This window comes from Mobula hypostoma, chromosome 8, assembly GCF_963921235.1.
Source record: "Mobula hypostoma chromosome 8, sMobHyp1.1, whole genome shotgun sequence".
NCBI lineage: Eukaryota > Metazoa > Chordata > Chondrichthyes > Myliobatiformes > Myliobatidae > Mobula > Mobula hypostoma.
This window is the reverse complement of record NC_086104.1, coordinates 114991519-115135697: the sequence shown is the minus strand read 5'-3', so window position 1 is coordinate 115135697 and position 144179 is coordinate 114991519. Positions and strand designations below refer to the sequence as shown.

The window sequence follows — 144179 nt, the reverse complement described above, 5'->3', positions numbered from 1 at the left end:
AGTCAATTTTCATACCATCAGGTTGGAGGTTACCTAGATGGAATATAAGGTGTTGTTCCTCCAACCTGAGTGTGGCTTCATCTTTACAGTAGAGGAGGCCATGGATAGACATATCAGAATGGGAATGGGACGTGGAATTAAAATGTGTGGCCACTGGGAGATCCTGCTTTCTCTGGCGGACAGAGCGTAGGTGTTCAGTGGAATGATCTCCCAGTCTGCGTCAGGTCTCGCCAATATATAGAAGGCCGCACCGGGAGCACCAGACGCAGTATATCACCCCAGTCGACTCACAGGTGAAGTGTCGCTTCACCTGGAAGGACTGTCTGGGGCCCTGAATGGTAGTGAGGGAGGAAGTGTAAGGGCATGTGTAGCACTTGTTCCGCTTACAAGGATAAGTGCCAGGAAGGAGATCGGTGGGGTGGGATGGGGGGGATGAATGGACAAGGAAGTCGCGTAGGGAGTGATCCCTGCGGAAAGCCGGGTGGGGGTGGAGGGAAAGATGTGCTTAGTGGTGGGATCCTGTTGGAGGTGGCGGAAGTTACGGAGAATTACATGTTGGACCCGGAGGCTGGTGGGGTGGTAGGTGAGGACAAGGGGAACCCTATTCCTAGTGGGGTGGCGGGAGGATGGGGTAAGAGCAGAGTGCGTGAAATGGGGGAGATGCATTTGAGAGCAGAGTTGATGGTGGAGGAAGGGAAGCCCCTTTCTTTAAAAAAGGAGGACATCTCCTTCGTCCTGGAATGAAAAGCCTCATCCTGAGAGCAGATGCGGCAGAGACGGAGGAATTGCGAGAAGGGGATGGCATTTTTGCAAGAGACAGGGTGAGAAGAGGAATAGTCCAGATAGCTGTGAGAGTCAGTAGGCTTATAATAGACATCAGTAGATAAGCTGTCTCCAGAGATAGACCCGACGCAGACTGGGAGATTATTTCGCTGAACACCTACGAAAGAGAAAGCAGGATCTCCCAGTGGCCACACATTTTAATTCCACGTCCCATTCCCATTCTGATATGTCTATCCATGGCCTTCTCTACTGTAAAGGTGAAGCCACACTCAGGTTGGAGGAACAACACCTTATATTCCGTCTGGATAGCATCCAACCTGATGGCATGAACATTGACTTCTCTAACTTCCACTAATGCCCCACCTCCTCTCGTACCCCATCCATTATTTATTTATATACACACATTCTTTTTCTCTCTGTCTCCTCTTTCTCCCTCTGTCCCTCTGAATATACCCCTTGCCCATCCTCTGGGCTTCCTCCCCTCCCCCTTTTCTTTCTCCCTAGGCCTCCTGTTCCATGATCCTCTCATATCCCTTTTGCCAATCACCTGTCCAGCTCTTGGCTCCATCCCTCCCCCTCCTGTCTTCTCCTATCATTTCGGATCTCCCCCTCCCCCTCCCACTTCCAAATCTCTTACTAGCTTTTCTTTCAGTTAGTCCTGACGAAGGGTCTCGGCCCGAAACGTCGACTGTACCTCTTCCTGGAGCTGCTGCCTGGCCTGCTGCGTTCACCATCAACTTTTATGTGTGTTGTTTGAAATTCCAGCATCTGCAGATTTCCTCGTGTTTGCGCTTTCAATACAATGTTATCCTTGGACATTAAGCTGCCAGCTATAATCTTCTTTCAGCCATGATTCAGTGATGCTTATAATATCGTACTTGCTTCAAGTTCATTGACCTTATTCCTTATACTCCACACATTGAAATATAACACCTTTAGTCCTGTATTCACCTTTTTCGATTTTGTTCGCCTTTTACGTAGTAACTCACCCTGTTGCCTGCAATTTTGATCTATCATCCACCTCTCCTCACTACACATTGCGTCTATTTGTAACTCAACTACCTCATCTTCAGCACTATCACTCCAGCTCCCATCCCCCTGCCAAATTGGTTTAAACCTCCCTGAATCTGCCCACAAGGATTTTGGACCCCCTTGGATTCAGGTGTGACCTGTCCTTTTTGTGTAGGTCATATCTTCTCCAGAAGAAATCCCAATGAGCCATAAATCTGAACCCCTGTCTCCTCCACCAGTTCCTCAGCCATGCATTCATCTGCCAAATCACCCTATTCTTACCCTTAATGGCATGTTGCACAGGCAGCAATCCAGAGATTACCACGCTGGAGGTCCTGTTTCTCAGCTTTCTACCTAGCTCTCTACACTCTCTCTTCAAGACCTCCTCACCTTGTCTACCTATGTCATTGGTGCCAATATGTACCAAGACTTCTGGCTGCTCATCCTCGCCTTTGAGAATGCCACGGACATGACCCGAGACATCCTTGATCCTGGCACCAGGGAAGCAATGTACCATCTGGGTGTCTCTATCGCGCCCACAGAACCTCGACTCTGTTCCTCTGACTAAAGAATCTTCTATTGACACTGTCATCCTCTTCACCTTTCTGCCCCTCAGTGCCAGAGACCTGGTCACTGTGGCTCCCCTTGGTGGATTGTCCCTCTCACCAGTACTTAAAATTATATACTTATTATTGAGGGGAATGGCCAGGTGTACTGTGCACTGACTGTGCATTTTTCCTCCTTCTCCTGATAGTCGCCCAGCTATCAGTCTCCTGTAACCTACAAGTGACTACCTCCATGTAGCTCCTGTCTATCACCTCCTCATTCTCCTGTATGTTGAAGGTCATTGAGCTACAGCCCCTGTTCCTTCATATGTTCTCTCAGGAGCTGCAGCTCGGTGCACCTGGTGCTGATGTGTTTATCTGGAAGACTGGAAGTCTCCCAGGCTTCCCACATCCCACATACAGTACAGAACACTGCCCCTGGAGACATTCTCACAATAGATGAGGAATGAACAAGTAAGCCCACAGAGTGAGTAACTCACCCAAGCCTGGTCTTGCCTATGAGCCAAAGCCACTCCAAAGACTGGCACACTCAAAAGTATGGCTGTTCCACTTGCACCTGTGCTATTTTTATTGGTCCTTTCTAGTGAATCCCTTTTGCTGATTGGTCATTCCTCAACACACAGAAACTGCCATGAAATGCTGCCTTTAAAATCTCAATTGCCACTTGATTAAAAAGTAACACTCACAACACGCTCGAGGAACTCAGCAGGTCAGGCAGCATCCGTGGAAAAGATTGGTCGACGTTTTGGGCCGGAACTCTTCGTCAGGACTGTAGAGGGAAGGGGCAGAGGCCCTATAAAGAAGGTGGGGGGAGGGTGGGAAGGAGGAGGCTGGTAGGTTCCAGGTGAAAAACCAGTAAGGGGAAAGTTAAAGGGGTGGGGGAGGGGAGGCAGGGAGGTGATAGGCAGGAAAGGTGAAGAAGGAATAGGGGAAAACACAATGGGTAGTAGAAGGAGGCGGAACCATGAGGGAGGTGATAGGCAGCTGGGGGAGAGGGCAGAGTGACATAGGGATAGAGGAAGAGAGGGGAGGGAATTACCGAAAGTTGGAGAATTCTATGTTCATATCAAGGGGCTGGAGACTACCGAGACGGTATATGAGGTGTTGCTCCTCCAACCTGAGTTTAGCCTCATCATGGCAGTAAAGGAGGCCATGTATGGACATATCTGAATGGGAGTGGGAAGCAGAGTTCTTTTCTTTTTAAATCTTTTTATTAATTATCATTGAAAATCAACAACAGAAAAAAATACATCAAAATAATCAAGACAACATATCCATATGTAGAATAAGAGTTAAACTATCAACCAGGCTGAACAGTATATCAATAATAATCAAAAAACAAAATGTTAAAGCTTTTTTTTATGGAAAAAGGAAAGAAAGAAAAAAAAGAACCCCTACTAACTAACACAGAGAAAACTCATAATAACTAAAAAAAGGGAAAAAAAAAACATTAGGAGCACAAACACGGAGCTATGCGCCATACAAGCTTCCATATAAAAAAGACATCAAACCGCCAACCAAATCCATATACCCAAGCATCAGAAAAGGACCATCTTTATTAACTCAAGTCAAATGATAATAACGGGCAAAAGAACCCCACCTTTTCTCGAAGTCAAATCTAGGAATAAAAGTTCGACTTCTAATTTTTTCCAAACTAAGACATAACATCACCTGAGAGAACCATTGTATCAAAGTGGGAGCAGAGGCATCTTTCCATTTTAATAAAATAGCCCCTCTAGCGAATAATGTGACAAATGCAATTACGTATTGGTCAGATATAGAAATACCGTGAATATGTTGAGGAATTATACTAAACAAAACTGTCAAATTATTAGGTTATAAATTGATTTTTAAAGCTTTAGAAATTATAGAAAAAATAGATTTCCAAAATTGTTTCCATACAGAACATGACCAAAACATATGTGTCAATGTAGCTATCCGTCTTGGTCCGGATCGGGGTCCCTTTAAATTTAGCTTGTTTATGTTACGATCCGGACCATTGATTCCCTATTTTCCTGTGTCCCCCAACTTTGGTGATTAGAGGCAATTAACACTCGGCTGAACTGGTAGTTTATAGTCTCCGGCTTTCAGCCGTTCGGCGCGGAAGCGTCTGCAAAGTCTGCAAAGTCATGTCATGCCAATGTCATCTGGCCGGAGCAAACCTAGTCTCTGCCTGAATCCGGTAATTCGCCTTTCCTCACCAGAGCAACCCTGTCTAGTTACCTCACCAAAGCGAGCCTGCAAAGTTTCCTCACCGAGGTGGGTCCGTCAGTTAACCCGCCGGAGGGAATCAAGAACCACTGATTAATGTTCCCGGGCCGAGTCGAGAGCTCGCCACTACCCAGAGGTTCCAAGCACCAAGTCCTGGCTCCGGCGGCATCCAAGTACCATGTCCATGTCCTGGCCCTGGCGGCGTTCAAGTACCATGGATTCGAAGAAGGAGTCTGAGAGTCTGAGTGGGAGTGCCGAGAAAGAGATTTTTGAAGTTCTCGTTATTTTTTTTCTCCAACGGCTTTCTGAGAGGCGGGACTGCGCAGGCGTGTGACGTCGGGCAGTGCAGCGCGGCAGATTTAAAAGGAACAGAGCCTCATAGAGCGGGCAGCGTAGTTTGCGGGCTGCGGAGTGAGCCGGGAGCAGAGTGAAGACTTAAGGGCTTCGGCTCAACGGGCTTAGGCGGAAGCGGGCGAGGCGAGGAAGGTTTGACATTCATTTTCTGTTGTTATTTGAGGAGAGGGGCATTATGACTGTGAGGGCAGTTTGCTGTTCTTGGTGTCGGATGTGGGAGGCCCTGGAGTCTCCAAGCCTCCCGGACGTCTACATCTGCTCCAAGTGCATCGAGATGCAGCTCCTAAGGGACCGCGTTACGGAACTGGAGCTGCAGCTCGATGACCTTCGTCTGGTCAGGGAGAGTGAGGAGTTGATAGAGAGGAGTTGCAGGCAGGTGGTCACGCCGGGGCCACGGGAGGCAGACAAGTGGGTCACAGTTAGGAGGGGGAAGGGGAAAAGGCAGGTGATGGGGAGTACCCCGGTGGCTGTGCCCCTTAACAACAGGTACTCCTGTTTGAGTACTGTTGGGGGGGACAGCTTACCGGGGGGAAGCGACAGTGGCCCTGCCTCCAGCACAGAGTCTGGCCCTGTAGCTCAGAAGGGTAGGGCAAGGAAGAGGAGGGCAGTTGTGATAGGGGACTCGATAGTAAGGGGGTCAGATAGGTGATTCTGTGGACGCAGTCCAGAGACCCGGATGGTAGTTTGCCTCCCTGGTGCCAGGGTCCGGGATATTTCTGATCGTGTCCAAGATATCCTGAAGTGGGAGGGTGAGGAGCCAGAGGTCGTGGTATATATAGGTACCAATGACATAGGTAGGAAAAGGGATGACGTCCTGAAAGAAGAATATAGGGAGCTAGGAAGGGAGTTGAGAAAAAGGACCGCAAAGGTAGTAATCTCGGGATTACTGCCTGTGCCACGCGACAGTGAGAGTAGGAATGCGATGAGGTGGAGGATAAATGCGTGGCTGAGGGATTGGAGCAGGGGGCAGGGATTCAAGTTTTTGGATCATTGGGACCTCTTTTGGTGCAGGCGTGACCTGTACAAAAAGGACGGGTTACACTTGAATCCTAGGGGGACCAATATCCTGGCAGGGAGATTAGCGGGGGCTACTGAGGTGACTTTAAACTAGAATGGTTGGGGGGTGGGAATCAAATTAAAGAGGCTAGGCGTGAGGAGGTTAGTTCACAACAGAGGGATGGGAACCAGTGCAGAGAGACAGAGGGGTGTAAAGTGAGGGTAGAAGCAAAAAGTACAAAGGAGAAAAGTAAAAGTGGCAGGCCGACAAATCCAGGGCAAGCATTAAAAAGGGCTAAGAGAGTTGTAAAAGAGCACCTGAAGGCTTTATGTGTCAATGCAAGGAGCATTTGTAATAAGGTGGATGAATTGAAAGTGCAGGTTGTTATTAATGATTATGATATAGTTGGGATCACAGACATGGCTCCAGGGTGACCAAGGATGGGAGCTCAACGTTCAGGGATATTCAATATTCAGGAGGGATAGACATGAAGGAAGGGGAGGTGGGGTGGCGTTGCTAGTTAAAAAAGAGATTAACGCAATAGAAAGGAAGGACATAAGCCGGGAAGATGTGGAATCGATATGGGTAGAGCTGCGTAACACTAAGGGGCAGAAGACGCTGGTGGGAGTTGTGTACAGGCCACCTAACAGTAGTAGTGAGGTCGGAGATGGTATTAAACAGGAAATTAGAAACGTGTGCAATAAAGGAACAGCAGTTATAATGGGTGACTTCAATCTACATGTAGACTGGGTGAACCAAATTGGTAAAGGTGCTGAGGAAGAGGATTTCTTGGAATGTATGCGGGATGGTTTTTTGAACCAACATGTCGAGGAACCAACTAGAGAGCAGGCTATTCTGGACTGGGTTTTGAGCAATGAGGAAGGGTTAATTAGCGATCTTGTCGTGAGAGGCCCCTTGGGTAAGAGTGACCATAATATGGTGGAATTCTTCATTAACATGGAGAGTGACATAGTTAATTCAGAAACAAAGGTTCTGAACTTAAAGAGGGGTAACTTTGAAGGTATGAGATGTGAATTAGCTAAGATAGACTGGCAAATGACACTTAAAGGATTGACGGTGGATATGCAATGGCAAGCATTTAAAGGTTGCATGGATGAACTACAACAATTGTTCATCCCAGTTTGGCAAAAGAATAAATCAAGGAAGGTAGTGCACCCGTGGCTGACAAGAGAAATTAGGGATAGTATCAATTCCAAAGAAGTAGCATACAAATTAGCCAGAGAAAGTGGCTCACCTGAGGACTGGGAGAAATTCAGATTTCAGCAGAGGAGGACAAAGGGCTTAATTTGGAAGGGGAAAAAAGATTATGAGAGAAAACTGGCAGAGAACATAAAAACGGACTGTAAAAGCTTTTATAGATATGTAAAAAGGAAAAGACTGATAAAGACAAATGTAGGTCCCCTGCAGACAGAAACACGTGAATTGATTATGGGGAGCAAGGACATGGCGGACCAATTGAATAATTACTTTGGTTCTGTCTTCACTAAGGAGGACATAAATAATCTTCCAGAAATAGTAAGGGACAGAGGGTCCAGTGAGATGGAGGAACTGAGTGAAATACATGTTAGTAGGGAAGTGGTGTTAGGTAAATTGAAGGGATTGAAGGCAGATAAATCCCCAGGGCCAGATGGTCTGCATCCCAGAGTGCTTAAGGAAGTAGCCCAAGAAATAGTGGATGCATTAGTGATAATTTTTCAAAACTCGTTAGATTCTGGACTAGTTCCTGAGGATTGGAGGGTGGCTAATGTAACCCCACTTTTTAAAAAAGGAGGGAGAGAGAAACCGGGGAATTATAGGCCGGTTAGCCTAACGTCGGTGGTGAGGAAACTGCTGGAGTCAGTTATCAAGGATGTGATAACAGCACATTTGGAAAGCGGTGAAATGATCGGACAAAGTCAGCATGGATTTGTGAAAGGAAAATCATGTCTGACGAATCTCATAGAATTTTTTGAGGATGTAACTAGTAGAGTGGATAGGGGAGAACCAGTGGATGTGGTATATTTGGATTTTCAAAAGGCTTTTGACAAGGTCCCACACAGGAGATTAGTGTGCAAACTTAAAGCACACGGTATTGGGGGTAAGGTATTGGTGTGGGTGGAGAATTGGTTAGCAGACAGGAAGCAAAGAGTGGGAATAAACGGGACCTTTTCAGAATGGCAGGCGGTGACTAGTGGGGTACCGCAAGGCTCAGTGCTGGGACCCCAGTTGTTTACAATATATATTAATGACTTGGATGAGGGAATTAAATGCAGCATCTCCAAGTTTGCGGATGACACGAAGCTGGGTGGCAGTGTTAGCAGTGAGGAGGATGCTAAGAGGATGCAGGGTGACTTGGATAGGTTGGGTGAGTGGGCAAACTCATGGCAGATGCAATTTAATGTGGATAAATGTGAAGTTATCCACTTTGGTGGCAAAAATAGGAAAACAGATTATTATCTGAATGGTGGCCGATTAGGAAAAGGGAAGGTGCAACGAGACCTGGGTGTCATTATACACCAGTCATTGAAAGTGGGCATGCAGGTACAGCAGGCGGTGAAAAAGGCGAACGGTATGCTGGCATTTATAGCGAGAGGATTGGAGTACAGGAGCAGGGAGGTACTACTGCAGTTGTACAAGGCCTTGGTGAGACCACACCTGGAGTATTGTGTGCAGTTTTGGTCTCCTAATCTGAGGAAAGACATCTTTGCCATAGAGGGAGTACAAAGAAGGTTCACCAGATTGATTCCTGGGATGGTAGGTCTTTCATATGAAGAAAGACTGGATGAACTGGGCTTGTACTCGTTGGAATTTAGAAGATTGAGGGGGGATCTGATTGAAACGTATAAGATCCTAAAGGGATTGGACAGGCTAGATGCGGGAAGATTGTTCCCGATGTTGGGGAGGTCCAGAACGAGGGGTCACAGTTTGAGGATAGAGGGGAAGCCTTTTAGGACCGAGATTAGGAAAAACTTCTTCACACAGAGAGTGGTGAATCTGTGGAATTCTCTGCCACAGCAAACTGTTGAGGCCGGTTTGTTGGCTATGTTTAAGAGGGAGTTAGATATGGCCTTTGTGGCTACAGGGGTCAGGGGGTATGGAGGGAAGGCTGGGTTCTGAGTTGAATGATCAGCCATGATCATAATAAATGGCGGTGCAGGCTCGAAGGGCCGAATGGCCTACTCCTGCACCTATTTTCTATGTTTCTATGTTTCTATGTTTCTATGTCAAGTCCTGGCTCTGGCGGCGTTCAAGTACCATGTCAAGTCCTGGCCCTGGCAGTGTTCAAGTACCATGTCAAGTCCTGGCCCTGGTGGCTTCCCAGTTCTGAGTCTAGTCCTGGCCCTGGCGGACTGTGATTCCTGTCCTACCCCCTTGTCTGAATCCCTTCTCTGCCCCTCTCGCCTCTAGCCCTCGTCTGCATCCCCCGCCTGCACTTAGGTCTAGTTCTATCACCGGAGTTAGATAGGTACTGTCTGGTGTTCATTTCGTGTTGGTCTTGTCTTTTCTTGTCCTCGCCTCCGTGGGGTAAGTCAGGCCGTCTTGCCGTTGCCCCGCGGAGGGTCATGAGTCCCGGCCCTATGTCCTGTACCCAAGGAGGGGTCCCGACTCTGTGTTCTGTGTATGTGTCCATGGTTCCATGTACCTGCTCTCCCGAGACCGAGGCTCTGTGTTCCCATGTTCCTCCTCTCCCTAGCCCATGTCATGTCCATGCCTGGTTCTGGGGTCCGAGCCTGAGGCAAGACCCAGGTACTGGGTCCGAGCCCAGTCTCGGGCTTGGAGTCCATACTCTATCCTCTTCATGTCTCCTCTAGTTCTGGAAGCCGATTCTGAGTCCAAGCCCAGACCCTTGGTCCCAGCCTAGTCGTAGCCCTGAGTCCTTACCCTGTTCGCTATTCCTGCTTCTGTCTTGCTGTCCTGGTATTGTACAATAAACTAAACCTAAGTAACCTCACAAGATGTGTCTTGCATTTGGGTCCACCCCTTGCTCCCAATGTCCCGTCATTGTGACACTATCTCAGTTTTGCATCTATCACACTATTTACATTAGGAAATACTTTAGACAATCTCTCCTTTATCAAATAATAATGATGTACAATTTTAAATTGAATTAGAGAATGACTGGCACAAATCGAAGAAGAGTTAACCAGCTTCAAAATTCGCAACCAATCCTCTGTTATCAAGGTCATATTAAGCTCTCTTTCCCGATCTTGCTTAATCTTAATTAAAGGATAATTATCCTGTTATAATAGTAAATTATAAGTTTCCCAGTAAAACCTTTCACTAAAGGGCTCATTTTTAAAATAATATCTAACAGGTCAGAGTCTTGTATATATGGAAAATTACTTAAATATTCTTGTAAGAAATGTCTGACCTGAAGATATTGCAAAAAATGTGAATATGAGAGAGAGTATTTAGTTACTAATTTCTCAAAGGACATCAATTGACCTTCTTGAAGCAAGTCCATAAAGGAAAAAAATTCCTTTATTCCTCCAAAGAGAAAAGGTAGGATCACTAAGTGAAGGTTTAAATAAATAGTTTCGATAAATTAAACGATAAAGGTTAAATTTTTTAAGATTAAAAAACTTATGAAACTGGTACCAGATTCATAAGATTTATATTTAGAATAGAAATTTTGGCTAATTGTACAGGTAAAGGAGCTCCTAATAATGAAGTTAAATGAAATTGTTTCACAATTTTCAATTCCAGATCAACCCAAGATGGTCATTCCTTTTCATCGGTCCAATATAACCAAGAACACGCATAACGTATACTAACCGCCCAATAATACATTCTTAAATTAGACAATGTAAGACCTCCATCCTTTTTTAATTTTTGTAAATGACATTTTCCAATTCTTGGTCTTTTATTATTCCAAACAAAAGATGAAATAATAGAGTCAACCTGATCAAAAAACTTCTTAGTTAGAAAAATAGGAATGTTTTGAAATACATATAAAAATTTTGGTAAAATCATCATTTTAACTGCATGAATTCGACCTACTAATGATAGTGTAAGTGGATTCCACCTAGAAAAAAATTGCTTCATAAAATCCACTAAGGGAACTAAATTAGCTTTGTAAAGGTCTCCATAATTTTTAGTGATGATAATACCTAAATATTTAAAAGAATCCGTAACTTTTAGAGGAATGTCATCATATATAGAACTGGAATCATTTAAAGGAAATAATTCACTTTTATGCAGGTTTAATTTATATCCTGAAAACAATCCAGGTTCATTTAATAATTTCAATAAGCTAGGAATAGATTCTCCGGGATTCGAAACATAAACCAAAAGATCACCGCATAAGGGGAGATCTTATGAATAGTCCCATTTTCAGAAATTCCTTGAATATTTTTAGCTTCATGAAGTGCAACAGCCAAGGGTTCCAACGTCAAGTTAAATAACAGAGGACTTAACGGACATCCTTGTCTCGTACCCCGGGAAAGTTGGAAAAAGGGGGATCTACAGTTATTAGTGACAACAGTGGCAATAGGGCATTTATATATCAATCTAATCCATTTATTAAAATTAGTACCAAAGCTAAATTTCTCTAAAACTTTAAATAGATATTTCCATTCAACTCTATCAAATGCCTTTTCAGCATCTGGAGAAACAACACATTGGGGAGTCTTAGAGAGGGAAGAGTATATAATATTTAACAATCTCCGAGTGTTAAATAAAGAATAACGGCCTTTTATAAAACCAATTTGATCCTGAGAAATAGTTTTAGCTAGTATATTCTCCATCTGATTAGTCATTATTTTTGAAAGAATTTTGGCATCCACATTTAATAATGAAATAGGTCTATATGAAGCACAATCAGTAGGGTCTTTATCTTTCTTAAGAATGAAAGAAATAGAAGCTTCATAAAATGTGAAAGGTAAATCTCCTAACAGAAAAGAATCTTTAAGCATTTCCAACGTATAAGGAGTAAACAAATGTTAAAATTTTTTAATAAAATCTTACAGGAAAACCATCCAATCCAGGAGCTTTACCAGATTGCATTGAAAGAATAGCTTTCTGAATTTCTCTTTCAGTAAAAGGAGCATCAAGAATTTGCTGATCTTCAACAGATATTCTTGGAAAATCAATCTTTTATAAAAAGGCATACATATTAGAAGGGTCAGCTGGAAACTGAGATTTATAGAGTTCACTGTAATAGTCTTGAAAAATTTTATTAATATCTTCATAATTACAAGCTAAACTACCATCTCCCTTACGAATTTTTAAAATCTGTCTTTTAGCTCTAACTGCTTTAAGTTGAGATGCTAATAGCTTGTTACTTTTATCTCCAAAGATATAAAATTGACTTTTTAATTTAAGCAAATTTCTTTCAACAGGATAAGTTAATAGTAAATTATATTGTCATTGAAGTTCAACCCTTTGTTTAAATAAATCAACATTAGGAGAAACTGCACAAGTATTATCCAGATCTTTAATTAGTTTGGAAATTCTGTCTAACTCTATCTTTGTCTGTTTCTTGAGTTTAGCCAAATAAGATATTATCTGACCTCGCAAATATGCTTTGAATGTATCCCATATAATCAATTTCAAGATATCTCCCGTATTATTAAAAAGAAAGAAATCTTTTATCTGAACTTTGTAATAAATTTTCTGGAAAGCACCAAGGCAAGTTTACATTACTAACATCATTTAACTCAAAAGTTAAGCTTAAAGGCTCATGGTCCGAGACTGCAATAGCATCATATTCACATTTCTGGACTTTGGACAAAAATCGGAAATCAGCCATAAAATAATCAATTCTCGAATATTTATTATGAACGTGTGAATAAAAAGAATAATCTCTGTCATTAGGATGTTAATTTCTCCAGATTTCTATCAAACCAAAATCAATTAAAAAGGAATTAATAATCCGCTGATAGAAAGGTTGTGGGTGGTGGTAAAAATCTTCTGAGGTGTATATATTTCAATGCTAGGAGTATTGCGGGGAAGGCGGATGAGTTGAGGGCGTGGATTGACACGTGGAATTATGACGTTATAGCAACTTGGCTACAGGAGGGGCAGGACTGGCAGCTTAATATTCCAGGGTTCCGATGTTTCAGATGTGATCGAGGCAGAGGAATGAAAGGTGGGGGAGTAGCATTGCTTGTTAGGGAAAATATTACAGCAGTGCTCAGGCAGGGCAGATTAGAGGGCTTGTCTACTGAGTCCTTATAGGTGGAGCTGAGAAACAGGAAAGGTATGGCCACATTAGTGGCATTGTATTACAGACCACCAAATAGTCAACGAGAATTGGAAGAGCAAATCTGCAGAGAGATAACAGGCAACTGCAGGAAACATAAAGTTGTGGTGGTAGGGGATTTTAATTTTCCATATATTGATTGGGACTCCCATACTGTTAGGGGTTTAGATGGTTTAGAGTTTGTAAAATGTGTTCAGGAAAGTTTTCTAAATCAATATATAGAGGGACCAACTAGAGGGGATGCAATATTGGAGGTCCTGTTTGGAAACGAGTAAGGACAAGTGATGGAAGTCTGTGTAGGGGAGCACTTTGGTTCCAGTGATCATAACACCATTAGTTTCAACTTGGTCATGGACAAGGATAGATCTGGTCCTAGGGATGAGGTTCTTAACTGGAAGAAGGCCAAATTTGAAGAAATGAGAAAGGATCTAAAAAGCGTGGATTGGGACAGGTTGTTCTCTGGCAAGGATGTGATCGGTAGGTGGGAAGCTTCCAAAGGAGAAATTTTGAGAGTGCAGAATTTGTATGTTTTTGTCAGGATTAAAGGCAAAGTGAATAGGAATAAGGAACCTTGGTTCTCAAGGGATATTGCAACTCTGATAAAGAAGAAGAGGGAGTTGTATGACATGTATAGGAAGCAGGGAGTAAATAAGGTGCTTGAGGAGTATAAGAAGTGCAAGAAAATACGTAAGAAAGAAATCAGGAGGGCTAAAAGAGGACATGAGGTTGCCTTGGCAGTCAAAGTGAAGGATAATCCAAAGAGCTTTTACAGGTATATTAAGAGCAAAAGGGTTGTAAGGGATAAAATTGATCCTCTTGAAGATCAGAGTGGTTGGCTATGTGCGGAACTAAAGGAAATGGGGGAGATCTTAAATAGGTTTTTTGCATCTGTATTTACTAAGGAAACTGGCATGAAGTCTATGGAATTAAGGGAAACAAGTAGTGAGATCATGGAAACTGTACAGATTGAAAAGGAGGAGGTCCTTGCTGTCTTGAGGAAAATTAAAGTGGATAAATCCTTTGGACCTGACAGGGTGTTCCCTCGGACCTTGAAGGAGACTAGTGTAGAAATTGCAGGGGCCCTGGCAGAAATATTTAAAATATCGTTGTCTACAGGTGAGGTGCCGGAGGATTGGAGAGTGGCTCATGTTGTTCCGTTGTTTAAAAAAGGATTGAAAAGTAATCCGGGAAATTATAGGCCAGTAAGTTTAACGTCGGTGGTAGGTAAGTTATTGGAGGGAGTACTAAGAGACAGAATCTACAAGCATTTGGATAGACAGGGATTTATTAGGGAGAGTCAGCATGGCTTTGTGCATGGTAGATCATGTTTGATCAATCTGTTGGAGTTTTTCGAGGAGATTACCAGGAAAGTGGATGAAGGGAAGGCAGTGGATATTGTCTACATGGACTTCAGTAAGGCCTTTGACAAGGTCCCGCATGAGAGGTTAGTTAGGAAAATTCAGTCGCTAGGTATACATGGAGAGGTGGTAAATTGGATTAGACATTGGCTCAATGGAAGAAGCCAAAGAGTGGTAGTAGCGAATTGCTTCTCCGAGTGGAGGCCTGTGACTAGTGGTGTGCCACAGGGATCAGTGCTGGGTCCATTGTTATTTGTCATCTATATCAATGATCTGGATGATAATGTGGTAAATTGGATCAGCAAATTTGCTGATGATACATAGATGGGAGGTGTAGTAGACAGTGAGGAAGGTTTTCAGAGCCTGCAGAGGGACTTGGACCAGCTGGAAAAATGGGCTGAAAAATGGCAGGTGGAGTTTAATACAGACAAGTATGAGGTATTGCACGTTGGAAGGACAAACCAAGGTAGAACATACGGGGTTAATGGTAAGGCACTGAGGAGTGCAGTGGAACAGAGGGACCTGGGAATACAGATACAAAATTCCCTAAAGGTAGCATCACAAGTAGATAGGGTTGTAAAGAGAGCTTTTGGTACATTGGCCTTTATTATTCAAAGTATTGAATAAGAGCTGGAATGTTATGATGAGGTTATATAAGGCATTGGTGAGGCCAAATCTGGAGTATTGTGTTCAGTTTTGGTCACCAAATTACAGGAAGGATATTAATAAGGTTGAAAGAGTGCAGAGAAGGTTTACAAGGATGTTGCCAGGACTTGAGAAACTCAGTTACAGAGAAAGGTTGAATAGGTTAGGACTTTATTCCCTGGAGCGCAGAAGAATGAGGGGAGATTTGATAGAGGTATATAAAATTATGATGGGTATAGATAGAAAAAAACCAGAAGACATGGGTTAAGGGTGAGGGGGGAAAAGTTTAAAGGGAACATTAGTGGGGCTTCTTCACACAGAAAGTGGTGGGAGTATGGAATGAGCTGACAGAGGAGGTGGTAAATGCAGGTTCTTTTTTAACATTTAAGAATAAATTGGACAGATACATGGATGGGAGGTGTATGGAGGGATATGGTCCATGTGCAGGTCAGTGGGACTAGGCTGAAAATGGTTCGGCACAGCCAAGAAGGCCCAAAAGGCCTGTTTCTGTGCTGTAGTTTCTATGGTTTCTAATAAGTGTTGCCGAACGACTTGGAAGCTGCTGATTGGTTGAACTTTTGTCAGTCAAAGGGTTTAAACAACAGTTGAAATCACCTCCCATCAGCAGCATATAATCATTTAAGTCTGGTAATAAACCAAATACATTTTTTAAAAAAGGATCATCTACATTAGGTCTGTATAGATTAACCAGGACAATTTTTCTATTACAAATTGTTCCTTTAATAATTAAAAATCTACCATTATTATCTGAGACAATGTCTTCTTGAATAAATGAAATATTAGATTTAATAAAAATAGATACTCCTTTTGTTTTATTTTGACAAGTAGCATGGCATTGAAGGCCCTTTCATGTTTTAAAATATCTATTTTGATCGCCGGTTCTGTTATGCGTTTCTTGAGCAAAAATTATATCGGGCTGGAATCGATTAATAACTTTAAAAGTCTTCCTTCGCTTAATAGGGTGATTCCAGCCATGTACATTCCAATTAATAATGTTTATCTGTTTAAGTACCATTGGATATTATTCTTAAACACGACAATACACGCATACCATCGCGGGCTAATCAAAGATGGCGGTGAATAGAAAACGCGCATGCTCCGGAACTCCATAATGGGAAAAACATAGAAAGTGTGTGTGAAAAAAACCCACAATAAACCCCAAAGTACAAAAATACCCCCAAACCTCCCACCACCCCCAAAGAAGGAAATCCGGCAAAAGAGAGAAAAAGCCGGAACGCATCCCCAAGAAAAGAAAAATAAGAATGGAATTCCGCATGCCGCTCAATTTAAATAGTGGTTAAAAATTTTTTTCTCCCAATTCCCCCCTCCCCCTTACAAAGAAAATATGTAACCTTAGGATAAGAAAGCCCAGCAAAGAAAAAAATGTTTATACTTAATCATTGAAAATAAGCTAAGGGAATGCGAAGACAGTCTCCAAAGACACCAAAACAATACTATTAACCCAAGCAGTTTAATCTCTAAAGAGAGAAAAACAGCGCCATTATTCTTTAACTTACTACCTTATTTAACAAAAGAATTAAAGCTAATTATCTATTACTAAACACTCCATAATATAAGAAAACAGTCTATATAAACTTTAAGCAAACTATCACTTAATTAATAAAGAAAAAGAAAAATAGAAACATAATCAAACCAGTTCACAATCTATCTGCTGTATTAATTCACTCCGTATACTAAACAGTCTTCAAAAAAAAGTCATTCTTAAGTCAAACCAAGAAGATCACCTCTTCTTTAAGTAATCCATCGATCAAAAAATATCTTCAGCATACCGAAATCTTCAAAACCTGTTTTATTTCAGAAAATTATTCGAAGAGTCTAATATCCTTCAGGCATCAGCCGATTCCACAACAGAATTGCTAAAATCCGATGGCGTTTGGGGATCCAAGAAGACACGAGGGGTAGAATCTTTAGAAAATAACTTTAGTCTCACTGGATATCTCAAGGATGGAAAAAGTCTTTTTTCGTGAGTGATCTTCATGACCGATATGAATTTGATCCGCTGTTCCATAACTTCCCGTGGATAATCTTCATAAAAACAGATCTCGGAACCGTTAAATTTAAAAACTTTCTGTTTTCTTGAACATTTTATGATTTGGTCTTTAACTTTAAAGTGAGGAAAGTTGACTAAAATTGGTCGAGCTTTATCTGACGAAGTGAAAATTCTGTGAGCTCTTTCAATATCGGGAGGCTGAGATAGAATATCCGGGAACAGAGATTGAAACAGACTGGCAAAATAATCCAAAAAATTCCAATTTTCGGAGCCTTCCTGAAGACCCAGAATACAAATGTTATTCCGACAAGACTTTGCCTCTAAATCGACAATTTTGCGTTGAGCCTGTTCCAATCGGGTTGAAATATCCACAATCTGACGTTTCGATTCTTTAAACTCAGTATTCAAGGAAAGAATATTTTCCTCAATAGTCTGTAAACTCTGTCGGAACGACTTCAACTCAGAAGTGTTATTGTTCATTTTGTTATCGAGACCCATCAACGCACCTTCCAAATGCTCAGCCCAGACAGGCATATCTTCTGATTTTTCTTTTGAAGTTTTTCCCTTTCCATTGCTGGGTTCAAAAGGTGTTTTCCACTTCTTAAAGGATATGACATAATGACCACTATTTCCCTCCAAGACCCAGAAAGTAAAAGTTGAATAATTCAAGGTTTAAACTGGGGAAAAGGAGGAATTAAAGGCAGCCACAAAATTTATGTGTTACTCCATTGAGCTACAGGTGGAAGTCCGGAAGCAGAGTTGAAGTTGGTGGCTACTGGGAGATCCTGTCTGTTGTGGCGGACGGAGCGGAATGTGCTTGACGAAGCGGTCCCCCAATCTGCGTCTGGTTTCACCGATGTAGAGGGGGCCGCATCGGGAGCACTGGATGCAATAGATAACCCCAACAGACTTATAAGTGAAATGTTGCCTCACTTGGAAGGACTGTTTGGGGCCCTGAATGGTGGCAATAGAGGAGGTATAGGGACAGGTGTAGTACTTGCGCTTACAGGGATAAGTGCCGGGTGGGAGATCCATGGGGAGGGACATGTGGACCAGGGAGTCGCGGAGGGACCGATCCCTGCGGAAAGTGGAGAGGGGTGGAGAGGGAAAGATGTGCTTAGTGATGGGGTCCTGTTGAAGGTGGCGGAAGTTGCGGAGGATAATGTGCTGGATCCGAAGGCTGGTGGGGTGGTAGGTAAGGACAAGGGGAGCTCTGTCCCTGTTGTGGTTGGGGGAGGATGGGGTGAGGGCGGAAGTGCGGGAAATGGAGAAGATGTGGGTGAGGGCATCATTGATGACGGTAGAAGGGAACCACGATCCTTAAAGAAAGATGACATTTGAGATGTCCTGGAACGGAAAGCCTCATCCTCGGAGCAGATGCGGTGGAGATGGAGGAACTGGGAATAGGGAATGGCATTTTTGCATGTGGCGGGGTGGGAAGAGGTATAGTTGAGGTAGTTATGAGAGTCAGTGAGCTTGTAGAAGATGTCAGTGGACAGTCTGTCTCCAGAGATGGAGACCGAGAGATCAAGAAAGGGGAGAGAAGTGTCCGAGATAGACCAAGTGAATTTGAGGGCTGGGTGTTAGTTAGAAGTAAAGTCGATGAAATTGACGAGCTCAGCATGGGTGCAGGAAACAGCACCAATATAGTCGTCAATGTACCGAAGGAAAAGTTGGGGAGCAGTATCAGAATAGGTTTAATTGATTAAAAAGTAGCTCCTTTGACACACACCTGACGCTGATTGTCCAACTCAGGGAAAAATGGCTTGAAGCTCTGCTTTTTAAATCTTGAACACAGACCTGACTAAAAGGCAGCTCTTTCTACGCAATGCATCCTGCTGATTGGTCACTCTTCAACTCAGAGAAACTGCCATGAAACTCTGCCTTTGAAAGCTCGATCACTGCCCTGATTAAAAGGCACCACCTTACCCAGGGCATCTCATCTTCTTTCTGCTACCAGTGAGCATGAGGTGCAGAAGCCTTAGGTCTGCACCTCATGCTCCAGGGTCAGGAACCATTAGACTCCCAAACCAGCATGGGTAACTTAACTCACCTCAACACTGAACTGATTCTGCGACCTACAGACCAAATTTCAAGGTTTCTATTCAGCTCATGTTCTCAGTATTTCAGTTTATCTCCTTTAGCACATTGGTTGTCTGTTGTATAGTTGTCTGCTTTTGTATAGTTTTTCATAAATTATATTGTATTTTTTATTTCCTGTGAATGATTGCAAGAAAATGAATCTCAAGGTAATACACCATGTGGTAACATACTTTAATAATAAAATTGAACTTTGAGTACAGTTCTGCCATCTAAATCACCATGAGAGGGCAGCAAAGCCTCAGATTTAATAGTGAAGTAAGACTGCGATGTACAGTGCATAGCAGACGCCAGACACAAGAGACTTGCTGGAATCTGAAACAATGAAGAAGAGCTCCTCTCTCCATCTGTACTGCCCATCCCACAGAATCCCAACTCTCAAAGCACTGCTCCCTACTACAGAGCAAAGCCAAGGGATCTTCCCAGTGAATTTGCAGAGACATGGCTGGTGGCATTTTTCCAGTGTCCTAAGAAGCTGTTTTGAATTGTACAGGCTGGCCAGAAACATTTCCTGTGATCTTGTGCCAGGTATGAGGTCTCAGATTTTCTAGTTTCATCTTCTTCCTCCATAGATTATAATAGAGCTTTGAAGGTAGTGGTGAATATTAATATTAACAAACACCCTGGTTGAGAGGTGGCTCCTGGGAACTACCTTGGAAATGTTGTTCTTAATAGAAGAGAACCCCCCCGCCCCCACTCTCCAACTTTCCCTCTCTCCCACCCACTCTCGCTCTATTCATCTCACACTCTTCCACTCTCCCTCTCTCCCACTAACCTTATCTCCGACTTTCCTTCTCTCCCACATTCTCTCCGTCTCTCCCTTTCTCCAACTCTCCCACTCTCTCTCTCTTCCCCCTCCCTCTCTCCCATTTCCCTCTCTTTCTCATCCTCCTTTCCTCTCCCTCTGCCCCCCTGTCCTTTTTCCTGCCAATCGAGATAACTGTCTGCACACACCCAGCCGGCAGAACAGCCAGGCGGCTTCGTGCCCGCGCAGTTACTCTACGGCAATTACGACAGCCGGCGCAGTGCTCAGGTGCGTTGGTCATTGTGGGTCGACAGCTTCGTGTGTAGGGAAATGGCATCGCGTGCAGACGTTGACAACGGACAGCCAAGGGAAGCAAGGGAATTGGAGGGGAAAGCGAGGCTGAGGCATTTGGAGGGAGGCGGGGTGGGGGTTTGAGGGAAGAGGACTGATCCCTCTAGACTACGGGGGTGCGGGGCCATTCAGTAACTAAAGTGCTCCTGTGCATATAGCCTTTGTTGCCACACAGCTGGAATTTTCTTTTATTATAATGTAAATATGAAATACTCTGTAATTACGTGTCAATGAATGTAATCCATAAATTTTCTGAATAATATACTTCTGCAACATTTACTTTAAAGCATTTTAGAGCTCCAGAGTGTTTACATTGTCAGTGTTTCAAGTTATAACACTATTACAAATTGTAACAGTAAACCAGAATGGAAGTCTGTAGCTCATTGTTAATGAACCACTGGCCAGCTGAACGCACCATCTAGTCCAAACATTTTGTCATTGTACTTGTCAGTTGTTTTGACTGTCTGACATAATTTGTTTTGTGAGTTGGGGTTTGTGTTTATTTGATGTGCATATTACAAAAAATGTTTAAAGTACCGCACAGTCCTCAGGCTGTGTAAAAATCTTCTGTTCATAATCAATGGTTGGTCTGCACAGTGTAGTGGTAGTTAATCATGTTACTGCTATGCTACTCAGTTAGCCACTCCCTCATGGAGAAGTTCACATATTCTGCAAGCAGTGTTGTTAATAAAGTTCGGCTGCAGCCAATGCGGTGTCAGAAGTGGTTGATTGTCGATGAATTGGTGCTACAGACCAAGTGAGATCCCTAAAAGGAAAGAATTTACAGTAAGACTATTCTTGTTCGCAAATATTTATGAAAAATATCAGAGACTTGACTGCCTATGATGGTTTCTAACACATAGTTTGTGAGCTGAGAAAGAGCAAGGGTTTCTAGGTAACACCTTCAAGCTGCACCCAAAAGTGGATACATTGTAATAATCTGTGAGCTCCTAGCCTGGGGAAGTGCACAGAGGCACAGACACAGCAGAGAAGTCATAGAAGTCAGTCAAACTCTCAGGGAGAGAAAAGAAGACTTTTGTAGTCCAAATAAATAAAATAATAAATAAACAAACACACAGGAAAATGGAGCAAGTACCTTCATCTTACCTAATAAAGAGCCCCTGGTACATCATTTGATTTCTCTAAACCAGGGGACTTTGAGTGATGGCTCAAATGCTTTGAGATATTTTGGGTTGTAAGCAATCTCACTCAGGCTTCAGAAGTGCATCAAGTAGGCCCACTGATATACTGCATGGATGACAAAGCAGATGACATCTTGGGTGGATTAGGCCTGAGAGATGCTCAGAAAAAGGAGTACAAAACAGTGCAGGTCAAATTCAAAGAATGTTTCACGGGAAAGCAAAATGTGATATATGAGAGGTCAAAGTTTAACTCCAGAAAGTAGGAGTCTGATGAAAGTGTAAATGACTTCATCACAGCATTGTGTGGCCTGTCAGACAACAGTGTATTGTATATGGAAATCTGAGAGATGAGCTCATTAGAGGCAGCACACATAAAAGTTGCTGGTGAATGCAGCAGGCCAGGTAGCACCTGTTCCTAGAGATGCTGCCTGGTCTGCTGCGTTCAGCAGCAACTTTTATGTGTGTTGCTTGAATTTCCAGCATCTGCAGCATTCCTGTTGTTGTCATTAGAGGCAGGATTGTTGTTGGGCTACTAGACACCAAATTGTCAGAGGGACTTCAGTTGCAGGCAAATCTCTGACTAGAGAAAGCTATTACTATGGTTGGGCAGAGTGAGAATGTTTGTCAGCAACAGGCAGAACTCAGGCACGAAAACGATGCCAAAGTAAAGCTAAAAGCTGTACTAGAAGAAGGGTACAAACAAGATGCAGTCAGAAAGACTACAGAAAGAGGTGACAGTAGAGCTCAGCTCAAAGAAAACAGACAAACATAACAAAGAGCAGGTAAAATGCCCGTCTGCAGGAGATGTTTCAAGTCTCTGTCCACCAAAAGAAGTAAAATGGCACCAGTGCAATGGCCATTTTAAAAGGCAGTGCAACTGGAAACCAGTTCTTCAGGAGGTCAAAGACCATTACTCAGACAAAGAGAGAGCTTTCCTTGGAGATCTAGACGCACCAGTGCAATGGCCATTTTAAAAGGCAGTGCAACTGGAAAACAGTTCTTCAGGAGGTCAAAGACCATTACTCAGACAAAGAGAGAGCTTTCCTTGGAGATCTAGACGCACCAGTGCAACGGCCATTTTAAAAGGCAGTGCAACTGGAAACCAGTTCTTCAGGAGGTCAAAGACCATTACTCAGACAAAGAGAGAGCTTTCCTTGGAGATCTAGACGCACCAGTGCAATGGCCATTTTAAAAGGCAGTGCAACTGGAAACCAGTTCTTCAGGAGGTCAAAGACCATTACTCAGACAAAGAGAGAGCTTTCCTTGGAGATCTAGATGCACCAGTGCAATGGCCATTTTAAAAGGCAGTGCAACTGGAAAACAGTTCTTCAGGAGGTCAAAGACCATTACTCAGACAAAGAGAGAGCTTTCCTTGGAGATCTAGACGCACCAGTGCAATGGCCATTTTAAAAGGCAGTGCAACTGGAAACCAGTTCTTCAGGAGGTCAAAGACCATTACTCAGACAAAGAGAGAGCTTTCCTTGGAGATCTAGACGCACCAGTGCAATGGCCATTTTAAAAGGCAGTGCAACTGGAAACCAGTTCTTCAGGAGGTCAAAGACCATTACTCAGACAAAGAGAGAGCTTTCCTTGGAGATCTAGACTGGTGTACTATGGTTCAGTTGCCAAATGAGGCAGTGATGATCAAAATAAACACTGGGGCAAATGTCACAGCCATCCCCAAATGTCTTTTCACAAAACTGGTGAAGAAAACGGGCACTATGCTAAACACAGCGAAGCAAGTTCTCGGGGGCCAGGGAAACATAAGCTTAGTGTGAAAGGAATGTTTACTACTTCTGTCTGTATAAATGAGGATATCTGTGTTGTTCAGAATCTCTTCTCACCACTGCTAGGATGTCATGCCATCGAGAAGCTGAACCTGATTGCAAGGTTGGATTTGCTAAACAACATTCAGTGGCAGGAGAAGTACCCGGGGTTGTTCATGGGCCTGGGGGCACTGAAAGAAAAGTACTTTATCCAACTGAGGCCAGGAGTGATGCCCTACTCTCTGACCACAGCAAGGTGTACCAGTCCCATTGATGAACAAAGCTAAAGCTGAACTTGAGAGAATGGACCTTGAAACCATAACCAGAGTGAATGGACCGACTGACTGGTGTGCGGGTATGGTTCCTGTGCCCAAGTTGGATGGCACAATGAGGATCTGTGTTGATCTAACAAAATTGGATAATGCAGTGAGGTGGGAGCAGTTTATTCTGCTCTTGGTTGAGCACACAATAGATATGCCAGGTGGAGCAAAGTTCTTCACCAACTAGATGCAAACTCACTGTTCTGACAGATCTATTTAACTCCTGAGTCATTGAAGCACACAACCTTTATCAGACCTTATGGATGGTTATGCTTTCAGGAGACTCCCTTTCAGCATCTCATCAGCCCCTGAACTCCTTAAGATGAGGATGAGTGGAACTTCGGAGGGACTGGAAGGAGTTGTCTGCCACATGGATGAGAATCAGTGGGTTTATAGTAGACATCTGGAGACAGGGACACGGAGATTGAGAAAGGGGAGGGAGGTATTGGAAATGGACCACATAGATTCAAGGTCAGGGTGGAAGTTGGAGGCAAAGTTGTTAAATCAGCTGAAATGAGCTTTGCTGATGTCATAAATATAATGCAGGAACACTTAGAGCCGAAACCATCATTGATTGGAGAACACTTTAGCTTTCATAAGCGGAATCAAAACAAAGGGAAGTCCATTTCAGTGCATGTTGCTGAATTGAAGAAGTTGCCTGAGCATTGTCTGTTCAGTGATGGGTTTATTGATGGACTGAGAAATCATTTAGTTTCTGGAATCTCACAAAAAAATCATTCAAAAAGGCTCCTACCTGAAACCTTCTCATATTTAAAGGAGCCGTTGAAATTGCTGTATCAATGGAAACAATAGAGTTGCTGGCAGGAATGAAAATGAGCATGAACAAAATTGTAAGGTCTAAACAGAAACCCTCCTGGCCTAACTAATTGTGTTGCCATTGTGGCTGGGGGTGACATACACCAGATGTGAATTCTTTAAACCAAGCATCACTTACTAGATCTAGATCTATATGATGGGGTGGTAAATTGGATTAGTAAGTATGCAGATGATACTAAGATATGTGGAGTTGTGGATAATGAAGTAGGTTTTCAAAGCATGCAGAGAGATTTAGGCCAGTTAGAAGAGTGGGCTGAAAGATGGCAGATGGAGTTTAATGCTGATAAATGTGAGGTGCTACATTTTGGTAGGACTAATCAAAATAGGACATACATGGTAAATGGTAGGGCATTGAAGAATGCAGTAGAACAGAGGGTCCTAGGAATAATGATGCATAGTTCCCTGAAGATGGAATCTCATGTGGATAGGGTGGTGAAGAAAGCTTTTGGTATGCTGGCCTTTATAAATCAGAGCATTGAGTATAGGAGTTGGGATGAGGTGTTGAAATTGTACAAGGTATTGGCGAGACCAAATTTGGAGTATTCTGTACAGTTTTGGTCACCAAATTATAGGAAAGATGTCAACAAAATAGAGAGAGTACAGAGAAGATTTACTAGAATGTTACCTGGGTTTCATCACCTAAGTTACAGAGAAAGGTTGAACAAGTTGGGTCTTTATTCTTTGGAACGTAGAAGGTTGAGGGGGGACTTGATAGAGGTATTTAAAATTATGAAGGGGATAGATAGAGTTGACGTGGATAGGCTTTTTTCCATTGAGAGTGGGGGAGATTCAAACAAGAGGACATGAGTTGAGAGTTAGGGGGCAAAAGTTTAGGGGTAACATGAGGGGAAACTTCTTCACTCAGAGAGTGGTGGCTGTGTGGAACTAGCTTCCAGCAGAAGTGGTTGAGGCAGGTTTGATGTTGTCATTTAAAGTTAAATTGGACAGCTATATGGACAGGAAAGGAATGGTGGGTTATGGGCTGAGTGCAGGTCAGTGGGAGTAGGTGAGAGTAAGCGTTTGGCACGGACTAGAAGGGCCGAGATGGCCTGTTTCGTGCTGTAATTGTTATATGGTTTTGGTTACTATGGACACACCATGGACACACAAGTATTACACCAGTATGCTGAGAAAATTCAAGCAGTGGTGGATGCCCCAAGACCACGGAACATGTCACCATGGTGGTCAAAGTAGTGTTAGGTTGTTTTCCAAAAGATAAAGGAAATGGTGATGTCAGACACTGTACTCACACTTTATGATCTACACCATCCAGTGAAGCTTACCTATGAGTAGGGGTGCAGTCATGTTACATGTTATGAGTGGTGGACGTGAACACTGCATAACCTTTGCATCACGTTCCCTTACAGCTGCACAGATTGACAGGGAGGCTTTGGGTCTGGTTTGAGGTGCAAAACATTTCAACCAGTACTTGTATGGGAGAGAGTTTACTCTCACTACTGATCATCAACCACTTGTGTCCGTTTTCAATCCACAGAAGGGTGTTCCACTAACAGCAGCAGCATAAATGCAGAGATGGACTCTGTTACTCAGAGAACACAATTACAAGATCAAATGCAAGAGGGCAACTAACCATGAAAATGCTGAGCGGTTGTCCTGTTTTCCCCTGGAAAAGGAAATAACTGAAAAATTTACAAAAGAAGACACTTCTCTTGACGTATTATTCCATAATGCAAATTGAAAGTCTCTCTGGTACGGCAGAGATGATCCAAAGAAACCAGAGAAGACCCCATACTGTCTCAGGTCTACATGGCAACCCAAATTGTCTGGAATGTGCAACAGAGACTCCAGTTTCCCCATTTTTACCAGTGCCAGCATGAACTTGCCCTTGATGGGTGTGCCTTATATGGGAGTTGCCAGCTGTTGTACCATCCAAACTGAGAGCTAAAGTATTGGAGGAGCTACATGCCAGTCATGTAGGCTTGGTCAAAATGAAAGCATTGGCTTAAAACTTTGTCTGGTGGTCTCGGATAGATCAAAAGATAGACTCACTTGCCATGCACTGTATGGAATGCCAACATGTCCAGAAGATGCCAGAGCTGTGTCTCTGGGAAAGGCCTGCATTGCAGTGGCTGTCAATTCATGTGGATTTTGCTGGGCCATTCATTAGCACACATTTCTTGGTAGTAGTGGATGTACCAGAGGTGTTCCCAGTAGACTCGACTACAGCCTCGCACACTGTTGATGTGTTGGACTGGTGTTCCAGAACAGTCAGTCAGTGAGAATGGACTGCAGTTTGTTCCAGAACACGCAGTCAGTGACAATGGACCACAGTTTGTTCCAGAGCACTCAGGTGGTGAGAATGGACCACAGTTTGTTCTGGAACACTCAGTCAGTGACAATAGTCCACAGTTTGTTCCAGAACACTCAGTCAGTGAGAATGGACCACAGTTTGTTCTGGAACACTCAGTCAGTGACAATAGACCACAGTTTGTTCCAGAACACTCAGTCAGTGACAATGGACCACAGTTTGTTCCAGAACACTCAGTCAGTTAGAATGGACCACAGTTTGTTCTGGAACACTCAGTCAGTAACAATAGACCACAGTTTATTCCAGAACACTCAGTCAGAGAGAACGGACCACAGTTTGTTCCAGAACACTCAATCAGTGAGGATGGACCACGGTTTGTTCCAGAACACTCAGTCAGTGAGAACAGAGCACAGCTTGTTCCAGAACACTCAGTCAGTGAGAATGGACCACAGTTCGTTGCGGAACACTTTCAGTCATTCTGAAAATGAATGGATTAAGACATATTACATCTGCCCCTACCACCCAGCTACAAATGGCTCAACAGAGAGGTCTGTCCAGAGTCTAAATAACACACTACCAGCAATGCCAGCAGAACACATTGCACTGACACCGAATCAGAAACTCTCCAATCTCCTCCTTGCATATCACAATGCCACAAACTCCACCACCAATAACCCACCAGCTGTGCTGTTCCTGGATCATCTTTTGTGCTTATGCTTGAAACTCCTCAAATCCAATCTCAGAAGGAGTATGCAGGACAAACACCTGAGACAAATTGAAGGTTCCTCAAACAAGGAAGTTCAAAGTTTCACTCCTGGACAAGAAGTCCTAGTGAAGGACCGCAGAGGTGATCAAAAGTGGGTACTTGTAAAGATTAAGACAGAAGTGGACCACTCTCCTACACAGTGGAGATTGTGCCTGATATCATTTGAGGTGATAATAAACCTGATTCTGATTCTGATTCCAATCAATTGCTAGAGAAGAAAGGTGCCCAGAGCTGTTAGAAGCACTTTCTGCAGCCCCAGAGTCAACTCCTACAATCACCATGGAGAAGGCCCCAGAACTTGAGATTGTTTCACAACCACAAATCTCAGCTGCCAAGCAGATGAGATTGTCCCACCTCCCTGGACAGGACAGATGTTATCCCACCTGCGTACAAAATCCTCCACAGTATTTGTATTATATCATAGACTGGATGTTAAAGATAACTAGCGAGCAATATATTACATTTCATATTTGATTTGAGATGTATTCTATATTGAGTTGGAGTTTACAGCTAAGCAGAGAGGAGTGTAGTGTATTTAATATTTGAGTAGTATTGTAAATATATTGTTTGATTAAGCATTCGTTGTTTACATAATTCATTCTGTAAGAAGTACATGAATGGCAGACAAAATTACATCACCACATCATATGTGAATGCCTCACTAAAGAAAAACTAAGTTAACAAAACATCCTTGTTCCTGTATTTTTCATTCGATTAGTTCATGGATTTACAAACCATAACACAACTCTGGTTCTGGACGTAGCAATGAACTCCTGCCCATTGGGACAGGTGAGCACCAGGGGAGGCAACGGGATGTTCCCTGGGAACTTTGTCCCCCAACATCTAAGACTTGGCTCTGAGTTGATCCCCATTGTGTGTGGTGAATTGAGCCTGCATTGCCATTGTAACAAAATATCTGTAAGATATAATGTGTAGTTGCCTCGACACCACTGATATTGACCTTAATGCGGTGTGAGGAAAGCAGTTGGCATGGTTTTGTGAGCGGGAAGTGTCAGATTTGACAAATCCAATGAAATTTTAGAAAGATGTAACTTGTAGTGTTCTATATCCTTCCTGCTGTATAAAGACAAACTCTGGTCTCCCTTGACGAATAGAGACTTCTCAAGTACTACTTGTGGAATTATTTGATAAGTTTAAAGTCCTCAATCATGTCTTTCTGCAGCCTTTACTGTGATAGAGCCTCAGATACTTTAATCATTCTTAATGTTGTGATCTCAGAGTTTGTTCACTCTGGTTTTGTTACTGGGTAGATAGGACAGACTGTTCACAGCACAGAGTGTGGGCAAGATTGTGTACTATATTTCACTTTTGTTCCTCCAGAAATACATGAATGAATGGACAAGAACAAACCTTTTCTACATATAGAAACATAGAAACCGTACAGCACAATTCAGGCCTTTCGGCACACAAAGCTGTGCCGAACATGTCCCTAATTTAGAACTACCCATAGCCCTCTATTTTTCTGATCTCCATGTAGCCATTCAGGAGTCTCTTAAAAGACCCTATCGTTTCCGCCTCCACCACCGCCGCCAGCAGCCCATTCCACGCACTCACCACTCTCTGCGTAAAAAAAAAACTTACCCCTGACATCTCCTCTGTACCTCCTTCCAAGCACTTTAAAACTATGCCCTCTCATGCTAGCTATTTCAGCCTTGGGAAAAAGCCTCTGACTATCCACATGATCAATGCCTCTCATTATCTTGTACACCTCTGTCAGGTCACTTCTCATCCTCCTTCGCTCCAAGGAGAAAAGGCTGAGTTCACTCAACCCATTCTCATAAGGCATGCTCCCCAAACCAGACAACATCCTTGTAAATCTCCTCTGCACCCTTACTATGGTTTCCACATCCTTCCTGTAGTGAGGCGACCAGAACTAAGCACAGTACTCCAAGTGGGGTCTGACCAGGGTCCTATATAGCTGCAATATTACCTCTCAGCTCTTAAACTCAATCCCACAATTGATGTATGCCTTCTTAACCACAGAGTCAACCTGCGTAGCAGCTCTGAGTGTCCTATGGACTTGGACCCCAAGATCCCTCTAATCCTCCACACTCCCAAGAAGCTTTCCATTAATACTATATTCTGCCATCATATTTGACCTACCAAAATGAACCACCTCATACTTATCTGGGTTGAACTCCATCTGCCACTTCTCAGCCCAGTTTTGCATCCTATCAATGTCCCGTTGTAACCTTTGAAAGCCCTCCACACTGTCCACAATACCTCCAACCTTTGTGTCATCAGCAAACTTACTAACCCATCCCTCCACTTCCTCATCCAGGTCATTTATAAAAATCACAAAGAGTAGGGGTCCCAGAACAGATCCCTGAGGCACACCACTGGTCCGGACCTCCATGCAGAATATGACCCATCTACAACCACTCTTTGCCTTCTGTGGGCAAGCCAGTTCTGGATCCACAAAACAATGTCCCCTTGGATCCCATGCCTCCTTACTTTCTCAATAAGCCTTGCATGGGGTACCTTATCAAATGCCTTGCTGAAATCCATATACACTACATCTACTGTTCTTCCTTCATCTATGTGTTTAGTCACATCCTCAAAAAATTCAATCAGGCTTGTAAGGTACGACCTATCCTTGACAAAGTCATGCTGACTATTCCTGATCATATTATACCTCTCCAAGTGTTCATAAATCCTGCCTTTCAGGATCTTCTCCATCAACTTACCAACCACTGAAGTCAGACTCACTGGCTTATAATTTCCTGGGCTATCCCTACTCCCTTTCTTGAATAAGGGAACAACATCCGTAACCCTCCAGTCCTGCTGTCCCCATTTATGATGCAAAGATCATCGTCAGAGGCTCAGAAATCTCCTCCCTCATTTCCCACAGTAGCCTGGGGTACATCCTGTCCAGTCCCAGTGACTTATCCAACCTGATGCTTTCCAAAAGCTCCAACACATCCTCTTCCTTAATATCTACATGTTCAAGCTTTTCAGTCCACTGCAAGTCATCCCTACAATCGCCATGATCCCTTTCCTCAGTGAATACTGAAGCAAAGTGTTCACTAAGTACCTACACTATTTCCTCTGGTTCTATACACACTTTTCCACTGTCACACTTGATTGGTCATATTCTCTCATGTCTTATCCTCTTGCTCTTCACATACTTGTGAAATGCCTTGGGGTTTTCCTTAATCCTGTCTGCCAATGCCTTCTCATGGCCCCTTCTGGCTCTCTTAATTTCATTCTTAAACTCCTTCCTGCTAGCCTTATAATCTTCTAGATTCCTATCATTACCTAGTTTTTTGAGCCTTTCGTAAGTTCTTTTCTTCTTGACTAGATTTACAACAGCCTTTGTACACCACGGATCTTGTACCCTATTATCTTTTCCCTGTCTCATTGGAATGTACCTACTCAGAACCCCACGCAAATGTCCCCTGAACATTTGCCACATTTCCCTCAGAACATCTGTTTCCAATTTATGCTTCCAAGTTCCTGCCTGATAGCCTCATATTTCCCCTTCTCCAATTAAACGTTTCCCTAGTTTGTCTGTTCCTATCCCTCTCCAATGCTACGGTAAAGGAGATAGAATTGTGATCACTATCTCCAAAATGCTGTCCACTGACAGACCTGACACCTGATCAGGTTCATTTCCCAATACCAGATCAAGTACAGCCCCTCTTCTTGTAGTCATGTAATACAATTTTCATTGAGGATGAGTAGCTACTTGTCAACGGTGATCAGCTGGGGTCTTTCACTGCCCTGGTGGGTTGTACATAGCACTGAACTGCTTTACCTGCTGCCCTGCTGAATGACCTCCTCCTGAGCAGGGGTAGGTGATGGTGAGGTACTGATTCCCCCGCGCTCCCCTCCCCCCACCCGCCAGCTTTTTGACCATGCCAGTTATTGCCCAGATTTGGATTGTATCAACTGACTGGAAGGTATTTTCTTGTGGGGATGTGGAAAGTGCTATTGGAACCTCTCTATCGAGCTCTGAGGAGCCAAGGAGAGAGGGCAGCAAATCCTCAGATTGTACTTGGAACAGGCACCATGCTCTCATATTCCTGTATAACCGTTGGCCCTGTAAAACCTGCTACATGATGACCAGAATGGGACCAGCTGTTTGGCCCACACCCTGAGGCATTTATACACCACACAGGCAATTTTATACCTGACTTCAGCTCAGCCTGTCAGCATATCCTTTAAATCTATGACTTGCCATTTGTTTAATCGGATTTCCTAGCACTATGGCTACACTTTCAGCTACTGCCCATGGGAGAGAGACTCAAGTCCTGGGATGGAGTAGTTATGTCTGAAATCTACACTAGACCCGATAATGACTACCTGCAATCAAAATGGCCATCTGATGAGTGAAATCCATGCCTCTAATTTCTGGTCTCCCCTATCAGTATGTTTCATCCTTTTGAAATGTTCCACAATTTAAATCAATTCTTCTCTGAGACATGTGCATGTTTAGCGTGTGATTGTTGCAAACTTTAACATACAATATGACAGTTACAAATACCTCTGCTTGTCATAAGCCCTCATGCTTTGTCCTGGACTCACCCCTTGAATCTATCCTTTCTCATCCACTCCATCCATATATTCCCAATGGACTGTGAGTATTCCTTGAATCCTGAGCTGAGGAACCAGATGTGTCTCATATCTGGACTCACAGCTCCACATCTGCCACAGGTGATTCATCTGCCCTGGCTCCTTTCGCTGATTGTCACCAGGATCGGACATGGCCCAAGTGCGGAGTGAGAGACACTGAAGCTGGTCGATATTTCACAGACCTTAATGCGAACAATGTCAAAGGAAAAAGAAAACAATAAATGCTAGACCAAACAAGGCCATTAACTAAAACTCTCAATTACAAAACGAACCCTGTACTGCAGCTGGAAAGAACAACTAAGAATAAAACGAATACTGCTAGTCTCCAGAGTCAGTCAGAGTCCACTTTCTCAGGCAATGCAGACAGCGAAGCTTAGCTATGTCCAAGTCTCAACAAATACTACAGCGGAATGAGTGGGGTTAAATACTATCACAATGAAATAATAATTAGCTGGCACGTGCATATTCATGAGCGCAGTTACCTAACTTGATGCACTGCTGAATCCGTGGTTGTGACACAGATGGTATCATTGGCTTACGGTGTAAATATCAGCAACAGCAGGTCGAGTATGATTTCAAATGGATTTATTGTTTATCTTTTTATATCAAAGATGATCAGTGATGGTAAAAAAGGCCTTTGATAGAACGAACTGTTAGGGTGGCCTGTTCGCCGAGTTTTCTCTCCACCTCATGGAACAGCAGCAGCAGCAAAGCTGGCAGGCCAATAGGAGCTGCACGGGCTCAGGTAGCTTTTGCAACAGTGCCCATTTTGTGAGAGGCGAAAACAAGGCATGTGACAGGCCCAGTGACATGCAGTCCAATTAAAATCAAAACAGCATACAGAGAAATAAACAGCGTTAGCAGGATTGTTACACAGGGAACAAATTACCCAGATCTGCCCTGGTCTAGCTGCCTTCCAACCAACCAACCTGACAGCTGGACCCAGAAACAACCAATCTGTAAACATTCAGAGAGTGGTATGTGAATTGCAATATAAAAATGGACAATTGAATGAACAGAGAGGGTCTGTCCCGTGGAACAATTTAATAATACGTGCAGACATTAATGATTGAGAGGAGAGGAGGCTACCTCCAACAAATGAGGGACAATCCTGAAGCAGGACACATGTCATGTCATTGCACACAGTGAGAATAATCTGCTAAATTACAATTCTATCAGCTCTGTGGAAGAGCTTCAGATACTATCAAAGAATTCGAAACTGGTTTTCGGAGGTGAATTCCTGTGGATTTCTGACATTATTTCAAATGCTCTTCTGTGCTCTTCCAGAATTTGAGCTTCCTGTTCCAGATTCAATTATATATTTGCATATATAGCGTTCTCATCAACCCGGCAGTTTTCATAGATGCAATAAACTTGATAGTCATGGTTTGGTGTGACTTTCGAATCATTTTTCACATTCTTCTGTGACAGCTATGGAGATGAACAGAGGGACAATTAGCAGGATCACGATATGGTTTGTTTGAGCCCCAGTGGAATTATTCTGCCCACAGATGATGTTGGCAGTCTGGGTTGGGTTTGATTATATGATTTCAGTGTCTGGTTACACTGGACTCAATGAGAAGCACCAGCCTGCCTCTTGGAGTGCAGAGCCTATGTTCAAGACCCACCAACCATGTCGCAAGCATGAAAAGGAATCCATGTAATCCAAGGACAATGCTGAGGGGCTGTTGTTGTGTGGAAGGGCACTGCTGAGAAAGCATCACACTGCTAGAGGGACTGTTAATCCCAGAATGTGCTGGATTGATTATGGTTGCTTAATGTGTGGCCACTGCAGCTGCATCTAGAGCAGTGGAGTGCTGCTGTACGTTGGCCTTGCTTTAGGCTTAATAAAGTCAAGTCAAGTCAAATTTATTTATATATATATATATATATATATATATATATATATAGCACATTTAAAAACAACCCATGTTGACCAAAGTGCTGTACAGATAATGCCTTGTGATGGTTCATTCAGTGTCACCACACGGGACAGATGTTATCTGGACTGTTTCGAACTACATGTGGTGCATTTATAACACTCACCTTCTTCTGTCTCTTTCTAATTGGAATCACTCTTGATTTCTTCTCTGATACAGGTCCTGATGCATCTGCTGGTGGTCTAAGAGCAGAGAATGAGGCAAAGTTACAAAAATATTCATGGTGGCAGGGAAATTCCTGTGTCCAATTTGAAGTATCAAGGACAGAGAGAGTGTTCCAAAGTCTCAATGTTCTTTTGTGGCCTTAGCTTATTTCAACAACAAATTGAACTTATACAACACCATTCATGCAGTAAAATGTTTTCACGAGCTTCACAGAAATGTAAATACATGAAGAGATATTTACAGAATGTGCCTTTGGCAGGCAGCACCAGTATTTATTGTCAATCTCTATTTGCCCTTGAACTGACAATGTAGTTCAGAGTCAAGCACAGAGTGGCTCTGTAACCAGAATGAACCCAGAAATATTGACAACAACCCCTTGTTTGATGTTAAAGAAATAAGATTTTGTAAGTGACTACTTTATTTATTTACATGTAACTAATTTCCTAACTGCTAATGGGGATTCACAGTTATGTCTATGGGCCCACAGCGCAGAAGCATGCAAGTCCAGTTCTGCAGCCATTGTGCTACAATGCAATAGAAGCTTAGTGCTTGTAGAACATTTTAAAAGTGAGAGAAAGAGAGCGAGAGAAAAATGAGAGAGAGAGATAGAGAGTAAGAGAGTGAGTGTGTGTGTGTGTGTATGTGAGAGAGAGAGAGAGAGAATGAGAGAGAGAAAGAAAAGAAAAAGAAAATAAGAAAATTAGAGAAGAAATTGCAGGGCTCAGGGAAGGCCAAGGCATCTGAAGGCCAACAGCTGAACGCTGCAAGCTTTGGGGATGACCGTGAGGCCACCAGGAGCAGGGGCAGGAGGAGGTCTTGGAGATGGTAACACCCACCTGCTAGTTCTGCATCGTGTCCTGAGAATGAAGCAAATCACAACCAATGAGATGATCAGGAATACAGCCCCTGCTGCAGCAGCCAATAGGATGACTAGTGTTGCCTGTGACCTTTGTCCTACCATTGTAGAAAGTGAGAGTGAAGAGACAATTATTGGTGACAATGTTCTCTGCTAAGGCTCCCCCCTTGGCTCAGTACAGAACACTCTCAAACTCCCAATACTCTCAAACGCACTCTGATGGTTGTAAAACTCACAAGGGATATTGAGGGGAGATGAATACAAGTGCACAGGAAACCAGTAATTATACTTAATCTCAATATTTATTTGAGCACATTGCAAATGCGGAACTATTGTCTTGGTGCAGACATTAGTGACATTCTGCGGTGTGCAGTTGCAACCTCCCTAGTACATGGGTAATTTCACTTCAGCCAATGTTCCTGGCTGGAAGTCAGTATGACTGCCTTCTGCAACCTCTTATTGCTACTACCATTGGGCAGGAAGTACAGAGACTTCGTCCCACACGACCAATTCAGGAATGGTTGGTTATTACCCTAGTCCTGACGAAGGGTCTCGGCCTGAAACGTCGACTGCGCCTCTTCCTATAGATGCTGCCTGGCCTGCTGCGTTCACCAGCAACTTTGATGTATGATGCTCCTGAATGAGTTTGGATAATCTCATTCACCACTACAACCTACAGACTCAATTTTAATGGCTCTTTACAATTCATGTTCTCATAATTATTTTTTTCCACAGTTTGTCTTCTTTGATATATTTGTTGTTTGTCAGACTTTGGCTGTTCAGGTACGGATTTTTGTAAATTTTTATTGTTAATGCCTGCAAGAAAATGAATCTTAAGGTAGTTTATGGTAAGATATACATAGATTAATGATAGATTTACTTTGAGCTTTCAACTATTCTGCCCAGAGACTGCCACAGCTGCAGTTAAGGTCAAGGGCAGTTTGTAAGTTCCAGTATCCGCACCTGCGTTGGGAGAGATGTGGAGGTGCGTTCAGTCTTGTTCCAGTCAGATATTTATGGCCTTCACTATTCCATCTTCATTGTCTCCTCTTTGTGAGACCAAGGTGGCATAAGTGTATCTACAGTTCATCAGGATCCGACCACAAAGCACATTATCCCTCCACCCTCACCCCCTGCCCCCCACTCTCTGCTATCAGTAGGGAATTGCTCTCTATGTGACTCCCTTGTCCACTCCTCACTCCCACTGATTTCCATTCCTCATTCTGCTTGCCCTTTCACCCTGTTCTCTTCCCCTGCAAGCAGGACTAGTCCTACAGCTGCCTCTATACCTCCTCCCCTGCAGTCATTCCAGCTGAGGTGACACGATATGCTAGTCTGCTGAGGTATCCGGTGCTCCTGGTGTGGCCTCCTCTATGTTGGTGAGAGTTGATATAGATTGGAGCACCTTCACTCTATCAGCCCCAAAAGCTGGGATTTCCCAGTGGCCACCCACTTCAATTCAATTCCCACATGCTGGTTCATGGCCTCCTCTACCATAGAGGCCTCTCTCAGGTTGAAGGAGCAACATTTCACATCCGGTCTGCGTAGCCTCCAATCAATTTCTCTAACTTCCATTACTTTCTTCTTCTCCCCTTTCTCCCTTTCCCCATTACTCATTCTGGTTCATCTCTCACCCCTTCTCTTCTCCTCACGTGCCCATCACCTCCCTCTGGTGCCCCTGCTCACTCCTTTTTTTCCATGGTCCTCCCTCCTCTTCTATCCTTCTTCTTCACTTCCATCACCTTTCACCTACCAGCTTGTATTCCTTCCCCGCCCCCCATGACTTGGCCTCCATTATCTATGGCAATGCATCCAACAGATTCACCACACCCTGGCTAAAGAAATTCCTCCTCATCTCTGTTCGAAAGGGACATCCTTCTATTCTGAGGCTGCGCCAGACTCTTCCACCACTGGAAACATCCTCACCATGTCCACTCTATCCAGGTCTTTCAGTATTTCATAGGTTTCAATGAGATCCACTCTCATTCTTCTAAACTCCAGCAAGTACAGGCCCAGATACTCCTCATACATTAAGCCTTTCATCACTGGAAATGTTTTGTGGACCATCTCCACATTCAGCACATTCTTCCTTAGGTTTGGGCTGCTCAAAATGCTCCACAAGTGGTCTGATCAACCAAGTCAGTCTGTGAGATCTTGCTGTGTAAACTGTGCTTTGTTGCTTTCAAAGATAATAAACTATCTCTGTACTTACTCTGTACGTTTAGTGTGATGGTCTGCTCCGATGAAGTGGCTGGATATCTGACTCTGCAGGTGAGATTCTGTCCGTGGTGTTTAAGTGTTGGGGTCAGGGTCAGAACAGAAGTGTATATCAGAGTGTCACCCTGCTGAGTTACACTGTCTGACTTTAATGCTGATACGTTGGTGGGAAGGGCCCATGTTAACGTGGGTATTGCCTTATCACATGTGGTGTTGAAGGCGCAGATTATGTCCTTGGGCTTTCCTTCAACCACTTCATCAGCAAATATCGAGGGTTTATCTGTGAAATCTAATAGATAGAGAAATGGATCCTTATGTTGGGGCTTGCACCCACCAGATTCATACCAGTCTCCTTTGCCTCCATTAGGTCTCGATCCTGTGCCTTGCATTGTTGAATGCCTGTCTGAGCGACTTTCTTATGTGTAGTTGAAGTGTGATTAGCAGATATACAGGGCTGATAATTGAAACATTGATGAATGTTGTCAAGAGCTATCAATGTTAATGAAAGGAATATCAGAGATTTAAATGAGACTGTAATGGAAGGCTTTGCCAGGATTTCAAAAGCTAAGCTTTGATAGCCAGACCCTGTATAATACCAAGCTATAATCTTTGCTGACATAACCCACACCGGTTTTCTTATTTCCCTCCAGTGCTTCAATTATTGAACAATTCACCTACCAGAAACGTAGAGCTGTGTTACAGGGTAGAAACTGTAATGATACTGGTTGGGAAATTCAATTCTGAAATGATAAGGACCTTCATCTCCAAACATGATATCGTTTATAACCAGTGAACAATCACCGTCTTTCAAGTTACCAGACAGCCAGGTCCGATAGTGAAACCTCCCTGCCTGACTTCTGTGATCCTCAGAGTGAAAGGCGATTGACTTAACATTGTATTTTTCATCATTCATCCAGACTGCTGTCCGTGGTTTATTGTTCAACTGTGATGGATAACTGTAGTGGCATGGAATCCGGGCACACAAACCCCTCTGCGCCGTCACATCTCGTGGAGTGTCAGCTCTCCACTCTTCCGACACTGCAGCTGGGGAGAGATGGAAGAATATTTGACATTGGAAAGACAAGACTTTGTAGGTTCTGGAATCTCTTGATTCAATCATGCAGGGATGGGAATCCGGGCATCGTTTGTGTTGCATACAGAGATTGGATATCACAGCAAAAGACAATTGTGGAAATACGCTGACCTTGCTCTTTATATGTATGTTCCATGACTTGTTCTCTGGCAATAACATCATGACCCATCCAACACATTTCCCTGATGGGCAAATCCAGAGCTCTAGAGGGTCTCTCCATGGCACCCTGTGGCAGTAGGGGTTGGAAAAGGCCATGATAATGGCATCAGGAGGACCTCACCAACCAATCAACTTTGGACTGGGATCAAAGGTGCCCAGTGGTTTCAAATTTGTCAATAAGAAGCAGAAGATTCAGTGGTCTCAGAGTGACACTCAGTTCAAACACTACTCAGCATTTACAAAGGGTAGCAATACTAATTTCAGAGGTGAATGTTTTATGGAAGGATTTATGGAATATAAAACAGACAACAAAATTCCTGATTACAACAATGTCTCAGTGAGGTTGTAAGCTTCGACCATAGTGAAGCGAAGAGTGGAGTTGTCAAGGGACTGCAACCAGAAGCATGGCTTTGCTTCTCATACATACTGCTGCTTAGGGTGCACAGAGAACAATATCCAACACTGCAATTAACGCAGATCTTGGAGGTGTAGAGAATTGTAGGAATGAGAGACCCTTAAAGGAGATATTGATGAGCGGAAAGAGCAGATACAGAGCAGATGCACACTGTCACACGTACTGTCCACATACACAGTGTCACACGTACTCTCCACTTGCACACTCTCACACATACTGTCCACATGCACACTGTCACACGTACTGTCCACATGCACACTGTCACACATACTGTCCACATGCACACAGTCACATGTACTGTCCACATGCAGAGTGTTACATGTACTTTCCATTTGTACACTCTCACACGTACTGTCCACATGCACACTCTCACACATACTGTCCACATGCACACTCTCAGACATACTGTCCACAGGCACACTGTCACACGTACTGTCCACATGCACACTGTCACACGTACTGTCCACAGGCACACTGTCACATGTACTGTCCACAGGCACACTGTCACACGTACTGTCCACAGGCACACTCTCAGACATACTGTCCACAGGCACACTCTCACACGTACTGTCCACAGGCACACTGTCACACGTACTGTCCACATGCACACTGTCACACGTACTGTCCACATGCACACTCTCACACGTACTGTCCACAGGCACACTGTCACACATACTGTCCACATACACAGTGTCACACGTACTGTCAACATGCACACTGTCACACGTACTGTCCACATGCACACTATTATATATACTGTCCACATGCACACTCTCAGACATACTGTCCACGTGCAGTGTCACACGTACCGTCCACATGTACGCTGTCATACGCAGTGTTCATTTGCACATTCTCACATGTAGTGTCCACAGGCACACTGTCACACATACTGTCCACAAGCAAACTATTACACGTACTGTCCACATGCACACTGTCACACGTACTGTTGGCATGCACACTGTCACACGTACTGTCCACATGCACACTCTCACACATACTGTCCACATGCACTCTGTCACACGTACTGTCCACATGCACACTCTCACACATACTGTCCACATGCACACTTTCAGACATACTGTCCGCATGCACACTGTCACACATACTGTCCACATGCACACTCTCACACGTACTGTCCACATGCACACAGTCACATGTACTGTCCACATGCAAAGTGTTACATGTACTTTCCATTTGTACACTCTCACACATACTGTCCACATGCACACTCTCACACATACTGTCCACATGTACACTCTCACACGTACTGTCCACATGCACACTGTCACACGTACTGTTCACATGCACACTCTCACACATACTGTCCACATGCACACTGTCACACGTACTGTTCACATGCACACTGTCACACATACTGTCCACATGCACACTCTCACACATACTGTCCACATGCACACTGTCACACGTACTGTTCACATGTACACTCTCACACATACTGTCCACATGCACACTCTCACACATACTGTCCACATGCACACTGTCACACGTACTGTCCACATGCACACTCTCACACGTACTGTCCACAGGCACACAGTCACATGTACTGTCCACAGGCACACTGTCACACGTACTGTCCACAGGCACACTGTCACACGTACTGTCCACATGCACACTGTCACACATATTGTCCACATGCACACTATTATATATACTGTCCACATGCACACTCTCACACATATTGTCCACATGCACACTATTATATATACTGTCCACATGCACACTCTCAGACATACTGTCCACGTGCAGTGTCACACGTACCGTCCACATGTACGCTGTCATACGCAGTGTTCATATGCACATTCTCACATGTAGTGTCCACAGGCACACTGTCACACATACTGTCCACATGCAAACTATTACACGTACTGTCCACATGCACACTGTCACACGTACTGTTGGCATGCACACTGTCACACGTACTGTCCACATGCACACTCTCACACATACTGTCCACATGCACTCTGTCACACGTACTGTCCACATGCACACTCTCACACATACTGTCCACATGCACACTTTCAGACATACTGTCCGCATGCACACTGTCACACATACTGTCCACATGCACACTCTCACACGTACTGTCCACATGCACACAGTCACATGTACTGTCCACATGCAAAGTGTTACATGTACTTTCCATTTGTACACTCTCACACATACTGTCCACATGCACACTGTCACACATACTGTCCACATGCAAACTATTACACGTACTGTCCACATGCACACTGTCACACGTACTGTTGGCATGCACACTGTCACACGTACTGTCCACATGCACACTCTCACACATACTGTCCACATGCACTCTGTCACACGTACTGTCCGCATGCACACTGTCACACATACTGTCCACATGCACACTCTCACACGTACTGTCCACATGCACACAGTCACATGTACTGTCCACATGCAAAGTGTTACATGTACTTTCCATTTGTACACTCTCACACATACTGTCCACATGCACACTGTCACACGTACTGTTCACATGCACACTGTCACACATACTGTCCACATGCACACTCTCACACATACTGTCCACATGCACACTGTCACACGTACTGTTCACATGCACACTGTCACACATACTGTCCACATGCACACTCTCACACGTACTGTCCACATGCACACTCTCACACGTACTGTCCACATGCACACTCTCACACGTACTGTCCACAGGCACACTGTCACACGTACTGTCCACATGCACACTGTCACACGTACTGTTCACATGTACACTCTCACACGTACTGTCCACATGCACACTGTCACACGTACTGTCCACATGCACACTGTCACACGTACTGTTCACATGTACACTCTCACACATACTGTCCACATGCACACTCTCACACATACTGTCCACATGCACACTGTCACACGTACTGTCCACATGCACACTCTCACACGTACTGTCCACAGGCACACAGTCACATGTACTGTCCACAGGCACACTGTCACACGTACTGTCCACAGGCACACTCTCACACGTACTGTCCACATGCACACTGTCACACGTACTGTCCACATGCACACTCTCAGACATACTGTCCACGTGCAGTGTCACACGTACCGTCCACATGTACGCTGTCATACGCAGTGTTCATTTGCACATTCTCACATGTAGTGTCCACAGGCACACTGTCACACATACTGTCCACATGCAAACTATTACACGTACTGTCCACATGCACACTGTCACACGTACTGTTGGCATGCACACTGTCACACGTACTGTTGGCATGTACGCTGTCATACGCAGTGTTCATTTGCACATTCTCACATGTAGTGTCCACAGGCACACTCTCACACGTACTGTCCACATGCACACTCTCAGACATACTGTCCACATGCACACTCTCAGACATACTGTCCGCATGCACACTGTCACACATACTGTCCACATGCACGCTGTCACACGTACTGTCCACATGCACACTCTCACACGTACTGTCCACATGCACACTCTCACATGTACTGTCCACATGCACACTCTCAGACATACTGTCCACATGCACACTGTCACACGTACTGTCCACATGCACACTGTCACACTTACTGTCCACATGCACTCTGTCACACGTACTGTCCACATGCACACTCTCACACGTACTGTCCACATGCACACTCTCACACGTACTGTCCACATGCACACAGTCACATGTACTGTCCACATGCACACTGTCACACGTACTGTCCACATGCACACTCTCACACGTACTGTCCACATGCACACAGTCACATGTACTGTCCACATGCACACTGTCACACGTACTGTCCACATGCACTCTGTCACACGTACTGTCCACATGCACACTCTCACACGTACTGTCCACATGCACACAGTCACATGTACTGTCCACATGCACACTGTCACACATACTGTCCACATGCACTCTGTCACACGTACTGTCCACATGCACACAGTCATACTCAGTGTCGATTTGCACACTCCCACACGTACTGTCCACAGGCACACTGCAAACGTACTGTGCACATGCACACTCTCACACGTACTGTCCACATGTACACTGTCAAACATACTGTTCACATGCACACTGTTATATGTACTGTCCACATGCACACTCTCACACGTCTTGTCCATTTGCACACTGTCACATGTACTGTCCACATGGACACTCTCACACGTACTGTCCACAGGCACACTGTTACACGTATTGTCCTCATGCACACTCTCAGACATACTGTCCACGTGCAGTGTCACACGTACTGTCCGCATGCACACAGTCAGACATACTGTCCACATGCACACTGCCACACATACTGTCCACATGCATTGTCACACGTATGGTCCACATGCACACTGTCACACATACTGTCCACATGCACACTGCCACACATACTGTCCACATGCATTGTCACACGTATGGTCCACATGCACACTGTCACACATACTGTCCACATGCACACTGCCACATGTACTGTCCACATGCACACTGTCACACGTACTGTTCACATGCACACTGTCAAACCTACTGTCCACATGCACACTGTCACACATACTGTTCACATGCACACTGTCACACATACTGTTCACATGCACACAGTCATACTCAGTGTCGATTTGCACACTCCTACACGTACTGTCCACAGGCACACTGCAAACGTACTGTGCACATGCACACTCTCACACGTACTGTCCACATGTACATTGTCAAACATACTGTTCACAGGCAAACTCTCACTCGTAATGTCCACTTGCGCACTCTCACACATACTGTCCACATGCACACTCTCACACATACTGTCCACATGCACTCTGTCACACGTACTGTCCACATGCACACTCTCACACATACTGTCCACATGCACTCTGTCACACGTACTGTCCACATGCACACTCTCACACATACTGTCCACATGCACTCTGTCACACGTACTGTCCACATGCACACTCTCACACATACTGTCCACATGCACACTTTCAGACATACTGTCCGCATGCACACTGTCACACATACTGTCCACATGCACACTCTCACACGTACTGTCCGCATGCACACTTTCAGACATACTGTCCGCATGCACACTGTCACACATACTGTCCACATGCACACTCTCACACGTACTGTCCACATGCACACAGTCACATGTACTGTCCACATGCAAAGTGTTACATGTACTTTCCATTTGTACACTCTCACACATACTGTCCACATGCACACTCTCACACATACTGTCCACATGCACACTGTCACACGTACTGTTCACATGCACACTGTCACACATACTGTCCACATGCACACTCTCACACATACTGTCCACATGCACACTGTCACACATACTGTCCACATGCACACTCTCACACATACTGTCCACATGCACACTGTCACACGTACTGTCCACATGCACACTCTCACACATACTGTCCACATGCACACTGTCACACGTACTGTTCACATGCACACTGTCACACGTACTGTTCACATGTACACTCTCACACATACTGTCCACATGCACACTCTCACACATACTGTCCACATGCACACTGTCACACATACTGTCCACATGCACACTCTCACACATACTGTCCACATGCACACTGTCACACGTACTGTCCACATGCACACTGTCACACGTACTGTCCACATGCACACTGTCAAACCTACTGTCCACATGCACACTCTCACACATACTGTCCACATGCACACTGTCACACGTACTGTCCACATGCACACTCTCACACGTACTGTCCACATGCACACTCTCACACGTACTGTCCACATGCACACTCTCACACGTACTGTCCACATGCACACTGTCACACGTACTGTCCACATGCACACAGTCACATGTACTGTCCACATGCACACTGTCACACGTACTGTCCACATGCACACTGTCAAACCTACTGTCCACTGCACACAGTCATACTCAGTGTCGATTTGCACACTCCCACACGTACTGTCCACAGGCACACTGCAAACGTACTGTGCACATGCACACTCTCACACGTACTGTCCACATGTACACTGTCAAACATACTGTTCACATGCACACTGTTATATGTACTGTCCACATGCACACTCTCACACGTCTTGTCCATTTGCACACTGTCACATGTACTGTCCACATGGACACTGTCATACGTACTGTCCACATGGACACTCTCACACGTACTGTCCACAGGCACACTGTTACACGTATTGTCCTCATGCACACTCTCAGACATACTGTCCACGTGCAGTGTCACACGTACTGTCCGCATGCACACAGTCAGACATACTGTCCACGTGCATTGTCACACGTATGGTCCACATGCACACTGTCACACATACTGTCCACATGCACACTGCCACACGTACTGTCCACATGCACACTGTCACACGTACTGTACACATGCACACTGCCACACGTACTGTCCACTGGCACACTGTCACACATACTGTCCACATGCACACTGTCAAACGTACTGTGCACATGCACACTGTCACACGTACTGTACACATGCACACTGTCACACATACTGTCCACATGCCCACAGTCATACTCAGTGTCGATTTGCACACTCCTACACGTACTGTCCACAGGCACACTGCAAACGTACTGTGCACATGCACACTCTCACACGTACTGTCCACATGTACACTGTCAAACATACTGTTCACATGCACACTCTCACACATACTGTCCACAGGCAAACTCTCACTCGTAATGTCCATTTGCACTCTGTCACACGTACTGTCCACATGCACACTCTCACACATACTGTCCACATGCACTCTGTCACACGTACTGTCCACATGCACACTCTCACACGTACTGTCCACATGCACACTCTCACACGTACTGTCCACATGCACACTGTCACACGTACTGTCCACATGCACACTCTCACACATACTGTCCACATGCACACTCTCACACGTACTGTCCACATGCACACAGTCACATGTACTGTCCACATGCAAAGTGTTACATGTACTTTCCATTTGTACACTCTCACACATACTGTCCACATGCACACTCTCACACATACTGTCCACATGTACACTCTCACACGTACTGTCCACATGCACACTGTCACACGTACTGTTCACATGCACACTCTCACACATACTGTCCACATGCACACTGTCACACGTACTGTTCACATGCACACTGTCACACATACTGTCCACATGCACACTCTCACACATACTGTCCACATGCACACTGTCACACGTACTGTTCACATGTACACTCTCACACATACTGTCCACATGCACACTCTCACACATACTGTCCACATGCACACTGTCACACGTACTGTCCACATGCACACTCTCACACGTACTGTCCACAGGCACACAGTCACATGTACTGTCCACAGGCACACTGTCACACGTACTGTCCACAGGCACACTGTCACACGTACTGTCCACATGCACACTGTCACACATATTGTCCACATGCACACTATTATATATACTGTCCACATGCACACTCTCACACATATTGTCCACATGCACACTATTATATATACTGTCCACATGCACACTCTCAGACATACTGTCCACGTGCAGTGTCACACGTACCGTCCACATGTACGCTGTCATACGCAGTGTTCATATGCACATTCTCACATGTAGTGTCCACAGGCACACTGTCACACATACTGTCCACATGCAAACTATTACACGTACTGTCCACATGCACACTGTCACACGTACTGTTGGCATGCACACTGTCACACGTACTGTCCACATGCACACTCTCACACATACTGTCCACATGCACTCTGTCACACGTACTGTCCACATGCACACTCTCACACATACTGTCCACATGCACACTTTCAGACATACTGTCCGCATGCACACTGTCACACATACTGTCCACATGCACACTCTCACACGTACTGTCCACATGCACACAGTCACATGTACTGTCCACATGCAAAGTGTTACATGTACTTTCCATTTGTACACTCTCACACATACTGTCCACATGCACACTGTCACACATACTGTCCACATGCAAACTATTACACGTACTGTCCACATGCACACTGTCACACGTACTGTTGGCATGCACACTGTCACACGTACTGTCCACATGCACACTCTCACACATACTGTCCACATGCACTCTGTCACACGTACTGTCCGCATGCACACTGTCACACATACTGTCCACATGCACACTCTCACACGTACTGTCCACATGCACACAGTCACATGTACTGTCCACATGCAAAGTGTTACATGTACTTTCCATTTGTACACTCTCACACATACTGTCCACATGCACACTGTCACACGTACTGTTCACATGCACACTGTCACACATACTGTCCACATGCACACTCTCACACATACTGTCCACATGCACACTGTCACACGTACTGTTCACATGCACACTGTCACACATACTGTCCACATGCACACTCTCACACGTACTGTCCACATGCACACTCTCACACGTACTGTCCACAGGCACACTGTCACACGTACTGTCCACATGCACACTGTCACACGTACTGTTCACATGTACACTCTCACACGTACTGTCCACATGCACACTGTCACACGTACTGTCCACATGCACACTGTCACACGTACTGTTCACATGTACACTCTCACACATACTGTCCACATGCACACTCTCACACATACTGTCCACAGGCACACTGTCACACGTACTGTCCACAGGCACACTCTCACACGTACTGTCCACATGCACACTGTCACACGTACTGTCCACATGCACACTCTCAGACATACTGTCCACGTGCAGTGTCACACGTACCGTCCACATGTACGCTGTCATACGCAGTGTTCATTTGCACATTCTCACATGTAGTGTCCACAGGCACACTGTCACACATACTGTCCACATGCAAACTATTACACGTACTGTCCACATGCACACTGTCACACGTACTGTTGGCATGCACACTGTCACACGTACTGTTGGCATGTACGCTGTCATACGCAGTGTTCATTTGCACATTCTCACATGTAGTGTCCACAGGCACACTCTCACACGTACTGTCCACATGCACACTCTCAGACATACTGTCCACATGCACACTCTCAGACATACTGTCCGCATGCACACTGTCACACATACTGTCCACATGCACGCTGTCACACGTACTGTCCACATGCACACTCTCACACGTACTGTCCACATGCACACTCTCACATGTACTGTCCACATGCACACTCTCAGACATACTGTCCACATGCACACTTTCAAACGTACTGTCCACATGCACACTGTCACACGTACTGTCCACATGCACACTGTCACACGTACTGTCCACATGCACACTGTCACACGTACTGTCCACATGCACACTCTCACACGTACTGTCCACATGCACACTCTCACACGTACTGTCCACATGCACACAGTCACATGTACTGTCCACATGCACACTGTCACACGTACTGTCCACATGCACACTCTCACACGTACTGTCCACATGCACACAGTCACATGTACTGTCCACATGCACACTGTCACACGTACTGTCCACATGCACTCTGTCACACGTACTGTCCACATGCACACTCTCACACGTACTGTCCACATGCACACAGTCACATGTACTGTCCACATGCACACTGTCACACATACTGTCCACATGCACTCTGTCACACGTACTGTCCACATGCACACAGTCATACTCAGTGTCGATTTGCACACTCCCACACGTACTGTCCACAGGCACACTGCAAACGTACTGTGCACATGCACACTCTCACACGTACTGTCCACATGTACACTGTCAAACATACTGTTCACATGCACACTGTTATATGTACTGTCCACATGCACACTCTCACACGTCTTGTCCATTTGCACACTGTCACATGTACTGTCCACATGGACACTCTCACACGTACTGTCCACAGGCACACTGTTACACGTATTGTCCTCATGCACACTCTCAGACATACTGTCCACGTGCAGTGTCACACGTACTGTCCGCATGCACACAGTCAGACATACTGTCCACATGCACACTGCCACACATACTGTCCACATGCATTGTCACACGTATGGTCCACATGCACACTGTCACACATACTGTCCACATGCACACTGCCACACATACTGTCCACATGCATTGTCACACGTATGGTCCACATGCACACTGTCACACATACTGTCCACATGCACACTGCCACATGTACTGTCCACATGCACACTGTCACACGTACTGTTCACATGCACACTGTCAAACCTACTGTCCACATGCACACTGTCACACATACTGTTCACATGCACACTGTCACACATACTGTTCACATGCACACAGTCATACTCAGTGTCGATTTGCACACTCCTACACGTACTGTCCACAGGCACACTGCAAACGTACTGTGCACATGCACACTCTCACACGTACTGTCCACATGTACATTGTCAAACATACTGTTCACAGGCAAACTCTCACTCGTAATGTCCACTTGCGCACTCTCACACATACTGTCCACATGCACACTCTCACACATACTGTCCACATGCACTCTGTCACACGTACTGTCCACATGCACACTCTCACACATACTGTCCACATGCACTCTGTCACACGTACTGTCCACATGCACACTCTCACACATACTGTCCACATGCACTCTGTCACACGTACTGTCCACATGCACACTCTCACACATACTGTCCACATGCACACTTTCAGACATACTGTCCGCATGCACACTGTCACACATACTGTCCACATGCACACTCTCACACGTACTGTCCACATGCACACAGTCACATGTACTGTCCACATGCAAAGTGTTACATGTACTTTCCATTTGTACACTCTCACACATACTGTCCACATGCACACTCTCACACATACTGTCCACATGCACACTGTCACACGTACTGTTCACATGCACACTGTCACACATACTGTCCACATGCACACTCTCACACATACTGTCCACATGCACACTGTCACACATACTGTCCACATGCACACTCTCACACATACTGTCCACATGCACACTGTCACACGTACTGTCCACATGCACACTCTCACACATACTGTCCACATGCACACTGTCACACGTACTGTTCACATGCACACTGTCACACGTACTGTTCACATGTACACTCTCACACATACTGTCCACATGCACACTCTCACACATACTGTCCACATGCACACTGTCACACATACTGTCCACATGCACACTCTCACACATACTGTCCACATGCACACTGTCACACGTACTGTCCACATGCACACTGTCACACGTACTGTCCACATGCACACTGTCAAACCTACTGTCCACATGCACACTCTCACACATACTGTCCACATGCACACTGTCACACGTACTGTCCACATGCACACTCTCACACGTACTGTCCACATGCACACTGTCACACGTACTGTCCACATGCACACTCTCACACGTACTGTCCACATGCACACTGTCACACGTACTGTCCACATGCACACAGTCACATGTACTGTCCACATGCACACTGTCACACGTACTGTCCACATGCACACTGTCAAACCTACTGTCCACTGCACACAGTCATACTCAGTGTCGATTTGCACACTCCCACACGTACTGTCCACAGGCACACTGCAAACGTACTGTGCACATGCACACTCTCACACGTACTGTCCACATGTACACTGTCAAACATACTGTTCACATGCACACTGTTATATGTACTGTCCACATGCACACTCTCACACGTCTTGTCCATTTGCACACTGTCACATGTACTGTCCACATGGACACTGTCATACGTACTGTCCACATGGACACTCTCACACGTACTGTCCACAGGCACACTGTTACACGTATTGTCCTCATGCACACTCTCAGACATACTGTCCACGTGCAGTGTCACACGTACTGTCCGCATGCACACAGTCAGACATACTGTCCACGTGCATTGTCACACGTATGGTCCACATGCACACTGTCACACATACTGTCCACATGCACACTGCCACACGTACTGTCCACATGCACACTGTCACACGTACTGTACACATGCACACTGCCACACGTACTGTCCACTGGCACACTGTCACACATACTGTCCACATGCACACTGTCAAACGTACTGTGCACATGCACACTGTCACACGTACTGTACACATGCACACTGTCACACATACTGTCCACATGCACACAGTCATACTCAGTGTCGATTTGCACACTCCTACACGTACTGTCCACAGGCACACTGCAAACGTACTGTGCACATGCACACTCTCACACGTACTGTCCACATGTACACTGTCAAACATACTGTTCACATGCACACTCTCACACATACTGTCCACAGGCAAACTCTCACTCGTAATGTCCATTTGCACTCTGTCACACGTACTGTCCACATGCACACTCTCACACATACTGTCCACATGCACTCTGTCACACGTACTGTCCACATGCACACTCTCACACGTACTGTCCACATGCACACAGTCACATGTACTGTCCACATGCAGAGTGTTACATGTACTTTCCATTTGTACACTCTCACACATACTGTCCACATGCACACTGTCATACACAGTGACCACTTGCACACTCTCACACATACTGTCCACATGCACTCTGTCACACGTACTGTCCACATGCACACTGTCACACGTACTGTCCACATGCACACTCTCACATGTACTGTCCACATGCACTCTGTCACACGTACTGTCCACATGCACACTGTCACACGTACTGTCCACATGCACATTCTCACACGTACTGTCCACATGCACACAGTCACATGTACTGTCCACATGCAGAGTGTTACATGTACTTTCCACTTGTACACTCTCACACGTACTGTCCACATGCACACTGTCACACGTACTGTCCACATGCACACAATCACATGTACTGTCCACATGCAGAGTGTTACATGTACTTTCCATTTGTACACTCTCACCCGTACTGTCCACAAACACACTGTCAAACCTACTGAGTATGCGTTGACGCATAAAATGAAGTTTGCCCCGAGTAAAGGCTACCAGAAGGGTAGTCAGGACGGCGGGGAGAGTCCGCCGGAAAAGTCAGAAAGTAAGCCGGGGACTAGTGAAAAGGATAAGGTAGACCGGGAGCAGTCTGGTAGGAAGTCTCCTGGGGTCGTCTGTTATCATTGTGGGAAAGCCGGACACTTTGCGTCCAGGTGCTTTGCCCCAAGGAAGGAGACGGGGAAAGGAAAAGCGGAAATTTTGAATGGCTGTATCGAGCTGTTAAGCGAACCGCTAGGGAAGGACAGGTCTGAAAAAGTCCAGGTTTATCTCGGCCGGACTGGTGTCAGTGAAGGAGGGGTTAAAACCAGTTCCAGTGCGGATCTGGAGAGACACGGGAGCGTGTCAGTCACTAATACTGAAGAGTGTATTAGAGTTTAGCTCAGAGACCCAGACTGGGGAGGTAGAGGTCAAAGGTGTTGGGGAAGGGACAGAGTCAGTCCCTTTGCACCAGATACACTTACAAAGCAACCTGGTCTCTGGACTAGTCACGATCGGGGTGAGGCCCGAATTACCGATGAAAGGCGTGGAAGTCTTGCTCGGTAATGACATCGCCGGGGGAATCGTGTTCCCAGTCGTGAGATTGACAGGTCAGCCTGCCAGCATTGAGGCCCCGCCCGCGATAGTGAATTTAGCTGAAACAGTTTTTGCCAACCTTGTACGAGAAGGGGGTAGAAAATGGAAAGAAAGAGGGTAGTGAGACAAGTGGTAGTGAGGGAGCTGGGACGGACGTAGCAGTAGCCGGGAAATAATTTGTGCAGACGCAGGAGCGAGACGAGGGGCTGATGGTTTTTGCAGAGACCGCTCTCTCTGACACAGCCTTGACAAGGGAACTAGTAGGCTATTGTGCGGATGAGGAAGTGCTAAGGAAGAAAGGGAAATCAAGTACAGTACCCGCAGATGAGGAATGGGGGGTGGTGCAAAAGAGTTATGGGGATGAGGTTTTTAACATGGCCCACGAGGTACCCCCCGGTGGACATCTTGCGGTGCTGGAGGAAACAGTTGGTGGAATCATGAAAGAGATTTACCGGCTGCCCAGGGGGAAAAATGTTATTGATCATGACCGACGCGAACTGAGACGGTCACCGGCTTTTGATATGCTAACAAACCTGGTCGGTGTTAGCGTGGAAATCAATGAAGCTAGGGGCCCCCTGATAAGAGGAAAAAACCATTTTGAAAAGATTAGGATGGGATCGGTCAGATGGGAGAAGGCTATTGTTTTGGTCAGGTCTACTGATAAGGTCTCTCCCTTAATCCCCGAACAAAGCGAATCTTTAGAAGGAGTAATTAAACGACTCGCACCCGTGTGTTTGATTGTCCCGAGGAAATGCAAAGAACTGGGACGTTGGGTGATGTCTGTTACAATAGGTCAGCCTAGTAAACAACACGATATATAATGAGTAATTCAGTGACTAAAGGGCTGATGAACACAGAGGTGTGTATTGGCAATTTAATACGGCTGTCTGAAGCCAGATTGATAGTGAACCTTGAAAAAAAATGAATTCGGCCACACGGGGGTCACTTACCTGGGAATTGTGGTGACACAGGGGCAGCTGGCAGCGATGCAAGCTACAGTGCAGGCTATCGCTGACCTCCCAACCCCGACAGACAAGAGGGCCCTCAGAGGGCTCTTGGAGATGGTGGGGTACTGCAGGAAGTTTTGCAATAACTCTGCGGTCAATACCCGTCCCCCTCCTACTAAGCCCTTGCGAGAGAAAACTGAGTCGGAATGGGACGACCCTTGTTATTGTGGTCCGGGACAAAACCAAATGAGAGGTTACATTGGTCGCAATTCATCAGTGTTTTTGGCCACTATGAAGTTTGCTGAGTTGGAGCCTGGTCTAAGGGATTATTAATAACACGTGTAAAAGGAACAGAAAAGGTGATGACTGTCTGTCAAGGTGATGACTGTCTGTCAAGGTGTTGACAGCTTCAAACTCGCTGTGTTAGCCAAATAGCTGATAAAGATGTATATTGTGTATGTATCAAATAATGTATTCATGTTTGTAATTTTTACCTCCCGGTAAAAATCCTTAAAGGGGGGAAGTTTTACGAGAATACACATAAAATTAAGATGTTTGCTGGCCTGGGTTAGCATCAGTGACATCAGCAGTTGGTCTGCCACCTGCCCTCAGGGGAAGGAGAGATAAGGAATAATGGAGCAGCGTCTGGAGATGTGTAATGAAGGGACGTGGGAGAGAGAGCTGTCTGGAGCGGCTCCCCCTTTGAACCCTGAACTGTTTGAAGTGATGGACAGGCGATACCCCAGCAGGGGGATAAAAAGGGACAGGTTCGCTAAGACAGGGACACACGCCACCCGAGGTAACGAGACCCTGGAAGCGGTGTGCCTCTCACGAGTGGGTGAGAAGTATCAGACAACGACCAGGGTGGAAAGGTACGATCAGCGGGAAACCGGTGTGTGTCCGCCCTTGCCTGGGTGCCGGGTTCGCTGCAGAGGATCGACCACATCTGGAGGAGGGGTCACAGTCGGTGACCTCAGGTGACATCACCAAGGACCCGCCCAAAAGTTGCTTGTGAGCCATCTCGCCGGTCTGTGAGTGAAGCTGTGTCTGAATGATCAGTTGTTCCTGTTCTATCTCTCTCTTCCCCCACGTTGTCCATCGCCATGGCAACGATTACTGCGAACTGAACTGGACTGATCTTTGAGTCATTTTGAAATTTGGTCATTTACCCCTAGACAACGATAGAGCTTGATTGATGCTGTTATCTTAATTCTGTGCACATGTGTGTTTATCATCGCTGAACTGTTGCATTTATTATCCTTTCGATTACTGTGTTGCTTGTTTCTTTAATAAAACTTTCTTAGTTCTAGTACTCCAGACTCCAACTGAGTGATCCATTTCTGCTGGTTTGGCAACCCAGTTACGGGGTACGTAACAGCGGGAACCCGGTGTGTGTCCGCCCTTGCCTGGGTGCCGGGTTCACTGCAGAGGATCGACCGCATCTGGAGGAGGGGTCACAGTCGGTGACCTCAGGTGACATCACCAAGGACCTGCCCAAAAACTGCTTGTGAGCAAATATCGCCGGTCTGTGAGTGAAGCTGTGTCTGAATGATCAGTCGTTCCCGTTCTCTCTCTCTCCCCCAACTTTGTCCATCACCATGGCAACGATTACTGCGAACTGAACTACTAAATTGGACTGAAATTTGTGTCACTTTGAAATTTGGTCATTTACCCCTAGACAACGATAAAGCTTGATTGATGCTGTTATCTTAATTCTGTGCACATGTGTGTTTATCATTGCTGAACTGTTGCATTTATTATCCTTTCGATTACTGTGTTGCTTGTTTCTTTAATAAAACTTTCTTAGTTCTAGTAATCCAGAATCCAACTGAGTGATCTATTTCTGCTGGTTTGGCAACCCAGTTACGTGGTACGTAACAACGTATTATCTACATGCACACAGTTATCATACTGTCCACATGCATACTCTCAGACATGCACAGTGTCACATCTAGTGTCCACTTGCCCACTCTCACACATACTGCCCACAGGCACACTGTCACACATACTGTCCACATGCACACTATTATATGTACTGTTCACATGCACACTCTCAGACATAATGTCCACGTGCAGTGTCACACGTACTGTCCACATGCACACTGTCACACGTACTGTCCACATGCACACTATTATATGTACTGTCCACATGCACACTCTCACACGTATTGTCCACTTGTACACTCTCACACATACTGTCCACAAGCACAGTGCAAACCGACTGTCCACATGCACACTGTCACACATACTGTCCACAGGCACACTCTCATATGTACTGTCCGCATGTACACTGTCACACGTACTGTCCGCATGCATACTGTCACATGTACTGTCCGCATGCACACTGTCACACGTACTGTCTACAAGCACACTTTCAGACATACTGTCCACATGCACACTGTTATACGTACTGTCCACATTCCCACTGTCACACGTACTGTTCATAAGCACACTGTCAAACCTACTGTCCACATGCACACTGTCACACATACTGTCCACATGCACGCTGTCACACGTACTGTTCACATGCACATTCTCAGACGTACTGTCCACGTGCAGTGTCACACGTACTGTCCACATGCACACTGTCACACGTACTGTCCACATGCACGCTGTCACACGTACTGTGCACATGCACACTCTCACACGTACTGTCCATAAGCACAGTGTTACATCTACTGTCCACTTGAACACTCTCACACGTACTGCCCATAAGCACAGTGTCACACGTACTGTCCACATGCACACTATTATATGTACTGTCCACATGCACACTCTCACACGTATTGTCCACTTGTACACTCTCACACATACTGTCCACATGCACACTGTCACACGTATTGTCCACTTGTACACTCTCACACATACTGTCCACATGCACACTGTCACACGTACTGTCCACATGTACACTGTCACACTTATTGCCCACATGCACACTATTATATGTACTGTCCACATGCACACTCTCAGGCATACTGTCCACGTGCATTGTCACATGTACTGTCCACATCACACTGTCATACGCAGTGTCCATTTGCACACTCTCACACCTAATATCTACAGGCACACTGTCACACATACTGTCCACATGCACGCTGTCACACGTAGTGTCCTCATGCACATTCTCACACGTACTGTCCGCATGTACACTGTCACACGTGGTGTCCACTTGCACATTCTCACACGTATTGTCCACAGGCACACTCTCACATGTGCTGTCCACATGCACAATTTCACATATACTGTCCACATGCAGTGTTACATGTGCTTTCCACTTGTACACTCTCACACGTACTGTCCACAAGCACAGTGCAAACCGACTGTCCACATGCACACTGTCACACATACTGTCCACAGGCACACTCTCATATGTACTGTCCGCATGTACACTGTCACACGTACTGTCCGCATGCATACTGTCACACGTACTGTCCGCATGCACACTGTCACACGTACTGTCTACAAGCACACTTTCAGACATACTGTCCACATGCACACTGTTATACATACTGTCCACATTCCCACTGTCACACGTACTGTTCATAAGCACACTGTCAAACCTACTGTCCACATGTACACTGTCACACGTACTGTCCGCATGCATACTGTCACACGTACTGTCCGCATGTACACTGTCACACGTACTGTCCGCATGCACACTGTCACACGTACTGTCTACAAGCACACTTTCAGACATACTGTCCACATGCACACTGTTATACATACTGTCCACATTCCCACTGTCACACGTACTGTTCATAAGCACACTGTCAAACCTACTGTCCACATGTACACTGTCACACGTACTGTCCGCATGCATACTGTCACACGTACTGTCCACATGCACACTATTATATGTACTGTCCACATGCACACTCTCACACGTATTGTCCACTTGTACACTCTCACACATACTGTCCACAAGCACAGTGCAAACCGACTGTCCACATGCACACTGTCACACATACTGTCCACAGGCACACTCTCATATGTACTGTCCGCATGTACACTGTCACATGTACTGTCCGCATGCACACTGTCACACGTACTGTCTACAAGCACACTTTCAGACATACTGTCCACATGCACACTGTTATACGTACTGTCCACATTCCCACTGTCACACGTACTGTTCATAAGCACACTGTCAAACCTACTGTCCACATGCACACTGTCACACATACTGTCCACATGCACGCTGTCACACGTACTGTTCACATGCACATTCTCAGACGTACTGTCCACGTGCAGTGTCACACGTACTGTCCACATGCACATTGTCACACGTACTGTCCACATGCACGCTGTCACACGTACTGTGCACATGCACACTGTCACACGTACTGTCCACATGCACACTGTCAGACCTACTGTCCACATGCACATTCTCACACATACTGTCTGCATGCACACTGTCAGACATACTGTCCAAATGCACCGTCACACGTACTGTCCACATGCACACTCTCACACGTACTGTCCACATGCACACTGTCAGACATACTGTCCAAATGCACCGTCACACGTACTGTCCACATGCACACTCTCACACGTACTGTCCACAAGCACACCGTCACACGTACTGTCCACATGCACACTCTCACACGTACTGTCCACAAGCACACTGTCAGACCTACTGTCCACATGCACCCTGTCACACGTTGAGTCCACTTGCACACTCTGACACATACTGTCCACAAGCACACTGTCACACGTACTGTTCACAAGCACACTGTCAGACATACTGTCCAAATGCACCGTCACACGTAGAGTCCACTTGCACACTCTGACACGTACTGTCCGCAAGCACACTGTCACACATACTGTCTGCATGCACACTCTCACACGTATTGTGTACATGCACACTCTCACATGTACTTTCCACAACACTGTAACCCTCTGTGCCTTCCAAACCTCTCTCTAATTATGTAACTCTCTCTAGAATCTACACCCCTCCCTATCTCTGTAACCCTCTCTGCCTCCTACAACTCTCCCTATCTCTGTAACCCCCTCAGCCCCTACACCATTCCCTTCTCTGTAAGCCCCGCTGGCCTGCACACCCCAATACTTCTGTAATCCCCTCTGGTATCTACACCCCTCTCTGTCTCTGTAACTCCTTCTGTCTCACAAACCTCTCCCTATCTCTATAACCCCCTCTGACTCCCCTACACCTCTCCCTATCTATGTAACCCTCTCTGTTCCCTACACATCTTCCTGTCTCTGTAATCCCCACTGCGTCCTAAATCTCTCCTTAACTCTGTAATACCGCTCTGCCTCCTACACCCTTCCCTCTCTCTCTAACCACCTCTAGTATCTCACGCCTATCTAGCTCTGTAAGCTCCTCTGCCTCCTACATCCCTCCCTACCTATGTAACCTACCCAGCCCTACACCATTTCCTTCTCTGTAAACCCCTCTGGTCTCTACACCCATCCCTATCTCTGTCTCCAACACCCTCCCTCTCTGCAACCCCCTCTGGTATCTACACCACTTCCTATCCCTGTTACCCCCTCTGCCTCCTACACCTCTCCCTCTCTGTAACTGTCTCTGCCTCCTACACCATTCCCTTCTCTGTAACACCCACTGGCCTCTACACCCTACCCTATCTCTGTAACCCCCTGCTGCTTCATACACCCCTCCCTATCTCTGTAAACCCCTCTCTGGCCCCTAAACCATTTCCTTTGCCTCCTGTGCCACTGCCTATCCCTCCAATTCCATTCAATGGCCTAAACCTTTGCTGAGACCACAAACCTTCATTTGAAATTTACATCCTGATGACAATTCCTTAGTAAATGATGATGCAAAGTTAGTCCATAAACAATGAATGAACAATAGTCCATAAATGACTCAGTTAGGTAAACAGCAGGTGGGTTGAGGACAAAGCAGAAAGTCTGTCCTAGGAGAAACTCTTCTGAGTTTAGAAGGGTCTTTGTCCACTGCATTGTAAGGCAGCACAGAATGTAACTCCATTATAAACCTGACTGTGTGTACTTTCTCCCCGTGACTGCGTGGGTTTCCTGTGTGCTCTCATTTCCTCCTACATTGCGAAGACATACGGGTTGGAACGAGTAAGTTGCAGGCATGCTATGTTGGTGCCAGATGTGCGGTGACATTTGTGGGCAGCCATCCTCCCCAGCATAATCTTCAGATGCATTTCACTGCTGGTTTTGATGTTTCGATGTACACGTGACAAATCAATCTAATCACTAATCTCTTATCTTTTCGAATGCGTGGTGCCATGGGAGATCTTTGACAGCCAAAGATGCAGGCAACAGTTTGACCGACAAGAATGATTGAATCTCCCAGTATATAATCATCTTTAACCATCTGTGATCTGTTTCTGGTCAGATAGAACTGGCCTGTGACAAAAAAAACTCTCACAGCTTTTCAACAAATGGACAGTTACTGTTCCAAATAAGGATGAAGAAAATAGCGCACCAGAAAGTCCCCATTCACGCCCTTCCCCCAACTTTCACAGCTCCCTTTGGCCGCAATTGCTACCATGACAATGTGCCTCTGTATATTCAGACAGAAAAATGATGCGATAAAGGACAAATGTTAAGGGTTTGCAGTCTTCTCGGCATCTCTAACTGGATCCTCGTGACTCCAATTCCAGAGGTGGGTGGATGAAGAGAGAGGTTGGAGGGAAGACATAGAGGGCTGAAGAAGAAGAAATCTAATAGGAGAGGCGAGTATCGGAGGAGGGGAACTTCTCTCTCATTTGATCTCACTTATCACCTGCCAGTTTGAACTTCTTCCCCTCCCCCACCTTCTTATTCTGGTTTCTGTTCTCTTCCTCTCCTGTCCTGATGAAGGGTCTTGGCTCAAAGGTGAACTGTTTATTCCCCTCCATAGATACTGACCTTCTGGATCCCTCCAGCATTTTGTGCTCAATATTTGCTGCTCCACGAATCAGTTGACTCTCAACTATCCCTGAAGGGCTGCTACAAGACCTGGCCTATGTGTCTCCCAGCTTCCCAGCCCCCTGTTAATGAAACTTCTGGCTGTTCCAAAGTGAATTTCTGATCAAGCTGAAATGTGTATGTTGGCACCATCAGGAAGTGCTGCTGTAAAACCCTACAGAGGTCAGATTAGTTACAGCTGACATTCCCCTCTGCCCCTGACTTGGCAACTCCCATTAACATCTTCAACAATCCCAATGGACCCAAATCTTTTCCATTCTCTCAAGATGTACATAATCACAATGACCCAAAGTTTTCTCTTTCAGAGACTCCATAGTCTGAGCCGAAAAGGGAAATATCAGAGTGGTTAGCGTAATGCTTTACGGCACCAGCTGGAAGGTCGGGGGTCAACTCCCACTGCTGTCTATAAGGAGTCTGTGAGTTTCCCTGTGACCCCATGGGTTTCCTCCAGTTTCCACCCACATCCAGAGACATATGGATTAGCATTGGCGTGTTGTGGGCATGCTATATTGGCACTGGAAGTGTGGTGATACTTGCAGGCTGCCCTTGGGCTGTGTTGGTCATTGATGCAAACAATGTATTTAATGTCTCAATGCACTGTCCATGTAACAAATAAACAATATTGTTGTACTTTATTTATTTATTTAGATTGAATCCGGTCTGAAGAGGGTTTATTGTAGACATGTTTATATCTTTTCTTTATTGCAATGATTTTCTGGAGTTCGGTTGATCAGAAACACTGGAGACAATGAAAAGACCTTTCAGCTGTCAGAAGGTCATCCATGCAGCGTGTGGGTGAGTTTCTTATTTCCCAACCATTGCCTCATCTCACTCAGAGACCTTCCTCATGCAGCAGGACATTGGGAGCCACATTGCTGCAGAAAATACAACATTGGGCTCCCCAGGAGTGCTGAACTTGAGATACGGGTTGAATCCACTGTAATCAGGCTGAATAAACAAAGCGTTTTACATAGAAAATTATCCCAGCTAGCAAATTATCTTTATCTCCCCTACACAAACTTGCCTCTTTCTCCCAATGTCTGTACTCAGTAATGATCAATCTCTCAATGTTCATAGACTGCAACATGGGTTACAAATTGAAAGTTGAAATCCCTCACACACAAGGGAATGGATGTTGGTGTTTAACCTATGGACACCTAGTGATACCTGTGGACAATAATGGATGATGAATGTAAGAAAAGTGGAGGTCTATGAGTGCTGTTCTATGCTCTAATGACTGGGGAGGTGAGGAGATTTCTTCCAAAAGTAAGGCACTGCATTAGATGATATTTTGGGATTGGCTTGAGTCTACGTCAAGTACTTTCGAATTGATTGGGGGAGTGTGAATTCCTGTTGCTCTTTGGAAGGTAAATTGGAATTCCAAGAACTCCTTCCTTGCGCTCTTCCCAGTGCGTCTATTACCCATTCCCGATTGGATTATATATTTCCATATATGGAACTTTCAGCGGGCTGGCAGTTTGCATAAATGTCAATATCTTGATATTCATTCACTTTCAGTGTGGTTTCCGGACACTTTGGAACTTCCTCCTGTGACGGGGATGGAAATGAACAGAGTGACATTTGGTTTGTCTGGGTTAAGAAAACATTCCTTAATGGTTCATACAATGTTTTACAGAACCAATGACCCGAGTTTATTCCTGTCATTGTCTGTAAAGATTTATGTGTTCTCCCAGTGCCTGCATGGGCTTCCTTTCCTGCCCACATTTCAGAGATATCTGAGTCAGGGTTCAGATTAGTAAATTGTGTGGTGTCAGAAGCATAGCGACACTTATACATTCTCGGACTGTGTTGGCTGTTGACAAAAATAATGACACCATGTGTTTTGATGGACCTGTGACAAGTAAAGCTAATCTTCAATCTTTAATCCCCAAAAATTGATGGCACTCATTATTAATCAGGTTGGGTTAAATTATGGGATACTGGAATGCGGATGACAGCTGAACTCACTGGGGACCACACTCCCGGCTCTCAGAGAGGGGTCTGCATTCAAGACCCACCACAGAACAAGCACTGGAAAAACAAGTACCACTCTCAGGGCAGTACAGAGTGGTCCCTGCTCTGTGGCAAGGTTTTGCTGAGCGAGTGTCATACCGCTGTCTGGCCTGTTGATCCCAGTCTGTGCTGGGTGTGATGGTGATGCCTCATTATGTGATCTCTCAGCTCTATCCAGGTGAGAGTCCATTGCCTGACTTGCTTACATTTTAATCCGGGCATTTGTTTGACCAATGATTAAGGGGCGGATGTGACCTAGACTGTTTCAGGTGTGTGTGATGCAATACTCACTTGCATCTGTCTTTTTCTCCATGTCACCGGTCTAGATGCCTCCTTTGAGGCCGGCCTTGATGCACATTCTGCTGGTCTAAGAGCAGAGATAGAGGCAAAATTATCACAGAGTTCAACTTCCCGTTTCCATGTCTGTCCAGGGCTTCCACTACTACCAAAATAAGGCCAAACTCAGGTTGGAGGAGCAACACCTCATATCCCACCTGGGTTACCTCTAGCCTGATGGCATGAAAATCGATTTCTGGTAATTTTTCTCCCCCTCCACCTTCTCTTTTTCCATTCCCCATTCTGGCTCCTCTCTCACCCTTCTCCTGCCCTTTGGTTCCTCTTCTCCCGTGCTCTCCTATCAGATTCCTTCTTCTTCAGGCCTCTCTTCATCCCACATACCTCACCCCTCACCTGGTCTCACCTATCACCTCCCAGCTTCTCTCTTCATCCCACCTGCCCCACCCACATACCTGGTCTCAACTATCACCTGTCAGCTTGCAGACCTTCCCCACCCACCACCTTCCTATTCTGGCATCTTCCCCATTCCTCTCCAGTCCTGATGAAGGGTCTCAGCCTGAAGTCGACTGTTTATTCCTTTCCACAGATGCTGCCCGACCCGCTGAGTTCCTCCTGTATTTTGGGTGTGTTACTCTGTAAACGAAGCAAGTTTATCTCTGAGTTCCACGGGGAATCATTGGGAGCAGAGTTTGCTGAGGGCAAGTAGACGTTATTGTCTGCACCATGTTTGTTGTTCATTGTTAATGATCCCTGGACTGATGAGGCAGTTGGGACTCACTGTGGATTAAGAGTTATATACAGTGACAGACTGAGCAAGGACAGGAAACGTTTTCTGTGAAGAACTCAGAGGATAGGCTGGTTAACATAACCATATAACAGTTATAGCACGGAAACAGGCCATCTCGGCCCTTCTAGTCCGTGCCGAACTCCTACTCTCACCTAGTCCCACCGACCTGCACTCGGTCCATAACCCTCCATTCCTTTCCTGTCCATATATCTATCCAATTTAACTTTAAATGACAACATCGAACCTGCCTCAACCACTTCTGCTGGAAGCTCGTTCCACACAGCCACCACTCTCTGAGTAAAGAAGTTCCCCCTCGTTACCCCTAAACTTTTGCCCTTTAACTCTCAACTCATGTCTTCTTGTTTGAATCTCTCCTACTCTCAATGGATGTCAACTCTATCAATCCCCCTCATAATTTTAAACACCTCTATCAAGTCTCCTCTCAACCTTCTACACTCCAAAGAATAAAGACCTAACTTGTTCAACCTTTCTCTGTAATTTAGGAGATGAATCCCGGCAACATTTTAGTAAACCTCCTCTGTACTCTCTCAATTTTATTGACATCTTTCCTATAATTCGGTGACCAAAACTATACACAATACTCCAAATTTGGCCTCACCAATGCCTTATACAATTTCAACATTACATCCCAACTCCTATACTCAATGCTCTGATTAATAAAGGCCAGCATACCAAAAGCTTTCTTCACCACCCTATCCACATGAGATTCCACCTTCAGGGAACTATGCACCATTATTCCTAGATCCCTCTGTTCTACAGCATTCTTCAATGCCCTACCATTTACCATGTATGTCCTATTTTGATTAGTCCTACCAAAATGTAGCACTTCACATTTTTCAGCATTAAACTCCATCTGCCATCTTTCAGCCCACTCTTCTAACTGGCCTAAATCTCTCTGCAAGCTTAGAAAACCTACTTCATTATCCACAACGCCACCTATCTTAGTATCATCTGCATACTTACTAATCCAATATACCAACATTGATGTCTTCACCACTGAAGAACGGGGATTGTAAGGCTGTTGACAATGCCGAGGCAGGACTTGAAGGAGAGCTGGGTCAGGGACAGGGACAGGGACTTTGTTCAAGCACCCACCTGTCTGTTCTCCATCGGGCCTTGACGATGAAGCCAATCACAGCCGATGAAATGATCAGGAAGACGACAGCTGCAGCAGTAGTTAGTGGAATGATTACTGAGCTTTGCACCGAGGTAGGAGCTGAGATCAAAGAGACGCTTATTAATCACAATCCACGAAAGCTCAGGACTGCACTGAAAACCACCCATCCCCTTTGGCAATGGCTGTCTGGAAAACATGTTCTTATCTCCTGATTGACCAACTGTCTATCCAGTATGTCACAAGACAGCAAAGAAATCAGAGCGTGATTTAAATAGAATATTTACTTTCACAAGCAAGCAACAGACACAATAGCTACTTTGCCTACAAAGATGTTTACAGTCTCATTGTGTATCCTGTTCATGGAGGAGTACCATTTTGTCCAAGCAACACACACAAAATGCTGGAGGAACTCAGCAGGCCAGGCAGCATCTATGGAAAAGAGGCCAGTCGACATTTAGGGCCAAAACCCTTCAGCAGGACTGGAGAAAAAAAGATGAGGAGTAGAGTTAAAAGATAGGGTGAGGGGAAAGAGAAACACAAGGTGATAGTTGAGGGGGGGAGATGAAGTAAAGAGCTGGGAAGTTGATTCCAACCTCACTCCTTCCGAACGCTTTGCTCTTCACTCCCTCTGCACTAATTCTAACCTCACCATCAAATCTGCAGATAAAGAGGAGGGGCTGTGGTAGTCTGGCGTACTGACCTCTACCTTGCTGAGGCCCAGCGACAACTCTCAGACACCTCCTCTTACTTACCCCTCGAACAAGACTCCACTAAGGAGCACCAGGACATTGTTTCCCACACCATCACTGACCTTAGTAGCTCTGGGGATCTCCCACCCACTGCCACTAACATCATTGTTCCCACACCCTGCATCTCCTGTTTCTACCTCCTACCCAAGATCCACAAACCCACTTGTCCAGGTAGACCCATTGTTTCAGCTTGTTCCTGCCCCATTCAACTCGTATCTGCATGCCTCGATTCTGTTTTATCCCCCGGTTCAGTCCTTCCTATGTACATCTGTGACACTTCACATGCTCTGGATCTTTTCAATTATTTCAAGTTCCCTGGCCTCCATCATCTTATTTTCACTATGAATGTCCACTCCCTATACACCTCCATCCCCACCAGGAAGGCCTCAAAGCTCTCCGTTCCTTTCTGGATTCCAGACCTAACCAGTTCCCCTCCACCACCACTCTCCTCCACCTAGCAGAACTTGTCCTCACTCTAAATAATTTCTCCTTTGGCTCCTTCCACTTCCTTCAAACAAACGGTGTAGCCATGGGCACTAGCGTGGGTCCCAGCTATGCGTGCCTTTTTTGTCGGCTGAGTAGATCAGTCTATGTTCCAAGCCTACACTGGTATCACTCCCCAAATGTTCCTACGCTACATCGACAACTGCATTGGTGCTGCTTCCGGCACCCATGCTGAACTCATCGACTTCATCCACTTTACCTCCAACTTCCACCCTGCCCTCAAATTCAGCTGGTCCATTTCTAACAACTCCCTCCCCTTTCTCAATCTCTCTGCCTCTGTCTCTGGAGACAGCTTATCTATTGATGTCTATTATAAATCCACAGACTCTCACAGCTACCTGGACTATACCTCTTCCCACCTAGTATTTGTGAAAAAGCCATCCCCTTCTCTCAATTCCTCCATCTCTGCTGCATCTGCTCTGAGGATGAGGCTTTTCATTCCAGAACAAAGGAGCTGTCCTCCTTCTTCAAAGAAAGGAGCTTCCCTTCCTCCACCATCAACACTACCTTCAACCACAACTCTTCTAGTTCACACATGCCTGCTCTCACCTCATCCTCCCAGCATCCCACCAAGGATAGGGTTCCTCTTGTGCCTGCCTACCACCTCACCAGCCTCTGTGTCCAGCACATAATTCTCTGTAACATCTGCCATCTCCAACAGGATCCCCCCACCAACCACCTTTCTACCCCGCAGAATTCTGGCTTTCCGCGGGGATCGCTCCCTACACGACTTCTTTATGCATTCATCCTTCCCCATTGATTTCTCTCCTGGCACTTACCCTTGCAAGAAGAACAAGTGCTACGCTTGCCCCTGCACCACCACCCTCACAATAATCCAGGGCCCCAAACAATCCTTCCAGGTGAGCTGATAATTCTCCTGTGAGTCTGCTGGGGTCATATACTGAGTCCGGTGCTTCCGGTATGGCCTTCTGTATATCGGGGAGACCTGATGTAGATCACTTTGCCAAGCACCTACATTCCATCCAGCAGATAAAGTGGGATCTGCCAATGGCCACCCATTCTAATTCCACTTCCCATTCCTATTCCAATATGTCTATCCATGGCCTCCTTCTACTGTTATGATGAGGCCACACTCAGGTTGGAGGAGCAACACTTTATATTCCGTCTGGGTATCTTCCAATCTGATGGCATGAACATTGATTTCCCAGACTTCAGGTAATGGGCCCCATCTCCCTTCACCAGTCCCCATCCACTTTACCCTCTTTTACCTTATCTCTTTGCCTGTCCATCACCTCTCTCTGGTGCTCTTCACCCCTTTCTTTCTTCCATGGCCTTCTGTCCTCTCCTGTGAGATTTCCTCTTCTCCATCCCCGTATCTCTTAAACCAACCAACTTCTTTACTTCTCCCCTCCCCCTCCCAGTTTCACCTGTCACCTTCTGTTTCTCCATGCCCTCCCCCGACCTTTTAACTCTACTCCTCATCTTTTTTTCTCCAGTCCTGATGAAAGGTCTTGGCCCAAAACATTAACTGTTTACTCTTTTCCCGGCCTGCTGAGTTCTTCCAGCATTTTGTAGTGTTGCTTGGATTTCCAGCATCTGCAGATTTTCTCTTGTTCACCAATTTGACCACGTGCCCATGTTAACAACCCTTCAGTAAAGCGAACGAATGCACTGCTGGAGGAACTTGGTGGCTTCTGCACAGGCAAAGGGATAGCTGACCTTTCGGGTCAGACTTGCTGAGCTCCTGCAATAGATTATTTCTTGCTTTAGATTGTCCAGCATCTGCACTCTCTTGTGTTGCCAAACCTTCAGTGAAGATCCATGATCCAGGAGAAATTGGGCTGGTTGTATGGAGTTGCCCGCAGAGGACCAAGGAGACAGCAATTGAGAGTTATTAGCCTGGTCATTATGTACGAGGGGTGATTGATAAGTTAGTGGCCTAAGGTAGAAGGAGATGAGTTACTAACTTCAAACTTTCTGCATTATCACTCAAAGAGCTAAACTGCACATTCATGTAACGAGGGCATATTGGACCTCCAGGTGGTCTGCAGCAGGGGTGACTGATAAGTTTGTGGCCTAAGGAGCTCTTGTTACATGCACGTGCAGTTCAACTCTGATTGAAAATGCAGAAAGTTTGAAGTTAATAACTCATCTCCTCCTACCTTAGGCCACAAAGTTATCAATCACCCCTGACCACTTCTGGAGGTACAAGACGCCGACTTCTACAAAGAAGGGATCCATATGCTCCATGACCGCTAGACTAAGAGTGTAAATGTAGGAAAAATAAATGTGCTAGGTTTTCTAAAATTAACTCCTTCTACCTTAGGCCACAATTTATCAATCACCCCTCGTATTTAACAGGAGGATCCAGATACAAACCTGAGTGTTTGTTGCAGAGAAATGATAGACAGGTCCATTCAACAGGTTAGACCAAGATGAGCTTCATCTGGAATCAGATTTAAGTTGCATAAGAGCAAAAGAGAGGGTATGTCACAGAGCAAAAATTAGTGGGAATTAGAGGATTAGGAAGCTTTTAAAAAACAACAGGAGGCAAAAGAAGCCATAATGAGAGAAAAGATGAAATATGAAGAAAGATAATAATGCAAAAGAGGATGCCAAAAGAATTTTCAGATATATAAAGGTCAAAAGAAGGTTGGGAGCAGATATCAGACCATTGGAAAATGATGCTGGAGAGGTAGTTTTGAGAGACAAAGAAATGGCAGATGAACATGGTAAGTATCTTGTTTCAGTCTTCACTTTGGAAGGCACTAGCAGTATGTCAAAAATCTAAGAGTATCAGGGGCAGAAGTGAGTGCAGTTGATGTTGAAGGACAACATAATTGTTGGAAATGTACGTAATTCACAACCACCGATATTGAGTTTGGGTTTTGTTTTAAGAAGCTAGTCTGGCATGATGACATCATTATGTAAAGGATTCGTTTCAAGTGCACTTTGAGTTCAGATTTTTGGTGTTCAATAAATGAGTTGCTACGGCTTTTCTAAAACATAAAACACTTCTGCCATTTTATTTGCCAAAAAACTACACTATTACTAAGGAGGAGAAGCCTGGAAAGCTGCAGGGGTCTGAAGGGTCACCTGGACCAGATTTTCAACACCCAGGGTTCGGAAGAAGGTTGCTGAAGAGATTGTGGAGGCATGAGTAATGATTTTTCAAGAATCACTGGGTTGGTTCAGAGTCAACTGTGGCTCTGTGGAAAGGCTCCGTGTTATAAAGCTGTGGGTTAGCATCCTGCTGCAGTGGCCCGAGCTAAAGATCGAGCCAAACCACCAGTGCTGGCACTGAGTGACTGCTGCACAAGGGCACGGGCATTGCTAAGCGAGCCAAGTGCTGAGGAAGGGACAGTGACGATGACTACAGAAGTCTTAGAGGGACATCAGGGAAGGATGTCACTCTCAGTGGGAGGTACTAGAGGAGTACCACTCTCAGAGGGGCAGTATTGAGGGACTGCCACTCTCAGAGGGGCAGTATTGAGGGACTGCCACTCTCAGAGGGGCAGTATTGAGGGACTGCCACTCTCAGAGGGGCAGTATTGAGCGAGTGTTACTCCCAGAGGGACAGTATTGAGGGACTGCCACTCTCAGAGAGGCAGTATTGAGGGACTGCCACTCTCAGAGGGGCAGTATTGAGGGACTGCCACTCTCAGAGGGGCAGTATTGAGGGACTGCCACTCTCAGAGGGGCAGTATTGAGGAAGTACCACTCTCAGAGGGGCAGTATTGAGGAAGTACCACTCTCAGAGAGGCAGTATTGAGGGACTGCCACTCTCAGAGGGGCAGTATTGAGGGACTGCCACTCTCAGAGAGGCAGTATTGAGGGACTGCCACTCTCAGAGAGGCAGTATTGAGGGACTGCCACTCTCAGAGAGGTATCATTGAGGGAGTGTTACTCCCAGAGGAACGGCACTAGGCTGTCAGCCTCAGAGGGCAGTACTGAGGGAGTGTCACTTGCAGAGGGACAATACAGCAGGAGTGTGACTCTCAGAGGGATGTTGCTGAGGGAGGGGGGTTGTTACACTGTGGAAGTATATTGAGGAAGTATATATAAGAGTCCTTGTGCTTTGGGAGGGGCTGCGTCAGGGACCATTGTACTTGGTTTGCGTGGAGCCATCCCTATGCTTTCTCCGTCACAGATTAACAGACTTGGTTCTGCACGAACTGGACATGGAGGGCACGCTGTTGGCTTACGTCGATGACATCCTCCTTATAGTCAACGACCCGGTTGGCTTGTAGAGGATGCGAGACTGCCAGCAGATCTTCTTGCCATGTCCTCTGCCAGAGTCAACTGGGAGAAGTGCACTGTCCCCTACTAGAGGGTAATTGCATAGAGCACCATGCACCTCCTCCACCTGAGCTCGAGGGAGGCCCCTGGCAGGACCTGCAAATGAAGACCTCTGATCGGCTGGGATGCTGGTCGACCTCCTTTGTGCAATTTCCTACCAGGGGAGTGCTTTGGTGATCAATCAGCTGGTCGCCTCCATGGTGTGGTACCGGCTGGCTACATTGATCCCATGTCAAGTTCATGTCCAGGACGCAGACGCGGCTGGTGGACTTCTGGGGAAACTGGAGGCATTGGGTCTCTGCAGCAGTCCTCAGTCTTCCGATCATGGAGGGTGGCCGGTCCTCGGTGTGAATGCGCACCCAGCTGGCAGCTGTCCACCTCAGAACCCAGTGGGGATACCTGTACAGTTAACACCGCCTGGTGACACACTTTCTTCCTCGGGGCACTGCCAGCAGACAACTTCAGCTGCACTGCTCTGAGGGAACTGCCTCATTACCAAGAGCTGTTGAGGGTATGAGGGTCTAGACCCATCCAGAGAGAGTGCTCCGGCTGTGATGGGGACGGGTCCCCATCCTATCACAGTGGGTATCGTGGGGGCTCAGGGAAGTAGAGGGCTTCTGGCTGCACCACCACCTGATGCACCGGATGTGCTTGTTGGTCCCAGGCTTCGGAAGACCACGCGGGAAAGGGTCTCACACAACATGAGCCATCTTGCGGGGTTTCCCACCACGCCCTTTCATGACGCCCCAATGTGTTTCTTGTATGGGCTGATCCTACACATCTTTCACTTCCTTGCCTTCGTCTGCCGACCTGGCTCGACTGTGTTGCCATCTGGCAGTGGAGGGCGTCCCCAGTGGAAATCTCTTTATGCAGGGGTCATTGGGGACCTGGGGTGGAAGGCACTGCATCGGGCAAAACAGTGCAACAGGTCTGTGAGCAGGTCCACTGACACCCCATGCAGCTGTCCATTCTGTGGCCCGGAGGAGTCAAGTGTACCAGGATTCCATGGAGTGGGAGAGGTTGCAGCCGCTGTTTGAGTATCTGAAGGGGCTGCTGCTCAGGTTCTGGTTGCTCTTCAGCTCCGCACTCTTCGTATATGAGCACCCGATAAAGAAGGGGGCAGGTCGCAAGGAGGATCTCCTGGTGGGCTTGCTCCAGGACTGGCCAGGATGGCCATTCGTGACTCTAGGCAGCGGAAAGTCAAGGGTTCTGCCAGAGCCAACTGCCTGCCCCTCTTTCGAGGATACATTCGTGCCTGACTATCCTTGGAGAGGGTGCACGTGGTCATAATGGGTACAGTGGGGGATTTCCGTGAGCTGTGGGCCACCCAGGGAATTGAAAGCTTTATGGACGATAGTAATCATATTTTAATTTGAATTATTCACTGTCTTGAAATACTGAATGTTTGTACTTTGTGTATTTGTTGTGTAAATAAACTTTTACAGTTTTGTTCAAAAAAGGGGTAGTGCTGAGGGGGTGCAGTATGAAAGAGGCAGCACAGATAGCATTGCTGTTTTGAAGCTTTGACATTAATCTGATGCTTTGCTTTTTTCTATGATTGTTTTAACATTGCTGGTATGTTCTCTGCTCTCCGCCCTGCATTGACCAGCTCTACCTGGAGTCTCGTTGTGTGCAATGTGGTGTATTGCTGCAGCTGTACTGTAAATGCTCTCCATACTTACACCGCACAGTTAGTGTGACGATCTGCTCTGATGAAGCAGGTGGGTATCTGACTCTGCAGCTGAGATTCTGCCCGTGGTATTTGAGCTCTGGTGTCAGGGTCCAAACAGAAGTAAATGTCCAGTGTCTTTGCAGAACGACACTGGCTGGGGCTGACAGTGGGCCACCAGCAGGGAAGTGCCAAGTGAAGATGGGTGTCGATCCATTGCACTTGAAGTTGGGTGTCGATCCATTGCACTTGAAGTTGAAGGTGCAGCTTATGTCCACAGGCTTTCCTGCATCCAATACAACAGGGAATATCGAGGGTGTATCTGTGTAATCTAACAGAGAGAAACGTGGAATTATAGAATAACACGGCACACAAACAGGCTTTTTGGCCCAGCTGATCTCTTCTGTCCACAGAATCCTTACTGCTAGTCCCAATTGCCTTCGTTGGGCCCGTTATACTGCAAACCCCTCCCCTCCAGGTACCTATCAAAATGTTGCAATTGTACTTGCCTCCAGCACTTCTTCTGGCAGCTTTTGCCAGGTTCTCACTACCCTCTGTGTAAAGTGCTTATCTCTCAGGTCTCTTTTATATCTATGCCCTCTAATTTTGAACTTCCCAACCCTGGGCAAAAAACTATAACTGTCCACATTATCCATAGCTCTCATGATTGTATGAACTTCCATGAGATGAACTCTCATTCTCCTCTGTTCCAAGGAATAAAGATTCAATGAGGCGAAGCTCTCCCTCTATCTTAGCCCTCTAGTCTGGTTAAATCTCCTTTGCACACTTTCCACTTTGACAGTGCTTTTCCTATAATATGGTGACCAAAACTGTACACAATAGTCCACCAAGACATACAACTGCAACATAATATCCCTACTCCTAAACCCAGGCCTAACTGAGGCCACATTTGGAGTATTTTAGGCAGTTCTGGTCACCTACCTACAGGAAAGTTATCAATGAGATGGAAAGAGTGCAGAGAAAACTTCCCTGAATGTTATCAAGACTTGAGGACCTTAGTCAGAGGAAAGGGTTGAATAGGTTAGGACATTATTCCCTGCAGTGCAGGAGAATGATGGACGATTTGATAGAAGTATACACAATCATGAGGGGTAGAGATAGAGACTTCTCTGTGGATTTTCACCTTGTCATGGTGGAGAGGCTTGTGTGGTCCTGAGATCCTGGCAAAGAACAATCCAACCAAGACCTCAATGGTGGAACAGGTGGACAAAGTTACTTTGAACTCAATGGCTGTGAAGGCAGATGAAGGCTGCAACAAATCCATCAGCTCCAATCGGCGTGGTTTCCATGCCATTGGAATCAATTGGTTGATTTGTGAAGTATCTTGTGCTTCTTAGAGTGCAACATCAAGTACACATAAAACAAATACACACACAGGCGTCTTCGCTCTGTGGGCCACTTCTTCAAGTCTTTCGGCGATCGAGGGAGGGCGACGGGAGCAGGCAATGTGATAGCTGGAAGCTCCTAGTCAAGAACCAGCACGAAAGTGGTGAATACTTGATTCAGTCGTTCAGCTTTTGGACAGAAGCAGGAAAGTTGTTCGGTAGCTGTATTCACGTCTGAGCAGCCCTATGTAGGATCCACTCGGCTCACCCTGAACTGGGAAGGGGCTAGAAAAGGTGCCCTATAAAATAGTCTGCTTCACCTCATCCTGTCTGGAAAGCCGCGTCCAGAGGGATCACCATCATGCTGTTGAAAAATATCGGAAGTGAAACTATGAAATTTGGAACCTGGATATACGAACCCTAATGGATAACCCAAACTCAGACCGACCAGAGAAGCACTGCATTTGTTGCCAGGGAACTCCAAAAATTGCACTTTGACATTGTTGCTTTGAGTGAGACCCGCAGAGCTGGAGAAGGGCAACTAAAGGAACAGCACGGTCAATACACATTTTTCTGGAAAGGACTTGATCCTGAACAACCGAGGATCCATGGAGTAGGTTTTGCCATCCGAAACAGCCTACTTCAGAAGCTGACAGAGCAACCACTGGGAATCAATAAACTTCTCATGACTCTACGAATCCAGCTTGTCAAGAACCAACATGCCACCATCATCAGCACCCATGCTCCAACTCTGGACACTGAAGATGAAGTAAAGATGAACTTCTACGCCTAACTTGATGACATCCTTTCCTCTGTTCCCAGCAACGAGAAGATCATTTTCTTGGGAGACTTCAATGACAAAGTTGGGAAAGATCATAGGCTCTGGACTGGAATAATAAGCATGGAAGGAGTTGGCAAGGTCAACGCCAATGGAACACTCCTCCTCACCAAATGTGCTGAACACAACCTGGTAATTACAAACACCCTATTTTGCCAGAAGAACAGGCACAAAGTCTCCTGGCAGCATCCACGCTCCAAACACTGGCACCTCATCAACTACATCATCGTACAATCTTGGGACCAACAAGATGTACTGATAACAAGAGCTGTTACGCTGTTACTGGTGCCAGCGAGTGCTGGACAGACCATCAACTCATCTCATCCACCATGAGAATGAAGATTCAGCCCAAATAGAAACACCAAAATCAGAACACTATTAAGAAATTCAATGTTGACATCCTTCAAGACATCAACCATGTACGGAAGTTCCAACTAAATTTTCAAGAACAACTGCCTCAACAAATCCCACCATCTGTAGAATTGAAGAACACTACCAACAGCTCCTGCAAAGAAACAATTGGGTTCAAGATGAAAAAACGTCAGGATTGGTTCGATGATAACGACAAACTACTCCAACAACTCATCGACGGAAAGGGAAAAGCTTTCATCACCTTACAAAATGACCAACAATCGGCTACCAAAAGGAAACACTATCAGGAATGCAAGGCTGCAGTCCAGAAGAGCACCCAAAACCTGGAAAACCAATGGTGGAGGAAGCAAGCTCAGGAAATCCAACACCCAGCAGACGCCAACGACACTCGAGGCTTTTTCAATGCAACTGAAGCTATTTTTGACCCATCCACTCACGGTCAAGCCCCTCTCAAAAGCAAAGATGGTTGAACCATCCTGAAGAGTAATTCTAAACGGAGGGAGTTCTTTGAAGATCTTCTAAATCAAACTGTCTCATTTGACAGGAATGTGATTAACAGCATTCCACAACAGCCCATTGTCAACTCCCTAAGCAAAATACCAACACTTGAAGAAGTTAAGGAAGCCATCCAAACCTTGAAAAACAACAAGGCCACTGGACTCGATGGAATACCAGCCGAATTATACAAAATTGGAGGTAAAACTCGCTTCATTACCAACTGCATCAACTTCTCATCAAGATCTGGATAAATGAAGACGTATTAGCAAACTTTAGAGACTCAGCAATCGTTACCATCTACAAAAGGAAAGGCGATTGATCCAAATGCGGAAAGTATCGTGGAATTTCCCTGTAAGCAACAGCAGGAAAGATCCTCACCGCATCATGAACAACCAGCTCAAGCCTTTAGCTGAGAAGATCCTTCCGGAGACACAAGTTGGTTTTAGACCATCACGTGGAGCAGTCGTCATGATCTTCACAATGGGACAACTACAAGAAAAATGTCATGAACAACTTCAACCTTTGTTCATGGTAGTCATTGACCTCACCAAAACCTTTGACTCGGTATCAAGGGAACTCCTATGGGATGTCCTATCCACCTATGGATGCCCTGAAAAGTACATTTGAATCCTGAGACTCCTCCATGATGGCATGCTTGCCACAGTCGTGGTCAGCAACAGTAACTGTAAGCCTTTTCAAGTTAAATCAGGAGTAAAACAGGGATGTGTGATTGCCCTAACTTTGTTCACCATCTTCATTGCGACAATCAACCACATCATCAAGGACGACCTACCTCCAGGAATCGAAATTGTCTACAGAACAGACGGCAGACTTTTCAATCTTGCCCGTCTCAAGTCCAAAACAAAGACATCCACGAGTTCCCTCATCGAGTTCCAATATGCAGATGACAACAGTGTTGCAGCTCTCTCAGAAAACCACCTACAACAGATTCTGACTGCCTTCAACCGAGCATACATGAAACTTGGACTTACCATCAATTCCAAGAAGACTCAGATCATCTACCAATCATCACCAACTGAGACAAATCGAATAGAACCATCAATTCAACTTGGCAAAACAACCCTGGACCACTTTCCGTAGCTTGGAAGTAACCTCTCCTCCAATGTTGACCTTAATGACAAAATCCAATATGGTCTTAAATGCACTGGAACAGCTTTTAGATGTCTCCGAACAAGAGACTATCATGATTATGACATCTGAACAGACACCAAAATATTAGTGTACAAAGCAGTGGTGATCCCAACACTTCTGTATGCATCAGAAACCTGGATAACATACTGATGACATCTGAAGGCACTTGAAAAGTTCCATCAACGCTGTCTTCGAAACATCTTAAATATTAGTTGGGAAGATAGAAGAACCAACGTCAGCATGCTAAATGAAGCAAATACAACAAGCATTGAGGCCTGCTTCATCAAGAACCAACTAAGATGGAGCGGTCATGTTGTTCAGATGAAAGACGAACGTCTGCCGAAACAAATAATCTTCTACTCCCACTTTAAAGAAGGCAAACGTAAAAGAGGCGGACAACAGAAGAGATTCAAAGACATCTTAAAAGCCAACATGAAGAAATGTAACATCGACATCAGCAATTAGGAAACCAATGCCAAGGACGGGAAACTCCGGCAAGCCATCATCCGAGAAGGAACAGCAACTTTCAAAGCCAACAGATGTGCAGAATTGGAAGAAAAGAGAAGAAAATGGAAAGAGAGGCAGCAACAACCAAAGCCCGATCTGCCATCTGGAACTACCTGTCCTGGATGCGGAAGAACTTTCCAAGCCAAGATTGGACTCATAAGACACTTGAGAGCCCATAAATAGATCAACAGACCGAAGACCATCATCCTCGACCTTGAGGGATAGCCACGATGACGAGAGATAGGGAAAAGCAAGTAGGTATTTCCACTGAGGTGCATGAGAGAAGATCTGGAGGTTACAGCTCAAGGGTGAAAAGTGAAATATTTAAGGGGAAATTCTTCACTCAGACTGCTACAAAAGTGAGGATGGAGTTCGGTTCAAATACAGAATTTATCAGAAGTTTGGATAAGCACACGTTGGGAAGGATTTGGCATGTCAATCAGAAAGAGCAGAATAACATCTCAGCACAGGATAGTTGGGCAGCAGAGCTTGTTTCTCTGCAGTACTGATTTAGACTCCATCAGCCCTTAGAATTTGTCCCTAGGTCTGACCCAATTCTGCCACAGAGACGGGGCAAAGGGGAAATGCTGTGGGAGGGGCTGAAGAGGGTACACTGTGGGGGGGGGATGGTGAGGAGGAAATGCTGTGGGAGTGGGACAGGAGGGGACACTGTGGGAGAGGGTGATCAGGGGACACTGTAGGAGAGGGTGATCAGGGGACACTGTAGGAGAGGGTGATCAGGGGACGCTGTGGGAGAGGGTGAGGAGGGAACGCTGTCGGAGGGGGTGAGGAGGGAGCACTGTGGGACAGGGTGAGGAGGGAGCACTGTGGGACAGGGTGAGGAGGGAGCACTGTGAGATTGGATGAGGAGGGAGCACTGTGGGACGGGGTGAGGAGGGAGCACTGTGAGATTGGATGAGGAGGGAGCACTGTGGGAGGGGGTGAGGAGGGAACGCTGTGAGATTGGATGAGGAGGGAACGCTGTGAGATTGGATGAGGAGGGAGCACTGTGGGAGGGGGTGAGAAGGGAGCACTGTGGGAGAGGGTGAGGAGGGAACGCTGTGAGATTGGATGAGGAGGGAGCACTGTGGGAGGGGATGAGGAGGGAGCACTGTGGGAGGGGGTGAGGAGGGAGCACTGTGGGAGGGGGTGAGGAGGGAGCACTGTGGGAGGGGGTGAGGAGGGAACACTGAGATTGGATGAGGAGGGAGCACTGTGGGAGGGGGTGAGGAGGGAGCGCTGTGGGAGAGGGTGAGGAGGGAACGCTGTGGGAGAGGGTGAGGAGGGAACGCTGTGAGATTGGATGAGGAGGGAGCACTGTGGGAGGGGGTGAGGAGGGAGGACTGTGGGAGGGGGTGAGGAGGGCGCACTGTGGGAGGGGGTGAGGAGGGAACGCTGTGGGAGAGGGTGAGGAGGGAACGCTGTGGGAGAGGGTGAGGAGGGAATGCTGTGGGAGGGGGTGAGGAGGGAGCACTGTGGGAGGGGGTGAGGAGGGAACACTGTCGGAGGGGGTGAGGAGTGAGCGCTGTGGGAGGGGGTGAGGAGGGAACGCTGTGGAAGAGGTGAGGAGGAAACACTATAGAAGGGGGTGAGGAGGGAACACTGAGATTGGATGAGGAGGGAGCACTGTGGGAGGGGGTGAGGAGGGAACGCTGCGGGAGGGGGTGAGGAGGGTACGCTATGGGAGTGGGTGAGGAGGGTACGCTGTGGGAGCGGGTGAGGAGGTAACGTGGTGGTGCGGGTGAGGAGGGAGCGCTATGGGACGGTGAGGAGGGAGCACTGTGGGAGAGGGTGAGGAGGGAACGCTGTGAGATTGGATGAGGAGGGAGCACTGTGGGAGGGGGTGAGGAGGGAGCACTGTGGGAGGGGGTGAGGAGGGAGCGCTGTGGGAGGGGGTGAGGAGGGAGTGCTGTGGGAGGGGGTGAGGAGGGAGTGCTGTGGGAGGGACAAGGAGGGAGTGCTGTGGGAGGGACAAGGAGGGAGTGCTGTGGGAGGGACAAGGAGGGAACGCTGTGAGATTGGATGAGGAGGGAACGCTGTGGGAGGGGGTGAGAAAGGAGTGATGTGGGAGAGTGTGAGGAGGGAGGACTGTGAGGGGGTGAGGAGGGAACGCTCTGGGAGGGAGTGAGGAGGGAACGCTCTGGGAGGGAGTGAGGAGGGAACGCTCTGGGAGGGAGTGAGGAGGGAACGCTCTGGGAGGGGGTGAGAAGGGAGCGATGTGGGAGGTGTGAGGAGGGAGGACTGTGAGTGGGTGAGGAGAGAGGACTGTGAGGGGGTGAGGAGGGAACGCTGTGGTGGGGGTGAGGAGGGAGCGCTGTAGGAGGTTGTGAGAAGTGAGCGCTATGGGAGGGTGTGAGGAGGGAACGTTGTTGGAGAGGGTGAGGAGACAATACTGTGGGAGGGTGTGAGGAGGGAACACTGTGGGAGGAGGTGAGGAGACAATACTGTGGGAGGGTGTGAGGAGGGAACGTTGTTGGAGAGGGTGAGGAGACAATACTATGGGAGGGTGTGAGGAGGGAACACTGTGGGAGAGAGTGAGGAGGGAACACTGTGGGAGGGGTGAGGAGAGAACTCTGTTGGAGGGGGTGAGGAGCGAGCGATATGGGAGGGGTGAGGAGGGAGCGCTGTGGGAGGGGGTGAGGAGGGAGCACTGTGGTAGGGGGTGAGGAGGGAGCACTGTGGGAGTGGGAGAGGAGAGAGGGCTGCAGGAGGGGGTGAGGAGGGAACGCTGTGGGAGGGGATGAGGAGGGAACACTGTGGGAGGGGATGAGGAGAGGACACTGTGGGAGAGAGTGAGGAGGGAGCAATGTGGGAGGGGGTGAGGAGGGAGCAATGTGGGAGGGGGTGAGGAGGGAGCAATGTGGGAGGGAGTGAGGAGGGAGCAATGTGGGAGGGAGTGAGGAGGGAGCAATGTGGGAGGGGAGTGAGGAGGGGACGCTGTAGGTGGGAGTGAGCACGGAGCACTGTGAGTGGGGGTGAGGATGTAGCGTTGTAGGTGGGGGTGAGGAGGGAATGCTGTCGGAGAGAGTGAGGAGGGAGCGCTGTGGGAGGGGTGAGGAGGGAGCGCTGTGGGAGGGGGTGAGGAGGGAGCGCTGTGGGAGGGGGTGAGGAGGGAACACTGTGAGAGGTGTTGAGGAGGGAACGCTGTTTGAGGGGGTTAGGAGGGAATGTTGTGGGAGGGGTTGATGAGGGAGTGCTGTGGTGAGGTGGTGGTAGAGGCAGGTACATTAGGGACATTTCTTTAAGAGACTCTGATGGGTACATAATGGCAGAGAATTGGAAAGCTATAAAAGATTGGATTGATCTCAGAGTAATCAAAGCACAGCGCTGTACAGTTCAATGTTCCACAATGTCAAGCTGGGGTTGGAGCTGGGCCCATCCCAGCAACAGCGGATTGTTCTAAAACGCTGGGAAATTTACTGTGCTTCAGTATCAGTGATCATTTCCCGTGACACACATCCCAACTTTATAAAATTTCACAAATATGAGTCCCACTTAGCTTGCTATGTAAGGTGTTTTAATGTGATCAGCGAGACACACAGGAGCTAGTATGGTCCACTGCCACTGGATGAAAATAGTATCATATGTTATAATTAGAACGGACAGGGTTTCACATTGCTGTGGCTTGTGTTAATAGCACAGGTCGTGTCCCACACATCCGCCACAAAGTCAATGGCTAGGGAGTTAAAGAGAACACTTACTACAAACAGAGAGGAGTGTTGCAGGAAAGAAGGAATAGTTATCCTTGTTTCCAAATTCAATTCTGAAATAGTAATAACCTCCATCTGCCTTCTCCACGTTGTTTATAACCAGGGAGCAGTCATTGTCTTTCAGGTCTCCAGACAGATTCGCCCGATGTTGGAACCTCAACGACACTCGGCTGTTGTTCTCAGAGTGGAAAACTACAGGGTGCAGGTTTCTGGTATTACCATTAATCCAAATTGCAGTCCGTGATTTATTGGCCAGATGCATTGGGTACGTGTAGTTGCATGGAATCCGTGCACACGTACCCCATGGGGCGCTCACATGTTTGAAAGTGCTGGCTTTCCACTCTTCTGGCTTTGTGGCTGAGAAGACAAGGAACAGAGTTTGCTTATGTATCCTGTTCATTGCTGGTGTGCTGTGGGTTCTGAGTACAGCACTTCTGTCAAGTAACAAAACAAATGTTAATGACGTTGGTTTGCAACAACATTACTGCTGTTTACTTGTCTTTAACAATGTTAGACAGAGGAGAAGAACAGGGAGTTGACACTGGAATGGAATACAACATCAAACCGTTAGGGTGAAAGGTGAAATATTTATGGGGAACCTGGGGGAAACATCTTCAGTCAGATGCTGGTCTAAGTGTGGAGTGAGCTGTCAGTGCAAGTGCTGGATTGTGACATTTAGAAACAAAGAAAACCTACAGCACAATACAGGCCCTTTGGCCCACAAAGTTGTGCCAAATGTGTCCTTAACTTAGAAATTACCTAGGGTTATCCACAGCCCTCTGATTTCTGAGCTCCATGTGCCTATTCAGGAGCTTGTTAAAAGACCCGATCGTATCCGCCTCCACCACCATCGGTGGCAGCCCATTCCATGCCCTCACCACTCTCGTAAAAAACTTACCCCTGACGTCTCCTCTGTACCTCCTTCCAAGCACTTTAAAACTCTGCCCTCTCGTTCTAGCCATTCAGCCCTGGGAAAAAGCCTCTGACTATCCACATGATCAATGCCTCCCATCATCTTATACACCTCTATCAGGTCACTTCTTATCCTCCGTCGCTCCAAGGAAAAAAGGCCAAGTTCACTCAACTTATTCTCATAAGGCATGCTCCCCAATCCAGGTAATATCCTTGTAAATCTCCTCTGCACCCTTTCTATGTTTTCTATATCCTTTCTATAGTGAGGTGACCAGAACTGAGCACAGTACTCCAAGTGGGGTCTGACCAGGGTCCTATATAGCTGCAACATTACCTCTTGGCTCCTGAACTCAAATCCCATGATTGATGAAGGCCAATGCACCATATGCCTTCTTAACCACAGAGTGAACCTGTGTAGCAGCTTTGAGTGTCCAATGGACTTGGACACCAAGATCCTTCTAATCCTTCACACTGCCATGAGTCTTACCATTAATACTATATTCTGTCATCATATTTGACCTACCAAAATGAGCCACCTCACACTTATCTGGGTTGAACTCCATCTGCCACTTTTCAGCCCAGTTTTGCATCCTATCAATGTCCCTCTATAACCTCTGACAGCTCTCCACACTATCCACAACAACTACCTTTGTGTCATCAGCAAATTTACTAGCCCATCCCTCCACTTCTTCATCCAGGTCATTTATAAAAATCACGAAGAGAAGGGGTCCCAGAACAGATCCCTGAGGCACACCACTGGTTACTGACCCCCATGCAGAAAATGACCCATCTGCAACCACTCTTTGCCTTCTGTGGGCAAGCCATTTCTGGATCCATAAAGCAATGTCCCCTTGGATCCCTTGCCTCCTTACTTTCTCAATAAGCCTTGTATGGGGTACCTCATCAACTGCCTTGCTGAAATCCATATACATTATATCTGCTACCCTACCTTCATCAATGTGTTTAGTCCCATCTTCAAAAAATTCAATCAGACTTGTAAGGCATGACCTGCCTTTGACAAAGCCATGCTGACTATTCCTAATCATATTATGCCTCTCCAAATGTTCATAAATCTTGCCTCTCAGGATCTTCTCCATCAACTTACCAACTACTGAAGTAAGACCCACTGGTCTATAATTTCCTGGGCTTTCTCTACTCCCTTTCTTGAATAATGGAACAATATCCACAACCCTCCAATCCTCCGAAACCTCTCCCATCCCCATGATGCAAAGATCATCACCAGAGGCTCAGCAATCTCCTCCCTTGCCTCCCACAATAGCCTGGGGTACATCTCGTCTGGTCTTGGTGACTTTTCAGGGAATGTAGTCATCCCCACATTTGCCAAGATCCTTTTCCGTAGTGAATACTGAAGAAAAGTACTCATTAAGTACCTCTGCTATCTCCTCTGGTTTCATACACACTTTTCCACTGTCACACTTGATTGGTCCTATTCTCTCATGTCTTATTCTCTTGCTCTTCACATACTTGTAGAATGCCTTGGGGTTTTCCTTAATCCTGTCCACCAAGGCTTTCTCATGGTCCCTTCTATCTCTCCTAATTTCTTTCTTAAGCTTCTTCCTGATAGCGTTATAATTTTCTAGGTCTCTATCATTACCTAGTTTATTTGAACCTTTTGTAAGCTCTTCTTTTCTTCTTGTCTAGATTTACAACAGCCTTTGTACACTATGGTTCCTGTATTCTACTATCCTTTCCCTGCCTCACTGGAACATACCTATGCAGAACTCCACACAAATATCCCCTGAGCATTTGCCACACTTCTTCCGTACATTTCCCTGAGAACATCTGTTCCCAATTTATAACCATATAACAATTACACCGTGGAAACAGGCCATCTGGGCCCTTCTAGTCCGTGCCGAACTCTTACTCTCACCTAGTCCCACTGACCTGCACTCAGTCCATAACCCTCCATTCCTTTCCTGTCCATATAGTTGTCCAATTTAACTTTAAACGACAACATTGAACCTGCCTCAACCACTTCTGCTGGAAGCTTGGTCCACACAGCTACCACTCTCTGAGTAAAGAAGTTCCCCCTCATGTTACCCCTAAACTTTTGCCCTTCAACTCTCAACCCATGTCCTCTTGTTCGAATCTCCCCCACTCTCAATGGAAAAAAGCCTATCCACGTCAACTCTATCTATCCCCCTCATAATTTTAAATACCTCTATCAAGTCCCCTCTCAACCTTCTACGCTCCAAAGAATAAAGACTCAACTTGTTCAACCTTTCTCTGTAACTTAGGTGATGAAACCCAGGTAACATTCTAGTAAATCCCTTCTGTGCTCTCTCTATTTTGTTGACATCTTTCCTATAATTCGGTGACCAAAACTGTACATAATACTCCAAATTTGGCCTCGCCAATGCCTTGTACAATTTCAACGTTATATCCCAACTCCTATACTCAATGCTCTGATTTATAAAGACCAGAATACCAAAAGCTTTCTTCACCACCCTATCCACATGAGATTCCACCTTCAGGGAACTATGCACCATTATTCCTAGATCCCTCTGTGCTAGTGCATTCTTCAATGCTTACCATTTACCATGTATGTCCTATTTTGATTAGTCCTACCGAAATGTAACACCTCACACTTATCAGCATTGACTCCATCTGCCATCTTTCAGCCCACTCTTCTAACTGGCCTAAATCTCTGTAAGCTTTGAAAACCTACTTCATTATCCACAACTCCACATATCTTAGTATCATCCGCATACTTACTCATCCAATTTACCACCCCATCATCCAGATCATTAATGTATATGACAAACAACATTGGAGCCAGTACAGACCCCTGAAGCACACCACTAGTCACCGACTTCCAATCTGACAAACAGTTATCCACTACCACTCTCTGGCGTCTCTCATCCAGCCACTGCTGAACCCATTTTACTACTTCAATATTAATACCTAACGATTGAACCTTCCTGACCAACCTTCCGTGTGGGACTTTGTCAAAGGCCTTACTGAAGTCCATATAGACAACATCCACCGCTTTACCCTCGTCAACTTTCCTAGTAATCTCTTCAAAAAATTATGCTTCCAAGTTCCTGCCTGATAGCCTCATATTTCCCCTTACTCCAATTAAATGCTTTCCTAACTTTTCTGTTCCTATCCCTTTCCAATGCTATGGTAAAGGAGATAGAATTGTGATCGCTATCTCCAAAATGGTCTCCCACTGTGAGATCTGACACCTGACCCCTGACCAGGTTCATTACCCAATACGAGATCAACTATAGCCTCTCCTCTTGTAGGTTATCTACATATTGTGTCAAGAAACCTTCTTGAACACACCTAGCAAACTCCACCCCATCTAAACCCCTTGCTCTAGGGACATGCCAATTGATATTTGGGAAATTAAAATCTCTCACCACAACAACCCTGTTATTATTACACCTTTCCAGAACCTGTCTCCCTATCTGCTGCTCGATGTCCCTATTACTATGGGGTGGTCTGTGAAAAATACCCGGTAGAGTTATTGACCCTTTCCTGTTCCAAACTTCCACTCACAGGGACTCAGTAGACAACCCCTCCATGTTTTCTTCCTTTTCTGCAGCTGTGATACTACCTCTGATCAACGGTGCCACGCCCCCACCTCTTTTGCCTCCCTCCCTGTCCTTTCTGAAACATCTAAAGCCTGGCACTCAAAGTAACCATTCCTGCCCCTGAGCCATCTAAGTCTATGCAATGGCCACAGCACATAGCTCCAAGTACTGATCCATGCTCTAAGCTCATCCGCTTTGTTCATAATACTCCTTGCATTAAAATAGACACATCACAAACCATCAGTCTGAGCGTGTGCCTTCTCTATTACCTGCCTATCCTCCCTTTCGCACAGTCTTCAAGCTTTCTCTATTTGTGAGCCAACCTCCCTTCCTCCGTCTCCTCACATAAAAGTTGCTGTTGAACGCAGCATCTCTAGGAAGAGGTACAGTCGATGTTTCGGGCCAAGACCCTTCGTCAGGACTAACTGAAAGAAGAGCTAGTAAGAGATTTGAAAGTGGGAGGGGGAGGGGGAGATCCGAAATGATAGGAGAAGACAGGAGGGGGAGGGATGGAGCCAAGAGCTGGACAGGTGATTGGCAAAAGGGATATGAGAGGATCAGGAGGCCCAGGGAGAAGGAAAGGGGGAGGGGGAAGACCAGAGGATGGGCATGGGGTATAGTGAGAGGGACAGAGGGAGAAAAAGGAGAGAGAGAAAAAGAATGTGCGTATATAAATAAATAACGGATGGAGTACGAGGGGTAGGTGGGGCATTAGCGGAAGTTTGAGAAGTCAATGTCATGCCATCAGGTTGGAGGCTACCCAGACGGAATATAAGGTGTTGTTCCTCCAAGCTGAGTGTGGCTTCATCTTACAGTAGAGGAGGCCGTGGATAGACATATCGGAATGGGAATGGGATGTGGAATGGGAATGGGAAAGGTGACACTTCACCTGTGAGTTGACTGGGGTGATATAATGCGCCCGGTGCTCCTGATGTGGCCTTCTATATATTGGCGAGACCCGACGCAAATTGGGAGATCGTTTCACTGAACATCTACTCTCTGTCCGCCAGAGAAAGCAGGATCTCCCAGTGGCCACACATTTTAATTCCGGGGTGTAGGAGATGGAGGGGGTTAAGAGACGGGGAATGCTGTATGGGCTGGAGGAGATTACAGAGATAGGGAGGGGTGTGGGGGCTGGATGGGGTTGTAGAGACAGGGAAGCTGTGGCCTGAGATGTTGAGTTCCTCCTGTGGTTTGATTTTTGCATGACATTGTTGAAGCAGGGTTTGGTGTAGGTCAACGAGGAGGGGAATGATAAGGAACGAGTCCCTGCTAATGCTCGCTGACAAGGATCCTGTGCATGGACTGTCCCCCGTATACATGTCTGACCTGCTGCTGGTGTTACACGCAGAACTGACAGGAGGAAGTACAACTTCCTGATCATTTTCCAAACCCAGATCTTCTGATGTTTTCTGGTCTCGGTCTGAAAGAGAGAATAGTTTATGAGACATCCCTTCCTCCCTGGCAGCTTTCAAGAGATTCAAACTGCTGGTAGACAGATCTCCCACTGACCCTGAGGCTGCAGCTGTCTGCACTTGCACTTTGTTATCCTAGAGTAGTCCAGGTATAGTCTTGTCTCCCAGCTCAATGTCCTGGGAGAGTCCTGGGCCTCTCCCAGAGTTCAGTAACTGCCTGCACTCGCAGAATGGCTTTGAGAGCTGCTGAGGACCCAGACAAGACCTACTGACATCAAAGACATTCAAAAAGCCTTGGAAATTATGGTCTTATGGAAAATATTAACTAAATAAACACCAGCAATTGTGGACTTTAGGAAGGTGCAGGCTGACCACTCCTCACGGCACAGTAACGGTTTCTCCATGGAGAGGAGCACCAAGTTTCTGCAAATGCACTTAACAGGTGATTGCTTTCACCTGCTCCCCTAACACAATCTGTATAGTCAAGAAAGCAGTTTCTCCACTTCTTGGAGAGATTGAGGTGAGTGAGGCTCCCTCCCATCCCCACCCCTAATTTTAACCATTTTGTTTTTACAGGAGCACCATTGAGAGTGTCCTGACCAGCTACATCACCACCTGGTACGGGAATTGCAGGCCACCTGAACACTAGACCCCAGAAAGGACTGCAAAGACTGTTGAGAGGGTTGATATCCCACCCATTAGAGATAATCATCAGGAGATCCTTGGCATTGTCAATGATCCCTCCCATCCATCTAGCAATATCTACCTTCCTACCATCAGGCACAAGGACTGTTAGGATGGGACACAGCTTCTTATCCCAGGCTGAGAGACCACTGAACACCCTACCACTCATCAGATCCGAAGCACAAGTAGCATTATACTGTTTACTGATACTCTTTGACTTGTGTTGTAATGCACCTTATTATTTGGTAAGTTATTTATGGTAATAACAGTGGGACATTGATGGGATACAAAAATGGGCTGAGAAGTGGTAGATGGAGTTCAACCCAGATAAGTGTGAGGTGGCTCATTTTGGTAGGTCAAATATGATGACAGAATATAGTATTAATGGTAAGAATCATGGCAGTGTGAAGGATTAGAAGGATCTTGGTGTCCAAGTCCATTGGACACTCAAAGCTGCTACACAGGTTGACTCTGTGGTTAAGAAGGCATATGGTGCTTTGGCCTTCTTCAATCATGGGATTGAGTTCAGGAGTCGAGAGGAAATGTTGCAGCTATATAGGACCCTGGTCAGACCCCACTTGGAGTACTGTACTTCGTGCTGGTCACCTCACTATAGGAAGGATATGGAAACCACAGAAAGAGTGCAGAGGAGATTTACAAGAATGTTGCCTGGATTGTGGAGTATGCCTTATGAGAATAGGTTGAGTGAACTTGGCCTTTTTCCCTTGGAGTGACGGAGGATGAGAGGTGATAGAGGTGTATAAGATGATGAGAGGCATTGATCGTGCGGATAGTCAGAGGCTTTTCCCCAGGGCTGAAATGGCTAGCACGAGAGGGCAGAGTTTTAAGGTGCTTGGAAGCAGGTACAAAGGAGATATCAGGGGTAAGATTTTTATGCAGAGAGTGGTGAGTGTGTGGAATGGGCTGCCGGCGATGGAGGCGGATAAGAAAGGGTCTTTTAAGAGACTCCTGGACAGGTATATGGAGCTCAGAAAAATAGAGGGCAATGGGTAACCCTAGGTAATTTCTCTGGTAAGGACAAGTTCAGCTTTGTGGGCCGAAGGGACTGTATTGTGTTGTAGGTTTTCTGTGTTTCTATATTGCTTCATATGATGTATGTGTGAGTTATATGTACTCTATTGTGCACCTTGGTCTGGAGGAAATTGGTTTCATTTGGCAGTATACAGTTGATTAACAGTAAATTTGAACTTGAACTAGTCTCATTCACTTTCCTCCAGACAGAGAAACTACTGCTTACCATCTATCTCTGCTTTCAGCCAATTAATCAGTGATCACATCCCTGACCCTTCTACCCCACTCCCTCAGTTTTCCAAAACAGCTTTTGTGTGGGTCCTCATCAATCACCTTCTGAAAATCTAGGAAGATTAATGTTCCCCTTACCAACCTTCTCACCAAAAATTAAGTCTGATTAGTGGAGCACAATTTTCCTTTAGCAAATATATGCTGGTGGTTCTTTATTAACTCAGCCTCTCCTGTTAATGGTTTTCTTCTGTCATTGTAGAAGCTTTTCCAGAACTGAGGTTAAACTAATAATTCCCTCAATTCAGGTTGAACGAGAGTGGTAGTTTGATAATTTTCCACTCTTCAGGCACAGTGGAGTCAGGGAAAACATGTACTTGATTAAAAATAAACAAGCACAGTTAAAAATGAAACAAAAACACATTCTTAAAAAAAATTAATTTGAGAAACAGAAGGGTTGATATATCATTCTCCCTGCAGCCCAAGTTCTGGGAAATCTATGGAAGTTTGTGCTTCCCTCTTGATTCCAGGTGGAGTCTAATGGAGCACAGTAGGGGATCCTCCAAAACAGGAGGAAGAAACCAGAACCCACTGAGAAATACTAGGAAGTGAGACTAGAGCACTAGGTCTATACCAGGTGCATTCACCCCTTTCCTCTGTACATGCATTAATATGGCTCGCTGGCATGGGAGCTTCTCTGCTGTGAGAGGTAAGACCCAAACAGGGAAATAGAAAGACTTGCCTAACCTTATTCAAGGCCAAAGTAGCTGAGAGCTTGTGGGGATCTGCCATAGGGCAGTGATTGTTGGAAACAGCAGCAAGTCTTGTTTGGATGGCAAAATTACTGCAGAACTGAGACCATCTGAACCAAGTGCTTCGCCATTCAATCCCCACACGTGCTGACATGCATCCTCTCTCTTATTTGCTCTCTGTCTGTCTGTCTCTCTCTCTCCATGATTCCCTCACTGACATTCTAGCTAGTAGTTTTTCATAGTCAAATTCTCCACTTTAACATATAACAGCAGCAAGAACAATGTAGTCATGATCCTCTGAATCCCCTAATATCTGAAAGTCCTTTCTAGGATATACTCATTGACTGAGCTTCCTGAGGAAGCAATTCCAAAGGTGTCATGGTCCTGTCTGGCAATTCCTCACCTTGCTATTACCTCAGTAATTGGGCCTCAATCCCCTCATCTAATTTCCAATCATTCCCAGTTCCACTAATTACACACACCTGCCTTCCATCAGTAACTGCAGGGTGAAAACCCTGTAATCACAACAAGGAGCTGCCAGCTTCTCCGATTGTGGCCAGTGACAGGAAGGGAGTGTGGGCTGCTGCTGGAAGCTGGCTGTGTTTTGCTTGATGCGTGAATGTGGTTTGGAATCTGTTGAGGGAAAGAGAGTGGGGAAGGAACGGAAATTGCTGGGAGGGGGTTGTGTGGGTCCGGTAATGGCGGACAAGATAAGAGGCGGGGTTGAGGGAAAGAAAGTGGAGAAGGAGAGGGATAGAGACTTGGGACCAGAGGTAGGCAGCTGGGGAGAGGTGGATTATTGTGAAGGGAGAAATAAAGGGAATGAGGAGGTAGTGAGGGGTCAGATGAATAAAAACCAAGACAAAGGGAATAAAAGAATAAGAAATGATAGTGGAGAAAGCTCTGAAAGTGAGGAAGATGAATAAGCTCAGAGAGGAGATGTTGTCATAATTAGGTTTAATGAGAAGGCTCAGGGACGTATGAAGAAAATTAACCTGTTTGTGCTAACAACAACTCTGACAAATAAGATAGGGGAAATAGTATTTGCAAAAGTCCTTAATGATGGCAACTTATTGGTAAGATGTGCGAATGAGGAACAACTTGAGAAAGCACTCAAGCCAAAAGAGATAGGAAAATGCAAGGTGGAATACACTGGGAGGGTGGGAGCACAAAACAGTGGTTGTAAAGGAGTGATCACGGGGATACCAATGAGTATAAATATGGAGGAGATAAAGAGGAATATCAAAGGAGGGAAAGTAATGAATGTTCAAAGACTGAAAACAACAAAGGAGGGAGTGAAAAAGGAAAGTGAATCAGTATTGATTGAATTTGAAGAAGAAAGAGTGCCAAGGAAGGTGTTCCTGGGTTTCATGAGTTACCCAGTAAGGGTGTATGTGCCAAAGCCATTGAGGTGCTATAATTGTCAAAGGTTTGGACACATGGCTAAAAACTGTAAAAGGCAGAGGAGATGTGCTAGATGTGGGGGTGATCATGAATATAGAAAGTGTGGAACAGGAGTTCAACCAAAATGCTGCAATTGTGGAGGAGCTCATAATGTTGCATATAGTGGGTGTGAGGTTGTGAGACGGGAGACTAAAATTCAAGAAATAAGAGTGAAAAGAAAGATCACTTATGCAGAAGCTGTAAGAATGTCAAGAGAACAGAATAATGCTCCTAATGAACAGGGAGCAATAGGGATACGAGAGATGCAACAAAGAAGAAATGACAGGATTTACGTAGACAAAAAGGCTCTAGTAACATTCATTGCAGGAGTGATTAATAGTACTGCTGAGGTAAAGTCTAAAAGTGACAAAATTCAGCTGGTGGTAAAAGCAGCAGTAAACCATTTAGGGTTAGTAGGACTGACATGGGAGGAAGTGAGGGAGAACCTCAGTAATCAGTCAAGCCAGGAAGTGTCATGTGTTGGTTAATACTAATTATGGTGATTCTTTTACAAGGGAATGCAAGGAGCTTACTGGCCAATAGCCAGGAATTCAAGCACTTTATTAAAGAAATGGTTGTAAAACCGGATGTAGTGTGTATTCAGGAAACTTGGTTGAAACCAACTTTAGACTTTGTGGTATATGGGTATACAATGATGAGGAAAGATAGAAATCTAGGGGGAGGAGGGGGTTGTGCTATGTTAATCAAGCAAGGTATACCATATAGGGTACTGGAGAAAGGAGATGATCAGGAATACATAGTGGTGGAAGTGTGGGAGAGAGGGGAGGGAGTGGTTATAATTTACTACAATCCATGTAAAAGGTTGGATTTGGACAGCCTATTAAAGATACAAGGACAAAACAGACATAAAGTAGTGTGGTGTGCAGATTTCAATGCTCATAGCACAATATGGGGGGATCAGATTACAGATCCAAATGGAAAGGTAATTGAAGATTTGATGGAAGAAAGGGATTTGGTGTGTATGAATGATGGTAGCGGCACAAGGATAGATATAACAACAGGAACTGAGTCAGTGTTAGATATTACGTTAGTGTCTAATACCTTGGCTGGCATTAGTAACTGGGGAGTTTGGACTGCTTCAACAGTAGGCAGTGATCACTACCCAGTTTTGTGTTCAGCGGGTGAAAGAGTTGAAGTAAGACCAGGTGGCGGAACCCCAAAGTGGGTGTTTGAAAAAGCTTATTGGGGTCAGTTCCAGAAGTTGAGTGAAGAAGGGTTGACAAAGATTGATATTTCTGGAAATGTAGATGAATTAAACAGTCAGGTGACTTCAGCAATTATCATGGCAGCAGAAGGGTCTATACCTAGGAGTAAAAATAGGATGAATAGAAAACTGGTACCATGGTGGACAGAGGAATGTTGTCAGGCTGTAAAAAACAGAAATAGAGCATTCAGGCTAGTTAAAAGAACCCATAATATGCAGCATTTGGTTCAATATAAGAAAGCAGAGGCAGTGGTGAGAAGAACTATACGTCAAGCTAAAAGGACAAGTTGGAGGAGTTTTTGCGACAAGGTAGGAAGAACAACACCTGTGGGAGAGATATGGGGAATGATTAAGAGGATGGGAGGAGATAGAAGGGAATGGGAATATCCAGTAATGATATCTGAGGAGGAAACTGCAGTCTCCAGTAGGGATAAGGCTGAGGTCATGGCCAAGTCATTTGTACTGATACACAGTTCAGAAAATTTGTCTGAAGAAGGGAGAAGAAGGAGGGAAAGAATAATGAGCCAACACTCAGGTGTGTTAAGCAGGAGGGAAAGAACAGATGATATAATTGATGATCCATTTACATTAGCAGAAATGGTGAGAGCAATAAAGAGATCGAGACCAACCTCCCCAGGGAAAGATCTGATATGCTCTGTGATGCTAAAAAATCTAGGAGAAGGAGCGCTCTTGAAGTTGCTGCATTTTTATAACAGAGTGTGGGAGGAGGGAAGATGACCAAGTGCATGGAAAGAAGCAGTAGTAATTCCAATACGGAAGCCTGGCAAGGATCTGTCAAAACCCACTAGCTACAGACCAATTGCATTAACATCAAGTATATGTAAGATAATGGAAAGGATGATAACAGAATGGTTATCATATGAGCTTGAGAAAAGGGGAATGCTGGCAAGTTATCAGAGTGGTTTTAGAAAGGGAAGGAATTCCATGGACTCAGTGATAATGTTAGAGACTGAAATAAGGAAGGCCCAGGCAAATAGAGAGTCAGTAGTGGCAGTGTTCTTTGACATTGAAAAAGCCTATGATATGATGTGGAAGGAAGGATTATTAATTAAACTGCACAAGATGGGGGTTGGTGGGAGAGTTTTTAATTGGATTAAAGATTTTTTGTTTGGTAGAAAAATTCAAGTTCGGATTGGATCAGAATTATCAAAACAGTACATAGTGGAAAATGGCACACCTCAAGGTAGTGTGATTAGCCCATTACTTTTCATGATTATGATCAATGATGTCTTCACAAAGGTACCAGTGGATATAGGTAGGTCACTGTTTGCGGATGATGGGGCCTTGTGGAAAAGAGGCAGGAACATGGACCATATAATCAGGAAACTACAAGAAGCAATTGATGAAGTGATGGAGTGGGGTTATGATTGGGGATGTAGATTTTCAGTAGATAAAACTCAAACTGTATTTGTTACCAGGAAAAGGGTTGAGGTAGGGAAGAAGTTAAGGATGTATGGGGTTGAATTAGAAAGGGTTGCATCATTTAAATTTCTGGGAGTTATATTTGATTCACGATTAACATGGGCAGACCATATCAGGAAAGTTAAGGAGAAATGTAAAAAAAGTAATAAATGTGATGAGATGTTTGACTGGTAGGGAATGGGGAGCAAGTTGTTCAGCTTTGAAGAGAATGTATGTGGCTTTAGTAAGATCTGTATTGGATTATGGAAATATAGTATATGGATCAGCAGCTAGGTCTCTTATAAGGAAACTGGATGTGATTCAGGCTCAGGCCTTGAGAGTGTGCAGTGGGGCTTTTAAAATGTCACCAGTGTCAGCCCGACAGGTAGAAATGGGAATAATGCCTTTGGAACTAAGAAGGATGCAACTGATGGCAAACTACTGGGCTAACTTGCGGGGGCACAATGATTCTCACCCTACTAAAGGAGTGTTGCAGGAGTGCTGGGAAAATGGGAGGTTTCAGAGGGATACCTTTAGTCGGGTAGGGAATGATATCGTGAAAGAATGTGGAGTGTTTGATCTGAGGATAAGTCCTTCAGTAGTTTATCCGGTTGTAGCTCCATGGAAGCTTGTATGGCCTGACATAGACTGGCATTTGTTAGAGGTAAAAAGGAAAGAAAGATATAAAACAGATTTGGTAAATGCATTTAACTGTCATGTGATGGAAAAGTATAGTGATTATACTCACATTTATACAGATGGTGCGAAGGAACCTGAAACAGGAGTGACAGGGTTTGGGGTGGTAATACCAGCAAAAGAAATTGGAATCAGCAGAAGAACATCTAATAAGTTAGGGGTGTTTACAGTAGAGATGCTGGCAGTGTTGGTTGCGTTGCAATGGGTGCAGAAAGCCAGACCATCCAAAGCATTGATATGTTCAGATTCATCCTCAGTTCTAGCAAGTTTAAGGTCTTTTCACACAAACAGTCGGCAAGATGTACTTTATGAAGTCCTTCAGTTAGTTACAAGAATTGCAAATCAGGGAAGTCAGGTAAAATTTCTATGGGTTCCAGCACATGTAGGGGTGAAGGGGAATGAGAGGGTGGATGAGTTGGCAAAGAGGGCGTTAAAGAAAGAAAATATGGAAATGCACATTAGTATCAGTAAAGCAGAGGTTAAGTGTGTAATCTGGGAAAAAGTCAACCGAATGTGGCAAGAAAGATGGGACAGGGAGGGGAAAGGGAGGCATTTATATCAAATACAAAAAAGTATTGCAGTTACTAGGGTAGGTAATGGAAACAGAAGAGAGGAAATTGTGTGGACTAGGTTAAGGCTGGGGCACTGTGCATTAAACAAAACATTGAAAATGATAGGGAAACACCAGACAGGATTGTGTGAGGAATGTCAGGAAGAGGAGTCAGTAGAACATGTAGTTCTGAGTTGCGGGAAATATGGGAGACAGAGAGAGATGATGAGAAATAAATTACGGGAGTTGGGGATGCAGGAATTTACATTAAAAAGGTTGCTGGGCATGGGTGAGAGAGCACAAGTCCGGGTATTTTTAGCGTTTTTAAGGGGTACAGGGTTTTTTTATAGAATATGACGAATAAACAGGAATAGGATACTAGGATGGTCAAAGATGGGAGGGTGAAGTGTAGGTTTGTGTGTGTGTGTGTGTGCGCGTGTGTGTGTGATTGGGTGAAGGGATTTAGGATGTATGTCTCATGCACATTCTGGAGTAGAGGGTGGCAGTAATGCACCATTAAGCTGGATGCCAACCGCCGTAAAACAAGATACAGACAGACAAGGAGCTGCCAGTTTGTTGGTTGACTCCTGTATGAGTAACTTTGTTTCATAGTTTTTTTTTAAATATATAGGACTGTCAGTTTGAAGTTCTGCATCGTTTTCCTGGATTCTCTATCTGAACCTTGTCTCTGTGTAAGGTTCAGATAGAGAATCCAGGAAAACGATGCAGAACTTCAAACTGACAGTCCTATATAAAAAAAACTATGAAACAAAGTTACAAGACTACTGAATACCTATTCCTCGCTTGTGACTGTGCTAATGCCTCTTGATCCTACCTCTGTGCCTGTGTCCAGCACTTGGGTTTCCCCCACAGCCATGTTGTTGCAACAGAATGAACTGACCAAGAATGAAACCCAGCAGATACGGACCCTGTGCAATAGGCCAACTGCTCAAGGAGGTCATGGAAAACCTTTGCACACTATCCACGGATGTGAGGAAGGTCAGTGAACAAGTGGACTCACAACATGCTGGAGGAACTCAGCAGGTTGGGCAGCATCTGTGGAAACCATCAGTCAATGGTTCAGGCTGGAACCCTTTGTCAGGACAGAAGAGGGAAGGGGCAGGGGTCCTATAAAGAAGGTGGGAAGGAGGAGGCTGGTAGGTTCCAGGTGAAAAACCAGTAAGGGGAAAGATAAAGGGGTGGGGGAGGGGAGGGGAGGGGAAGCAGGGAGGTGATAGGCAGGAAAGGTGAAGGAATAGGGGAAAACACAATGGGTAGTAGAAGGAGGTGGAACCATGAGGGAGGTGATAGGCAGCTGGGGGAGGGGGCAGTGAAAATGGGATGGGGGAAGGGAGGGAATTACTGGAAGTTCGAGAATTCAATGTTCATGCCCAGGGGCTGGAGACTACCCTTTCCGGGGGGTATATGTGGTATTGCTCCTCCAATCTGAGTTTAGCCTCATCATGGCAGTAGTATGGACATATCCAAATGGGAATGTGATGCAGAGTTGAAGTGGGTGGCAACCGGGAGATCTGTCTGTTGTGGCGGACGGAGCGGAGGTGCTCGACAAAGCGGTTCCCCCAATCTGCGTCAGGTTTCACTGATGTAGAGGAGGCCGCACCGGGAGCACCGGATGCAATAGATGACCCCCACAGACTCAAGTGAAGTGTTGCTTTACCTGGAAGGACCGTTTGGGGCCCTGAATGGTGGCAAGAGAGGTGTAGGGACAGGTGTAGTACTTGTGCTTACAGGGATAAGTGCCGGGTGGGAGATCCGTGGGGAGGGATGTGTGGACCAGAGAGTCGCGGAGGGAATGATCCCTTTGGAAGGTAGAGAGGGAAAGATGTGCTTAGTGGTGGGGTCCTGTTGAAGGTCGCGGAAGATAATATGCTGGATCCGGAAGCTGGCGGGGTGGTAGGTGAGGATAAGGAGAACTCTGGCCCTGTTGTTGTGATGGGAGGCCGAGGTGAGGGCTGAAGTGTGGGAATTGGAGGGGATGCGGGTGAGGGCATCATTGATGATGGCAGAAGGGAAACCATGAGGTAAGTGGGTGAGTAGACCTATTTTTCCTGTTTCATTCCTGTAGAATTAGGTAGCATGCCTGCAGGGTTAGTGCTTTGTTCAGGGTGTCAGATGTGGGAATCCTGGGAGACCTCCAGCCTCCCTGATGGCCACATCTGCACCAGGTGCACTGAGTTGCAGCTCCTCAGAGACCGTGTTAGGGATCTGGAGCTGCAGCTTGATGTCCTACTGCTTATCAGGGAAAGTGAAGAGGTGATAGACAGGAGCTACAGGGAGGTAGTCATCCCTAGGCTACAGGGGTCAGAAAACTGAGTCACTGTCAAGAGAGGGAAGGGAAATGCCCGGATAGTGGAGACCACAACTGTGGCTGTCCCCCTCAGCAATAAATATCTTGTTCTAGATGCTGTTGATGCCCATGGTGACTGGGTCTCTGGCACTGAGCCTGGCGCTGTTGTGCAGGAGAGGAGGAGGGAGAAGAGGAATGCGGTAGTCATAGGGGATTCCATAGTCAGGGGAATGGACAGGAGATTCTGTGAGCCTGATAGAGATACCCGCATGGTGTGTTGCCTCCCAGGTGCCAGGGTACGGGATGTCTCAGATCGGGTCCAGAATATTCTGAAGGGGGAGGGTGAGCAGTCAGTTGTCTTAGTACATGTTGGTACCAATGACATAGATAGGACAAAGGAGGAGGTCCTGAAGAGAGATTTCTGGGAGTTAGGAAGGAAGCTGAGAAGCAGGACCTCCAAGGTAGTAATCTCGGGATTGCTACCTGTGCCACGTGCTTGCGAGGGCAATAGTAGGATTAGGCAGATGAATGCGTGGCTGAGAGACCAGTGCATGGGGAAGGGCTTCAGGTTTTTGGATAATTGGGATCTCTTCTGGGGAAGTATGACCTGTTCAAAATGGACAGGTTACACCTGAACCTGAAGGGGACCAATATCCTGGTGGGAAAGTTTAATAGCGCTGTTAGGGAGGGTTTAAACTAATTTGGCAGCAGGATGGGAACCAGAATGATAGATTTATTTCTGTTTTTCCCTTTCTCTGCTCTAAGATAGTGAGCAGTAAAGATGTCAGGAAAGACAGGCAGGTGATGGGGCAAATTTGTAGCCATTGGGATGAGTTGCAGTGCAATAAAGTTGCAGTGAAATCAAAGCAAGTATCAAATACGGGTCTTAAGGTGTTGTACTTAAATGCACACGGCATAAGGAATAAGGTGGATGATCTTGTCGTACAGCTACAGATTGGCAGGAATGAGATTGTGGCCATCACTGAGACGTGGCTAAAGGATGCACGTCTCTGGGACCTGAACGTCCAAGGATACACGGTGTATCGGAAGGATAGGAAGGTAGGCAGAGGGGGAGGCGTGGCTTTATTGGTAAGAAATGATATTAAATCATTAGAAAGAGGTGATAGAGGGTCTGAAGGTGCAGAATCTTTAAGGGTTGAGCTAAGAAATCGCAGGGGTAAAAGGACCCTGATGGCAGTTATTTATAGGCCTCCAACCAGCTGCAGTGATGTGGACTACAAATTACAACAGAAAATAGAAAAGGCTTGTCAGAAGGGCAGTGTTATGATAATTGTGGGGGATTTTAAGATGCAAGTGGATTGGGAGAATTGGGTTGGCACTGGATCTCAAGAGAATTTGTAGAATGTCTGCGAGATGGCTTTTTAGAACAGCTTGTTGTTGAGCCCACTAGGGGATCAGCTGTACTGGATTAGGTATTGTGTAATGAACTGGAGGTGATTAGAGAGATTGAGGTGAAGGAACCCTTAGGAGACAGTGATCATAACATGATTGAGTTCACTGTGAAATTTGAAAATGAGAAGCGAAATCCGATGTGTCGGCATTTCAGTGGAGTAAAAGAAATTACCGTGGCATGAGAGAGGAACTGGCCAAAGTTGACTGGAAAGGGACACTGGCAGGAAAGACGGCAGAGCAGCAGTGGCTGGAGTTTATGCGAGAAGCAAGGAAGGTGCAAGACAGGTATATTCCAAAAAAAATTTTCGAATGGAAAAAGGATGCAACCGTGGCTGAGAAGAGAAGTCAAAGCCAAAGTTAAAGCAAAGGAGAGGGCATACAAGGAAGCAAAAATTAGTCAGAAGACAGAGGATTGGAAGTTTTTAAAACCTTACAAAAGGAAACTAAGAAGGTCATTAAGAGGGAAAGATAAACTATGAAAGGAAGCTAGCAATTAATATCAGAGGATACTAAAAGCTTTTTCAAGTATATAAAGAGTAAAAGACAGGTGAGAGTAGATATAGGACTGATAGAAAATGATGCTGGAGAAATTGGGAGATAAGGAGATGGAGGAACTGAATGAGTATTTTGCATCAGTCTTCACTGAGGAAGACATTAGCAGTATACCGGACACTCAAGGGTGGCAGGGAAGAGAAGTGTGTGCAGTCACAATTATGACAGAGAAAGTACTCAGGAAGCTGAATAGTCTAAGGGTAGATAAATCTCCCGGACCAGATGGAATGCACCCTCGTGTTCTGAAGGAAGTAGCTGTGGAGATTGCGGAGGCATTAGCGATGATCTTTCAAAAGTCGATAGATTCTGGCGTGGTTCTGGAGGACTGGAAGATTGCAAATGTCACTCTGCTATTTAAGAAGGGGGCAAGGAAGCAAAAAGGAAATTTAGACCTGTTAGCTTGACATCAGTGGTTGGGAAGTTGTTGGAGTCGATTGTCAAGGATGAGGTTACAGAGTACCTGGAGGCATATGACAAGATGGGCAGAACTCAGCATGGATTCCTTAAAGGAAAATCCTGCCTGACAAATGTATTATAATTTTTTGAGGAAATTGCAAGTAGGCTAGACAAGGGAGATGAAGTGGATGTTGTATATTTGGATTTTCAGAAGGCCTTTGACAAGGTTCCACGCATGAGGCTATTTAACAAGATAAGAGCCCATGGAATTACGGGAAAGTTACATATGTGGATAGAGTGTTGGCTGATTGGCAGTAAACAGAGTGGGAATAAAGGGATCCTATTCTGGTTGGCTGCTGGTTACCAGTGGTCCATGTTGGGGCCACTTTTTGCGTTGTAGATCAATGATTTGGATTATGGAATAGATGGCTTCGTGACTAAGTTTGCTGATGATACGAAGATAGGTGGAGGGGCCGGTAGTGCTGAGGAAACGGAGAGTCTGCAGAGAGACTTGGATAGATTGGAAAAATGGGCAAAGAAGTGGCAAATGAATTACAATGTTGGCAAGTGTATGGTTATGCACTTTGGCAGAAAAATTAAACAGGCAGACTATTAGTTAAATGGGGAAAAATTCAAAGTTCTGAGATGCAACAGGACTTAGGAGTCCTCGTGCAGGATACCCTTAAGGTTAACCCCCAGGTTGAGTCAGTGAAGAAGGCGAATGCAATGTTGGCATTCATTTCTAGAGGAATAGAGTATAGGAGCAAGGATGTGATGTTGAGGCTCTATAAGGCGCTGGTGACACCTCACTTGGAGTACTGTGGGCAGTTTTGGTCTCCTTATTTAAGGAAGGAGGTGCTGATGTTGGAGAGGATACAGAGAAGATTCACTAGAATGATTCTGGAAATGAGAGGGTTAACATGAGGAACGTTTGTCCACTCGTGGACTGTATTCCTTGGAGTTTAGAAGAATGAGGGCAGACCTCAAACATTTCGAATGTTGAAAGGCATGGACAGAGTGGATTTGGCAAAGTTGTTTCCCATGATGGGGGTGTCTAGTACGAGAGGGCATGACTTGAGGATTGAAGGGCACCCATTCAGAAAAGAAATGTGAAGAAATTTTTTTAGCCAGAGGGTGGTGAATCTATGGAATTTGTTGCCACGGGCAGCAGTGGAGGCCAAGTCATTGGGTGTATTTAAGGCAGAGATTGATAGGTATCTGAGTAGCCAGGGCATCAAACGTTATGGTGAGAAGGCGGGGGAGTGGGGCTAGATGGGAGAATGGATCAGCTCATGATAAAATGGTGAAGCAAACTCGATGGGCCAAATGGCTGACTTCTGCTCCTTTGTCTTATGGTCTTAAAGAAAGAGGACTTTTGAGATGTCCTGGAATGGAAAACCTCATCCTGGGAGCAGATGTGGAGACGGAGGAACTGGGAATAGGGAACGGCATTTTTGCATGTGGCGGGGTGGGAAGAGGTATAGTCGAGAACGAGTGGCCCAGATATCTGCTTCCCTTACTCCGTCCCTTTCAACAACCCTGACCAAACCACACAGTCAGGGATGGCTACGCCCCTGGGGTTGGCAACACAATCCCCTCGAGAGTCGTATGTACCCGAGCCGGAACCCTACACTGGGGACCTTGGGAGGTGCCGGGCCTTATTACAATGCTCCATGGTCTTTGAGCTACAGCCACGTACGTATACTTCAGATAGATCAAAGATCACGTACATCATGGGGCTGTTACGAGGGGATGCCTTGGCATGGGCCACTGCGATATCTGATAACTGACCAGAGGTTTATTCCTCCTTCCCCTCCTTCGTCTCTGAAATGAGAAAGGTCTCTGAACAGCCCATTTGCGGTAAAGACACTGCAAGGCACTTGCTGACTCTTTGTCAGGGCTCGTGGAGCGTAGCGAAGTACTCCATTGAGTTTTGAACCTTAGCGGCCGTCTCAGGATGGAATGACGAGGCCCTACAGGGGTGTTCTGCCACAGTCTCTCAGATAAGATAAAAGATGAACTGGCAGTGAGGGATGATGTGGACAGCCTGGACTCTGATCTCTCTAACCACCAGGCTAGATAATCAACTTCGAGAGCGTCTGAGAGAAAAGACCAGCTCCTCGGGTCAGCCCACGTCCCACCTTACCATCTTCTACCAGCACTAAACTCTCTCTCCCCTCCGTTCCTCGCAGAGCTCCCACTCCTGTTCTGGTGAGTCAGACAACACTCCCTTCTGTTCCCCAAACCCGGATGCAGATCCTGGCTACCGTGAATTACCAACGACAGTCCTTGTCCCTATCCGCCTTGGTGGATTCCAGTGCTGAGGGCAATCTGCTGGATGAAGACATAGCCTCCCAGGCTGGAATACCTTGTGAGCTGCTAACTACCCCCTGGAGGCCTGGGCACTGGATGGAAAACTGTTGGCTTGGGTGACCAATGGTATGCCGCCCCTGAGCTTGATTCTGTCCGGACACCATTGGGAGGAGGTATGGTTCAATCTCATCCATTCGCCTCAAGTTCTAGGATACCCATGGCTGAACCACCACAATCTCCACATCGACTGGTCTACTGGGAGGATAACCAGCTGGAGCCCGTTTTGCCATGTCTACTGTCTGCGGTCGGCCCCATTTTCCAGGGAGGCTACCGCGACCCTGCCTGTCTTGAATCCCTCGACTTGTCCAGAGTCCCCACAGAATACCATGACCTGGAACAGGTATTCAATAAACAACGAGCTCTTTCCCTGCCTCCGCACCACCCGTATGATTGCGCTATTGACCTTCTCCCTGGGGCCTCCCTACCCACCATTTGTCTTTATAACCTATCCTGACTGGAAAGAGTGGCCATGGAGAAGTACATTAGAGAGTCCTTCGCGGCGGGCATTATTAGACCTTCATCCTCCCCGGTAGGTGTCGGTTTCTTCTTTGTAGAAAAGAAGGATGGGTCGCTTCATCCTTGTATTGATTACTGAGGCCTAAACAATTTAACAGTTAAAAGTAAGTGCCCACTACCCTTCATTAGTTCAACATTTGAACCACTGCATGGAGCTGCCACCATCTCGAGGTTGGACCTTCATAATGCATACCATCTAGTCAGGATGAAGGAGGGGAATGAGCAGAAGACAGCCTTTAATACACCTCTGGGCCACTTCGAATACTTGGTCATGCTGTTTGGCCTTACCACTGCTCCCGCTGTTTTTCAAGCCCTAATCAATGATGTGCTGAGGGACTTTATTAATTGCTTCGAATTCATTTACCTCGATTATATCTTGATATTTTCTAACAGCCCCCAGAAACACATTCACTATGTCCGTCTAGTCCTCCAGAGACTATGGGGAAAACCAGTTATTTGTGAAGGCAGAGAAATGTGAGTTCCACATTCCTTTGGTCAGCTTCCTGGGCTATATCATTGAGAGCGGGCAGGTGAGAGCAGACCCTGAGAAAATCCGGGTAGTGGAAGAATGGCCTAAGCCCACGACCCACAAGCAACTTCAGTGATTCCTGGGGTTTGCGAACTTCTACCACCGATTTATCAGGGACTACAGTCGAGTGGCGGCCCCCCTTACCCGGATTACCTCCCCTACCACACCTTTTTTTGTTGGGACTCCGAAGCTGACTCAGCATTGACTGGCCTGAAGAGGCGTTTCACCACCACTCCCATCCTGGTCCATCCAGACCCTTTCCGCCGATTCATTGTTGAGGTGGACGCCTCTGACTCCAGGGTAGGAGCAGTCCTGTCCCAACGGTCAAGTCCGGACGAGAAGCTTCATCCCTGTGCCTTCTTTTCTCGCTGGCTGTCCCCTGCTGAGCAGAATTACGATGTGGGGAATCGGGAACTACTGGCAGTCAAACTAGCATTGGAGGAGTGGAGGATCATAAGAACCTGGATTATATTCAGACCGCAAAATGTTTGAACACCTGCCAGGCCTGTTGGGCATAATTTTTTTGGACGGTTCAAATTTTCCCTCACGTACTGTCCGGGGTCCAATAACGGGAAACCTGACGCGCTCTCCTGTCAATACAACTCCAAGGAGGACACTTCCAGCCCAGATACTATCCTCCCACCATCCTGCGTGGTAGCAACCGTCAGGAGATCGAATCCAAAGTAAAGGAAGCTCAATGGGATGACTTTGACCCCGGCAATGGACCCGCTGATTGCCTGTATGTGCCCAATTCCGTCAGATCCCAGGTTCTCCAATGGGGGCATACATCTGGGTTCGCCTGCCACCCCAGGAGTGATTGGACCCTGGATCTCCTGAAAAGACACTTTTAGTGGCCTTCCATGGAGGTGGAAACCCATTCCTATGTCTCGGCATGTTCCATCTGTGCCCGTGAAAAAGCCTCCCATCAGCCACCTGTGGGGCTACTTCGTCCTCTACCTGTCCCTGGTTGCACATCGCCCTAGACTTTGTCACCGGTCTACTCCCTTCCCGCAGAAACATCACTGTCCTCACCGTAGTAGACTGGTTCTCCAAGGCGGTGCACTTTGTAGCCCTCCTAAAACTCCCTTCTGCTCAAGAAATCACAGACCTCCTCGTCCACCACGTCTTCTGCCTCCACAGAATCCCTGCCGGACATAGTCTCCAATCGAGGTCCCCAGTTTGTCTCGCAAGTATGGAAAGCCTTCGGTCAAGCCTTGGGCGCATCTGTCAAGCCTTGGGCACATCGGTCAGCCTGTCATCCGGCTTCCACCCCCAGATGAATGGGTAGACGGAACAGGTCAACCAGGACTTGGTGGCAACGCTATGTTGTGTAACGGCAAACAACCCGTCTACTTGGAGTGACCACCTCCTGTGGGTTGAGTACACCCAGAACTCTCTGAGTTCTGCCATTGGAAGGCCTCCCTTCAAGTGTTCCCTTCGGTACCAACCCCCGCTGTTCCCCAGGCAAGAAGAGGAGATCGTGGTGCCATCGATTCAGGACCATATCAATTGGTGCCTTAAGGTTTGGGAGGAGACACGTATGCCCCTACTCAGATCAGCAAATCACAATTAGAAAACCACCAACCGATACCAGACTCGGTGCCCGAGTACTGACCTGGGCGGATGGTGTGGCTTTCATCCAAGGACAGCCCGCACAAAAATGAGCCTAGGAAACTTGCCCCTTGCTTCCTGGGACCATTCAAGGTCGAAAGGGTCATCAATCCCACAGCAGTTCGACTTAAACTGCCAAGATCTATGCGCATCCACCCTGCCTTTCATGCTTCCCAATTAAAGCCAGCTTCCGTCAGCCCCTTGTGTCCTCTGACTGAGACTCCCCCACCTGCCCACATCATTGACAACTATCCAGAATACACCGTCCGACTACTGGATGTGTGCCGTCAGGGCAGGTGTTTCCAATACCTGGTAGACTGGGAAGGGTACGGTCCAGAAGAGCATTCCTGGGTTCCCCGCTCCTTCATCCTGGACCCTTCCCTTATCCAGGGTTTTCATCGGGACCATCCAGACAAGCCTGGAGGCTCCTGTTGAGGAGGGTACTGTCATGGTCCCATCTGGCAATTCCCCACCTTGTTATTACCTCAGTAATTGGGTCTCAATCCCCTCTTATAACTTCCAATCATTCCCAGTTCCACTAATTACACACACCTGCCTTCCATCAGTAACTGCAGGATAAAAACCTTGTAATCACAACAAGGAGCTGCCAGTTCATGTCGTGGTGCACATTGGTACCAATGACATAGCGAGGAAGAGAGAGGAGGTCATGGAGAGTGAGTATAGACAGCTTGGTAGGAAGTTGAAAAGCAGGACCTCGAGGGTGGTAATCTCAGGATTGCTACCTGTGCTACGTGCCAGTGAGGGTAGGAACAAGTGGCTGAGGAACTGGTGTAGGGGGCAGGGTTTCAGATTTCAGGATCATTGGGACCTCTTCTGGGGCAGGTGGGACCTGTACAAGACAGACGGGTTACACTTGAACTACAGGGGGAACTATCCTTTCAGTGAGGTTTGTTAGTGCTATTGGGGAGGCTTTAAACTAGATTTGCAGGGGGATGGGAACCAGAGTGCCAGAGCTGACAGTGTGGCTAGGGTGAAAATAAATGATGTTGAAAGTTTAAGCAAATCCGCTGATAGAAAGGTTGTGAGTGGTGGTAAAAGTCTTGAGATGTATATATTTCAATGCTAGGAGTATTGCGGGGAAGGCGGATGAGTTGAGGGCGTGGACTGACACGTGGAATTATGATGTTGTAGCAACTAGTGAAACTTGGCTACAGGAGGGGCAGGACTGGCAGCTTAATATTCCAGGGTTCCGATGTTTCAGATGTGATCGAGGCAGAGGAATGAAAGGTGGGGGAGTAGCATTGCTTGTTAGGGAAAATATTACAGCAGTGCTCAGGCAGGACAGATTAGAGGGCTTGTCTACTGAGTCCTTATGGGTGGAGCTGAGAAACAGGAAAGGTATGGCCACATTAGTGGGGTTATATTACAGACCACCCAATAGCCAACGAGACTTGGAAGAGCAAATCTGCGGAGAGAGCAGGCAACTGCAGGAAACATAAGGTTGTGGTGGTAGGGGATTTTAATTTTCCATACATTGATTGGGACTCCCATACTGTTAGGGGTCCAGATGGTTTAGAGTTTGTAAAATGTGTTCTGGAAAGTTTTCTAAATCAATATATAGAGGGACCAACTAGAGGGGATGCAATATTGGATCTCCTGTTAGGAAACAAATTAGAGCAGGTGACGGAAGCACTTTGGTTCCAGTGATCATAACACCATTAGTTTCAATTCGATCATGGACAAGGATAGATCTGGTCCCAGGGTTGAGGTTCTGAACTGGAAGAAGGCCAGATTTGAAGAAATGAGAAAGGATCTAAAAAGTGTGGATTTGTTCTCTGGCAAAGATGTGATTGGTAGGTGGGAAGCCTTCAAAGGGGAAATGTTGAGAGTGCAGAGTTTGTATGTTCCTGTCAGGATTAAAGGCAAATTGAATAGGAATAAGGAACCTTGGTTCTCAAGGGATATTGCAACTCTGATAAAGAAGAAGAGGGAGTTGTATGAAATGTATAGGAAACAGGGGGTAAATCAGGTATTTGAGGTGTACAAGTGCAAGAAAATACTTAAGAAAGAAATCAGGAGGGCAAAAAGAAGACATGAGGTTGCCTTGGCGGTCAAAGTGAAGGATAATCCAAAGAGCTTTTACAAGTATATTAAGAGTAAAAGGATTGTAAGGGATAAAATTGGTCCTCTTGAAGATCAGAGTGGTCGGTTTTGTGCGGAACCAAAGGAAATGGGGGAGATCTTAAATAGGTTTTTTGCGTCTGTATTTACTAAGGAAGCTGGCATGAAATCTGTGGAATTGAGGGAATCAAGTAGTGGGACCATAGAAACTGTACAGATTAAAAAGGAGGAGGTGCTTGCTGTCTTGAGGAAAATTAAAGTGGATAAATCCCCAGGACCTGACAGTGTTCCCTCGGACCTTGAAGGAGACTAGTGTTGAAATTGCGGGGGCCCTGGCAGAAATATTTAAAATGTCGCTGTCTACGGGTGAAGTGCCGGAGGATTGAGAGTGGCTCATGTTGTTCCGTTGTTTAAAAAAGGATCGAAAAGTAATCTGGGAAATTATAGGCCGGTGAGTTTAATGTCAGCAGTAGGTAAATTATTGGAGGGAGTACTAAGAGACAGAATCTACAAGCATTTGGATAGACAGGGGCCTATTAGGGAGAGTCAACATTGGCTTTGTGCGTGGTAGGTCATGTTTGACCAATCTGTTGGAGTTTTTCAAGGAGGTTACCAGGAAAGTGGATGAAGGGAAGGCAGTGGATATTGTCTACATGGACTTCAGTAAGACTTTTGACAAGGTCCTGCATGGGAGGTTAATTAGGAAAATTCAGTCGCTAGGTATACATGGAGAGGTGGTAAATTGGATTAGACATTGGCTCAATGGAAGAAGCCAAAGAGTGGTGGTAGAGAATTGCTTCTCTGAGTGGAGGCCTGTGGATCAGCAAGTTTGCTGATGATACAAAGATTGGAGGTGTAGTAGACAGTGAGGAAGGTTTTCAGAGCCTGCAGAGGGCCTTGGACCAGCTGGAAAAATGGGCTGAAAAATGGCAGATGGAGTTTAATACTGACAAGTGTGAGGTATTGCACGTTGGAAGGACAAACCAAGGTAGAACATACAGGGTTAATGGTAAGGCACTGAGGAGTGCAGTGGAACAGAGGGATCTGGGAATACAGATACAAAATTCCCTAAAAGTGGCGTCACAGGTAGATAGGGTCATAAAGAGAGCTTTTGGTACATTGGCCTTTATTAATCAAAGTATTGAGTATAAGAGCTGGAATGTTATGATGAGGTTGTGTAAGGCATTGGTGAGGCCAAATCTGGAGTATTGTGTTCAGTTTTGGTCACCAAATTACAGGAAGGATATAAATAAGGTTGAAAGAGTGCAGAGAAGGTTTACAAGGATGTTGCCGGGACTTGAGAAACTCAGTTACAGAGAAAGGTTGAATAGGTTAGGACTTTATTCCCTGGAGCGTAGAAGAATGAGGGGAGATTTGATAGAGGTATATAAAATTATGATGGGTATAGATAGTGAATGCAAGCAGGCTTTTACCACTGAGGCAAGGGGAGGAAAAAAAACCAGAAGACATGGGTTAAGGGTGAGGGGGGAAAAGTTTAAAGGGAACATTAGAGGGGGCTTCTTCCAACAGTGGTGGAAGTATGGAATGAGCTGCCAGATGAGGTGGTAAATGCAGGTTCTTTTTTAACATTTAAGAATAAATTGGACAGATACATGGATGGGAGGTGTATGGAGGGATATGGTCTGTGTGCAGGTCAGTGGGACTAGGCAGAAAATGGTTCGGCACAGCCAAGAAGGGCCAAAGGGCCTGTTTCTGTGCTGTAGTTTCTATGGTTTCATTGGTCGACTCTTGACAACCTTGTTTCATGGTTCTTTAGGACTGTCAGTTTGAAGTTCCGCATCGTTTTCCTGGATTCTCTATGTGAACCTTGTCTCTGTGTAAAGACTACTGAATACCTATTCCATGCTTGCGACTGTGCTAACGCCTCTTGATCCTGCCTCCGTGCCTGTGTCCAGCACTTGGGTTCCCCCCACAGCCACGTCCTTGCAGCAAAGGGTTCATTGCTCTGAGTGAAGATTTTTTTCCTCAGTTCTGTTCTAAATGACTACATTCTAATTTGAGACTGACTATGGTCCACTCTCAAACCCAGAACTTAATATGGTTCAACAATATCATGCCAATTTTTCTGATAGTATGGGTCCTATCTGTTCAATCTCTCCTGTTATGAAATCCAAGATTAAATAGCAAACATTTCAGAATTGGGCTTATTATTACTGATATCTATCATGAAATGTGTTGTTTTATGTTGGCAGTACAGTACAATATTTAAAAATATTTCTACAAGTTACAAAAATAAACAAGTAAATAAATAAATAAATAAATAAATAAATGGGGATGTGTTCCCAGGTTCATGGACTGTGGCAGAGGAGAAGTTGTTCAATATGAAAGGTGTATATGGTCTTACCATGCAATTTCAATAAAACGTCTTTACCCTGGAACTGGAAAGACATTGCACTCAATAGATAGAGTTGGGGGAGCTGCACAACATGAGAGAGCTCTGCTATGCCACAGAGAACAGGCACTATCGCTGAAAGGAGAGACTGATCAACCAAAGGACTCAACAAATATCCACACGCACACTTCCCTTGCTTACAGTGTACCACATCGTTCTCTATAGGCACCCAAAGGAGAACATCATACACAATACAAGTGATCATACTACTTCGGGGCGAATTTCTTCATGCTGTCCACCTTGCCTTTACCCTCAAATGCTCATGGAATAAGGGTCAGAGTTCTGGTGAGCTTGCTGGTTGCTTCTGTAATTGAATGTTAACACCCTGTGAGTTATGTGCAAACACAACCAAGACCCCCTGAACACCAACTCCTTTCAATTTCTCTCGTCTGAGAAGCATTCTGCTGTTCCTTTTTCCTACCAAATCTCAAGCCTTATTGTTCAGAGAAGCAATTGCCCACACACAGAGGAGGGGATATCAAAATTTCTGACTGAGGGAGCTTGATATCATTAAAGTGCAGTTAGGGTTGGCGATATGGAAGGTGGGACGATGAAGGAATCCTATCCTCACATCAACTCTCTCCAGTCATCAATGTTCAATCCCTCACTCTCAACTCATGAAACTTTGACGTACAATCCACAGTGGGAAGGGTAAGCAGCTTCAAGGTCCAGGTTGCCCACATTTCTGGAAGTCTATCCTGGGCCCAATGTATTGATGCAATTATGGGGAAGGTATGCCAGTGGCTATGTTTCATTAGGAGTTTGAGATTTGCTCCAAAAACTGTTGCAAGTTTCTACAGATATACAGTGGGGGACATTCTAACTGGTTGCATCACGGTCTGGTACAGAGGGGATACTACACAGGATCAGGAAAAAGCTGCAGAAGACTGTAGACTCAGCAAACTCTATCATGGACACAGCTATCGCCATTGAGGATTCTTCAAAAGGCAGCATCCATCATCAAGAACCTTCACCACTCAGGACATAACTCCTCTCATTACTACCAATCAGGAGGAGGAGAAGGACACTGAACACACACGTACAATGTTTTAGGAGCAGCTTCTTCCCCTCTGATATCAGATTTCTGGATGATCTGGGAACCCATGAACACAACCTCCCTAATAAGCTCTCTTTTTGTACTAATTTATTTTTATATTTCTTCTTATAACCTATAGTATTGTTTCTACATATTGCACTGTATGGCTGCTGTAAATCAACAAATTTTACAGCACATGTCAGTGATAATAAACCAGATTCTGACTCTATTTCAGGGAGACAAACCGTAAATACTCCCACCTTTCCATGCACCCATGTAGTGGACTCACTGACTTTTCCATAGGACCAAAGGTAGGTGCATAAGTGGCAAAATATCTCCAACACACAGACAGAGGCACAGATATCCAGATGTGAATAGACACACACACACACAAAAAACTCACTGATATGCAAATAGGAACTTTGTTATCTATAAAACCAGCCCTTTTTCACTCACTGGAAAATACCAGAGGGTTGCTTCGTGAATCCTGTGGGATGAGTAATGTAGAAACATAGAAAATAGGTGCAGGAGTAGGCCATTTGGCCCTTTGAGCCTGCACCGCCATTCAGTATGATCATGGCTGATCATCCAACTCAGAACCCTGTACCAGTCTTCCCTCCATACCTCCTGATCCCTTTAGCCACAAGGGCCATATCTAACTCCCTCTTAAATATAGCTAATGAACTGGCCTCAACTGTTTCCTGTGGCAGAGAATTCCACAGATTCACCACTCTCTGTATGAAGAAGTTTTTCCTAATCTCGGTCCTAAAAGGCTTCCCCTTTATCCTCAAACTGTGACCCCTTGTTCTGGACTTCCCCAACATCGGGAGCAATCTTCCTGCATCTAGCCTGTCCAATCCCTTTAGGATTTTATACATTTCAATCAGGTCCCCCCTCAATCTTCTAAATTCCAACGAGTATAAGCCTAGTTCATCCAGTCTTTCATCACATGAAAGTCCTGCCATCCCAGGAATCAATCTGGTGAACCGTCTTTGTACTCCCTCTATGGCAAGGATGTCTTTCCTCAGATTAGGGGACCAAAACTGCACACAATACTCCAGGGGTAGTCTCACCAAGGCCTTGTACAACTGCAGTAGTACCTCCCTGCTCCTGTACTCGAATCCTCTCGCTATAAATGCCAGCACACCATTCGCCTTTTTCACCACCTGCTGTACTTGCAATACTTGCACTTTCAATGACTGGTGTATAATGACACCCAGGTCTCGTTGCACCTCCCCTTTTCCTAATCGGCCACCATTCAGATAATAATCTGTTTTCCTGTTTTTGCCACCAAAGTGGATAACTTCACATTTATCCACATTAAATTGCATCTGCCATAAATTTGCCCACTCACCTAACCTATCCAAGTCACCCTGCATCCTCCTCACAGCTAACACTGCCGCCCAGCTTCGTGTTATCCGCAAACTTGGAGATGCTGCATTTAATTCCCTCATCCAAGTCATTACTTGGTTCCCCAATGAGGAAGAATTGATTTGAGCAGAGTCACATGCGAATGGTGTCTGTATCAGTCAGTAGGAGATATAGGAGTGGGCCGGATGTCCAGAGGAACACAACGGATCTGCAAGTGTGTTGAAGTAGAAAGTCGGTGGCTTCTGACATGACAGTTTCTTCCATATTTGCAGTACCAGTCAGCTATTTGTTCAAAAGGTGTGAAAAATGTTTGAGTTATGGTAGACCACATCCGTCTGGCTGGGGCTCAGTATAACTACAAGAGTTGGTCAGCCCTCAAGGTCACACTATTCTGGACATCAGAAATCCGGAATTGTTATGAAGCAGGACTGTGGGGGGGAGGGGGGTATGAAATTCCCATGGACATGGACAGTCCCAAACCCGACTGGAAAAGGAGTTGGGTATTAACTCCCATGGACAGTCCCAAGCCTGACTGTGAAAGGAGGGTTGGGTATGAACTCCCTATGGATAGACCCAAACCCGTCTGTGAAAGTTGGGTGTGAACTCCCCAGGGACAGTCCCAAACCCGACTGTGAAAGGAGAGTTGGTTATGAACACCCCAGGGACAGTCCCAAACCCGACAGTGAAAGGAGGGTTGGTTATGAACTCCCCATGGACAGTCCCAAATCTGGCTGTGAAAGGAGGGTTGGTTATGAACTCCCCATGGACAGTCCCAAACCCGACTGTGAAAGGAGGGTTGGTTATGAACTCCCCATGGACAGTCCCAAATCTGGCTGTGAAAGGAGGAGAGTTGGGTATGAACTCCCCATGGACGGTCCCAAACCCAACTGTGAACGGAGGAGAGTTGGTTATGAACTCTGCATCAACAGTCCTGCCCATGGGGAGTACAAACCCAGCCCTCCTCCTTTCACATCTGGGTTGGGGACTGTCCATGAGGAGTTTATAGCCAACTCTCCTCCTTTCACAGTCGGAATTTGGACTGCCCAGGGGAGTTCATAACTAACTTCTTCTTTCACAGTTGGGCTTGGGACTGTCCATGAGGAGTTTATACCCAACCTGTTCCTTTCACAGCTGGCTTTGGGACCGTACATGTGGAATTCATACCCAACTCTCCTTCTTACACAGCCGGCCTTGGGACTGTCCATGGGGAGTTCATACCCAACCTGTTCCTTTCACAGCTGAGTTTGGGACCGTACATGTGGAGTTCATACCCAACTCTCCTCCTTACACAGCCAGGCTTGGGACTGTCCATGGGGAATTCATACCCCAACCCGGCTGTGAAAGGAGGAGAGTTAGGTATGAACTCCCTATTGACAGCCCCAAGCCCGGCTGTGAAATTTGGGTATGAAATCCCCATGGACAGACCTGAGCCTGACTGTGAAAGGGAGAGAGATTGCTATGAACTCCACATGTACAGTCACAAACCCAGCGTGAAAGGAGCAAGCTGGGTATGAACTCCCCATGGACGGTCCCAGACCCAGTGTGAAAGGAGGAGGGTTGGGTATGAACCCCCCATGGACAGTCTCAGACCCAGTGTGAAAGGAGGAGGGTTGGGTATGAACTTCCTATGGACAATCCCAATCCCAGCGTGAAAGGAGCAAACTGGGTATGAACTCCCCATGGACAGTCCCAGACCCAGTGTGAAAGGAGGAGGGTTGGGTATGAACTCCCCATGGACAGTCCCAGACCCAGTGTGAAAGGAGGAGGGTTGGGTATGAACTCCCCATGGACAATCCCAATCCCAGTGTGAAAGGAGCAAGCTGGGTATGAACTCCCCATGGACAGTCCCAGACCCAGTGTGAAAGGAGGAGGGTTGGGTATGAACTCCCCATGGACAGTCCCAGACCCAGTGTGAAAGGAGGAGGGTTGGGTATGAACTCCCCATGGACAGTCCCAGACCCAGTGTGAAAGGAGGAGGGTTGGGTATGAACTCCCCATGGACAGTCCCAGACCCAGTGTGAAAGGAGGAGGGTTGGGCATGAACTCCCCATGGACAGTCCCAGACCCAGTGTGAAAGGAGGAGGGTTGGGTATGAACTCCCCATGGACAGTCCCAGACCCAGTGTGAAAGGAGGAGGGTTGGGTATGAACTCCCCATGGACAGTCCCAGACCCAGTGTGAAAGGAGGAGGGTTGGGCATGAACTCCCCAAGGACAATCCGAAACCCAGTGTGAAAGGAGGAAGGTTGGGCATGAACTCCTAATGGACAGTCCCAAACCCAGTGTGAAAGGAGGAAGGTTGGGCATGAACTCCTAATGGACAGTCCCAAACCCAGTGTGAAAGGAGCAAGCTGGGTATGAACTTCCCATGGACAGTCCCAAACCCAACGTGAAAGGAGGAGGGTTGGGTATGAACTCCCCATGGACAGTCCCAAACCCAACGTGAAAGGAGGAGGGTTGGGCATGAACTCCTCATGGACAGTCCCAAACTCAACGTGAAAGGAGGAGGGTTGGGTATGAACTCCCCATGGACAGTCCCAAACCCAGCATGAAAGGAGGAGGGTTGGGTATGAACTCCCCATGGACAGTCCCAAACCCAGCATGAAAGGAGGAGGGTTGGGTATGAACTCCCCATGGACAGTCCCAAACCCAGCATGAAAGGAGGAGGGTTGGGTATGAACTCCCCATGGACACTCCCAAACCCAGCATGAAAGGAGGAGGGTTGGGTATGAACTCCCCATGGACAGTCCCAAACCCAGTGTGAAAGGAGGAGGGTTGGGTATGAACTCCCCATGGACAGTCCCAAACCCAGCATGAAAGGAGGAGGGTTGGGTATGAACTCCCCATGGACAATCCCAAACCCAGCATGAAAGGAGGAGGGTTGGGTATGAACTCCCCATGGACAATCCCAAACCCAGCATGAAAGGAGGAGGGTTGGGTATGAACTCCCCATGGACAATCCCAAACCCAGCATGAAAGGAGGAGGGTTGGGTATGAACTCCCCATGGACAGTCCCAAATCCAGCATGAAAGGAGGAGGGTTGGGCATGAACTCCCCATGGACAATCCCAAACCCAGCATGAAAGGAGGAGGGTTGGGTATGAACTCCCCATGGACAGTCCCAAACCCAGCATGAAAGGAGGAGGGTTGGGCATGAACTCCCCATGGACAATCCCAAACCCAGCATGAAAGGAGGAGGGTTGGGTATGAACTCCCCATGGACAATCCCAAACCCAGCATGAAAGGAGGAGGGTTGGGTATGAACTCCCCATGGACAATCCCAAACCCAGCATGAAAGGAGGAGGGTTGGGCATGAACTCCCCATGGACAATCCCAAACCCAGCATGAAAGGAGGAAGGTTGGGTATGAACTCCCCATGGACAGTCCCAAACCCAGTGTGAAAGGAGGAGGGTTGGGTATGAACTCCCCATGGACAGTCCCAAACCCAGCATGAAAGGAGGAAGGTTGGGTATGAACTCCCCATGGACAGTCCCAAACCCAGCATGAAAGGAGGAGGGTTGGGTATGAACTCCCCATGGACAATCCCAAACCCAGCATGAAAGGAGGAGGGTTGGGTATGAACTCCCCATGGACAATCCCAAACCCAGCATGAAAGGAGGAGGGTTGGGCATGAACTCCCCATGGACAGTCCCAAACCCAGCATGAAAGGAGGAGGGTTGGGCATGAACTCCCCATGGACAATCCCAAACCCAGCATGAAAGGAGGAGGGTTGGGTATGAACTCCCCATGGACAATCCCAAACCCAGCATGAAAGGAGGAGGGTTGGGTATGAACTCCCCATGGACAATCCCAAACCCAGCATGAAAGGAGGAGGGTTGGGCATGAACTCCCCATGGACAATCCCAAACCCAGCATGAAAGGAGGAAGGTTGGGTATGAACTCCCCATGGACAGTCCCAAACCCAGTGTGAAAGGAGGAGGGTTGGGTATGAACTCCCCATGGACAGTCCCAAACCCAGCATGAAAGGAGGAAGGTTGGGTATGAACTCCCCATGGACAGTCCCAGACCCAGTGTGAAAGGAGGAGGGTTGGGTATGAACTCCCCATGGACAGTCCCAGACCCAGTGTGAAAGGAGGAGGGTTGGGTATGAACTCCCCATGGACAATCCCAATCCCAGTGTGAAAGGAGCAAGCTGGGTATGAACTCCCCATGGACAGTCCCAGACCCAGTGTGAAAGGAGGAGGGTTGGGTATGAACTCCCCATGGACAGTCCCAGACCCAGTGTGAAAGGAGGAGGGTTGGGTATGAACTCCCCATGGACAGTCCCAGACCCAGTGTGAAAGGAGGAGGGTTGGGTATGAACTCCCCATGGACAGTCACAGACCCAGTGTGAAAGGAGGAGGGTTGGGCATGAACTCCCCATGGACAGTCCCAGACCCAGTGTGAAAGGAGGAGGGTTGGGTATGAACTCCCCATGGACAGTCCCAGACCCAGTGTGAAAGGAGGAGGGTTGGGTATGAACTCCCCATGGACAGTCCCAGACCCAGTGTGAAAGGAGGAGGGTTGGGCATGAACTCCCCAAGGACAATCCGAAACCCAGTGTGAAAGGAGGAAGGTTGGGCATGAACTCCTAATGGACAGTCCCAAACCCAGTGTGAAAGGAGGAAGGTTGGGCATGAACTCCTAATGGACAGTCCCAAACCCAGTGTGAAAGGAGCAAGCTGGGTATGAACTTCCCATGGACAGTCCCAAACCCAACGTGAAAGGAGGAGGGTTGGGTATGAACTCCCCATGGACAGTCCCAAACCCAACGTGAAAGGAGGAGGGTTGGGCATGAACTCCTCATGGACAGTCCCAAACTCAACATGAAAGGAGGAGGGTTGGGTATGAACTCCCCATGGACAGTCCCAAACCCAGCATGAAAGGAGGAGGGTTGGGTATGAACTCCCCATGGACAGTCCCAAACCCAGCATGAAAGGAGGAGGGTTGGGTATGAACTCCCCATGGACAATCCCAAACCCAGCATGAAAGGAGGAGGGTTGGGTATGAACTCCCCATGGACAATCCCAAACCCAGCATGAAAGGAGGAGGGTTGGGTATGAACTCCCCATGGACAGTCCCAAACCCAGTGTGAAAGGAGGAGGGTTGGGTATGAACTCCCCATGGACAGTCCCAAACCCAGCATGAAAGGAGGAGGGTTGGGTATGAACTCCCCATGGACAATCCCAAACCCAGCATGAAAGGAGGAGGGTTGGGTATGAACTCCCCATGGACAATCCCAAACCCAGCATGAAAGGAGGAGGGTTGGGTATGAACTCCCCATGGACAATCCCAAACCCAGCATGAAAGGAGGAGGGTTGGGTATGAACTCCCCATGGACAGTCCCAAATCCAGCATGAAAGGAGGAGGGTTGGGCATGAACTCCCCATGGACAATCCCAAACCCAGCATGAAAGGAGGAGGGTTGGGTATGAACTCCCCATGGACAGTCCCAAACCCAGCATGAAAGGAGGAGGGTTGGGCATGAACTCCCCATGGACAATCCCAAACCCAGCATGAAAGGAGGAGGGTTGGGTATGAACTCCCCATGGACAATCCCAAACCCAGCATGAAAGGAGGAGGGTTGGGTATGAACTCCCCATGGACAATCCCAAACCCAGCATGAAAGGAGGAGGGTTGGGCATGAACTCCCCATGGACAATCCCAAACCCAGCATGAAAGGAGGAAGGTTGGGTATGAACTCCCCATGGACAGTCCCAAACCCAGTGTGAAAGGAGGAGGGTTGGGTATGAACTCCCCATGGACAGTCCCAAACCCAGCATGAAAGGAGGAAGGTTGGGTATGAACTCCCCATGGACAGTCCCAAACCCAGCATGAAAGGAGGAGGGTTGGGTATGAACTCCCCATGGACAATCCCAAACCCAGCATGAAAGGAGGAGGGTTGGGTATGAACTCCCCATGGACAATCCCAAACCCAGCATGAAAGGAGGAGGGTTGGGCATGAACTCCCCATGGACAGTCCCAAACCCAGCATGAAAGGAGGAGGGTTGGGCATGAACTCCCCATGGACAATCCCAAACCCAGCATGAAAGGAGGAGGGTTGGGTATGAACTCCCCATGGACAATCCCAAACCCAGCATGAAAGGAGGAGGGTTGGGTATGAACTCCCCATGGACAATCCCAAACCCAGCATGAAAGGAGGAGGGTTGGGCATGAACTCCCCATGGACAATCCCAAACCCAGCATGAAAGGAGGAAGGTTGGGTATGAACTCCCCATGGACAGTCCCAAACCCAGTGTGAAAGGAGGAGGGTTGGGTATGAACTCCCCATGGACAGTCCCAAACCCAGCATGAAAGGAGGAAGGTTGGGTATGAACTCCCCAGGGACAGTCCCAAACCCAGCATGAAAGGAGGAGGGTTGGGTATGAACTCCCCATGGACAATCCCAAACCCAGCATGAAAGGAGGAGGGTTGGGTATGAACTCCCCATGGACAATCCCAAACCCAGCATGAAAGGAGGAGGGTTGGGCATGAACTCCCCAAGGACAATCCGAAACCCAGTGTGAAAGGAGGAGGGTTGGGCATGAACTCCCCATGGACAATCCCAAACCCAGCATGAAAGGAGGAGGGTTGGGCATGAACTCCCCATGGACAATCCCAAACCCAGTGTGAAAGGAGGAGGGTTGGGTATGAACTCCCCATGGACAATCCCAAACCCAGCATGAAAGGAGGAGGGTTGGGTATGAACTCCCCATGGACAATCCCAAACCCAGCATGAAAGGAGGAGGGTTGGGCATGAACTCCCCATGGACAATCCCAAACCCAGCATGAAAGGAGGAGGGTTGGGCATGAACTCCCCATGGACAATCCCAAACCCAGCATGAAAGGAGGAGGGTTGGGCATGAACTCCCCATGGACAATCCCAAACCCAGTGTGAAAGGAGGAGGGTTGGGCATGAACTCCCCATGGACAGTCCCAGACCCAGTGTGAAAGTAGGAGGGTTGGGCATGAACTCCCCAAGGACAATCCGAAACCCAGTGTGAAAGGAGGAAGGCTGGGCATGAACTCCCCATGGACAGTCCCAGACCCAGTGTGAAAGGAGGAGGGTTGGGTATGAACTCCCCATGGACAGTCCCAAACCCAGCATGAAAGGAGGAGGGTTGGGTATGAACTCCCCATGGACAGTCCCAAACCCAGCATGAAAGGAGGAGGGTTGGGTATGAACTCCCCATGGACAGTCCCAAACCCAGTGTGAAAGGAGGAGGGTTGGGTATGAACTCCCCATGGACAATCCCAAACCCAGCATGAAAGGAGGAGGGTTGGGTATGAACTCCCCATGGACAATCCCAAACCCAGCATGAAAGGAGGAGGGTTGGGTATGAACTCCCCATGGACAGTCCCAAACCCAGTGTGAAAGGAGGAGGGTTGGGTATGAACTCCCCATGGACAATCCCAAACCCAGCATGAAAGGAGGAGGGTTGGGTATGAACTCCTCATGGACAGTCCCAAACTCAACGTGAAAGGAGGAGGGTTGGGTATGAACTCCCCATGGACAGTCCCAAACCCAGCATGAAAGGAGGAGGGTTGGGCATGAACTCCCCATGGACAGTCCCAGACCCAGTGTGAAAGGAGGAGGGTTGGGTATGAACTCCCCAAGGACAATCCGAAACCCAGTGTGAAAGGAGGAGGGTTGGGTATGAACTCCCCATGGACAGTCCCAGACCCAGTGTGAAAGGAGGAGGGTTGGGTATGAACTCCCCATGGACAGTCCCAGACCCAGTGTGAAAGGAGGAGGGTTGGGTATGAACTCCCCATGGACAGTCCCAGACCCAGTGTGAAAGGAGCAAGCTGGGTATGAACTCCCCATGGACAGTCCCAGACCCAGTGTGAAAGGAGCAAGCTGGGTATGAACTCCCCATGGACAGTCCCAGACCCAGTGTGAAAGGAGCAAGCTGGGTATGAACTCCCCATGGACAGTCCCAGACCCAGTGTGAAAGGAGGAGGGTTGGGTATGAACTCCCCATGGACAGGCACAATCCCAGCTGTGAAAAGAGGAGAGTTGGCTAAGAACCCCCATGAACAGTTCAGAGCCCAACTGTGAAAGAGGAAGTTGGGTATGAACTCTCCATGCTCAGTCCCAAGTCTGGCTCTGAAATGAGGAGGTTTGGGTATGAACTTCCCATGGACAGTCCCAATCCCAGCAGTGAAAATTGGATATGAAATCCCCATTGACATTCTGAAGCCAGACTCTGAAAGGAGCAAGCTGGGTATGAACTCCCAATCTTTCGTCCCATATTCAGCTGTGAAAGGAGGAAGGTTGGGCATGAACTCCCCATGACCAGACCCAAACCCGGCTGTGAAAGAAGGAGAGATTGGGTATGAACACCCCATGGACTGTCCCAAGCCTTGCTGTGAAAACTGGGTATGAACTCCCTATGGACATTCAAACCCAACTGTGAAAGGAGGAAGTTGGCTATGAACTCCCTAGGAACCGTCCCAAGCCTTACTGTGAAGGGAGGACTGGGTATGAACTCCCCAATGACAGTCCCAAGCCCAATTGTGAAAGGAGGAGGATTGGGTATGATCTCCCCATAGACATTCCCACAAACAGCTGTGAAAATTCGGTTTGAACTCCCCATGGACATCCTGAAGCCTAACTGTGAATGGAAGAAGATGGGTCTGAACTACCATGGACAGTCCCAAGCCCGGTAATGAAAATTGGGTAAGAACTCCCCAGGTACAGTCCCAAGCCTGAATGTCAAAGGAGGAGGACTGGGTATGAACTCCCCATGGACAGTCCCAAACCCAGCTGTGAAAGGAGGAGAGTTGGGTGTGAACTCCCCATGGACAGTCTCAAACGCAGACATGAAACTTGGGTATGAACTCCCCATGGACAGTCCCAAACCCGACTGCGAAAGGAGGAAGTTGGGTATGAACTCCCTATGGACAGTCGGAAACCTGGCCGTGAAAGGAGGAAGGTTGGGCATGAACTGCCCATGGACAGTCCAAGCCAAGCTGTGAAACTTGGGTATGAACTCCCCATGGACAGTCCCAAACCCGACTGCGAAAGGAGGAAGTTGGGTATGAACTCCCCATGGATAGTCCTAAGCCAGACTGTCAAAGGAGGTTTGGTAAGAACTCCCCATAGACAGTCCCACGCCTGAGTGTGAAAGAAGGAAGTTGGTTATGAACTCGCCATGGACAGTCCCAAACCCGACTGTGAAAGGAGGAGGATTGTGTATGAATTTCCCATGGACAGTCGGAAGCCTGACTGTGAAAGGAGGAATTTGGGTATGAACTCCCTATGGACAGAGCCAAACCTGGCTATGAAAGGAGAAGGATTTGGCATGAATCCCCATAGACAGTCCGAAGCCTGACTGTGAAAGGAAGAAGTTGGGTATGAATACCCCATGGACAGTCCCAAACCGAGCTGTAAAAGGAGGAGGGTTAGGAATGAACAGTCCCAAACTGGCTGTGAAAGGAGAAGGATTGGGTATGAATACCCCATGGACAGTCCCAAACCGAGCTGTGAAAGGAGGAGGGTTAGGAATGAACAGTCTCAAACCCGGCTGTGAAAGGACGAGGCTTGGGTATGAACTCCCCATGGACTGTCCCAAACCTGGCTGTGAAAGGAGGGTTAGGTATGAACTCCTCGTGGACATTCCCAAACCCAACTGTAAAAGGAGAGTTGGGTATGAACTCCCCATGGACAGTCTTGTAAAAGCCTGAGCTACAGAAATGGTAACAGAAGCTCCAAAAACCACATCTTTGGGAGAAGGTGGATCTTCACCCTGAAGGTATGTGAAGTCTTGTGGTGAAAGCACAGGGGACAGGGCTGATCAACGTTTGGCCCAGAACACGGGACTCTGTCGAACTGCTGTTGGCCACCAATGACCCAGTAGGGTTGAAGGGCATTAGAAAAAGGGTGACAAAGCAGTGTCGGGGCTAATGTAATGCTTTACAGTGCCAGCAATCGGGATTCAGTTCCTGCTGCCATCTGTAAAGAGTGTGTACATTCTTCCCATGACCCTGTGTATTTCCTTCAGGTGCTTCCCTGTTCTTACATATTCCAAGGACATACAGGTTAAGGTTAGTATGTTATGTTGGCCCCAGAAGCATGGCAACACTTGCAGGCTGACCCCAGCATATCCTTAGACAGTACTGGTCACTGTATTAGTCAGTATTATTCCACTGTATATTCTGATGTACCTGTGACAGATAAAGCTAAACTTTAATCTTTAAAGCTATCACCACGTAGTGTGGGAGTTATCAGCTAGCCTGTTAGTACCGACCCTTAATGTCACTGTCGATGTCTCACACACACTCACATTAATGGTGTAGCACACTCATGATTAGCTGTATACACACATGTGGACTGATGAATATCTACAGTTGAGGCCTCTGCATTGCACTTGAAGGCCAGAGAGGTAGATGTGTGACAAAGGACATCCACAGATCGATATCCAATAATGCAGGAGGCACGAGAAGGCACAATGGCCAGGCAGTTCATATGCCTGGAGTTCAGAGTCCCTTTCTTGGCTAGTCCACGCATTGATAGCAAAGATCGGAGTCTGAGGGTGATTGCAAGTTTGGAAGTCAAAGCCTGTTGGCTGAAGGATGGATATTGGATGACAGGAGCTCTGTCATGGAGTTGGAGGACTGTCCATATGTGTGACGAGGTGGGAGGGTGGAAAGAGGCTTGTTTTCTTGGCTGTTGTGTTCTGTTTTACTGTGTCCTGTGTTGTTCGCCCAGCATTCTGGGCGTGCTATGTTGGCACTTGCAGGCAGCCCCCAGCACATTCTTAGGTTGTCACAGAGTCATAGAAAAGTACAGCACAGAACCAGATCCTGTGGTTGATCTAGTCCGTGCTGATTCACTTAAACTGCCTACTCCCATTAACGTACACTGGAACCATAGCCATCCATACCACTACCATCTATGTACCTACCTAAGCTTCTCTTAAACATTGAAATAGTTCCATTTGTACAGCAGCTCATTCCACACTCTAAAGACCCTCCGTTCTCCTTAAACTTTCACCTTTCACCCTTAACCCATGACTTCTGGTTGTAGACCCACCCAATCTCAGCGGAAAAAGCCTGCTTACATTTACCCTGTCTATACCCTTCAATTTTAATAATCATAAATTGTGATAAAATCTCCCCTCAATCTTTTATGTCCCAAGGAATAAAATCCTAACCTATTCAATCTTTCCTTCTAACTCAGGTCCTTCAGACCTGGCAACATCCTTGCAAATTTTCTCTGTACTCTTTCAGCCTCATTTACATCTTTCCTGTAGGTCAGTGACCAAAATTGTACACAGTAATCCAAATTAAGCCTCACCACTTCAACGTAACATCCCATCTCCTGTACTCAGTACATTGATTTATGAAAGCCAATGTGCCGAAAGCTTTCTTTACAACCCTATCTTCCTGTGACGCCACTTGTCTACGTTAAATTCTATCTGCCATTTTTCACCCCATTTTTCCAGCTGATGCAAATCCCTCTGAAAGCCATGATAGCCTACCTCACTGTCAACTACACCCCCAATCTTGGTGTCATCTGCAAATTTGCTGGTCCAATTAACCACATTATCATCCAGATTGTTGATTGAGATGACAAACGACAATGGACCCAGCACCATTCCAGCTATTGCCCAGGTGCTTCACCTTTATGGGACAGCTTTATGGGAGAGTGGCAAAGGGAAAACCTCTGCTGAAAAAGACTCACGTGAAATCTCGGCTAGAGTTTGCTAGAAGGCATGTGGGAGACTGAAGTCAGCTGGAAGAAGGTTCTATGGTCTGATGAAACCAAAATTGAGCTAAACACTGCACTACATCATAAACACACCATCCCTACTATGAAGTATGGTGGTAGCTACATCATACTGTGGGGATGCTTCACTGCAGCAGGCCCTGGAAGGCTTGTGAATGCAGAGCAGGGTTTCTCAACTCAGGTTCCTCGGAACCCTAATGTTCTGTGAGAGATTGTGATGAAAGGAAAACATAGTTCTATGAACTTCGTGCAATGTACGATGCTAGCACTCACAGTGGTGGGCAGAGGCCAAGCAGCGCTGTTAGCAATCTCGTTAGAGGTCTCAGCTCAGTATGGTAGCGCATGGGAGGACCGTGTTTATTTTGTTGAGTCCATTCTCAGATTTTGACGGGAGATAAGGGAGGCTGTTGATAATTGATGAGTGCTATATTGCACGGAGGGGACGATGGTAGGCTTATAATTGATGAGTGCTGTATTGCACGGAGGGGAGGATGGTAGGCTGATAATTGGTGAGCACTGTATTGCACGGAGGCAGGACAGTCATCATCATCATCAGGTGCCATTCCCAGTTTGAGCTTTGACTGCCATGGCCCACACACTCCTGTTTTGGGTCAAGTGGATCAATTCATATTCATCAAAGTTGCTGGTGAACGCAGCAGGCCAGGCAGCATCTCTAGGAAGAGGTACAGTCGATGTTTCAGGCCGAGACCCTTCGTCAGGACTAACTGAAGGAAGAGCTAGTAAGAGATTTGGAAGTGGGAGGGGGAGGGGAAAAACCAAAATGATAGGAGAAGACAGGAGAAGGAGGGATGGAGCCAAGAGCTGGACAGGTGATTGGAAAAAAGGACATGAGAGGATCATGGGACAGGAGGCCCAGGGAGAAGGAAAAGCGGGAGGGGGCAGAAAACCCAGAGGATGGGCAAGGGGTATAGTCAGAGGGAAAAGGAGAGTGAGAGAAAGAATGTGTGTATATAAATAACGGATGGGGTACAAGGGGGAGGTGGGGCATTAGCAGAAGTTTGAGAAGTCAATGTTCATGCCATCAGGTTGGAGGCTACCCAGACGGAATATAAGGTGTTGTTCCTCCAACCTGAGTGTGGCTTCATCTTTACAGTAGAGGCGGCCATGGATAGACATGTCAGAATGGGAATGGTATGTGGAATTAAAATGTGTGGCCATTGGGAGATCCTGCTTTCTCTGGCGGACAGAGCGTAGGTGTTCAGCAAAACGATCTCCCAGTCTCTGTCGGGTCGCGCCAATATATAGAAGGCCACATCGGGAGCACCGGACGCAGTATATCACCCCAGCCGACTCACAGGTGAAGTGTCGCCTCACCTGGAAGGACTGTCTGGGGCCCTGAACGGTGGTAAGGGAGGATGTGTAAGGGCATGTGTAGAACTTGTTCCGCTTACAAGGATAAGTGCAACCTCCCCCTCGTACCCCATCCGTTATTTATAAACACACATTCTTTCTCTCACTCTCCTTTTTCTCCGTCTGTCCTTCTGACTATACCCCTTGCCCATCCTCTGGGTTCCCCCCCCTCCCCCTTTTCCTTCTCCCTGGGCCTCCTGACCCATGATCCTCTCATATCCCTTTTGCCAATCACCTGTCCAGCTCTTGGCTCGATCCCTCCCCCTCCTGTCTTCTCCTATCATTTTGGATCTCCCCCTCCCCCTCTCACTTTCAAACCTCTTACTAGCTCTTCCTTCAGTTAGTCCTGACGAAGGGTCTCAGCCTGAAACGTCCACTGTACCTCTTCCTAGAGATGCTGTCTAGCCTGCTGTGTTCACCAGCAACTTTGATGTGTGTTGCTTGAATTTCCAGCATCTGCAGAATTCCTCGTGTTTGCAATTCATATTTATTTCTAGTTCTCTGGCTGCTGTCTCCATCATCATTTGTCTTTGTCTTGCTTTCTTCCCTTCAATCTTTCCCATAATTACTGTGCATTCTAACCCCTCTTTCCTAATCACATGTCCAATGAGGTTATGTTGCCTCTTCATGATCTCATACATTATTTCTCTTTTTGTGTTTCCTCTTTTCATGACATCCTCATTAGATATTCTTTTCGTCCATGATATTCTTTGCATCCTCCTCAAAGACCACATCTCTGCTGCTACAATTCATTTCCTCATGTTACTAGATATTGTCCAACATTCTGAGCCATGTAACATAACTGGATAAACGTAACATCTCAGTACTCTGAGGCGGGTTGTCATGCCTGGTTTAGTGTTGGTCAGTATACTCCTCATTCTCGAGAAAGTGTAGGCAGGACAGGCAGGATAATTGGTGAGTGCTGTATTGCACAGAGGGGAGGATAGTAGGCTAATGAGGAGAGTCAAGTGTATATTCTGAGCCATTTGAATGGACTCACTCAACTTGAGCTGTGACGTCAGCTTCTCCCTTCCGAATTACCTCGCCCAACTTCCCCTTACGAATTTTGGGAGCGAACAAACTCTTCCAGTGTAGTAAAAAATTGAAGGGAAATTTTCATTCTAAAGCCGGTCCAGTGTGGCAAATTTTGAAGAGGAAGTGTGACATAGAAGAGGAGGATTCTGGGCCTAGGCCTACAATCAATTCTGATACGGTTAATGATGAAGAATTGCAATCTCCTGAGTGTTTTCACTGCAGTAGTGTAACATCAGGCACAAAAAAAGAGTCCGTCTTTATAACAAAATCTACTTATCAATAGGATTTACATGGACTGGTGATCCAAGTTGTCCTATTCAATTGTGCCTAATCTGTGGCAAATATCTTACAAATATAGCAATGGTTCCAGCAAAATTAAAAAGACACTTAACAATAATTCAGAACCATATGACACATAAAAATGCTGATTCTTTTAAACAATTATTGGAATCTCAAAACAAACAGACTAAAGATTTTGAAAATAAAGTCACGCTCAGTAAAAAGACTCAGGAAGCAAGTTGTTTAGTAGTTTTAAGACCAGAGAATGTTTAAAAACTGTGTTTAAACCTGGACAAAGAGCATACTAATCTCCTGCTATATGCAGAAATCTTGTGAGCTGTACTCTGATCATGCAGTCATGATGAGATTTACTGACCTGGCCCTGGACAAGATCTGGATTTCTGTGAAAGAAGAGTATCCCGCCATTCATAGGAGAGCAATGAGCACTTTGCTGCAGTTTTCAACGTCTAACATGTAAACAAGCATTTTCTTCTTTGACAAGCATCAAGAGCAAGGATAGAAACCATAGAAACCATGGAAAAACTACAGCACAGAAACAGGCCTTTTCGCCCTTCTTGGCTGTGCCGAACCATTTTCTGCCTAGTCCCACTGACCTGCACACGGACCATATCCCTCCATACACCTCCCATCCATGTATCTGTCCAATTTATTCTTAAATGTTAAAAAAGAACCCGCATTTACCACCTCGTCTGGCAGCTCATTCAATACTCCCACCACTCTCTGTGTGAAGAAGCCCCCCCAATGTTCCCTTTAAACTTTTCCCACCTCACCCTTAACCCATGTCCTCTGGTTTTTTCCTTCCCTTGCCTCAGTGGTAAAAGCCTGCTTGCATTCACTCTATCTATACCCATCATAATTTTATATACCTCTATCAAATCTCCCCTCATTCTTCTACGCTCCAGGGAATAAAGTCCTAATCTATTCAACCTTTCTCTGTAACTGAGGTTCTCAAGTCCCGGCAACATCCTTGTAAACCTTCTCTGCACTCTTTCAACCTTATTTATATCCTTCCTGTAATTTGGTGACCAAAACTGAACACAATACTCCAGATTTGGCCTCACCAATGCCTTATACAACCTCATCATAACATTCCAGCTCTTATACTCAATACTTTGATTAATAAAGGCCAATGTACCAAAAGCTCTCTTTATGACCCTATCTACCTGTGACGCCACTTTTAGGGAATTTTGTATCTGTATTCCCAGATCCCTCTGTTCTACTGCACTCCTCATTGCCTTACCATTAACCCTGTATGTTCTACCTTGGTTTGTCCTTCCAACATGCAATACCTCACACTTGTCTGTATTAAACTCCATCTGCCATTTTTCAGCCCATTTTTCCAGCTGGTCCAAGTCCCTCTGCAGGCTCTGAGAACCTTCCTCACTGTCTACTACACTTCCAATCTTTGTATCATCAGCAAATTTGCTGATCTAATTTACCATATTATCATTCAGATCATTGATATAGTTGACAAATAACAATGGACCCAGCACTGATCCCTGTGGCACACCACTAGTCACAGGCCTCCACTCGGAGAAGCAATTCTCTACTACCATTCTTTGGCTTCTTCCATTGAGCCAATGTCTAATCCAATTTACCACCTCTCCATGTATACCTAGCGACTGAATTTTCCTAACTAACCTCCCATGCAGGACCTTGTCAAAGGCCTTACTGAAGTCCATGTAGACTGCCTTCCCTTCATCCACTTTCCTGGTAACCTTCTTGAAAAACTCCAAGAGATTGGTCAAACATGACCTACCACGCACAAAGCCATGTTGACTCTCCCTGTCTATCCAAATGCTTGTAGATTCTGCTGTTAGTACTCCCTCCAATAACTTACTCACTACCGACGTTAAACTTACCGGCTTATAATTTCCCGGATTACTTTTCCATCCTTTTTTAAACAACAGAACAACATGAGCCACTCTCCAATCCTCCGGCGCCTCACCTGTAGACAGCGACAGATTTCTGCCAGGGCCCCTGCAATTTCAACACTAGTCTCCTTCAAGGTCCGAGGGAACACCCTGTCAGGTCCCGGGGATTTATCCACTTTAATTTTCCTCAAGACAGCAAGCACCTCCTCCTTTTGAATCTGTACAGTTTCCATGATCTCACTACTTGTCTCCCTTAATTCCACAGACTTCATGCCAGTTTCCTTAGTAAATACAGATGCAAAAATCCTATTTAAGATTTCCCCCATTTCCTTTGGTTCCGCACATAGCCGACCACTCTGATCTTCAAGAAGACCAATTTTATCCCTCACAATCCTTTTGCTCTTAAAATACCTGTAAAAGCTCTTTGGATTATCCTTCACTTTGACTGCCAAGGCAACCTCATGTCTTCTTTTAGCCCTCCTGATTTCTTCCTTAAGTATTTTCTTGCACTTCTTATACTCCTCAAGCACCTTATTTACTCCCTGTTTCCTATACATGTCATACAACTCCCTCTTCTTCTTTATCAGAGTTGCAATATCCCTTGAGAACCAAGGTTCTTTATTCCTATTCACTTTGCCTTTAATCCTGACAGGAACATACAAACTCTGCACTCTCAAAATTTCTCCTTTGAAGGCTTCCCACCTACCGATCACATCTTTGCCAGAGAACAACCTGTCCCAATCCATGCTTTTTAGATCCCTTCTCATTTCTTCAAATTTGGCCTTCTTCCAGTTCAGAACCTCAACCCTGGGACCAGATCTATCCTTGTCCATGATCAAGTTCAAACTAATGGTGTTATGATCACTGGAACCAAAGTGCTCCCCTACACAGACTTCCGTCACTTGTCCTAACTCGTTTCCTAACAGGAGATCCAATATTGCATCCCCTCTAGTTGGTCCCTCTATATATTGATTTAGAAAACTTTCCTGAACACGTTTTACAAACTCTAAACCATCTAGACCCCTAACAGTATGGGAGTCCCAGTCAATATAAGGAAAATTAAAATCCCCTACCACAACTTTATGTTTCCTGCAGTTGCCTGCGATCTCTCTGCAGATTTGCTCTTCCAATTCTCGTTGACTATTGGGTGGGCTGTAATACAATTCCACTAATGTGGCCATACCTTTCCTGTTTCTCAGCTCCACCTATAAGGACTCAGTAGACAAGCCCTCTAATCTGTCCTGCCTGAGCACTGCTCTAATATTTTCCCTAATAAGCAATGCTACTCCCCCACCTTTCATTCCTCTGCCTCGATCATATGTGAAATATCGGAACCCTGGAATATTAAGCTGCCAGTCCTGCCTCTCCTGTAGCCAAGTTTCACTAATTGCTATAATGTCATAATTCCACGTATCAATCCACGCCCTGAACTCCTCCGCCTTCCCCGCAATACTCCTAGCGTTGAAATATATACACCTCAGAAGATTTTTACCACCACTCACAACCTTTCTATTAGCGGATTTGCTTGAACGTTTAACATCATTTATTTTCACCCCAGCCACACTGTCAGCTCTGGCACTCTGGTTCCCATCCCCCTGCAAATCTAGTTTAAAGCCTCCCCAAAAGCACTAACAAACCTCACTGAAAGGATATTGGTCCCCCTGTAGTTCAAGTGTAACCCGTCTCTCTCGTACAGGTCCCACCTGCCCCAGAAGAGGTCCCAATGATCCTGAAATCTGAAACGCTGCCCCCTACACCAGTTCCTCAGCCACTTGTTCATCCTCCAGAGCATCCTATTCCTACCCTCACTGGCACGTAGCACAGGTAGCAATCCTGAGATTACCACCCTCGAGGTCCTGCTTTTCAGCTTCCTACCAAGCTCTCTATACTCACTGTCCAGGACCTCCTCACTCTTCCTTGCTATGTCATTGGTACCGATATGCACCACGACATCTGGCTGATCATCCTCCCACTTCAGAATGTCATGCAAGCGATCAGAGACATCCTTGACCCTGGCACCCGGGAGGCAACAAATTATCCTGGATTCTCTGTCACGACCACAGAACCTCCTATCTGCACCTCTAACTATCGAGTCACCTATCACTACCGCTCTCCTCTTTTTCCACCCTCCCTTCTGCACTGCAGAGCCAGACTCGGTGCCAGAGATCCGGCTACTGCAGCTTGCCCCAGGTAAGTCATCCCCCCGCAACAGTATCCAATGAGGTACACTTGTTGTTGAGGGGAATGGCCACAGGGGCCCTGCTCTGCCTGCCCTTTCCCCTTCCCTCGCCTGACAGTGACCCAATTTCCTGTGATCTGCTCCTTTGGCGTAACTACCTCCCTGTAGCTACGATCTATAATCTCCTCATTCTCCCGAATGATCCGCAGGGCATCCAGCTCCTGCTCCAGTTCCCTGACGTGGTTTGTTAGGAGCTGCAGCTGGATGCACTTCTTGCAGGTGTCGTTGTCAGGGACACCGGAGGGCTCCCTGACTTCCCACATCCTGCAAGAGGAGCATTCCAACATCCTGCCTGGCATTCTCTCTACTCTAAACAATCTGAACAAAAAACTTACCTGAACCTACCCTGGCCTCCGCCTGTTCTCGCTGAAGCCTGTTGAGCCAAAGCAGTCCCACTCTGACTCAGTCCACTCCGACGATGGCTGCTGTCTGTCTCTCTGTATCTTGTTTTACGGCGGTTGGCATCCAGCTTAATGGTGCATTACCGCCACCCTCTACTCCAGAATGTGCACTAGACATACATTCTAAATCCCTTCGCCCAATCACACACACACACACACAAACCTACACTTCACCCTCCCATCTTTGACCATCCTAGTATCCTATTCCTGTTTATTCGTCATATTCTATAAAAAAAACCCTGTACCCCTTAAAAACGCTAAAAATACCCGGACTTGTGCTCTCTCACCCATGCCCAGCAACCCTTTTAATGTGAATTCCTGCATCCCCAACTCCCTTAGTTTAATTCTCATCATCTCTCTCTGTAACCCATACTTCCTGCAACTCAGAACTACATGTTCTACTGACTCCTCTTCCTGACATTCCTCACACAATCCTGTCTGGTGTTTCCCTATCATTTTCAATGTTTTGTTTAATGCACAGTGCCCCAGCCTTAACCTAGTCCACACAGTCTCCTCTCTTCTGTTTCCATTACCTACCCTAGTAACTGCAACACTCTTTTGTATTTGATATAGATGCCTCCCTTTCCCCTCCCTGTCCCATCTTTCTTGCCACATTCGGTTGACTTTTTCCCAGATTACACACTTAACCTCTGCTTTACTGATACTAATGTGCATTTCCACATTTTCTTTCCTTAACGCCCTCTTTGCCAACTCATCCACCCTCTCATTCCCCTTCACGATGGCCGCTGTATATAGTGGTCTGTTTTTAAACCTTGGCGCGCTACGTCACGCACCTGCACAGTGCAGACCCTTCTCCCCGAGCAGTGTTTAAAAAAAAAGCTTTTTCTACCAGATTTCTTCACTCCCTTCTTCTCAGCTGCTTGCTTCGACTGAAACAAGAGGTGTTGAAAATTTCTCTTTTTAAACCTTGGCACGCTACGTCACGCGCCTGCGCAGTGCAGACCCTTCTCCCCGAGCAGTGTTTAAAAAAAAAGCTTTTTCTACCAGATTTCTTCACTCCCTTCTTCTCAGCTGCTTGCTTCGACTGAAACAAGAGGTGTTGAAATTTCTCTTTTTAAACCTTGGCACGCTACGTCACGCGCCTGCGCAGTGCAGACCCTTCTCCCCGAGCAGTGTTTAAAAAAAATGACTTTTTTATCCGATTTCTTCACTCCCTTCTTCTCAGCTGCTTGCATCAAGAACTCTTTGTAATGGATCCATTAATGACTATCTGAAGTCAATGGGTCCTGTTCGCTATACCATTGTGCTCTATCTTTCTGTTAACCCCAACATTTTTGACAGCTCTCTCTTTCGCTCTCTCGCTCTCTCTCTAACAAGGCACAGACACTTACAACAATCAGAAAAGGCAGGAACAATCTACATTTGCCTCCATATTAGAACAGTCTAAGAAGGGACCTGGTGAATGTCTTTAATGTTATTGGGCATTTCAAAGGGGTTAACAGAAAGATAGAGCACAATGGTACAGCAAATAGGACCCTTGACTTCAGATAGTCATCAATGGATCCATTGCAAAGAGTTCTTGATTTACTGTAGACCATGGTCTCTCTTTGGGGCTTTGCTGTTAGCATGATGGGTAGTGCTGAATAAGTGGAGGAAGGGAGGATTGATGCTGCTTGTGCATGGGGAAGGGGGCAGGGGGATTTGGGGCTCTTATGGTTTTTTTGTCATTTATTCTTTGGGGGTTTCTTCTGTTTCAAGGTGCCTGTGGAGAATAAGAATTTCAGGGGTTGCATATTGTGTATATTCTCTGATATTAAATGGAACTGTTGAAGACCTGTGGAATCAACAGTCTGGTGCATGACATCCTGGAGATATTCCACTCTTTCTAGGAGGAATGACATCCTGGGATATACCACTCCTTCCAAGAGGAATGACTTACTTTCTTCATGGGGGGAGTGGTTCCAAGTCTCTGGGTTGTGCTTGAGAGTTTAGTATTGAGCAGTGTAGGTGGTGTGTCTAGAGAAATGACACATAGACACCAAAATGAAGTCACTGCTCACTAATTCTACATTCTCCCTCTTGGGCATGTCATCTATCCAGGACTGCCCTCGAGTCATCAGGACTTGAAGAGTTAATATCCTTATCCCTGCTTCCAAAAGCAATGATTGGGAAAACCAGCTTTCAGAGGAACATTGATGTGCTGAACCTGTGACTGGTCAGCAGCATGACAGCCACTTTTAACTCAAGAAACTGAGCTGATGGTGTGAGCTTCAGACCTGCGGAGAGGCAGAATCTGGGCACATAAACCCCCTTGCATTGACTCCTCATTTAGAGTGCTGCTCCACTCTTCAGATGTGGCCAAGATGAGAAATATTAATATTTACCACTAACTACCCCTTCTGACACTGGCATACTATAGTGATGATGTATACAAAATCCAGGAGAAATAATGAACTCAAGAACTGACGGGACTCCTGCAAGGAAGAGCAGAAGAGTTGGCTTCATATACATTCCTGCTCCTCCGCCCCCCTCCCTTTAATGAAGTGAGTGCCAATCAGACTCATCAATTGAATAACACACACAAAGTTCCGGAGGAGCTCAGCAGGTCAGGCAGCATCTATGCAGAGAAATAAAGAGTCGACCTTTCAGGCTGAGACCTTCAACAGGAAGGGGAAAGGAGAAAGAAGTCAGAATAAGGGATCAGATGGGTCGGTTGAGGAATATAGGGAAGCAAGAAAGGAGCTTAAGGAGGGGCTGAGAAGAGCAAGAAGGGGGCATGAGAAGGCCTTCGCAAGTAGGGTAAAGGAAAACCCCAAGGCATTCTTCAATTATGTGAAGAAAACAAGGATGACAGGAGTGAAGGTAGGACCGATTAGAGATAAAGGTGGGAAGATGTGCCTGGAGGCGGTGGAAGTGAGCGAGGTCCTCAATGAATACTTCTCTTAAGTATTCACCAATGAGAGGGAACTTGATGATGGTGAGGACAATATGAGTGGGGTTGATGTTCTGGAGCATGTTGATATTAAGGGAGAGGAGGTGTTGGAGTTTTTAAAATACATTAGGACGGATAAGTCCCCGGGGTCTGATGGAATATTCCCCAGGCTGCTCCACAAGGCGAGGGAAGAGATTGCTGAGCCTCTGGCTAGGATCTTTATGTCCTCGTTGTCCACGGGAATGCTACTGGAGGATTGGAGGGAGGCGAATGTTGTCTCCTTGTTCAAAAAAGGTAGTAGGGATAGTCTGGGTAATTATAGACCAGTAAGCCTTACTTCTGTGGTGGGAAAGCTGTTGGAAAAGATTCTTAGAGATAAGATCTCTGGGCATTTAGAGAATCATGGTCTGATCAGGGACAGTCAGCATGGCGTTGTGAAGGGCAGATCATGTCTAACAAGCCTGATAGAGTTCTTTGAGGAGGTGACCAGGCATATAGATGAGGGTAGTGCAGTGGATGTGATCTACATGAATTATAGTAAGGCATTTGACAAGGTTCCACACGGTAGGCTTATTCAGAAAGTCAGAAGGCATGGGATCCAGGGAAGTTTGGCCAGGTGGATTCAGAATTGGCTTGTCTGCAGAAGGCAGAGGGTCGTGGTGGAGGGAGTACATTCACATTGGAGGATTGTGACTAGTGGTGTCCCACAAGGATCCGTTCTGGGACCTCTACTTTTCGTGATTTTTATTAACGACCTGGATGTTGGGGTAGAAGGGTGGGTTGGCAAGTTTGCAGACCACACAAAGGTTGGTGGTGTTGTAGATAGTGTAGAGGATTGTCAAAGATTGCAGAGAGACATTGATAGGATGCAGAAGTGGGCTGAGAAGTGGCAGATGGAGTTCAACCCGGAGAAGTGTGAGGTGGTACACTTTGACAGGACAAACTCCAAGGCAGAGTATAAAGTAAATGGCAGGATACTTGGTAGTGTGGAGGAGCAGAGGGATCTGGGGGTACATGTCCACAGATCCCTGAAAGTTGCCTCACAGGTGGATAAGGTAGTTAAGAAAGCTTATGGAGTGTTAGCTTTCATAAGTGGAGGGATATAGTTTAAGAGTCGCGATGTAATGATGCAGCTCTATAAAACTCTGGTTAGGCCACACTTGGAGTACTATGTCCAGTTCTGGTCGCCTCACTATAGGAAGGATGTGGAAGCATTGGAAAGGGTACTGTTACGTACCCCGTAACTGGGTTGCCAAACCAGCAGAAATGGACCACTTAGTTGGAGTCTGGATTACTGGAACTAAGAAAGTTTTATTAAAGAAATAAGTAACACAGTACTCTAATCATAAGGATATAAATGCAACAGGTTAGCAATGGTAAAACACACGTACACAGAACTAGGATAATAGGAATCAATCAAGCTCTATTGCAGTCTAGGGGTAAAATGATCAGTCTCAAGTGACGCAGAGTTCAGTTCAGCTGAGTACAGTTCGCAGCAATCTCTGTTGTGCTGTTGGAGAGAGAGAGAGAGAGAGCGAATGATGATATGCAAATCAGATTCAAACAGAACTTTGATATTCCTCGCAGTTAGCTTTCGGGCGAGCCCTTTTTAATGTCTTCTGAGGTCACCGACTGTGATCCCTCCATTTCGGATACGATCATTCTTCTGGGGTGAACCCGGCACCCAGGCAAGGGCGGACACACACACCAGGTTCCCGCCGATCGTACCTTTTCACCCTGTGCGTCTATGGTCGGTCCCGCGAACAGACCTCCAAACTCCCACCAACTTGGCGGGGGGGGGGGGCACATCGCACTTCCAGGGTCTCCTTATCTCGTGATCTCGTGGTGTCTCTTTTCGTTAATCTCTCTCATCTCTCATTAACATTTTGAACGCTTCTCCCTTATCTCTCTCATTTGCATCAATCTTCTGATAACTTGGTTTTTCGTCACAGTACAGAGGAGACTTACCAGGATGCTGCCTGGTTTAGAGAGTATGCATTATGATCAGAGATTAAGGGAGCTAGGGCTTTACTCTTTGGAGAGAAGGAGGATGAGAGGAGACATGATAGAGGTGTACAAGATAATAAGAGGAATAGATAGAGTGGATAGCCAGCGCCTCTTCCCCAGGGCACCACCGCTAAATACAAGAGGACATGGCTTTAAGGTAAGGGGTGGGAAGCTCAAGGGGGATATTAGAGGAAGGTTTTTTACTCAGAGAGTGGTCAGTTTGTGGAATGCACTGCCTGAGTCAGTGGTGGAGGCAGATACACTAGTGAAATTTAGGAGACTACTGGACAGGTATATGGAGAAATTTAAGGTGGGGGCTTATATGGGAGGCAGGGTTTGAGGGTCGGCACAACATTGTAGGCCGAAGGGCCTGTACTGTGCTGTACTATTCTATGTTCTATGTTCTATGTTCTAAGTTCTATAAGGTGGGAAGATGGGAAGGAGTAGAAGCCAGAAGGTGAAAGGTGAAGGCAGGTCAATTGGGGTGGGGTGAAGTGAGAAGCTGTGAAGTGATAGGTGGAAGAAGGAATCTGATAGGAAAGGGGACTATGAGAGTAAGGGAAGGAGGAGAGGCACCAGATTTGGATGATGGTCTCCTCACTTGCCTATCTCCTAAAGTGAAGGGTAATGGGCAGGTGAGAAGAAGCTAAAAGGTAAGAGAGGAGCCAGAATGGTGAATGAAAGAATTGAGAAGAGGAAGGAGTGTGAAATTACCGAAGGTTAGAGGTAAAAGGGGAAATCCTGCTTGTTCTTACATGCACAAAGTGGTTGCCCCAATCAGTCGACAGTTCATTTCTGACACATCTCTACCCTTTCTTGTTCTATCTTCATTTCTGGAAACATTTATAAACCTACTGACTCTCACAGCTATCTGGACTATACTTTTCCCTACTCTGTCTATTTGGAGCTCCTCTGTCTCTGCTACGTCTATTCCCAGGATGAGGCTTTCCTTTCCAAAATGTTAGTGATTTCTTCAAAATCCAGAGCTTCCCTTCCACCACAGTTGATGCTGCCCCCACCTGCATCTTCATCATCTCTGGACTCCCACCCTCACCCCATTCTCCTGCTGCCTTAACAGAGATAGAATTTCTTATCCCCACATCCTGCACATCATTCTCAGTAACTTCATCATCACTACCATCTTCAACAGGATCCTACCACCAAACACAATTTTACTTTCTTCCACTCTCTGCTTTCCATAGGGATCACTCTCTCTCTCTCTCTCTCTGATTTCCTTGTCTATTCATCCCCTCACACTAATCTCCCTTTAAGCATGTAACCCTGCAAGTGGTAGAAGTGCTACACCCACCCATTCACCTCAACCCTCTCCTCTATTCATGGCCCTGAACAGTCCTTCCATGTGAGGCAACACTTCTCCTGTGAGCCTGTCAAAGTCATCTACTGTAACAGTACTCCAGGTGAAGCTTCATCTACATGAGTGTAACCTGCCGTAGATTTGGGAGCCACTTTATTGAGCACCTTTGTTCCATCTTAAACAAGCAGAACTTCCCGGTAACCAACCATCGTAATTTCAATCCCCATTCCTATTTTGACATGTCAGTCCTTGGCCTCCTTTACTGATATGCTCAGGTTGGAGGAGCAGCACGCCATATTCCATCTAGGTAGCTCCCAACCTGACAGCATGAACATCGATTTCTCTCATTTCTGTAATTACTCCCCACCCCTTCCCCTTCTTTCTTCTTTCATTCTCATTCTGACTTTCCCCTTAGCTCTTCTGTTTTCCTCATCTGCCTGTCACCTCCTCCTGTTGCCTCTTCTCCTTCCCTTTCTGTCATGGTCCAATCTTTTCTCCTATCAGATTCATTCTTCTTCAGGCCTTTACCTCTTCCATCTATCACCTTCCAGCTTCAACTCTTTCCCCTATCCCCCCTTCTTATTCTGGATTCTTTCATCTTCCTCTCCAGTCTTGCTCAAGGGTCTTAGTCTGAAATTTCAACTCTTTATTCCTCTTCATAGGAGCTGCCTGACCTGCTGAGTTCCTCCAACATTTGTGTGTGTTACTCTGAATTTTCATCTGCAGAATCATTTTCATCTGCAAAATCTCGTGTCTTCGACTGAGTTATATTCTGCACTCCTCACAAGGTAGTGAGCCTCCATGTTTGTCTTTGAACCCATCTGGTGCTCTAATTGAGTAACTTGGGAGAATTTGGGACATCGCTTTTAACTCAGTTGGATCCTCATTGTCCATTCATCAGAATTTATAAGTAAGTTGCAGACAAGGAAATGGATTCAGCTTTGGGATAAGTTTGCAGACAGAGAAATGGATACAGCTTTGGGATAAGTTTGATGGCTGAGGGAAAGGTCAACAAGCTGCCATCATCCTGGTTCCCTGAGCCTTCGAAATGTAATCACACAGCAGGCTAGGGGCTGTTAAATCATTTTATACACTTCTTGTATTACTTTGTATTTTAACCGTTAATGTGGTTTCTCTTTATCTAAGAGTGAGCAAGAAGTCTGTGAGTTCAATGTCTGTCTATTGTAAGCTGTGCTCTGCTCATGATCAGGCTGAATATGAGAAACAGCTGGCAGGTTACATCATAACATGCAACTTAATGAATGAGATGGAATCAGTGAGCGAACTCTGGCCCTTGGGGCTCGGAAAGCTGAAAGCATGGCAGCAATGTGGGAGTGATGGCATCACAAGATGACAAGAGGCAAAACTGGAAGAGCATAGAGACATCAAAAGGTTGGAGAAGTGACAGAGACGTTTCGAACCTGGAAACGGTTCCAGAGGTAATGGGGAGATATAAGGACTGCAGGATGTCAGGCATATGGGGATGAGTACAGAAAGTGCAGAAGTTCATAGTAAGAAGTACATATTAACGTGGCCAAGCAGGAAGCGGAAGTGGTTGAAGCCTTTGCCAGATAAAGAGCCATGGGTGGATCACTGAGCAAGAGGTAAGAGTGAAGGGTGCAGAGGGGAAGAAGCTGTTCATGAATCATTGAGTGTGGGTCTTCAGGCTCCTCTACCTCCTCACCAATGGTATTGAGAGTGGAGCACGATATTGATGTAGCTCAGAAAGTGACAGGAGGAAATACTATCGTCTGATCCCATAAACTCCACCCATCTCCTGATCTCAGCGGCTAAAAGAGAAAATAGTTAATGTGATGACTTCCTCCCAGCAGCTGTTGGGAGATTCAAACTGCTACTCTGAGTCTTTGCAGATTAGTTTGACTCTAAATGATGAGAGACTCTGCCCTGCAAGTTACAAGGGGTTGGGATAGAACATGGAACGAACACCAGCATGTTTTACCACCTCAGAACTCCATAACTAACAAAATGCCACACATGCTAATCTTCTGGGAGTGCACATAATGGACAATCTCACCTGGAGCCTTAGCACCACCTCTTTGGTCAAAAATCACAGCAGCATCTCCACTTCCTCAGAAGATTTGAGGCAAGTGAGGCTCCACCCCACACTCCCCCCTCCACCCACACCCACCAGCCTAACCAACTTTTACAGGAGCACCATCAAGAGTGTTCTGACCAGCTGCATCACCGTCTGGTACGGGAATTGCAAGGCATCTGACCACAAGACCCTACAAGGACTGCCAAGAGGATCATCAGGGGTCTCACTTCTACCCATTAGAGATAAGTATCAGGAGCACTACATACTCAGGGCTCTTAGCATTGGCAAGAATCCCTCCCATCCTTCCCACAATCTCTTTGACCCCCTACCATCAGGAAGGAGGTACTGCAGCATTAGGACAAGAAGAACTGTTAGCATGAGAAACAGCTTCTTTCCCCCAGGCTGTGAGACTGCTGACTCCCTGCCTTCACTTAGCAATCCTCACGTATGAAGTGCCAGTAGCATTATACTGTTTACTTTCGAATTTGTATCGTATGTGCACCTTAATATTTGGTCACTTATTTGTGGTAATATGTGTGTGGCTTATATGTACTGTGTTGTGCACCTTGGTGTGGAGGAAGGTTGTTATATTTAGCAGTATACATGCGTATGGTTGAATGACAATAAACTTGAACTTGTAATGTGAAGACCAGATCAGTGGATCATGGATGATGTTGGTTCATTAATCTCAGGGCACTGGAAGATCTGCCTAGTTCTTCCAAAAAGTTTATTACAGAAAATAATAAAATTTTAAAAATACGTACAAAAATTACACCATTGAACAACAAACACATGTGATGGTGTTCAATAGAAAGTGTAGAGGTTCTGATTTCAGTGCAGTACTCTCTCTGCTGCTCCTCCAACAGTGCAGTACACCCTCAGCGCTCCCTCTCCCACACTACTGCACTCCCTCAAAATTGCCTAACTAAATATACCCAATGACTTGGCCTCCACAGCTGTCTGTGGCAATGAATTCCACAGATCCATCACCCTGTGGGTAAAGAAATTCCTCCTTATCGCTGTTCTAAATGGACATCCCTCTGTGCCTTCTGATCCTACACTCAAAGTTGAAAGTAAATTTATTATCAAAGTATATGTATGTCACCATATCCAATGCTGAGGTTTATTTTCCTGTGTGCATACTCAATAAATTCATAATAGAATAACAACCACAATAGAATCAATGAAAGACTGCACCAACTTGGCCACTCAACCAGTGTGCAAAAACTGGGCAAGTGCAAAAAGAATATAGTAGTAATAATAATAATAAATAAGCAATAAGTATTAAGAACATGTGATGAAGAGTCCTTGAAAGTGCTGAAAGTGGGAACATTTCAATGTAGATGAGTCAAGTGTTCCCCATTGGTTCAAGAGCCTGATGTTGAAAGGTGATGTGAGCTCTGAGGCTCCTGTACCTCCTTCCTTATGGCAGCAGGAAGAAAAGAAAATGTCCTAGTTGGTGGGGGTCCCTGCTTTCCTGAGACAATGTTTCGTATAGATGTACTCATTGGTGGGGAGGCTTTTCCTGTATAAGTCTGGGGTGTATCCACTACTTTTTGTAGGATTTTCTGATCAAGGGCATTGGTGTTTCCATACCAGGCTGTGATACAGTCAGTCAATATACTCTCCATTGTAGGAAACATCCTCTCCACATCCACTCTATCTAGCCTGTTCAATATTTAGTGGATTTCAATGAGAACTCTTGACTCTTCTAAACAGCAGTGAGTACAGACCAGAGCCATTAAATACAGATCATATGCTAACCTCTTCATTCCCAGAAGCATTCTCATGAACCTCCTCTGGACCCTCTGCAGTAGGATCTTTTATTTGATAAGGGGCCCAACACTGCCCACAATGCTCCAAGTGTGAGCTGATCAACGCCTCATACAGCCTCAGCATTACATTCTTGCATTGTATATTCAAGTTCTCTCAAAATGAAGGTCAACATTGCATTTACCTTCCTTACCACTGACGCAACATGCAAGTTAACCTTTAGGGAATCTTGAATGAGGACTCCCAAGTCCGTTTGCACCTTAGCTTTCTGAGTTCTCTCCCTAGTTAGAAAATAATCTTACTGTAAAGTGCATGATTGTACACCTCCCTACAGCTATTCTCCAACCCTCTGGTAGCTCACCCATGGATGTCTGCTAGGCCCTTGCACTAGCCTCCCATTTCAAATATCTCTTGAAAACTAAAGATCCCTAAACCTGTTAGCCTTGCCAGAAACATACAAACTCTACTCTCAAATTTTCACTTTTTCACCTAGCACACCTCTGCCAGAGTAACCTATCTCAATCCACACTCACTACATCCTTTCTTATACCATCAATATTAGTCTTTCTCCAATTTAGAAACTCAACCCAAGGACAGACCTGTCCTTCTGCATAATTATCTGGTAACTGATAGAATTATGATCACTAGATTATTTTCATCCATGCTGGGTTAAGAGCTGGTGATCTCCTTGGGAAAAAAAACTCACCCGGAAGAAGGCAATGGCAAACCACTGCTGTAACTTGCCTCGTACGTGAATTCCAAATATTTCGAAATGGCATGGGAGGAAGTCATTCCCTAACCGGAAAAATTCCGGATGCGACCTTCCTTTAGATCCATATTGCTTCCCCACACACACTTCTGTCACCTGCCCTGTCTCTGGAGTTCAGAAGAATGAGAGGGGATTTAATTGAAACCTAAAAAACATTGATAGGGTGGACGTGGAGAGAACATTTCCAATAGTGGGAGAGTCTAGGATCAGATGATACAGCCTTATAATAGAACAATGTCCCTTTAGAACAAAAATGAGGAGGAATTTCTTTACCAGAGGCTGGTGAAATTCATCGCTACAGTCAGCTGTGGAGGCCAAGTCATTGGTTAAACTTAAAGCAGAGGTTGACTGGATCTTGATTAGTAAGGGTTATTAGTAATGTTATGGGGAGAAGAATGTTACGGGGTTGAGAGGGAAAATAAATCAACTATGATGGAATGGTGGGACAGACTTGATCAACCAATCATAACAATATATCTTTATTAATAGCAAGATGACTGTTTGATGGTATTTGCATTAAAATAGAAAAACAGAAATAAGAAAGTATTACTTCTACGAGCTGATGACCTAAGTTGAGAGAAATGGGCTACGGGTAACGCTAGGTAATTTCTAAAGTAAGTTCATGTTTGGCATAGCATTGTGGGCCGAAGGGCCTGTATTGTGCTGTAAGGTTTTCTATGTTTCTATGTTTCTAAATATCCAACAAGTGCTTCAGGCAACAGTCTAATGTAGTTACCAGCACAGAATCACTACTTTCAGACAACATGCCAGACTCCTCAGCATAGCCCCAGTTACCGGCTACAGTAGCAGTGGTATAGCGTACAAGGGAAAGGGAGCAGCCTTTGCAGTCCACATTGGTTGTCTATCATGGGGAAGGAAACCTCCGTGTGATTATCATGTACTGCTCTCTTTCTACTGATGAATCAGTGACTCCTAAACACAAAATAATCTGCGGAAGCAACACTCACAACACGCTGGAGAAACTCAGCAGTTTGGGCAGCATCCGTGGAAAAGATCAGTCGACGGTTCGGGCCGGAACCCTTCGTCAGGACTGTAGAGGGAAGGGGCAGAGGCCCTATAAAGAAGGTGGGAGGAGGGTGGGAAGGAGGAGGCTGGTAGGTTCCAGGTGAAAAACCAGTAAGGGGAAAGATAAAGGGGTGGGGGAGGGGAAGCAGGGAGGTGATAGGCAGGAAAGGTGAAGAAGGAATAGAGGAAAACACAAAGGAGGCGGAAAGATGAGGGAGGTGATAGGCAGCTGGGGGAGGGGGCAGAGTGAAAATGGGATGGGGGAAGGGAGGGGGAGGGAATTACTGGAAGTTGGAGAATTCTATGTTCATACCAAGGGGCTGGAGATTACCTAGATGGTATATGAGGTGTTGCTCCTCCAACCTGAGTTTAGCCTCATCATGGCAGTAGAGGAGGCCATGTATGGACATATCTGAATGGGAGTGGGAAGCAGAGTTGAAGTGGGTGGCTACTGGGAGATCCTGTCTGTTTAGGTGGATGGAGCAGAGGTGTTGACGAAGCGGTCCCCCAATCTGCGTCGGGGTTCACCGATGTAGAGGAGACCGCACCGGGAGCACCGGATGCAATAGATGACCCCCACAGACTCAGAAGTGAAGTGTTGCCTCACTTGGAAGGACTGTTTGGGACCCTGAATGGTGGGCCCCAAACAGTCCTTCATTTTATCATGAGCTGATCCATTCTCCCATTTAGTCCCACACCCCCGCCTTCTCACCATAACCTTTGATGCCCTGGCAACTCAGATACCTTAAATACACCCAGTGATTTGGCCTCCACTGTTGCCCATGGCAACAAATTCCATAGATTCACCACCCTCTGGCTAAAAAAATTTCTTCGCATCTCTGTTCTGAATGGGCGCCCTTCAATCCTTAAGTCATGCCCTTTCGTACTAGACTCCCCCATCATGGGAAACAACTTTGCCATATCCACTCTGTCCATGCCTTTCAACATTCGAAATGTTTCTATGAGGTCCCCCCTCATTCTTCTAAACCCCAAGTCCAAGAGCGGACAAATGTTCCTCATATGTTAACCCTATCATTCCCAGAATCATTCCAGTGAATCTTCTCTCTACCCTCTCCAACGTCAGCACATCCTTTCTCAAATAAGGAGCCCAAAAGTGCCGACAGTACTCCAAGTGAGGTCTTGCCAGCATCTTATAGAGCCTCAACATCACATCCCTGCTCCTATACTCTATTACTCTAGAAATGAATGCCAACATTGCATTCGCCTTCTTCACCAGCGACTCAACCTGGAGGTTAACCTTAAGGGTATCCTGCATGAGGACTCCCAAGTCCCATTACATCTCAGAACTTTGCATTCTCTCCCCATTTAAATAATAGTCTGCCCTTTTATTTCTTCTGCAAAAGTGCGTAACCATACACTTTCCAACATTGTATTTCATTTGCCACTTCTCTGCCCATTCTTCCAATCTATCCAAGTCTCTCTGCAGACTCTGTTTCCTCAGCACTACCGGCCTCAGCACCTATCTTTGTATCATTAGCAAACTTAGCCACAAAGCCATCTATTCCATAATCCAAATTGTTGATGTACAACGTAAAAAGAAGCGGCCCCAACAGGGGCCCCTGTGGAACACCACTGGTAACTGGCAGCCAACCAGAATAGGATCCTTTTATTCCCACTCTCTGTTTCCTGCCAATCAGCCAACGCCCTATCCACGTATGTAACTTTCCTGTAATTCCATGGGCTCTTATCTTGTTAAGTAGCCTCATGTGTGGCACCTTGTCAAAAGCCTTCTGAAAATTCAAATATACAACATCCACTGCATCTCCCTTGTCTAGCATACTTGTAATCTCCTCAAAAAATTGTAATAGGTTTGTCAGGCAGTATTTTCCTTTAAGGAAACCATGCTGAGTTCTGCCTATCTTGTCATATACCTCCAGGTACTCCATAACCTCATCCTTGACAATTGACTCCAACAACTTCCCAACCACCGATGTCAAGCTAACAGGTCTATAATTTCCTTTTTGCTTCCTTTCCCCCTTCTTAAATAGTGGAGTGACATTTGCAATCTTCCAGTCTTCTGGAACCATGCCAGAATCTAACGACTTTTGAAAGATCATTGCTAATGCCTCCGCAATCTCCACAGCTACTTCCTTCAGAACACGAGGGTGCATTCCATCTGGTCCAGGAGATTTATCTACCTTTAGACTATTCAGCTTCCTGAGTACTTTCTCTGTCGTAATTGTGACTGCACACACTTCTCTTCCCTGCCACCCTTGAGTTTCTGGTATACTGCTGATGTCTTCCTCAGTGAAGACTGATGCAAAATACTTGTTCAGTTCCTCCGCCATCTCCTTATTTCATAGAAACATAGAAACATAGAAAATAGGTGCAGGAGTAGGCCATTCGGCCCTTCGAGCCTGCACCGCCATTTATTATGATCATGGCTGATCATCCAACTCAGAACCCCGCCCCAGCCTTCCCTCCATACCCCCTGACCCCTGTAGCCACAAGGGCCATATCTAACTTCCTTTTAAACATAGCTAATGAACTGGCCTCAACAGTTTGCTGTGGCAGAGAATTCCACAGATTCACCACTCTCTGTGTGAAGAAGTTTTTCCTAACCTCGGTCCTAAAAGGCTTCCCCTCTATCCTCAAACTGTGACCCCTCGTTCTAGACCTCCCCAACATCGGGAACAATCTTCCCGCATCTAGCCTGTCCAATCCCTTT

The 144179-nt window shown here is 46.2% G+C and overlaps 1 protein-coding gene across 6 annotated transcripts; it reads right to left on the bottom strand.

The window, feature by feature from the left end:
* Positions 1–60973: 60973 nt before the first annotated feature.
* Positions 60974–130669, bottom strand: LOC134350212 (sialic acid-binding Ig-like lectin 16). Of its 6 annotated transcripts, none has more exons than XM_063055200.1 (8): positions 130446–130669; positions 127086–127292; positions 85984–86077; positions 80174–80539; positions 71773–72090; positions 64556–64676; positions 62647–62722; positions 60974–61890 (listed from the first exon to the last, which is right to left on the bottom strand). In XM_063055200.1, exons 2-8 carry the CDS (start codon positions 127281–127283, stop codon positions 61780–61782), a joined length of 1284 nt encoding a protein of 427 aa, XP_062911270.1. In that variant the 5' UTR covers positions 127284–127292; positions 130446–130669; the 3' UTR covers positions 60974–61779. The 6 variants fall into 6 exon arrangements, with proteins under 6 accessions (XP_062911270.1, XP_062911271.1, XP_062911274.1 ...); XM_063055201.1 differs by having other exon boundaries at positions 80252–80539; XM_063055204.1 differs by lacking the exon at positions 127086–127292.
* Between the last annotated feature and the right edge of the window lie 13510 nt (positions 130670–144179).

Coding starts and splice junctions, on each gene's coding strand:
- LOC134350212 (XM_063055200.1), bottom strand. CDS start 127,283: ATGAAGTCTGTGGAATTAAGGGAGACAAGTAGTGAGATCATGGAAACT. Junction 80,540..85,983: donor GCGTGTAACACCAGCAGCAG/GTCAGACATGTA, acceptor TTGTCTTCTCAG/CCACAAAGCCAGAAGAGTGG. Junction 72,091..80,173: donor AACACTCCTCTCTGTTTGTA/GTAAGTGTTCTC, acceptor TCTCTCTGTTAG/ATTACACAGATACACCCTCG.